Source organism: Astatotilapia calliptera, chromosome 6 (genome assembly GCF_900246225.1).
Source record: "Astatotilapia calliptera chromosome 6, fAstCal1.2, whole genome shotgun sequence".
Lineage (NCBI taxonomy): Eukaryota > Metazoa > Chordata > Actinopteri > Cichliformes > Cichlidae > Astatotilapia > Astatotilapia calliptera.
This window is the reverse complement of record NC_039307.1, coordinates 37,168,078-37,297,746: the sequence shown is the minus strand read 5'-3', so window position 1 is coordinate 37,297,746 and position 129,669 is coordinate 37,168,078. Positions and strand designations below refer to the sequence as shown.

Sequence of the window (129,669 nt, the reverse complement as noted above, 5' to 3'; positions counted from 1 at the left end):
CTTCCCCCCTGCAGTGATGGGATCATAGCCGGGCAGGTTAGCAAACATGTACACTGGCATCCCTGCTGTTTGTTTGGCCATGTCGACAGTAATGTACAACTTATTTGATCCAAGGGAAAAAGGGACGAATCACGATTTTAATTAAGTGGCGTCCCGCTTCCTCACTGTGTCTGTCCAACAGCTGGACAAACAGCTTTTTGTAAACATGGCATCAGTGCTGTGTGTTTGCCCGCTCTGCATCCCGCTGGGCTTTAGCTGCACGCACCACAGATTCACGCAAACATGAGCCGAGATTTAGCACATTAGAACAAACTAATCTTCAGGCCATGTTCAGCCAATAAATGCAGTTTCATTTAGAGAAAGGACACTTCCCTCTGAACGCCTGCTTCATATGCCTTATTGTGCAGTGGGCCGCTCCCTGAGGGTATGAATATTTACTTTCTGAATCCTTGTAGTGACTAAGTGACTCTGCTTTTTAGCTTCTCAGTTTTCCTGAAGGCTGCTGAAAACAATGACTTCACAGGCGATCACCTCACTTTTCCTGATGTAACAGCACTTTCAAGGATATTAAAGTTTCCTCATGAGTCTTGTTGATTTAAAATAAATGATTCATAGAGGAGATGGTAGCAACACAGCAACTTCCTGGACTTAATGACAGGAGATCAGTCTTTATAAAAATCTTGCTAAATGTGCAGGTGAACGCAAATGTTTTCAAATTCCTCAGACACAAATAAGCACGTACTCATGTTTCAGTTTTTATGTTTGTTTGTCAGTTGCAGAGTCCACGATGCATTTTGTCTAAGTTAGCACAAAGACGAGAAACAGAAACTATTACATCGTGTCTTTACTAGAGACTGAGACCTCTGTCAAATAATATGAATTGTTGTCAGATAAGCAAGTGCTACACACAGCTAATATGTTTTAGTAACATATCAGTTATGTGCAGATTTAAAATTTAAGCCCACCCAACAGGTGTTTTTATAAATTAATAGCACTTTCATTTAAAAAAAAAAAAAAAAAGCATCAATTTTATGACACAGGGAGGATGGAGTGTATCCCAGCTGTCACTGGGTGAGAGGCAACGTACACCTAAGACACTCTCCAGTTTATCACAGGGCTAACACAGAGAACCATTCACACCTACAGACAATTTAGAATCAGTAATTAACCTGCGAAGCATATATTTAGGAGGAAATGAGGGTACCAAGAGAGAACACAGACAAGCAGACTCTACCCACACATTCACAAACCTGTACACATTCACACCATACATTCACAATACTGTATTTGCAACATTGACAAACCAAGCAGTTTATACAAACCCAGAACCTTCTTGGTGGAGGGGACGGTACTAAACACTGAAATCTCTGTCAAACAATGCTGCGCTCTACTGACAGCCAGCTACAGTCACATTCACATTTGCTGCCAGTGTAAAGACACTAATTAACCCGACCGGTTACTATAAATAAGCAAACCATTATTATTAAATATGTTTATACATTTTCCATTTTTTTAGATTGATTTTTTTTCTCTCTCCCTCCAATTGCTTATCCATGGTTGTGTCATTCAGGTCAGCTAGGATTATAGGAACACTGTATTTGCATCATTTTGTGCCTGGGTGATAATAAGTATCATTAAGTCAGGCGTGTCAAACATAAGGCCCAGGGGCTGGAATCAGCCCAGCAAAATTTCCTCCAAAATGTAAAGGAATGCATAAATTTTGGTCTTTTAAGTCTATTTTCATAAGTCTTACAGAAGATGAATTTTCTGTGAATTAACAAAATCTTTCTGTTCACAGAGTCCTGCTGACATATTTCTTTATCATGCAGAAAAAGAGTGCTGTTGAGTGCTGCACTTCTTTTTCTTATATGAATTAAATGTATGGTACTTAGTATTAGGATTCAAGTCCAGTGTCAGGATTCCTCCAGCTCTATACGAACAGAAGCATCTCTGTAAAGTCCTGGAAATTTCTATCTTATTCCTAAATTTACCTTGATTGCATTCCTCCAAATTTATTGCTGCACGTCATGATAGTGCATTGATTGTTAGATACACTATCACAATATTAATGTGTATGTGTGGTGGGGTTTGTGTGTAATCATGGCAAAATGTCATCTAAGAGACACCTATAGCAAACATGTACTATACTTTGGTAGGTGTTCATCTGTGAAAACATTTATTGAATTCAGGAATTAATTCTCTTTCTCAAGTAGAGAAACTAGAGAAAAGCAAAATTGTGTTTCAATTTTCCTGCAACAGATAATTTGTTTACCCCACGTTTTTGTATGCTGTTAGAATCTAAAAGAAGAAAAACATCAAGGAAAAGTGGATAAAAAAAACAAGTACGTTATAATTTTGAACATTTACAGACTGCATCTCTGTGTGTATAGTTTCATATGGAAATCCGTTTAGCATGGTGGGTAAATAGATTACTACCCTGAGGGATTAGGGATTGCCTTACTGCTGGCCCACTAATCCCAAGCGCAGACTGTCAAGAGCCCTGACATGTCCGGGACTCCTTCAGCACAAAATGGCTTCTAACCTGTTTAAGACGCCAATCTAGTCCCACACACACCAACTAACAACGCCACTTCCTCCACCACCAACATGAATGTTCCTATCAGAGCTGTCACCAATGGAAAAGACAATGACGTTTGTCTTCAAAGTGGGAAGATTAGATGCTGCATGAGACAAAAGCAGACTCTTTGAAGTGATTTCTCTTCAGCAACTTAGCTGCACAGGAAGTTGGTGAGATTTATAAACTTCAGTCAAACTTAAAGACGTTTATGATCAAACCTATGAACATTTGAACAATTTCAGGGTGTGAATGAGTTTTTAATGTCTTTCAATTTCTTCTCTTAAGCACTTCAGTTTGCTTGTTCACAACATATTTGTAATAGTAAAGTAATTGTGTGTGAATTTTTATTACTGGCTGACAAAATGGAATGATACGATAACTAAAGTCCTCTTAACCATCATGGACACACAGACTTCATATGCATTTTGAATGTAACGATTTAGATCAATTGTTTTCAATATTAATTTGAGAGAGTGGGGACAGCATGAGTGACATAGCTAAAAGTTTCTGTAGTCTTTGGATGGAGGCATCATGTTATTTATGACATTTATGCTTACATTAATAATATGACAGTGTAGGCATATTATTATTGATATATACTATCAGTGCTTCATTGATCTTTTAGCTTGTATGTCATTGTAAAACCCCTTGTAAATGTTTATCTATGCATTTGTAACAAGTTAACATTTTGTCTTTGTGATTCTGTATGTAAGGTGTGGACATTACTAATTAGTTCACCGCTAACCAATTCAATAAGTGTATCTGTACAATTCCAGGGCAGTAACCTATTGTAACATGAAAACAGCATAGGCTGCACCAATACCGATACCCTAAATCAGAGAGAGATGGAGTGTGTCTTGTTTTCAGTTTCCTACGTTTGATGCATTTTCTTTCCAAGTGCCTCCCAGTTCTAAGGTTGTGCTGGCTGAAGCACGGTCTCTCCTTGAAACAAATGGCGATAGGAAATCTCTTTGTCAGGACCGTGGCTAAGCCTAATCTAATGATTCTGATGACTGGGGGCCGTACTTAGCAGATTGCCACTGGCCTGCTTCAAACGAGCCGCTACGGATGGAAGTTTCCCAAGGATTAACACTTAAAGAAGAGCAAAGAGGGAGAGAGAAAGAAAGAAGACAGTCTCTGCCTTCTAGGGAATCCCCATTAAGTTGAGACTTGGGGTGGCAAAGAGGAATGTGTTTCTGCTGAGCTGTGATCCTGGTCTGTTTCACAAGTAATGGAAAAGCTGGCCTCCTCCATTTGATCTGTGACCGCTTCCAAGACTGAAACATGCAACTGCGACCCTGTCATATAATCTGACTGTAAACATGCACCCATTGATGGTAGATGTCATTTTGGTCTCTGTTAAAGAAGTAAGTAAGAATCTGCATCTGCTTTCTGCCATTTTTAAAAGCCTCCAACAGCAAAAACGTTTGTGCTTCAACAAAATACTACTGAGGTTCAGAAGAAATCCTCAGAAGGATCGACTGCAAAGTACAGGCCTTTATGCAGAAAAGGACATCCAGTGGGAAATGGTGATATGCAATCAGATATAGCAGCTAACTAATTTGCCTAATCTTCATGAGGCTTTAGAGTGTGTTGAAAAAGAAGATAAAAGGGGGCTAAAGGAACCATTCCAGACATTAGTCCCTGGAAATAAACATTATGAGGACTTCTGGAGAAAACACAGCATATGACAATAAAAACTTTGTTTGACAAAAATCGTCACTCAGAATGGAAACAACACCTGGCCAATATCTTGAAAGATTTTTACATGACAGATGGCATAATCGTAGCGGTCAAAACACACAAGGGCAGCATTTACCCATAAACAATGATTAACCACTGTAACTGTCACTGGCGCTGTATTGACTGGAGTAATGGGGGTTTCAAAATGGGAAGCACTATTTAAGCAACCCTTGGCACTACAAGTAAAAATCCCATTCTCTTTTTCCCAGAGGCAATGTCTCACGTCACAAGTCACTATTATGGCTCAGGTTGGAAGTAGCTCTGCTCATTTAATCATTATTCTTTAGAAAACATCTAATGGTAAAAGATACAAGTGTAAGCATTTGTGGTTTGCATAAAATCTGATTTCTCACAATGAAAAATGTATTAAAACTGGTGGCAACAATTTCAATCTCTGTGATCGGGAAGTTAAGGAAGTGTGACATGCAAAAATGCTGTTTATTTTATCTTTCCATTTAAAATCTAGGACTTATGATGACAATCATAAATCGAGATTACCTTTATCATAGTAGTTTTTTAAACTCAATGAAACTGCCATTTCAACCTGATATTTCCTGTACCTGGTGTCCCTGTACTTATCTAAAATTTACCCTGACAAGTGTTTTTTAAGCAGCAATTTTTTTATTTTATCCCATGTCAACAGCATCCACAAATGACACAGTTTCACTGGTAACCTGCGGGATTTTAAAAATCCCAAGTCGTCTTAATGTTAGACAAAGACCAAGTAAAACAGACTAAGACTAGCCTGGGAAATATCTGCTATGAGAATAACAAAAATAAAAACAACACAGAAAAATCACATATTAATGCAAAAACACTAAAAATATTATGTTAATAGAGAAGCAACAATTAGAGTCCTTCTATTGAAGATCATAGTGAACATCTTTAAATTGTTTGAAACCTGTAGTCACGAAACAGAAGACACTATTTTTCATTGTTTCCAATAAAACAGTTAGTCTCTGTGACACCATTCTGAAACGAAACAGTTTCTTGTCCACAAATTTCTATTGTATTGTTATTCAGTCACTATGAAAGTGTTTCATTAATTGAGCATTCCCGGATGGTTTTGTTTCTAGAGCACCAGTAACAAGTCAGAGCATGTGTATGCAGGTTTCATTGCTGCTGTCACTGCTTTGACAGACAGGCTTGTGCAACACAAGAACCCAGGATTAAATTTAGCCAGGCAAAAACAAACACTGATGTTTTAGAGAGACTTTTGATCCACTTTAAACTTCAGCCATGTTCCTTTTTTGCAGCACTAAGTCATATCTGTTGGCTGAAATCAGAGTTAGTGCCTGATCTGTTGCTAACTACTGCTATACACTTTGTTTTTGCAAACTCTCCGAAGTTAATATATAGAGTAGAGAAAGTCAGCGGTTTGATCCCTGGCTGCTCCTGGCTGCATGCCAAAATATCTTTGGGTAAGATACACTAACCAGATGTGTTCATCAGAAACAAAAAGAAAGGGCTTAGACGGTCTCTTAAAATTTAGCAAACTTATCCCATTTCAACTTAGAGAATCATGGGAATATTTCACCAGATGCCGTTTGGGCCACAATGTTGACGCTGTGTAATATCACTACCTGGTTAATGATATTACGCAACGTGTCAATGTTGGTGTTAGCGCATCTTTAAAGTAGGGAGAGAAAAAACTTACGTTGAAATCAGATTAATTACATGATCTAGATTTTTCCGTGACAGCTGGGTTAGTTGGAATACACAGGATCCAGTGCTCTGTCAAGTCAACATACACTGTTGGATCCGCATACGTGTAGCATAATGTGACAGCTGTATTTGTTGTGACCAGCAGCAATCGTAACCCTAACCATATATCAGTAGAAAGAAAAATGTGCCTATTTTAAAATACACATCATTTACAGCTTGTATGCTGAAATGACAGAAAACTCCCCTTGACTCTGACCTGCATAAGCACAGGATGGATGGATGGATGGATGGATGGATGGAGGTAATGTAACACAAGATATGTGCTAATCTTATTTATTTAAGAGCTTTAGAGGCTCACAATGAGGAGCTTTATTCTAAGCAAAGTGGCAGCCTTATCATTAGCAGAGATGGAAGGCGATTAAGAGCAAATTATAAAACAAAGAATTAAATTGTGAGAGTCAATCTAGATTAGATCTCAGTTAAAAGGAATCAATTTGGAAAGTGTGGTGGCATCTGGACCTCACGTAAGGGAACGTCAGTCCTAAATGATAGAAAGCACACACTTTTTTTCACTCCCAGTATGACTAATACTGTCATCTAACAAAAAATGTGGCAGCCCATCAAATAACGGCACTCTTGCCTTACCATTTTCAATATGAGGAATATGAAAAAAAAAGACATCTATTCATTCCTTGATCTTTGGTGCCTTTTTTACTCTGTTCATTGCCAGAATATACTAACTACAATTTAAGCTGTTGTCATAGTCAACTTTTATATATTTATAAAATTCTTTACTTTTTGAGTCAGAAGCCTGACAACTTGAAAGTAAGAGTCTTTTCTAATGAGCCTTTATTTTTTTCCACTTGGAAGATGACCACATGTGATATTAAGGTACATTTTATTTTATAATAATAATGGATTGCATTTGTATAGCGCTTTTTGAGACCCTCAAAGCGCTTTACAATGCCACTATTCATTCACTCTCACATTCACACACTGGTGGAGGCAGCTACAGTTGCAGCCACAGCTGCCCTGGGGCAGACTGACAGAAGCGAGGCTGCCATATCGCGCCATCAGCCCCTCTGGCCAACACCAGTAGATGAAGTGTCTTGCCCAAGGGCACAACGACCGAGACTTTCCTAGCCGGGGCTCGAACCAGCAACCTTCCGATTACAAGACGAACTGCCAACTCTTGAGCCACGATTCGCTTTACTGATTATTTTCATTTTGTGTTTACTGCAAATGCAAGGGTATTCATGAAAAACAGCAGACACATTGTGTCTGTGTGTGTGTGCATTAACTGTGTTCTGTGTTCCACATAGACAATAAATGTGCAAATCTAGATTGAGTGCTGCAGAAATCATACATTCATCTTAGAGATGTCAGCGTCTGAAAGGGAACTCAAACCAGCTACCTGTGGGTTACCAGTCAGCGAATGTCTAATTTCCTGTGTATCAGATGCTCAGTCAAACATAGCAGGTTAGCATTAGCCCCAGCAGATGTAGAAATGCAAAACCTTTGGAGTGATAAAACTCTCCAAGGACAGTGTTTTGTAGTTTGGAAACTCACTTTCTGTAGGTTGTTTCTTTACATAATAATGTAAAACATACAAACCAAGTGAAGGTTATACTAAATTCACTTCCATTCCTTCCATGCCTGTAATTAACTGACTTGTGTTAAGCTGATGTTTAGAATAAAAAACAAATTTAAAAGTAAGTTTGTGTAATGATCAGAGATGGGCAGTAACACAAAATCCGATTACGTTTTTTCAAGTAGCGGGTAAAGTAAGGGATTACTATTGCAAAAAAAGTACTTTCCTGTAAGCATGCTGCGTTGCTGGGTTACTAAACCGTGATTTTGTTTGTGAGAGTGTCTCATGACAATGACGTACGAGTGCGAGACATCCGTGGCAGCAACAGACGTGTGTAGATCAACAATGCATAATATGGAGTACGACCATGCAGCGTTTACAGCTTGCAAGTACTGACATTACTTTGAGTTTGACTCCGTAAAAAGTGACAAAAACATTATCGTCTGCTGTACACTCTGCGTGGGAAGAAAACGTCTTTCTAAAAAAAAGAAGAAGAATAGAATTGGGCTGAAAGGTCTATCGCTTTATTACGTATTCAGGTTGTGTATCATGTTTTTTTTAAGTAACTAAGTAGTAAAGTAACTAATTACTTTAGAAAATAAGTAATCAAGAAGGTAATGGGATTCCTTTCTTGGAGAAGTGATTAGTAACTAATTACTATCTTCAAGTAACTTGACCAACACTGGTAATGATCAGATTTAAACCAGATAAACTAAGATGATTAAAGGAATTAGATTTACATCTAACTTAAAAAACATAATTTCAAGGTTTTTTACAGTTTAAAAAACATCAGATACATTAAAAAAATATGAATGCATTTTGTTTCTATTTCACTGAGTATCTGCACAATAGTAAACACTGGGTTTCATTTAGGCAAACGTGCAGCAACTGGATGAGGAGACAACTTGCATCAGTTTTTAAGAAAGAAAGAAAGAACAGTGTCACAAATTTCAACACCAGCTGACCCAGAGGACAGATCCAGGCCAAACGTTAAGACTTTCACATCCGAATCGATACTTCTAATGTGTGAGCCAACTTTTCAGCTTTAATTAAAACAAAGTTTATATCAAACAAAAGAAAAAAAGCACTTAAATTATCATATGTGTATCCTAGTGTGTATTTTTGTGTTTGCAGTGGGTTCATTTAGAGACTAATTAAAGTAGAAATTGACCGACTGGGTGAAACATCAGTGCCCCAACCCCACCCCCACCCACCCACCCACACACACACACACACACACACACACATAGCCTCTTTTCTCATCATTAAAGTGGTCGTAGGAGTGTTAACAATTTGACTCCCCCCTAAAGGGTCTCTTAAGTGGTGGGGTGGAGGAGGAATTGTTTGAAGACTGACCCTCCCTTCTTGTTTTTTTGCCCCCCCACCTATTTCCTTTCTTCTTATTCACTTTTCTCCTGTTGTCTTCTTCTTCTATCCTCTTTCATACTCCACAGCCTCAGCTCCTCCTTTCCAATCTGCTTGGCTCAGTGGACGATTCTTACAGGACGAATGGACTGGAACTGTTGCGGTTCTTACTTGTGTGTTTGTAGGAGTGTGTAGTGTAGTGTAGTGTGTTTTTTCCTTCTTTTATTATTTATGCTCGTGAAATCAGAATTAAAAGACTAATATAAGATTTAAACCAACCCAAAAAATCTAAAATTGAGCCATTTAAATCTACAGGGTGGGCCATTTATATGGATACACGGTAATAAAATGGGAATGGTTGGTGATATTAAAGTCCTGTTTGTGGCACATTAGTATATGTGAGGGGGCAAACTCCTCAAGATGGGTGGTGTCCATGGTGGCCATTTGGAAGTCGGCCATCTTGGATACAACTTTTGTTTTTTCAGTAGGAAGAGGGCCATGTGACACATCAAACTTATTGGTAATGTCACAAGAAAAACAATGGTGTGCTTGGTTTCAACGTAACTTTATTCTTTCATGAGTTATTTACAAGTTTCTCTTTGTTCACAGCCATTGACATGTTGAAGAGGTTAACACATGAGGAGCGGATCGAAATTGTGTTGATATCTGGTGAAAGCAGTAACCGGGTCATTGCAGCAGATTTCAATGCAAGACACCCTACGAGACCACCCATCTCCCACGCTACAGTTAGCAAACTGCTTGCTAAGTTTCGTGAAACTGGTTCAGTGTTGGATTTGCCAAAATGTGGACGCAAGAAAACTGTCACTAATAAAGTAACATCAGTGGCTGTCCCAGCTTCATTCAGCAAGAGCCCACAGCGTAGCACTCGCCGCATGTCACTGGAGAGTGGCATTAGTTGAACATCCCTTCGGCGGATATTAGCTACTCACAAATGGCACCCTTACAAACTCCAGCTACTGCAGCATCTCAGCGAGGATGACCCAGATCGGCACACAGAATTTGCAGAATGGGTAAATCAAAAATTGGAACAGGACCCTCAGATCACGCAGAAGATTTTGTTCAGTGATGAGGCAAACTTTTATGTGAATGGTGAAGTTAACAAACAAAACACCGCTATTGGTCTGACACTAACCCACATTGGATGGATCCTCCAAGACTGTTGGACCAACAAAAGTGATGGTTTGGTGTGGTATATGGGGTATAACGATAGTGGGTCCATTCTTCATCAATGGAAACCTCAAGGCCACTGGATATTTGAAATTGCTACATGATGATGTGTTTCCCTCTTTAGATACGAGATGTGCAGCACCTGAAACTACGGATATTGGATGCCTGTGCTGGCACTTCTCCTGCGGTGTTGCTATCAGTGTGTGAAGAGTGGGAGAAGAGGGTTGCATTGACAATCCAACACAATGGGCAGCACATTGAACACATTTTATAAGTGGTCAGAAACTTGTAAATAACTCATGAAAGTTACGTTGAAACCAAGCACACCATTGTTTTTCTTGTGACATTACCAATAAGTGTGATGTGTCACATGGCCCTCTTCCTATTGAAAAAACAAAAGTTGTATCCAAGATGGCCGACTTCTAAATGGCCATCTTGGACACGACCCATCTTGAGGAGTTTGCCCCCTCACATATACTAATGTGCCACAAACAGGACTTTAATATCACCAACCATTCTCATTTTATTACCGTGTATCCATATAAATGGCCCACCCTGTATAACCAGGATCCAGCAGTCTCCATTAAGGCCAACACTTTAATTGTTATAAACAAATCGAAAACATAATTAAATACAAACAAATTGATTTTGTTAACTATTGCTTTCACAAAAAGTGATGTAATATTTATTAAAGATAACCATCTGGTTAAAACCTGATTTGTAAAGTATCTATGAAAACTGTCTGGATTGTAAAGTTGTAGCTTTTTTTGGGAAAATGTATTGCATATGCACGCAGTGTGGCATAAATTATTAAAATTTTAACCAGCAAACTGATTTGCGTCCTGTTTGGGGTTTTTTGGCTCCAACCTTTTTATATCCATTCTTACATTTTTTCCTTTGATCCTTAAAGATCACTTAAAATGAAAAAAATGTGCTTGCTGTGGAAATGAATGGTGCTGAATGACATGAAACACTACTTTAATGCCAGTTTCAGAGTTATACAGTTAGTACCTTTAAAGCTTTATATTTGATAATATGACAGTTATTTTATCCTCCATCCACTCTACTTTCTGTTATTCATGAAGCTCATTATAGAACTAATAGTAATTTCTTCCTTTTTCTTTTCCTTTCCTACCTTTCTTCCTGTACTGTAGTTCTATATTTCCTTCTGTTTGGGAGGCTGCAGGCAGTCAGCCTCCAAACAGGCAGTCTAGTCACTGGCTGCCAAAACTAGAATTAAGTCAGTTGCCTGGCTGGATAAGAAATTGGATTCTCTTCCTCTCCTGTTATCCCTCTGGACCAGATCCTGTTTCCCCCTGAGGGGTATGGGGGAGGGGGTAGGTTTAGTGGTGATGAAGTGGGGTGGGGGGTGCAGGTGGCACGAAGGGGTTAAATCTTTGCCAGGTTGCTGTCACAACCAGTGGCCACACCTGTCCTACCAGCCCAAACACACACAAACACTAAAAAATCTTGATCTCCACATCTGAGCAGCAGCTGCAGCTGGCCGGGGTTTGAGTCTCCGGACTGACCGAAGTCTTCTCCACGCCACACAAGCTTATTTAGCAACACAGAATGTAACACCTGGCCAGTCCTCCACCCAGCTGGACAATAACACCACTGACTGATATCAATAGAGGCTTTGGAGTTTCATGACAAATCTCCTAGCAAGTTCAGCTGGCACCAAGTTGGGGGAACAGTGGTACACGGCGTCCTGGATAAAAGAAATCGGAGGGAGTGCTGCATTAGCCTACTGTTTTGTTGTGCAATAGATATGTTTGGGCAAAGAAAATCTCTGAGTTTGAGCTTCAGAAAAATAACCCCAGGTCTCTGTTTTTTTCATTTGACTGCTTTTCACCGATGCTCCCTGCTAATGGACAAATGTCACTCAGCCGACCAGTCAGTTCATTACTTTGTTTTAAAGTGAAATAGTTCAAATAAAATGGATCAATAGGTTATAGTCAGAAAGCTATAACTCATTTACTTATTTTATAATTATATTAATATAGCACAAAGTTCAGTTATCTTAAATGTGTAAACTGTACTTTTTCTCTTTTACCTGAGTACCTATATATTTATATTACCTCTGGTGTTTATATGGCACCAACACACAGCATGATGTGGAAACAGGGGTTGTTAAGGGTGAGGGACAGTTTTGTTTGTGAAATGGACCATCGGGCCTCAGAATACACCTTCTCTTTTACTGGTACATCAAAATCATTTTTTCTTGTCTTTCTAGAATTATTTGGAATGTAAAGTCCTCTATAATTGGGCCTATATTTTCCCAAGCTGCTGTGGCTGTGCTTATCAGTAAGGGATAAGAATTAACACCACATAGGGAACCAAATAACATTTTTTTAAAGCTGGGAGACTTAAGTAGAAAATTGGCTTAGCATGCAGATAGCAAAGTCAACAATGGGAACATACATCCCAGCTCAGAGTGATTGAAGTAGCTGTCTTTCTGATGAACAAAGTGTTTGATTTTCTCCACGGCTCTTACATAAACTGCTAACTTAATTTCACACTTTGGATCTGAGGGTGACAACAAACACTTTAATTAGAGGAAGATGATGCAGAGAAAGGGAGGGAGGGAAAGGTGATAGACAGTAACAAATCCCCAGCACACTCCAGCCTAAATATACAGCCAGCAAAGCAAAATATAATAATTTTTTCTCCTACTTTTCATATCTTATTATTTTTCTCTTCATTTTCTAGTTTGGAATTGTGAATATTTTTGCATAGCTTAAAGGCCTCGTGCTATCTCACCCAAACCTACATGGTTCATTTGCATCGTCAAGGGTTTACACTGGAGGTTTTGGGGGCTAGAGGGGGTGTGTGTGTGCCATAATTAGGCCTTTGTGGTTCATATTTGGACCAGACAGCATACCTGCCACCTTGGCTTGTAGGTGCTGTAGCCTGAGTAGCACCTTGTAGCCCAATGAACCAAGCCTCTCGACACTGTGAGATTAGCTTCTTTCATAGACCCTCCATTTTCTAAGTGGCTGTTTTTACACTGGAAGTAAGAAAGGGAATGAAAAAGAGCTGAACAAAAAGCATAAAACATTTTGCACTGATCCTACAGACAGACATTATTAAGCAGGCAGACGGATCACTAGAAGTGATAAACGCTGTGAAATAAATGTGCCAATCATGGCCTCAACCTTGTCTATAACCCCTGAAACAAATGCCACCTCTGCTCGCAGTTTGGGCTTTAATGGTCAGCAAATAATCAAAGCACTTTTTTTCTCCTGGGGGGGATTAGCAAGGCGAAGCTAAGCCCGCTGGACCAGACACCAAGGGGGTCTCCTTATCAGGGCTAGGCTGCTGGATGGAGCTCCACTACAGGACAGATTGCTTTCACTGCTGCTCTTCTATAGGGAAGAACAAAGACACACCACCGCCAGGATAATGCCCCAGCTCCGGTGAGATTCCTAGAGCTCGAAAAGATGCATTTATATATTCATTATGATGAGCAGTGAGATCATGTATCCCTCTACCTCCCCTTGTTTTCTTCTTTCTTCTTCTTCTTCTCGTCTTCTCATCTTCCAGCCGGCCTCAATTATACGGGGTTAATTACCTTTGTCGAATTCTGTTCTCTGTGATTGTGCAGTTTGAAGATATGTATACAAATACATGAGCATTGTGTAAGTGTGTTTACATGTATCTGTTATAGATCACTTGCTTTTGGATCTCACACAACTGTAGGGTCTTTACCTTATATCATAAAGCATCTTGAGGCGATTGTTGTTGTGACTTGGAGCTATATAAATAAAACTGAACTGAATTGAATTACTGTACATGTTAATAAAATGAATGGTTCAGAAGAAAAAATAAAGTTCAAAGCTACTGTATAACTACATTGTCTCTGTGTGGTTTAATTAATCAAACCCATCAAATGGTTCATTGGGCCAATATCAGCCTGTTTATATCAATAATTAATAATTTTCAAAACAGTGACCTCTCCCTCATCACTGGGGGAGAAGTCACTGAGGCAATTAAACAACTCCTTGGTGGCAGGGCCCCTGGGGTGGATGCTCCTGAAGGCTCTGGATGTTGTAGGGCTGTCTCGTCTGTCACGCCTCTACAATGCTGCATGGAGATCTGGGACGGTACCTCTCGATTAGCAGGCCGGTGTGGTGGTTCCCATCTTTAAGGAGGGGGACCAGAGGATGTGCTCCAACTAAAGCCACCCTGGGAAAGCCTATGCCAGGTTGCAGGAGAGGAGAGTCCATCCATTAGTCAAACCTCAGATGCAGGAGGAACAATGCAGTTTTCATCCCAGTCACAGAACAGAGTAATAGCTCTTTACCCTTTGAGGACTTTGAGGAAGTTTCTAACTCAGAAAATACTTACATAAAGAAAACGTAAAAGACAAATAATAAATCATATGAAGTGTTTGAAAACTCTGTATAAAAGCCCAGTATCTTATTTATGGTGACCTGTGAGCTATCATTTGCTGCCCATATGTAAGCAACTTTGTGACCATCGTCCAGCCCATGTTGGGCATCATCGTCATCAGCATCATATATTTTTGTCACTGATGATCCACTCTGTTCTGTGTCTGACTCTTGTTCCTGGACTCCATATCTCCATGTTTCCATGTATGTGCAAGGAATAGGAGGGAGGTACCATCACTAAATAACAACATTTTACCAAAATAAATGACTGCAGATGCAAAAAAAAACATTTAAATAAAATGTTTAAACTGAGACATTTTGGTATTTAGTGAAAAATGTTATCTCATTTAAGGTGCAACAAAATGCTAAAAAGGTAAGTTTTGCTAAAAAGAATGTACTGGAATACTGGAAGTGTGTCCTTTGGCCAAAGAGATATGGCTTCATCTCATTTTACGCTGCTTACAGAGAAAGCAGGGAGAGGTCATCCCCATAGCTAAATACGGTGGTGGGAGTACAATTACTTAGGGGATGCTTATGTGAGTTTGGGACTGGGAATTTTATCGAAGTAGAAGGATTCATGAAGAAAGAAGGATATGTGAAGATTTTGAAAGAAAACCCCCAAGCAGTCAGCAGCAAAACTGGGTCTGGGTCATCGTTTTGTCTTCCAACACAACAATGACCCAAAAAATAGATCTTTAGAAGCAAGATAAAGAAATGTAGGACGGTCCTTAACTGCATACCCAAACTCTCTTTACTATGAGGGAGAGAAATAATGGCAGTATGCATCTAATGAACAATACTGCACTGCTATAAACAACAACAAGAAACTAGAATCATTCAACAAGCACAAGTTCCTGAAAACTTAAGCAGAATTAACATGATAACAGCCAAATACTTTTATTCTCATGGATACACAAACACACTATAATAAATAAAAGTCAATATATACAGTCCTCCCAAGCCATTTTGGCCAATTCAATTCAATTCAATTTTATTTATATAGCGCCAAATCACAACAAAAGTCGCCTCAAGGCGCTTCATAGATACAGAGAAAACCCCAACAATCATATGAAGCACTTTGGCGACAGTGGGAAGGAAAAACTCCCTTTTAACAGGAAGAAACCTCCGGCAGAACCAGGCTCAGGGAGGGGCGGGGCCATCTGCTGCCACCGGTTGGGGTGAGAGAAGGAAGACAGGATAAAAGACATGCTGTGGAAGAGAGACAGAGGTGCTCTAATAGGGTGAAATGGTACTACAAGGTCATTAAGATAAGATGGGGCCTGATTATTTAAGACCTTGTATGTGAGGAGCAGGATTTTGAATTCAATTCTGGATTTAACAGGAAGCCAATGAAGGGAAGCCAAAACAGGAGAAATATGCTCTCTCTTTCTAGTCCCTGTCAGGACTCTTGCTGCAGCATTTTGGATTAGCTGAAGGCTTTTCAGCGAGTTTTTTGGACATCCTGATAATAATGAATTACACTAGTCCAGCCTGGAAGTAATAAATGCATGAACTAGTTTTTCAGCGTCACTCTGAGACAGGATATTTCTAACTTCTAACAAGGTAATGCCATCCAGAGTAAGAATCTGGTTAGATACCATATTTCTAAGATTTTCAGGGCCGAGTACAATAACCTCAGTTTGATCTGAATTAAGAAGCAGAAAGTTAGCAGCCATCCAGGTCTTTATGTCTTTAAGACATTCCTGCACTTTAACTAATTGGTGTGTGTTATCTGGCTTCATGGACAGATAGAGCTGGGTGTCATCTACATAGTGAAAATGTATGCTATGTCTTCTAATGATGCTGCCTAAGGGAAGCATGTATAATGTAAACAGAAGTGGTCCTAGCACTGAACCCTGTGGAACTCCATAATTAACCTCAGTGTGTGAAGAGGACTCTCCATTTACATGCACAAATTGGAGTCTATTAGATAGATATGATACAAACCACTGCAGTGCAGTACCTGTAATACCTACAGCATGTTCTAATCGCTCTAATAGGATATTATGGTCGACAGTATCGAACGCTGCACTGAGGTCTAGCAGGACAAGCACAGAGATGAGTCCACTGTCAGAGGCCATAAGAAGATCATTTGTAACCTTCACTAAAGCTGTTTCTGTTCTGTGATGAGCTCTGAAGCCTGACTGAAACTCTTCAAATAAACCATTCCTCTGCAGATGATCAGTTAGCTGTTTGACAACTACTCTTTCAAGGATTTTTGATATGAAAGGAAGGTTGAGATTGGCCTATAATTAGCTAAGACTGCTGGGTCTAGAGATGCTTTTTGAGTAAAGGTTTAACTACAGCCAGCTTGAAGGCCTGTGGTACATAGCCGATTATTAGAGATAGGTTGATCATATTTAAAATCGAAGAATTAATTAATGGCAGGACTTCTTTGAGCAGTTTTGTAGGAATGGGGTCTAAAAGACACGTTGATGGCTTGGAGGAAGTAATTATCGAAGTTAACTCAGAAAGATCAATTGGAGAAAAAGAGTCTAACTTAACATCAATGGTACTAAGAGTAGCTGTAGATAATATTACATCTGTGAGATAATTATTGGTAATTTTTTCTCTAATGATAAAAATTTTATTTGTGAAGAAGTTCATGAAGTCATTACTAGTTAACGTCAAAGGGATGGTTGGCTCAAAAGAGCTCTGACTGTTTGTCAGCCTGGCTACAGAGCTGAAGAGAAACCTAGGGTTGTTCTTATTTTCTTCAATCAGTGATGAATAGTAAGATGTTCTGGCTTTGCAGAGGGCTTTCTTATAAAGCAGCAAACTATTTCTCCAGGCTAAATGATGATCCTCTAAATTTGTGACATGCCATTTCCTCTCCAGCTTACGAGTCATCTGCTTTAGGGTACGTGTTTGAGAATTATACCACGGAGTCAGGTACTTCTGATTAGAGACCTTAGTTTTCACAGGAGCTACAATATCCGGAGTCGTACATAGTGAGGAGGTGAAATTATTAACAAGATAATCGACCTCTGTTGGGGTAGCGTTCAGATAGCTGCTCTGCTCTGTGTTGGTACAGGGCATTGAAGATGATAACAGTGGGTGGATTATATTCTTCAACTTAGTTACAGCGCTTTCAGAAAGACATCTACTTTGATAAAGTCTACTCTCCACTACTGTGTAATCGATTATTGTAAATGTAAATGTTATCAGGAAATGATCAGACAGTAGAGGGTTTTTAGGAAACACTGTTAAATGTTCAGTTTCTATGCCATATGTTAAAACAAGATCTAGAGTGTGATTAAAGTGGTGGGTGGGTTCTTTTACAGTTTGAGAGAAGCCAATTGAGTCTAATAACAGATTAAATGCCATGTTGAGGCTGTCATTTTAGCATCTACATGAATGTTAAAATCACCCACAATAGTTATTTTATCTGAGCTCAGAACTAAATTAGATATAAAGTCTGAGAAATCAGACAGAAACTCTGTGTAAGGCCCAGGTGAACGATAGATGATAACAAGTAAGACTGGTGTCTGAGTTTTACAGCTGGGGTGGACGAGGCTAAGCATCAGGCTTTCAAATGAATTAAAAGTCTGTCTGGGTCTTTGGTTGATTAATAGGCTGGTGTGAAAAATTGCTGCCACACCGCCCCCTCGGCCTGTGCTTCGGGGTTTCTGGTAGTTAGAATGACTCGGGGGTGTTGATTCATTTAAACTAACATAATCATCCGGCTGCAACCAGGTTTCTGTAAGGCAGAGTAAATCGATTTGTTGATCAATTATTAAGTCATGTATTAACAGAGACTTGGAGGAGAGAGACCTAATATTTAATAATCCACATTTCACTGTTTTACTCTTTGGTTCAGGTGTGGATACTTTATTGTTCTTTCTTTGTAATTGTTTATGTTTAAGTTGTTTGTTGCTGGTTTTTAGTTTGTTTTTTGTCTGTTTGGGAGCTGACACAGTCTCTATGGAGATGGGTTTTTGGGGGGGGTAGCAGGAGGAGAGAAGCTGCAGAGAGGCGTGTAAGACTGCAACTCTGCTTCCTGGTCCCAACTCTGGATAGTCATATTTTGGGGGGTTTAATAAATTTGTCCATATTTCTAGAAATGAGAGCTGCTCCATCCAAAGTGGGATGGATGCCGTCTCTCCTAACAAGACCAGGTTTCCTCCAGAAGGTTTGCCAATTATCTATGAAGCCCACATCGTTTCTGGGACACCACTCAGACAGACAGCAATTTAAGCAGAACATGCGGCTAAACATGTCACTCCTGGTCTGATTGGGAGGGGACCAGAGAAAACTACAGAGTCCGACATTGTTTTGGCAAAGTTGCACACTGATTCAATATTGATTTTAGTGACCTCCGATTGGCGTAACAGGGTGTCATTACTGCCGACGTGAATTATGATCTTACTGAATTTACGTTTACCCTTAGCCAGCAGTTTTAAATTTCCTTCAATGTCGCCTGCTCTGGCCCCTGGAAGACAATTGACTGTGGTTGCCGGTGTCTCTAGCTTCACATATCTGAGAACAGAATAACCAATTACCAGAGTTTGAGCCCCAGCGGGTGTGTTGCAGAGTGGAGAAAAACAGTTAGACACATGAACAGGTTGGTGGTGTACCTGGGGCTTCTGTTTAGGACTAATATGCTTCCTCCTCACCGTCACCCAGCCGCCCTCTTTCCCCAGCTGCTTGGGGTCTGCCAGGGAACAGCTAGCAGGGCCTACGCTATCTTCGGCTGCACCAGCTACAGGGGCCTGGCTAGCTATGGGTGAATGAAGCTTGCGAAGCCAAGTCTCCAATTCAGTAATCCTGGCCTCCAGAGCTGCAAATATGCTACATTTGTTACAGTTATCATTACTGCTAAAGGAGGCCGAGGAGTAACTAAACATCTGACACAATGAGCAAGAAAGTGCAGGAGGGACAGGTGAAGTAGCTATGGTGCTAATGAGTCGGCTACGAGCTAAGCTAAGCTAGCGAAACAGTACAGAGACAGTGAGTGAATACTTTGGCTATAAATTAGGTAGTGAGTACACAGAAAGTGTGCTTCGGATGAAGCACGTGAAGATTATACCATGAAAAAACAATGTATTTAAAAGTTTTTAATTAAATTGCTAAGCAGATAAGCTACTCAGAAACACCACTGTGGCTGTATCCCAATTCAGGGTCTGCAGCCTTAAAGTACGCAGCCTCAACGATCCTCAAGGGCCGCGTACTCAAAGACCGCTAAGGCCGGAAGTGCGAGGCTTGTGTAATGGGACGGTCTAGCCTCCATTGCGCTGATACTGTTGTTTGTCAATAAAGTTTAAAAAAAAAAAGCCTCCATTGCGCTGCCCAGGTTGCCTAGCAACCATGATACTAACCACTGGAAACGTGTCATAGCTTTGTTTGACAGAAATGAAGGAGAAAATCTTTGGTTCATTTGTTTGTTTCTACATGAGCTTTGATCATTCTCTGTAAGATTAAGCTCAGCTATTGAACGGCGTATATTTTAAAGTAAAGGCTTTAAAACCAAGTTAGTACAAACATCACTAATGTCACATAACTTTGCCGACATGTGGCCAACAGTAATGTTTTGTTCTTCGTTATTAAACATTTGCACATAAATAAGTGACATAATATTCAGTACTTAAAGTGTACTCTTCGGCCGCCCTTCACCCGCTGTTTTTTTCTGCAAATTTATCCACACCCATCGCCACGCTATGCATTCTGGGATATGTTGGGCCACGAAGTCTACACTTCCACAGCCTTAAAATTCAGGGAAATGAAGGACGCATTTCAGGGCCACATTTCGAGCAGCCTTTGAATTGGGACAGCCTTCGGCGCGCCGCTGTGACGTAATCGGCCTTGAAATACGTACTTTAAGGCTGCAGACCCTGAATTGGGATACAGCCTGTGTTTGAGCAGGAAAGGGAAGTGATACTCTACCACAGAGCGAACGAACAGAGAGTGCAGAGAGCTTCGAAGGATTGATTCTTGGCTCTATAATAACAATTTTTTTTTAAAATCAGAAAAGTGTCCTTCAACATAAGATTTTGACAATCTCACCATATACAATGCATAATATCATCAACGGATTCTGAGAATCTGAAGAAATCTCTATGTTCAAGGAATAAGGGTAAAAAACAATATTCAGTGTCTGTCATCTACTGGTCCTCAGGCATGATTCTGGCATGGAAAACACTCGGGCTCAGGAACAATTCCAGAAATAGCCGCTCTCTACAAATGCAGGTTAAATCCAGATGTTCCACCAACTGAAAACATTTTTTCCATCACAAACCCAAAAATGCAACAGAAAGGTTGAGTAGCTAGAATCCTTTATCAGACAAGAAAGAGGTCAACATTCCTCTCCTAAAAGGCAAGCAGTTGATCTCCTCACTTCCCAGACTTTACAACTGTTGTTCAAAGAAGAGAGCATGCTATAGTGTGATAATCACTGAAATCAACATTAACTAATCTGGTTTTTTAAATGAATAATTTTGTCCATTTGGACATTTGATACGTTTTCTATGTTCTACTATGAATAAAATATGGGTTTATATGAGACTTCCAAATGATTGCATTCTGCTTTTTACTTTTAAAATTAGGGTTGTACTGTGGAAATGGCCCTGTTGTATCTATCTTGTACAACAAAGTAAAACAGAATAATAATAAGAATAATAAAAATCACTGTTTCCTGTTTCAACTTCTTTTAATTGTATCAGAGATCACTGTCTTTGTTCTAAGCCGTAACTATTGCTTAAGTCAAGCAAATGGTATGTTGTAGGGGAAGATGCTAAAATGGTCACTTTCATGAGCAAATCATACTATATGAAAGATTTGTCTAATTCTTACAGCACTGAAAAGAGTTACTCTTACTGAACAGTGTTTGCAACTCACATTTCATAACAAAATGAGGGGTGCTCAACCTGACAATGACTTTCACATTGTGTAGCGACTATGCAGCTATACACTGTAGAAGTAACCAGGCTTTGAACATGTCTCTCAATCTGTCTTTGGGGAAAGACATTAAACGAGAAGCTCTAAACTATCTAAACTACTTTTTTTCAAAAAGCTTTAATCCTCTAAATGTCAGTATGCGCTGACATGCAAATACACACATAGTACAGTATGTACAGTAAATTGGTGTAACTAGTCCAACAAAAGCAAGTTGAAATTTACTTTTTTAACACTGCTGTCCAAGGTTTACTTACTTCACTCTATATACAGAGTAGCTGTCTTTATGTAAGACAGCTGAGCGGAACTCAATCCGGTTGTTCAGTCTGACGTCACTAGCTGTGTCTGGACCTAAACTCCGCTGCAGGTGCATATATCAAATGATCACTACTGAGAGTTGAAAAACTGTCTAAAGTCTTTCATCTTTAATAAAATGATCAGCATTCTGCTCTACCAGGTGTAACAATTGAGTTTAACATCCAGGCATCCATGAAAACGGAATTTATGACATTTAACGGAGTTAGAAGTTAGCAGGGAGTTAGCTCACTAGCTTCTATCTAAATACAATATAGCATGTCCTGACTGCGGGGTTTTGGAAACAAATTAAAACGTACAGCTCTGTTATCACTTCCAGCATAAATGAAGACAGAAAACTAAACAGCAGTGAGGTTTGTAGGGTTACTGAAGTTGGGCTAGCTGGTATATAATGATGTGCTACGTGACCGCTAGCGACACAGCTATGTTAGCATAATATAAACAAGCTAACTTTTTTTCCACTCGATAAAAGTTAACGTGAGTGTTCTCGGTGGTCAGGAACAAATGTAATCGCATGGCAGGATGCTGTAAAAGGACCAAACTTCAGCCAGGAGAACAACTGAGATAATCCATCCACAATACGAGGTTAGTCATTCATATACTGCTGCATGGGCTGGGCTGTAGTTACATCCTAAGGTTTTAAAAACTGAGCTTAAATAAATGATTAGCGATAATAAAAGCCGAGGGAGGTCAACAGTGATCGCTGACTGTTTTAGGAGCTTTTTGAGATCAAATAGAAGAAAATACATAACATTAAACATGTTAACAACACAAAAGCCATATTAAACGCAGACTACTTTAGGCCCGGAAGTAGGATTCGTCGTGTCATCACTGAACAACCGGATAAACAGTACAACTATAAATGTTTCTGTTAGTGGCTATGTTGTTGATTTTCCTTGTGTCACACTAATTCCAAGTTTTAAATTACACCTCTTTCTCTCTCTCTTCGAACTTTCTCCTCTTATTAGTGTCTCTGATTTCTCCTTGTCAGTCCTTTGCTCTCACTCTTTCTTTCTCTGTTGTTGGCCTGTAGGTCTTTTGGGGGATGTTCGGCTCACTTCTTGCCCAGAATAAAGGTGATGTAAAGGAGTACAGAGCCTGAGGAGGCAATGTAGGGATGGGTGGACAGAGTGGCGCCAGGATTTAACACAGCCACATCCAGCAGGCTTCCTCAGATTCTCCCAAAACAGACTGGATCATGTGACACATCAGGTGAAACTAACCCATGCAGATGTGTCAGGGATCGTCGGATGGAGTGATAGTGTGATTTGGTGCAACATAAATAAAATTGAATTCAAATTATTTTAATAATTTTCTCCCTAACATGTGTTTGCCTGGTGTTTCACAGTAAGAGTACGAACAAAATGTAAATCTTTTCCACATGAGAAATCTAAGGATGTTTCAACCCAAGTGGGGGGGAAAAAAGGAAAAAAAGAAAGTTTTTACAATGAGTATTTGCTGATCATTTTTAAAGTTAATAAAATATATTTTGTTAAAAACATAAATTATATTTTAATTAAATCATTCTTTTATTTCTTAGTACTTAGTACTAGTTTGTGCACAGAGACAGAGAGGGTTTTACATCTGAAATTATTTTTTAAAAAGAAAGAAAGGTAAAGAGTTTCAGGAAAAAACAGAGAATTTTAGAGCTATACGAGACCCTGTCCCTGTCCAGTGTTGATGGCTGTTTTATGTGGCAGTTTGTTTTTGTTTTTTACTTACCTAATTAGACTATTTATTTTTATAAAAAATTTTAATGGGACTAATTAAAGAATGTAAACACAACCGTGTACAACCTTGAATCAGTTACTGAAATAAAAAAAGGAATATTCATCACAACTATGTTTACTATAATTCCCCCAGTTTAAGGAGATCCTGTACCAGTCATGATGTTTAGAATAAGTGTCCACATAGTGACAGATGTCATGTTGGTGCACGTGCCTGATATTTATATTGTCAACTGACAGATGTCAGAATGATGGGGACATGATGAGGACAAGAGCTTATTAGTGCATGCCTTCATCAGGTCACAGGTGTAGGCATATACAACATGGCCGCAGGAGTCAAAGCCATGCAAGAGGTGCTGGGGCATGCCAGTAAGCAAATAAGACCACAGACTTTAAAAGGTCATGCACAGACAGAAAAGACATGAAACACTTCAGGACTTTGTCTCCTGTCCCCGAGGATGTGAGCAGAGTTGAAGGGTTGAAAAGTTCATCCGTAGGGTAGAAGAAAGGTGAGTAGAAAGGCGATGGAGGCAGTCATGCAAAAATTTGAGGCAAAGACAGGACTGGGGGTGGGGGCAGGATTAGAGCAGGCTAAGGTGACAGAGGACAAATAGTAGAAGGTAAAATAGTAAGTGGTTTACAACATAAACTGAGGTGGTTTAGATTTACTTTGAGTTGAGTAATCACCAACTTCAGAGTAATTTAACTGAATGTGGTGTCAAAACTGAAAGCAATACAGTTTCACTGCTTTTTGTGTAAAATAGTTAAATTAAACATTCATGGATAACAGCAATAATTATTTTTTAGCATTTAAATATAATTTACATTAAAGAACCCATACTGATGGATTAAACATGCAAACACATGAAAATAATTTTGGTTATTACAAGCAGAGATGGGAAGTAATCCGATTACTTTTTTAAGTAACGAGTAAAGTAATTTTGCAATTACTATTGCAAAAAAGTAATTAGATTACTGTTACTTTCCCGTAAGCACGCTGCATTACTGCATTACTAAACCGTGCTTTTGTTTGTGAGAGTGTCTCATGACGATGATGTACGAGCGACATCTGTAGCAGCAATAGACATGTGTAGATCAACAATGGATAATATGGAGTGTGGGAGAGACTACAATCATGCAGCATTTAAAGCGTGGAAGTACTGACATTGCTTTGGGGTGGCTGTAGCTCAGGAGGTAGAGCAGGTCACCTACTGATCGGAAGGTTGGAGGTTCGATCCCAGGCTCCTCCAGTCTGCATGCCAAGCATCCTTGGGCAAGATACTAACCCCAAGTTGCTCTCCGATGCATCCATTGGAGTATAAATGTGTGTGAGTATAGTTAGAAAGCGCTCACTATAGAGGTAGTGCTTGTGAGACTGGGTGAATGTGTTGTATAGAGCGCTTTGAGTACTCCGGGAGAGTAGAAAAGTGCTATATAAGAATCAGTCCATTTACTTTGAGTTTGACTCCATAAAAAGTGACAAAAACATTAGCGTTCGCTGTTCACTCTGCGTGGGAAGGAAACTTCATTTTACAGCGAAAAATTTAACTTCAAATCTGAGCAAGCACCGAGCATGCTGCCACAGGAATGTGAAGTTCACAGAGACACTCCTGGATCCCCCCACTGACATGGGGCAAACCTCCACCAGCCCCACTCCTGCTAACCCAGTGAAAATAGACTTAAGAGCAATAGGACATAGTGCTTAGAGTGAGTGTAACACAAAGAAGTTTTTTTATATGCTGGAATATGCAGAAATTAGGCATAAATGCTAAACAAATTTCTTCACGTCAGTGTTGAATATGATTTCATTTTTGCTTGATGCAATGTGGATAAAATTAAAAGATTAAAATGAATAAAACAAGTTTTAAAAAAAAAACATTAGAACACTTATGTAAATATGTGATGTCTTGATGAATCGAGCAGGTATTTGAAGTTTACACAGCACCATTCTCGCATGAAAATATCTTAAAAGTTTATTTTGTGACCCAGAAAGAGTAATATTTCAAACTCCGCCAATCTGTGTTCCTCCGTCACTGCCTCGTTTGAGTTTTGGACAAAATGGATTCTGGGATATTGCATTTCGTCATTTCGAGCTGATTGGAGACCAAAACAGCCAATCAGATTTTTTTGCATCCAAGTCTGCGATTGGTTGGTTTTGTGGCACAAACATAACGGTGTACAGAAAGAGTTGAACACGCACAGAGAGAAATGTTGAGAGCGCAAGCAACACATTGCGAGCAAGCACAAATGCAAAAAACTGAGTGAGAGGGGCTGCTATTGTGTGTGTGTGGATAATAGAAAACACTGAAATAAATTTTTTGCACACAGCAATGAATTTTGTTCACTCAAATTTAGCTTTTCTTTGCTCAAAATAAATTTCTCCTCAAAATGCAACACTTGCAAATTTTTTTTACGTGCGCTCAAAGTTTTTTTTACATGAGCACAGTTTTTTTTACAATAGTGCATAACAAAAATTAGCAAAAAGAAGGTTCTTTAAGTTTAAGATGTTGAAGCAGAGTGCTCCGAACCAGACTGACAACAGAAATGTGAGTTGACAGCCTGAAAATTCCTCAAATTGTTGTGTTCGTCTGAGACCAAACAGCCTTTCTGTCAGTCTTTAGGGAGGGGAAGCATCCTTTTGGCCTGCAAAGGAAGTCACAACACTTTCCTTCTTCTGTCTTCACCATTAACCATTGATCAGCGTCTAGAGAATCGTCTCTGGCCCTGAACCAGCACTTTAGGGTGTTTTCTATCAGTGCCATTCCAGGCAGATGGCAGAGTAAGTGTGATTGGCAGGAGAAGTGGAAGAAGCAGAGACAGAACAGAGGCTGCTGCCAGCAAGCATTGGGAGGGGGGAATAAGAGTGTGCAGAGAATGGAGGGGTGCAGGGCACGACCAGTCTTAATCATCCCAAAGGCTTGCCAAGTGCTGACGCTCTGACAAGGTTCTTTAGAGCCGAGTGATGGGTTTCCAGCTCCACTGATAATTTTGGGGGCAGTGGGGAGGTTTCTGATACCAGAATGTAAGTCATTAATGTGGTTCTGTAAACAGCCTGTGTTTGCTGCCAACAGCTACGCTGATAGTCTTTCCCATGAAATACAAGAGAAGAATATAGGCAGGCCGGCAGCATTTGCTATCAGAACATCTGAACTGGCTCTGAGTTTTAATCCTGGGTTTAGATGAGTTTCTCCGATCTACTCTACAAATCCCCATTGGAATGTGACCATGCACATGTCGCTCTTGCTGAGATATGAATCTACTCAAGCGGCCAGCAGAGTGGCCTCAAGAAGCAGATGAACAAAGCTAACCACCACCAGTTTGGAAACCACAGGTACAAAAAGGCGGATGGGTGTTGGCTTCATAGGGGTGAAGATGAAGACAAAGACGGCATGGAGACACCAAGCCGGCAGCTTCATGTATCTGAGTCACGCACAACTGAGGAGACAGCCACCCATCGTAGATGAGATCATCTACAGTAAGTTCAACCTTAGGTTAGTAGAAGCTCTCACTACCCTTAATTTCAAGTGTCAACCATGCACCAAGCAAAAACCGTTAGTCCGATACAATCACATTCCTCTTTGTCTGTGTTGTTGTTCCTGAAAGTTCCTGAAAATATTCCTAATCCCCATATTGTTGGTTCATGAGTCATAACAAACAAGTGACAAGCTGCAGGAGTGATGCCAATTCAAAAGTGACAACAACTGGTTCAGAAGAAGGAATATTTAAGTTCTTTGTCTCTATATGTTCAGTTATGATTGGTGAAAGGCTAATATCCAGCTGAACAGACACAAAACTGCATTCTCCACATTCCTCCTCCATCCTGACAACCTGATAGACAGCTTCATAATTGCAACCAGAGCTCACAGTAATGAGAAATATTATTGTCAACAAACTATTTCCAAGTCGAGCTATGCAGCTTGTCTTTCTGGGGGCTGTATGGTAAATATTTTTGCATTATGGCTACAGGGAGCTCAAATTCAGATTTTAAAAAAATGAAAAGGGACACAAGTAATACTCTATCAGCTACCTTTTTAAATGAAAAAAACAGAAACCGCAAACAAAGTGTGTTGGCTGACGGTCTGCAGCGGAGGTGGAGGAAGAGGTGGAAGTGGAGAAGGTCATGCAGAGGCAGTTTGAAACTCCTCCAGCTCAGGTTTAGGTGGAACAGGACTCGCTAGCTCATTCTCAAGTTCTGGCAGAAGATACTCACCAGACTCTCTCTGCACAGGACACACCAGTAGGTAGGTGCCAAAAGAGATACAGGGTTGAACTGAGGCTGCGCAGGGGAAGAATGTCACCTGGAGCCACACTTCCTCTTGCAAAGAGCTTGCTGCAGTGCGGGGCAATAAGTAATTGGCAGCAACAGCAATAGAGAGGTGACCATGTGGCAAGGGACTGCTGGAATGTGGAAGACGGACACTCCTTAATAGGGCTGCCTATGCAGCTCACTCTGAAGATTCTGCTAAAGCTGAGTAACAGTGTGTGCTGCTATCTCAGTGTATCCCAAGAGCCAGGGCGTAGACGAAATGTAATCACCAAAGAAAATAACCTGAATCAGTTTCTTGTATTATAACATTCTTGTAGTATTCCTGAAGCTGGGTGACTATTTCCTCCAAAATAAAACTGGAGTTCACGAGGTTTGTGTGGTTGCTGGTGGAACTCTTCTCTAGTTTTAAAATTTGATTCAAACCTTTCCGATAAAGTTTATAGTTAGGCCTGGATCGGCTGACTGTGAACTATCCCTTAGTTATTCTATTATATGCTCAGACTGCTGCAGGATTTCATGCAATACACTTACTACTTATTCTCCATCTATTCCTACTCCCTAAATTTAGATATCCCTGCAGCATGTCAATAATTCTTTTTGTCATCATTTTCCCATACTTTGCTTGTGTTTTCTTTTCTTTTCCTTTCTTTTTCTTTTCTCACTAATTCCTGAATAATGAAGCCCTATTATACCTTTTAGTATTATATTATCCCAATAGACCACTTTTCTCTCAAGCATCAGACATACTTGTGGTTCCTAGAGTTTCTAAAATTAAAAGGAGAAGGAGAGCCCTCAGCTCTCAGGCCTCTCTCTCTTGGATCCAGCACTTAGTTTGGTTTGGGGAAACAGATACCATCTCTAATTTTAAGCATAGTGCATTTAGTGTTTTTGGGAAAAACAACCCTTTTTCAGTACACCAACCACATGGCTTGTGCTGTATTTTATCTCCATAAAATACAACACAAGAGCAGACTCGAATTTCTAAAGCTGTTTTATTTCACTAAAAATGGTTCTTGCAGAGTTGAAGATCTTACAGACCAATGCCCGATGCCATGCATTCTTAGCACACTCTCACTATACCTTAAGGTGTGACAGATCTATCCTTCCCCATTACCTAATTCAGCACAACACCAGGTGGTGATCAGTTGAGAGCTCAGCTTCTCTCTTCACTCAAGTGTCCAGAACATATGGTCACAGTTCTGATGATACAATTAAAAATATCCACCTCTAACCTTGGTGACACATGCTCTTATGGACGTGCTTATGTTCAAACATGGTGTTTCTTATGGACAAAATTTTGTCCAATGACAACACCACTCGGGTTCAGATCAGGCAGGCCTTTTAACCTAATCACACCCCTCTCACCAGGTCTCACTGCAGTTCCCCACGTGAGCTTTGAAGTCTCCCAGTAGAACAATGGAGTCAGCAGATGGATCACCTCTGAGCACCCCATTCAGCGACTCTAAACAGTTGTTTGTTGCATAAGCGCAAAAACAACATCAGGATCTGGTCGCTGGCCCAAAGGTGCAGGGAAACAACCTTTTGCCCACCAGTAAAAACGCCAATGTATAGGCAGCAAACCAAGAAGATGGACAACCATCCTAGCCCACAAGCCCTCACTGAGGGCAACTCCAGACTGGAACAAGGTTTAAGAGGTGTGTTGAGATGAACCCAACATCTCCCAACCTAACTCGCTCTTCCTCACCAGACAGGTCACATTCAATGACCCATCAACTCCAGCTGCAATAGTCGGGACTCCACACGTGGCTGCCATCCAACACACACTGCACCAAACCCCTTCAGCGCCTCCTTTTGGTAGTGGGCCGAAAGGAGAACAGGCCCACGTCTCCTCTTTAGGCTGCGCTATTTCATGGACTCTCCCTCCGGCACACTTCCTAGGCTTGGCTCCGGGGTGGAGCCTTTTGAACCCTGTGCTGGGCAGGGGACACTGTTCCCTTGGTTGTCTTCATAATGGTTGTTTTAATCACTCTTTGCCTGGCTTCTCACTTAAATTATATGATTACTCGCAGTTACAGGTTTTTCATGTTTTTTTACATGTTAACTCAAAGTCTAATTTGTAATTTCATTGATATTTTAACATAGTAAAATAAATAATGGTGGTTTAATAAAATTTAATTTAAGGAAAATAAACTGTTCAATTACAGGTGTGTGTGTGTGTGTGTGTGTGTGTGTGTGTGTGTGTGTGTGTGTGTGTGTGTGTGTGTGTGTGTGTGTGTGTGTGTGTGTGTGAAACATCCCCCTCCACAGGCATATGTCACAGACTGACAGCTGTGGAGGGCAGGGAGTACAGACAATACAAAGTAATGAGAGATGTGGCAAACAGGCTCAGCCGTGCCTCCTTTACCGTCAAGCAACTAACATGACATGTCAGCTCCACAGCACTTTGTTCATGCTTCGGCTGTCAAACCTGAAGAGGTGCTTAAAGTAGAAAAAATGTTGCTCATTAGTACCAGCTGATTATAAATATTTGTAACAGGCAGTTGGTGTTTCATGTGACGAGCCCTCACATGCAAAACACACACTAGACTTTTTCTGCTTCCTTATTTGCATTTGTGTGTGTGTGTGTGTGTGTGTGTGTGTGTGTGTGTGTGTGTGTGTGTGTGTGTGTGTGTGTGTGTGTGTGTGTACACATGTTGCATGACACATTTTTAATGACTAAATTGCAAAAAAATGCCTTATGTAGCAAATGTGATACAAATTAGAACTCATATACAGGTATATGCAGATTACAATTAGATATATTCTTATATATTTTGTCTAAAGGTTCAACAAACACTCCATTATCAAACAATTAAAGATTTCTGGTAGTTATTTCATGGTTCAGGTTTTAAAGGGTTAAGTCTTCTTAAGCATGTGGTGTCTTAGACTTTAGAGTAAGAGCTGGTACTGGATGTAGTTTTGAGCTGCAGTAGCTCAGTAATCAACAGAAAACAGCATGTAAAAGCAGTTTTAACCTCCCAGAAAAAACATCATTTGTATTAGAAGTGTTTATTCTACATAAAGAATGTATATCAATGGGAGACATACAGAATGGTGAATGCTCACCATGAGCAAAATCTAAGCTTCCAGCAAAAAATGTTGGGTCCCACTAACTCCAGCTCCTGAAGCTTCAGAATGAGAAGAAAAAAATCCATACTTCCTCACAAATGTACTGTACGCAGAAGTGTAATACTATGACTTTACAACTGTTATATATAGTGACAGCTGAAGTTATTATATTTATCATCTCATTACTTGGTTCCTCTAGTGCATTTAAGATTCTTTTTTACTTTGGCACGTTATACCCACTTGAAAATTGTTGCAGCTCACACACACCCTCCCGTGACAATCACACTCCCCAACAGCAGCTACCTTCCATTGCAGAATATTGTCTCCTGCTGCACCATAACATCAGATGCCAACCTGACTGGGCATCTGCAGCTGAATTATAAAAAGTCCAGCTTACCAGGATCGAGCCATACAATCCAAAGGCCAGAAAGGATCCACAACCGATATCATTATTACAGAGGATATGTATCTGCATGGTTTGAAACTAAATAATGAGCCCTGGTGTATATGAACGTTTTAACCACTCAGAAGAAGTAAAAGTGATGAAGAAAAACTATGACATAACTATAATATCTTAGTTGACACTAAAACTATGTTCAAAATGACACAAAGGTCACTAGAAAGAGCCCAAGAACTGTCACCTGTACCTCTTAGAAAGAGTGGGAGAAACAAAAAGCTTCTGTAGAATCCATGGTTAGCATCTAATCACACAGAGACAAGTTAGTAAACAGAGCAGAGCATTTGTCCGCAGGTAGCAGAAAACAGAAATAGTTTCAAAAGAGCAATTCTCAATTCCAAACATTTCTATTGTGAAGCACACTTGTAATAGGTCCACAAGTAGGTCCACAAGTAAGACAATGCAATGCAATGCAAAAGCCCAGGATCTGAACTAAATTTTATTTTGTTTAGGGTTGCTAGGTCTGTGTGATGAAACTAGCTCAATAACCAATGAATATTAGGCCAAACCCTCAGTTCACTGCAAGCACTTGGTATACCAGGGGCCCTGAGTAGACAGTTTCTCACATTTATATGACTTTAATTAACTAAACAACAATGAACACATAATTTATAGTATAAACTAGAACATGAAGCTTTACGCTAGATGTTGGACATGTTCCAGTAAGTGAAAGACAATGTCAAAATGTCAACTTCACTGTTCCCGAATTAAGCTTTGTAAACAGCGTCTTCAACTGGATACCATGAACATTTTCATAATTAAAACAGTGACTGCAACGGTTTAATAGAAATAGAGCAGAATCAACTCTTAAATAAGAAGTGAGCATGGAATAGGGTTGCAAAACAGAGACTGACAGCATTGAGATGCTTGCTCAATAATAAGAACAAAATATTGTCCCACGACTCACACCTTCAACGCATTCATGATGCAGATGTAAAATTGAAAACAAAATAAAAACGTTAATGTGCCACACTGGTTATGGAGAGGACAGGAGAGGAAGGATGATTATTTTGAGACTTTTAACTCTTACATCTAATGTCCTCGTTTATTGTATAGAATTTAAATACGGCATGAGATCTAACCACAATGTTTTGCTAATTTATTTGTTTATATCTTGGGGGAAAAAAACGATGTATGATAATTTTGTGCTATTCTATTACACATTTTGCCATGATACAGGCAGTTAAGGTAAGCTAAATTAGTTAGTCTGTACTATTGTGATCAAATTTACAGTGATGCAGTATGTTGGATTGGTTACATCTAAGGTACTGTTACTAGGTTACATCACGAGTACCAGAAATCATTTTATATTTAAAGTGATGATGTTGATTAGATTCACTCAACTATATATTTTATTCTAACTTTATAGCGTTCCGGGTTTGGAAAGTCAATATTGGAACATCAGTATGTCTGCTAACGACATTTTGTACGCAAGAAAAATCTACTGGGGCTCACAACACAAATTCTACTGATTATTTATAGATAATTCTTTTCCCCACTCTGCACCTGATCTTAGAATCCCCCCATCTGCCAAATCTAACTTTAACCCCTGTCTGTACATGATGTTAAAACCAAACAAACTGTCTTTTTAAGAGCCCCAGTGTAAGGATTTCTCTCCCCATATGACTTATACTGATATGTACTCAGATTATGTGTGCTATGACTGACTGACTGATTAGCTGGCTGGCTGTTATTTGCCAGGTTTGGACATGCTGTTCAAATAACTTAAGTGTGCCTAGTCGTGACTATCTGTGCTACCAATATCAGCATGAAAGAAGAATTCACCTCACAATAAGTTATCACAAGATTGAAGCAGGGGCAGGCTGCCAGGTCAGTGGGGGTCACAGCTATGTGAGTGTTTGTCATCACCAGAATTGTTCTTTTTTTTAATTTGCAAAAAGGTTTAATGCTAAAGTAAATGCTTTAGTTGTCACAGGGTTCACATAGAGAGACAGACTACCTTTCACACCTATGGGCAATTTAGAATTACTAGTTAACCTAACCCCACTAACAGCATGTCTTTGGACTGTGGGAGGAACAGAGAGTACCCAGTGAGATCACACACAGACAGAGCATACAAACTCTACACAGAAGCCAGATGGTGGATTCAAACCCAAGACCTTCTTGCTATATGGCAGCAGTGCTAACCACTGTGCCAGACAGAATTCATAGACCATAAGATTAATTCATAAGACCAGCACTTTGCAAAATAATAATAATAATAATAATAATAATAATAATAATAATAAAAGCCATGTCTTGTTCCACAGAGCAGTTGGAGAGAGTTAATTAATATTAATATATAGCATTTAGACTTACACAATTATTGACATTACTATTAACTATTTGAAATAACCTTCTTTAATTTCTGTATACATATTCACGTGTGCTTAACTATTTTCTACTCCAAATATTCTTGAAACATGACCCCTCTGACTGCAAAAGAGAAGCCACCATATTGCACCTGTATGCATATAGTGACCTCTACTGACAGGAGTCAGCAGGTGCAACAGTATGAAACACAATCATTTGAAAAGTATTGTATAGTTTTTAGGAGTTACTTTGTGTCTACCGTTCTTTTTCTGTTTCCCTTCCCTAAATAGCTGCAGTATTTAAAGCGAAATGATAATACACACAGTACTGTGCAAAACTCAACTTCTTCAGTGAGTATTGGATACTTTTTCAGTTATTATTGGTCAGTCTCCACCTGACTACTTTCATAGGAATGTTTGTTAAACGACTTCATTCTGACTTAAGAATAGTACAAGAATACAAAAGGCATATAACTCACAGAATGAATCAGTGCTGCATCTGTGCATAAGAGGGGAGAAAACGTTCAAATCTATCATTAACTAACCCACAAAGATTTCACAGAATGATCTTAATGGGTACAGGTCCCCCAGTCAGAAACCTGCCAGCATGTAAAATGTCCTTTGTGAACAATGTCAGCACGCACAGCTACTGGCATCAGTATGTTTACTTATTGCAGCTTACTGCAACTCTGCATCTTTCTTTGTGAACACTAGCTTTTTAAAGTGATTTTAAAGTAGACATGAATACTGCTACACTATGCATAAATATGCTAATTTACACAATGGAGCCTTGCTTTTAAACACTGAAAGATTTAACAGTCTTTCATGCAGCGGTCCTCATGTGAGCCAGTTTTGTCATACCGCTTGATGATTTTTGCAACTGGACTTGGGGACACATTCAAAGTTTTAGCAATTTTCCGGACTGACTGACCTTCAGTTCTTAAAGTAATGATGGACTGTCATTTCTTTACTTAGCTGATTGGTTCTTGCCATGATATGAATTCTAACAGTTGTCAAATAGGGCTGTCAGCTCTGTACCAGCCTGACTTCTGCACAACACAACTGATCGTCCCAACCTCATTAAGAAGGCAAGAAATTCCACAAGTGAACCCTGATAAGGCACAGCTGTGAAGTGAAAACCATTTCAGGTGACTACATCATGAAGCTCAGTGAGAGGAGGCCAAAGGTTTGCGGCGCTGTCAACACAGCAATATATTTAGAGTTATTTATCTTTTTTTTTTCTTTGCTACATAATTCCATATATCTTGCTTCATATATTTGACGTCTTCAGTATGTATCTACAATGTAGAAAGAAGTGAAAATAAAGAAAAAACATTAAATGAGAAGGTGTGTCCAAACTTATATTTCACCTTAGTCTCCTTAAAATGTAAATATACTTTAGGTTCCATCTTCCCATTTGAACATTTATCATCAAAAGAGTAGTTAAATCAATTAATCACGAAACAATAGCTTGATTATTACATGATCAAATATAATTGTGGCCAACTTTCTTGTACCCGAACTCCCCTAACCTCAAAACAGTTTATTTGAACATTGTGAGTTTTTCTGTCTTTAAATCGAGCCCTGTCTGAATGTCTTTGCACATCTCTGTATCAACACCTGCATTACTATTGCCCCTTGCTTTCCTTCCAAGACAGCGTTGATTCTGCAGCAGTCCTCATGTGACCTGAAAAACATACATTTTGGGTTGGAGCAGCCATGATATCCCGTTCCCCTGCAGTGACGTCACCTACTACAGATATTCTTATTAGAAAAGCACTACTATATTACGCCCATTATGACGATTAATTTACACCTATGGTTGCAGAGGAAAAGCTTTAGCGGTTTGGTCAGAGGCTATTTGCGTCCTCAAAATCTCATTAAGGGACTAGACGGACTGCAGCAATCGTGTGTGTTTGTGTGTTAATGTGTGTGTATAGGTAGAGAGTGGAGGTGTGACTCGGGCATACGAGAAACAAGAAGCCGTGAATGTGACTGCACCGCGGGTACAGTCGCTTTTGGTGTCGCGGTGGGATCCTCGCCTGCCGTATTCTCTTTCTGAGGGTGTCTGTGTGTCTTTCTCTCGTTACTGAGGCGCCATTTCTGCTTCAGAGGACGTCTGTTTTTAGTAGAAGACAACTAAACACCAGCGGCACCATGTTAACGCTGCTGACTTCCATGTATCTGGTGATGCGGACCGTTTCATCGCGGGTGAGTGGAAATCAGCATCAGCAAAGCATAGGATGTTAGTTTTACCACCTTGGGGACGGAGCTGACGACGCGTCCTTGAACGCATCATTAAAGTCAAACTTGACCGATGCAAACGGTCACTATTCACTTTAGCTTTCGAACTAATTGATATTAATAATTCATGTCTGCGTTAGACAGGTGCATGCCATTGTCGTTTGTTCTAACTGTTGTAGTAAACCGATGGTTAACTCATACAGCCCTATGTTGTGTTTCACCTGGGCCTTTTGCGTTTAACTACTGGTATGAAACTGGCTACCGGAAAACCTATGCTACATTCATGTGAATGAAGAAACTCAGCCAGCAGGTTGCGTCTTTCTCTCACCCCGTTGTCATTGATTTGACAACAGCCGTCGCCTTCACACTTAGCAGCTTTGGTAAAGCTTACACTGACAACCAAACTAAAATAAGCAAACCAACTTCCGCAGGGTTTCTTCAAAATAAAAGAAAAAGCCCCCCGATTTTTGTTTGTTTTTTTAACTCAAGCATGAAGATACACCCTTGGCACGGCAGAAAGTACAATAGTAAATATATTATGATAATGTCCAAATTAAAACTATGATAAAACATGTTGTTGTTTTTTAAGTAAAATTGAAAAGAATAATTACACAGAGTAAACTTAAAACATTTGAATGAATAATAAATCAACACCCTAAACCTTCGCTCTGCATGAAAAATGAACACACAAAAAAATTCCCTGGCTTGCTGGAGTCTCTCCCAGCTCATACAGGAACCCATGTACAGTGCACCTAAGAAAAACACCCTTAAAACTATATAAACAGAATAAAAGGACATAAATCGTGTAACATAGATGTTTTGTCTGCCAATGAAGGCTTAGCAAATATTATACACTTTCCATCCTTTTATTTTGAAGGCCATACACCGGTGGTTGTTCCCGCTGCTTTGATGCAGTACACCACGCTGCAGATTATCAGCACCGCGGTCAGTTCCCGCCCAGCTACCGCCAACACAGACCTGTTTCGGGAAAGTTTAACTGGGCCCACACAAATCCAACATGGCTGAGCTGAATGATATGCAGAAGAATTCTGACTGTAACTGAAAAACTCACTTGGTCCTCTGTTTTTTTCCCCTAGAACAGACCCTGCATTCCTTCACTTCCCTCCCTTCAGTTATCAGTTGCTAAAATACACTACACAGCCAAAAAATGTGTGATGGCTGAATATGAAAATGTGCCGCTACAGCCTTGACTCTCCCATTCAGGCTTTCTGCATTGTGTTGTAATTCTTTTACAGATTGGATATTTGCAGTCCCTGATTATGATTGACACCCATTTAAAGCCAAAAAAACCACTCTCTTTAAAAACATACCTTACCACTATATCCTATATTTATCAGTGTAACTATCAGTATAACTGTGGTTAAATATTTTTAAAAGGCTACATTTTGTTGTTAAATTTGGATTTCTTTTATAGGTTAAGCTTCAATGAGCAATGGGAAAGGATGCATAGAGAAAGTACATTAAAAAGAAAGAAGTTTTGGCATCATTGGATAGTTAGAGTGGAAAGAGGGCAGAGGAATGACTTGCGAAAAACAGGGGACTCACAGCTTGAAGTTATTTTATTTTCCCCATGTGAAATGCATTCTAACTGCTAAGCTATCAGGTCACTTCAGCCTCCTGACTCTTGTTTGTGACCTTGGTTGTGCCACAACACAACAGCAGATTAGATAGCTCAGCTCAGTGCAACTTTACCCCCTGCTAGGTTGACTGGCAACTTAACAAGATAGCAGCTGATCATGTTAGCTTCCTGTAGTGCATGAAGTGAACTCACCAAAAGTAACTGTTCACTTTTGGCCCTGACTTGAAAGCAATCAAAATAATTCACACCTTACTGTAAAACTGACTGACTTTTTCAGATTGACTTTTTCTACTATCTACATCAGGGGCGACGTTTTGAGGAAAACATATTGCTGCTTAGAGTTTGAAATGAAATCTTTAGAGTTTTAGATGCTTTAAAGGGGATACAAATCAACTGAAACAAAAGTCTCAAAGGCAAAGACTTGTGGTAAATAAAATAAAGCCTACATGATGTTATAGGGGTCTTGGAGTGGGAAAAAAAAATCCCAGAGGAAACACTTAACAGGATTTCAGGGATTCTTGAGGAGGTTAGTAAGGGAGCCTCATGAGTTCTGATGAGCCTGAAAAGCCTGGTCTTTTAAAAATACACAGGTTCCAAGTACTTAGATGTAGAATAAATGTGCTTGGTGTGAATAGTCAGAGATGCATTTACTATTTATAATATTGTTGGTAGCCAAAAGGTGTCATCTACTATGCTTCTGACTTACAGAGAGAATGAGAAATACTTTATCTCATAGTTGAAAAATTATTTTGTTTTTATTTTTTATTTTTGTAATTATAAAATAATAATAATAATAATAAGTAAACATGAAATCATTGAAATGACTCCATTATTCATATCCAATTCTGAGCTTGAAAGTACTATAAAAAATTAATTCGGAAGTATAAACCTGTATTACACCAATCCCTGTGCAATAACACCTGTTTGCTGGCCTGATTTGATTTTTATTGTTTTTCAACAAAAATAATAATAATAAAAGAAATGAAAAGACTGTTACAAATTTGAATTCTAAAATGCAAACTATAAGAAATTCTGACACCTCACACAGTCGCAAAATGTTCACTCATTAACGGAAAAAGAAAACGGTTTGACATTAATCTATAAACACTTAATGTCATGTAATGCATGATGACCTTCATCTTGAATTTAATGGAAAAAATCATCAAGTCCTTTGAGGAAGTTCCAGAAGTACTTTCCATGGATGATAAGGGTCCAAAAGGCTTGGTTCATGTAAAAGGCTCACTGATACAATGAAGAGATTCTGTACACTTGAGGTTGATCCTGCTACTGCTATCAGCAGTTAAATCATCAATAAACACTAGTGACTGACTTAAACTCTTAACCACACAAGCAATCTCTACCTCCACCATGTTTTAGGACTCTAAGAGCTTTCATCACAAACTCAATGGGTACAACAATAGAGGTCGACTTCAAGCATATAGCACAAGTCACCATCAAGTGTGGGATCTACCAAGGAGATGCGCTGTTCCCACTGCTGTTCTGCATAGGCAACATTGCAGACATCGAAGACAGCTACAAGTACATGGGAATCCCACAGGCAAATGGGAACTACGCAGAGGCCGCTAGGAAAGCCGCAACCACTAAGTTCCTGCAGAGGGTCAGGCAAGTCCTGAGGAGTGAGCTGAAGGAAGAGAACAAGATCTGGGCTATAACACCCACGCCCTGCCCACGATCAGGTACCCTGCTGCAATAATAAGTTGGCCAAAGGAGAAGATAGAAGCCACTGACATGAATACAATGAAGCTCCTGACCATGCATGGAGGGTTTCATCCCAAGTCCAGCACCCTGAAACTGTACGCTTAGCGGAAGGAAGGAGGCCGGGGACTAGTGAGTGTCAGTACCACAGTCGAAGATGAGACAACAAACATCCTCGGTTATATCAGGAAGATGGCCCCAACTAACCAGGTTCAATGAATACCTGAGGCAGCAGCAACCCAAGAAAGCAGAGCAAGAGGAGGAACCATCATGGACGGACAAGCCCTCTGCACGGTATGTACCACTGGCAGATAGAGGAAGTGGCTGACATCTAGAAATCCTACCAGCAGGCTGACAAAGCTGGATTGAAAGACAGCACAGAGGCTCTAATCATGGAAGCACATGAACAAGCTCTAAGTACAAGATCCTTAGAGGCTGGGGTCTATCACAACCAAGCAAGGCCCCAGATGAAGGCTGTGTAAAGATGCTCCAGTACATCACAGCAGAGTGCAAGATTCTAGCAGGCAGGGCATACATGGAACGCCATAACCAAGTGGCCGGCATAGTGTGTGCCAAGCATGGCCTGGATGTCCGGAGGTCAAAATGGGAGACACCCCCTAGGGTGGTCGAGAATGACCGAGCTAAGGTCCTGTGGGACATCCAGATACAGATGGACATAAATAGTGATGGCTAACCAACCAGATATAGTAGTGGTGGACAAGCACAGGAAGACGGCCGTAGTGATAGACGTAGCAATACCGAATGACAGCAACATCAGGAAGAAGGAACACAAGAAGCTGGAAAAGTACCGAGGGCTCAGAGAAGAGCTCGAGAAGGTGTGGAGGGTGAAGGTAACAGTGGTCCCTGTGGTAATCAGAGCACAAGGTGCAGTGACCCTGAAGCTAGGTGAGTGGCTCCAATAGATCCCAGGAACAACATCTGAGATCTCTGTCCAGAAGAGCGCAGTCCTGGGAACAGCAAAGATACTGTGCAGGACCCTCAAGCTGCCAGCTCTGGTAGAGGACCCAGCTTGAAGAATAAAGACTGCCTGCAGGAGCAAGAGGGGAATTTATGTGTGTGTGTGTGTGTGTGTGTGTGTGTGTGTGTGTGTGTGTGTGTGTGTGTGTGTGTGTGTGTGTGTGTGTGTGTGTGTGTGTGTGTGTGTGTTTCACCTCAGTTCTGTGAATACTTAACTGACAATTAAAGTGTTCTAAGAATTTTAAGGGAATTCATCCACTTCTTGATATATTTCGGTAGTTTCGGTAGCCAGAAAGGTTTATGGGGTTCCATTCATTGGGTCAGTGTTGAGTCCCCATATTCCCAGTGTTATTATGTTATTCCATTGGTGTTTTCGTTTTTTAGATTGCTCATTCTTAAAACGTTCCATAGAGAGGGCCTTAAACATACTTCTGTAAGTGTAAATAATGCCGTTCTTGAGTTTCAAAGCTGTCATTTTGCGAAACAAATGATGTTCCGCTGCCGACCACAAGATGTCGACAACATACAGTTTATAGATGCTCTGTTAAAAAGGACGCTTTTCAGAAAACCATCCACCATATTCAGCACAAAGGGGCGCGGTTTCACCAGAGTGATGCATTGTGGGAGAATGGGTTCTTTTCTGTATTCTCGGCTGTGTCAAAACATCTGACTTAATATTGAAAAGGACTACAAATCCCATGGTGAGTGTGAAGAGTCGGTTCGCCGCCTGACTTGCAACACAAGGCTAGAGGTGACCCCGCAGTCCAGTCCGACTCTGACAGGGGGAATCAGGCACCGCACAGCAAACCTATCTGCATTCGCTAGTTAAAATGGTAAGCTGGAATATTTTGACCTCGTTGGCTGATAGTAACTATGTAAACTAGACGTCGAATATCATAATACCGTTTCTCTTGGTTAAAAAAACGGTTTATTTAATGATGCACTAATCGTTAACATTGACAAGAAGGCGGCAGAGTAATTGTTTCATCTCACTTCATGCTGATGGTGTTACGAGTTTTTAATAAAGGTTATCTTTGTGTTGTACGAGACCCAAGGGCAAAGCAGACACGCGCAGGCTGTGGCGCAGGAAGGAGATGCGTTATCGAAAATACGGAAGATGTAATACAGCAACGGTCTGTTGCGGGTTAGTGCACCGCTGTACTGTTTAACAGTCGCTGGTTCACTGTACATCAAAACCTCCATTTTAATATGAAGGAGAGGCGGTGGCGTGGCATCGGCCTCAAATTACATCAGCGGCCTTTTCTTTCAATCTGTTGGCGTAACCAATCACAACAGGAGCTCCATCAGATTGAAATCTCTCTTACAAACCGCCCAGTTAGAAATAATGCAAGGCGGGCTCTGAACATACTTGTGTGCAGTTTATTTTGTGTTTAAAATGCACGTTAACCCTGTATGCAATTCGCCCATTTCATTGATTATTTCTCATTAAAGTGAGTGCGAAGTCATACAAGCATGAAAGGAATTCCTTCCATGCTTGTATATACTTAAGTATGTCTGTCCACTGCTTGATGAATTTCATGCATGGACAATGAGACGGAGATACCAAGTGCTCACAGAAAATAAACAATAATTTTGCTACTCTTGCTATTATGCAAGAATATTAGATCATTCTGTTTGTCCTAATTTTCAAACGGGCTTTGTTGTGAAGTTTTGTCTATGAGGAAGACATCACTGTCCTCAATGTAAAGATTTAGTTTGTTATGCATATGTGCTTTTCAACTAGAAAGAAAAGTCACAGCCAGTGAGCCAACAATGATAGTTACTGCTCCTTCATTTCCTGCCTCAGTTGTTTAACTGGGTCAGTGACGCTAATGTTTTTGTCTACGCAGGCTGAACCAATCCGTGTTCTGGTGACCGGCGCTGCTGGCCAGATTGCCTACTCCCTGCTGTACAGCATCGCCAAGGGAGATGTGTTCGGGAAGGACCAGGTGAGATTCATTCTGAGCTTTGATTACATAATGTTCAGAAGCAGCAGAGTCCCCTTCTCTCAGATCCCGATCTCTGACTGGGACTGTTATATAATGGAATTAGCATGAGTAATGAACATGCCTTGTTAATGGAGTTCTGATCTGTGAGAGAGTGTAGGGAAAAAGGAGAAGTGAACAAAGTTTTCAAATAAAAGGCCTCTTTATGAACAAGTAGTCTCTGTGAGCCTAAAGCTCAGGCTGCTCTAAACGCTCTTTCGCTGACATGGACATCTCATGTACACAGTGCTGCCTGTAAGCACAAAAGCCCCTCCCACTTGCTGTTCACTCTTATGTTTGATGAGTGCAGCCGTTTGAAGAAAGTTGACTTAAAGGGAGTGTGGTCTCTAAGTGGGAGGGGCTAAAACAGCTTGTTTTAGAAGATGAAGCCAATGTAAGAGTATTAAACTCGTAATCATGCAAAGGTATGCTATTAGAATAAAATAACAGAGCTTTAATAACTCATATGGATTTAGGAAGGCATTGGAGAAAAGCATGGGAAAACTCCCACACTGAAACCTGATTCCATGCCAATATTGCAGTTTAAAACATGACCTTAATGAGTCACTCCATGTGGGAGGTGACACCGGGAAATGCATCGAAAGGTCTTTGTACGAGGTGTAGAAAGGAGCTAATCTGTCCCAAATCCTTTCACTTTCATGCTATATTCACCTTAATTACAAAAAATAATAATCTTGCTTCTACTGAAACATGCTGCACTGAGTGTTTTGCACATTTTTCCCGACATTTATAAAATGAGCTCTGCATAACCTTATCAAAGCATTATTAAGTGACTTAAGTTTGCTTGCTTTTGTCTGCCAGGATACTGGACAGCACAGGAAGTTTGGATAACTGACTGATCCTGTCCGTTCAAGATAGCATTTTCACTAGAAAGAGCTTACACGTTAGAGGACATGCTAGAAATAGCCAGTGTTAGCCAGACGAAAGACAAAGTACGAAATAATTCTGTAGATGCCCGGCTGATGTTAACCATGCGATTTCCCCAAGTATCTATCTGTCCCTGGATTTAGCCACTAGCAAAATCTAATTTTAAGCCACATCAGTGTTTTTCATGGATACACCCTGTTTTGCTTACAAATAAATCAGTCAAAAGTTTTTGGGTTTTTTGTTTGTTTTATATCACTTACAATAAAGTGTTTGGTTTGAACTTGTGTGATGCACATTGAACACCATAATTCAAGTTGTCTTACTGTGATGTCACCATGTTGTGTTCTCAGCCAATCATCTTGATCCTCCTGGACATCCCCCCCATGCTGCCAGTGCTTGATGGAGTCGTCATGGAGCTGCAGGACTGCGCCCTCCCCATTCTGAAGGGTAAGCCCACACCGTGTGTCTGTGCATGGCAAGAATTCATGGTGAATCTTCTCAATCAGTTGGATCTAAACTAGCCTTTTAACTACAAAAATAACTGCTTGTTTATTTTCTGGAATCTTAAAAGGTGTTGCCTGCCTTTTGAAGATGTTGACAAATATTCTGCAGAGCTTTTGCTAATTATTTTGAATCAGAAACCACTCTATTATGTTAGCATGCAATACATTGTTCAAAAGCTGCTTATTGCTCATTTTAAGCTCAAGTGGATAGAAGGATGGAGATTTTAAGAAGTCAGCGGCCAGATGCAGCCACAGATGCTTGTTGTGCTCCATCTGGAATGCAGTACACACTGTGTGTGTGTGTGTGTGTGTGTGTGTGTGTGTGTGTGTGTGTGTGTGTGTGTGTGTGTGTGTGTGTGTGTGTGTGTGTGTGTGTGTGCACCCTTCATAAACTGTGGGCAGAAGCCTTCTCTGTCTACTGCTGCTGCTCTTTGGAGGAGTGTCTAAAGTACAGTTTCTGGTTGGCTGCTGGTTCAGGCACCACAGCAGCCAATCAGAGCAGTGGTGGGACAAATATGAATGGAGTAGAGATGAACCCCGACTGAAGTCCAGGCTGATACCAGCCAGCTTACGTCTAACGTCAGACATCAAGCACATCTTATCAGCAAAAGCAGAATCAGCCAGGGCTGCAGATATTCATGTGGACTCAGTCGCTCAGTAACAATGAGCTTTTATTACAGTAAAAATTGTGAGAAGGTTAATGTGACCCTATCGAGGACTATCTTCACTTGGGAAATGATCATTTTTTATAAATTATCACACTGATTTTGCCATTAAAAAATAAATACTACTGTCCAAAGTTTGTACACAACTAAGAACAAAAAAAATCGCATAGTAGGCATGCCAATCAGCTATACCCTACGTATCTTTGAGATGCCAAGCTTCTGTAACTTTCATTAAAGTAGTCGCTATTTTTAGTCAGAACTTACAAAGTTATGTGCAAAGTTACGCTTGCAGGGAGTAACTGGGTACACTGGGTACTGATGCTGGTTTTAAAAATCAGTGTGTGTCTTATCAGTCCATGCATTTACTTTTTCTTATCATTACGTTCCTGCAGGGGCCCCTTTGTTCAGATAGCTCATGGTGCAGTGTAGTGATAAACACAGAAAGAAAATCTCCTGACAGGATTGTGCTTGGGGTTTGCAGACTAAAACAACTGTGTGCAACTGACAAATAAAGGCTCTCTCTCATCTCGCTCATCAAAATGTTGTCAAAATATTGGAATATTTAAGTCCCAATTGCGACAGCTAACGTGCTTCGTCTCCAACAGAGGTCATCCCCACTGACAAGGTAGAAGTGGCTTTCAAGGACATTGATGCCGCCATTTTGGTGGGTTCAATGCCCAGGAAGGAGGGCATGGAGAGGAAGGACCTGCTCAAGGCCAACGTGGCCATCTTCAAGACGCAAGGAGCTGCTCTGGACAAGTATGCGAAGAAGACTGTCAAGGTGACCCCTCGACTTTCACTATACCCATATTTACGTTCATTCCATTCGCTTTTTTTGGGGGGGGGAATATTATTATATTAGTATAATATTATTTTCAGATATTTTGTTGAAAATCTGTGACTTAATAAGCCAGTTGCAGCTGATGAACACAGGAAGTGAAAGTGCTTATCCAGAAAACGTCTTTTGCATGTCAAAACCATCTGTTTGTCTGCTGGACGTCACACAGCAGCGTCATGCTGCTGCATAAAAGAACTGCAGGTCTCCAAAGGTTCCAAGTGTGTTTTGTTGAACTTGCATTTTGTACTGTGCCTAATCTTAAAATCTCTAATTCAGTGAGGATTAGTCCCGAGTACTTTATCTTCAAAAATCTTTCTTTTTCATGCCAGAGTTCTGTTTACAAAGGGGAGAAGAATATTTGTGTTTTAAGTCCTTTTTGTCAAGAGAGCTAAATTTATTTGTGTGATTCATTTCTGAGTTTGTTTATGCAACAGAGCGCCGTGGGCCATAACAACCTGCCCTGCTGACTTTTAACAGAGCAGCTACAAACTCGGGTCACTACCAGCGTAGAGCTAAATCGCTAGTGCCGTTCTTTACTGTAAACGTTTACGTTTTTGATTACTCCATTAGTTTAAAAGTTTAAATTTTTTTTTAATAAATGTGTATTTTCAGGATAACAGAAGATTTGAGCATCTTCTAAATTCTGCTCACCCTGTGACTCTGTTTTGCCAGTTGTTCATTTGTTTTCTGCAGGCAAAGCAAATTCAGGAAATTGTCTCAGACTCTGTGTCTGACAGATATGTTTGGATCTCACCCTGACAGGTTGTGGTGGTTGGAAACCCCGCAAACACCAACTGTCTGATCGCCTCCAAGTCTGCTCCATCCATCCCTAAAGAGAACTTCTCCTGCCTGACCCGACTGGACCACAACAGAGCCTGCTCCCAGGTACATGTGTTTACAATTTACTATTGTTTTGTTTACAATATACATTTGTATAATACAGGACAACCTGCTCACATCTCCAACCAGCTGTTGACCACACATCACTGAGGCAATTAAACACTCATCCTGCTGGGACAGTTTCTGTGAGAAACTCTTAAATCAAGCTGACGAGAGTTGTCATCATGAAATTATTTTGAATTGTGAACTATAGTAATGCATAAAATCCTATCTGACGTGACTGTAGTTCGTCTCTGCCCTAAATATGTCCGGACATGCTTTAAACTTGTTTTGTTTTTTGGAGTAAACCGTATTATAATATTGTGATGTACATTAAGATCTGAAACTGACATTTGTCTTTGCAAAGACAGCTGAACAATATCACGCACAAACAAGGGCCCAGAACGTTTAGTTGCACAAAGTGTTTTTTCAGGTGCTCAAACTTTCCTTTGGTTCGATTCTGTCAGATGGAAAAATACACTTAAGTTCCCCAGTAACAGTTTGTTTGGGGTTTTTTTGCTTATATTGATAAAAGATTTTATATCGAATAACCACTAACTGGAAAACGCACCATTAATTATAGTGTTGACATATCATGGTTACTATTTTAAAATACTACTTCTGTTTTTGTTGTTGTATTCTCTCCTGAAGGTGGCGATGCGCTGTGGCGTGTCCTCTGACCAAGTGAAGAACGTCATCATCTGGGGCAACCACTCCTCCACCCAGTACCCCGATGTCCACCACGCTAAGGTCAACCTCCAGGGAGCCGAGACGGAAGCCTACCAAGCCATCAAGGACGATGCCTGGCTCAGAGGAGACTTCATCTCTGTGAGTTATTGACTCCATGCCAAACATAACAAACAGACAGAAACTTTGTTCTAATGTGAAACCTTCTCCTCTTCATCCTGCAGACAGTGCAGCAGCGTGGTGCTGCTGTCATCAAGGCCAGGAAGCTGTCCAGTGCCATGTCTGCCGCCAAGGCCATCTGTGACCACATGAGGGACATCTGGTTTGGCACCAAGGAGGTCAGTGTGGATACAGAGATTAATCCCAGCTCAATTTTATTTTATTTTTTTAGTGTTTGACAATAATAAGAATCCCGATGGTCAGAAAGGTAAGTCCTCATCTTTAGACCTGTAAGATCACATCAAAAAACCTTTTTCTTTTCTTTTTTTCCAGACAAGTTGCTGAGTTTGTAGTCTTTCTTTATACATTTCTGCTTACATGTTATTGATGCAAACTGATTGAAACTGTTACCTGTCTTCAAGGGTGAATTTGTCTCCATGGGTGTCTATGCTTCTGGAAACTCCTACAACATCCCAGAGGACCTGATCTATTCTTTCCCAGTCCAAATCAAGGTGAATACATGCTGGACCGTAAAATAGGTCCAGATTAGGAAGTAAATGGTAAATGGCCTGTATTTATATAGCGCTTTACATATCCAGTCATCCACCCACTCATTCACACACTGGTGATGGCAGCTACATTGTAGCCACAGCCACCCTGGGGCGCACTGACAGAGGCGAGGCTGCCGGACACTGGCGCCACCGGGCCCTCTGACCACCACCAGTAGGCAACGGCTGAAGTGTCTCGCCCAAGGACACAACGACCGTCTCGGTCGTTGTGTCCTTGGGCGAGACACTTCAAGCCGGGGCTCGAACCGTCAACCTTCCGATTACAAGGCGAACTCCCAACTCTTGAGCCACGATCGCCCCAAGTGACTGTTCAAAATCTGTCCAGGTTCTTGTGTTGGGCTGGTTTATATACAGGCTACATACATCTGTCTATATAAACAGCTGCTGCAGATCATTCCCACACTCCTGCTGCTTTATGGTCCTTAGATAACATTGTTTATTTAGCTTAAATAAACAATGTTAGTGCTTGTAAATCTGTAGCAAACCGATTTGTCTTTTCAACAGCATGTCCACCTGCACTCTTCTGCCTCCATCGGTTCAGAAAATGAACATGGCCCAAACTCTTTAAGGTTGTTGAGGGTGTATTTCTTTTTGCCTGGGCATCAAGCAGTTTGTCAGCGTTAGCAAGTAAGCTGATGTTAGCTGATATCAGCTAAAAAGAAGAAAAAAAACATGCTGTAAATATTAAAGCCTGTCAAACAGCAGAATACTGCAGTGGACATCGACGGAACATTTGTCTCACTGAACGGATCTTTTGGTTTTCGTGATCAAACGTGATTCTGGCTCATGTTACCCAATGCTTAACCAAAATCAGATTAAAGTGGTTGGCTAGCTTGCCTAATTACTTAACAGCTGCAAAATGAACGTGTGCCCCTTATCACATTCATGTAAATTTAGTCGGCATTATAACTGGTACTTGTATATAAAGTGTATATACTCGTCTCCCAGATGATGTATAAGATACATTAGTGTCCAAAACTGTAGGTTAGTCACATGTAAGTCACTTCATGCTTTTAGTCGATGTTTGTCGCACAGTAACAATAACAGTGTAACAACAATGCTCTTTTGCTGACAGCCTTAGTTGAAGATGAGTTTGGACAAAATGCAATAAATCTCATAGCTCGACCATTGACTCTTCTCTCTCTATCCACAGAACAAGACCTGGAAAGTGGTCGATGGCCTTCCCATCAATGACTTCTCCCGAGCCAAGATGGACGCCACAGCGGCAGAGCTGGTGGAGGAGCGAGACACTGCCCTGGATTTCCTCTCCCAGTGACTGTCACGCGCCGGTGTCCAGAATTTAGTTCCCCCAAAGGCGCGCTGCTCTCGGCTCTGAGATTCCACCATAATAAACCGTCCAAGCTGGCGCCCGCGTGTCACCTCTGTGTGTATGTGTTTATGCGTGTGTGTGAGTGAGTGTGTGTCACTTGGCCACTTCAGGTTTTCAGAAAACCTGTTTAATGAACATAGCCTGGCCTCCTACATCTGCAAGACACTGAAAAATGTCTGTGGTGGTAGATAACACGCAGTAGCTGTCCAGAAACTGTAACGGAACATGTCACCAATAAAGCAAGAAACCGACCAAATCAGGCCTCAGTTGTGCTTCTTTCATGTTTAGGAGTCTCAGCAGTGGATACAATACAGGTTTTAAACTTTTCTTTAAAGACTGGGGTTAAACTATCATACCCACCTGGATCTGTTATAATAGATGGTCCACTGTCAGAATACAGTCTGAAAGACACATGAATGCAGTATAGGGGACATTATGTGCAGCACAACCTTTTAAAATATTATTGATATCTTTTCTATATCTCAATCTTGTAAATCAACTTGCAGTGATGTGTGGGAAATGAGCACCAATATTGGAAAGTTTTAGCCAGTGTCTACCTTATATGACACTATGTCATTATAAGGTAGACACTGCATAGTGTGGTGTTTTACCACTGAAAACCTCAGAAGGCAGAACAAAGCTCAACCCAGGTGGTGATGATACCTTTACTTTGTGATTTCTATTAAATCCTCCAGACAGTTGCAGTAAAAGCCTATTAGCCACAAGAGGGCAGTATCAATCTGCACATAGACAGCTGAGGATTTTTTTGTGTTGCGTTCAGTTAATAATTTATAATCTGACTCTTCCTGTTTGCAACTAAATTAATAGGTAACTATAGGGTTTCAATTGTATTACCAGTGTTTATATAAATGAAACCTTTTTTTTTTATCAACAATAGAAGATTTCTTTTTCTTTTTTTAATAGAAATGAATACAATACAAATAAAACCAGAGTAAGATATGTGGAAACAGGAGATCAGTAATGAAGGCTTGTTAACTTCAAAAGAATAAATGGCAGTTATACTAAAGCTGTTTTTGTTTTGTTTTTGTAAAATTAAGCACTGGCCTACAAAAGACAGAGAGACAGATAAATGGATCAATTTAAATATCCACCAGCTCCTTTTAAAAGCATGCATTCCTCCCGTTATAACCATAAATAAATAATATAAAGAAATGGGGCTAAAACCTGCAGCAAACAGCATAAAAGTTTTAGATGTGACAATTTTGGGGGCTTGGGGACGTAAACAGGGTTTTCTTGGTTTTCTTTGTAGAGTTTTGCAGTTTGGTGGATCTATCTGTAGAAAAAGGAAGAAGGGTTAATGGCCAGCAGCTTCGATTGACAGGCGTTTTTAGCCAATCACCACTTGGCACTAAAGGGCGCACCGTTACGTCACTTACCATCCCGGCTCGCGCTGCGCGGAGCTGGTTGTGGCTGCTGTCAGCTACAAGCTAAAGGCAGGATGACGACACCTTTTAATGTTATTTGTTTTTAAATTAAAATGAACTCCCCGGTCTGAGCCCTACTCGATCCCCGTCTGAAGTTGTCCGTGTTGTTCTCGGGTGTGTTTTGAGGCCCTTCCGTTACTTTGACAGTGTTCAGGTGAGTGAGAGCTCAGTGAGAGCTGTGGCTGCTTTGCACGTTGGTCAAAACGAGTGTTTGGAGAAGCGTAAATGAACATTGAAAAGCGCTCAAACACGAGCTGCTTCTGCCCTGTGTGTGCGCGCTGAACAGAAACGTTTCACCACGGTCTTCACACACCCTACAGCCAAATGGACACACAACAATCTGCAGCTGATAGCTTTAGTGAATTTTAAGCAAACGTTGCAGTTTTTTCTTTGTGGTGCAATGATACGTGCCTTTACGTTGTGCCAGCTGGAGTGGAATCTCAACCTTTGACCTTTAAACAGCAGCGTAAAGGTCAGGGTAAAGGTCACCATTAAAGCTTGCAGGTGATTTCAGCAACAAACCACTGATAACTTGGGAAACCAACTAAATGGATTATCTGAATGGAAGAAATATAGCAAAACCTCACATTTAAAAAGGTGAATTGATTTTTTTATTAATATTTTATTTTCAGCATAGCGTTTCTACACGTACCAGTTTTCTTTAGAAGCATAAATTATTTCTGTTTGCACACAATAAAATAGAATAACGACAAAAAAGAATTGTCAACAATATTAGCCCCCTGAAAAACTGGACTAGCATGAAGTACAGCTGTGCAATGAAAATGCTTCATCTCTGTAATGCTCAAAGAAGGATAACTTCCAACTTACACACATTATAAAAACTTAAGCAAGGGTTTGTCACTTGAAAAAACATGTTAAAAAAACATTTTAGACTTTTTCTGTACACCGTATAGAAAAAGCCTGACAGAGATGAAAAGTGGATGATTTCAAACATGCTGAAAAGAAAACTAGTGAGAGAAGTGGCTTAAGACTCCAGAACCACTACGAAGACAGCAATGACTGACTTCCCTGTCAGAAATTGTAGTCTTAAAGAAGGTCAATACCAGAACCTTTTACACACCAAGAAAAACTCCACTTCTGCACAAGCGATATGTTCAAGCTCAGGACAACCTGGAGAAAGATTATGCATACTGGAAGGCCATCCTTTGGTCAGATGACATTAAACTGAAGCTCTTCTTATGTTCAGAAAAAGAAACCCAAAGAACACCATCCTCTCAGTGAAACACTGTGTTGGGAGTATTGTGAAAGGAATCATAAAGAAAGGACGTGAAGAAATTTGAAAGAAACCTCAAGCAGCAGAATTAGATCTAGGTTATCGCTGTGTCTTTCAAAACAACAACCCATAACATACATCATCTCTGGTGAAGAACTACATGGCAAAGTCCAAAGTGAATATTATTGACCGACCTGCACATCCCACTGAAAGGCTGTGGCCATCAAATCTACAGAAGCTTGAGAGACTCGTCAAAGTAGAATGATGGGGTGGGAATCCTCAGGAGGTAGATGTGAAGACATGAGTGGGCAACCCCCAACTGTGGGCAACTGCAGAAGGTAAAATAGACGAACAAACAGTTTTAGGGTGGACCTACTCTGTGACTGAGGAAGTTGTTATAGTATGAGCAATCCTGACCTTGGCTTGTCAGCCAGGTCTACCTCAAGCTTTAAGGCCTTTGGATAGTTTTTATTTTTTAATATAAAGTTGACACTAAAAAAAAATCTGTAATCTAGAAATCAGATTTTTACTGTAACGCAGGACATAAAAAGCCAATCTGTATTCTGTTTCTTAAAGAACTGATTAACTGAATGTTTCAACGGTACACAGCGCCTTGTGACAAACCCCCTGGCAGCTTGTGATTGGTGTGTGGGGTTGGGGGCAGGCCTTGAATTAAGCTTGGGGTCAGAGCAGCGGCTCTGTGAGCTTCCTCTGAGCTGAGGATGAGGAGTATGTGTGTTGTTCTCTGACAGCTGCTCACTCTGCTTTTCTTTGGGACCATTGTTCACTGTGAGCTGACATACCTGCCACCAAAAGCTGCCAGCTGCTTCGTTTCTGCTGAGCTCGCCCCCACTGTTAAAATGACTCTGACTGTAGCTGGTAAGTTTGCATCTTGGTTGACAGGATGGACTTTCTGAGTGCAAGTCTGTTCCCTCAGACATTCGTGTTGTTAGTGTCAATAGATTTTCTGGTTTTTCCTTAAACTCTCAGTCACCAAGATTACCCGAGGGGTAAAAAAGCGACTTGAAGACTCCAGCACGTCCTCAGACATCCTGAAAGTCAGACTTTAGTATTGACACAAACACTGACATAAAAGCACCTCATACTGTTTTAAAAGTGAGCTTCTGCTGACTGGTTTGTGTTGCACTAACTTTTTTTTCTTATGTAATTCCGTATGTAATTATTTGTTCCCAAGCTTAATGTGTGACCTAATATTTGATGTATTAAGGATAAAGTACAAGCGTTTAATTCCAGAATTACAATTCCTGTCAAACCTGAGCTTTAAAGGTTTTTTTTTTAAAGCAATTATAATTTATGTAGCTGACAGAGAAATAAAAGGACAGAGAAATTAGCTAAATGAATATTAAAATATATTCAAAGTTGCAGCTGGCACCTAAGAATGCAGTAAAGAATAAATTCCAATTCACAGATTATAATTGTTCCTTTAACTGTGGCTCTTTTTCTAAAATATATTTGGAAACCAGTAACAGCCTGTGTATTTAATCTTTGAGCAACACATGTACAGTTAAATTAAATGAAGACGACCCATGCGTATGCTTACAGATCTGACTCGGAGAGCAATGACAGAGTTTGAGGAGAAGCTCCGTCAGCAACATGAGGATTCGATGCACCGCGAGCTGGAGGCTCTGCTCACCACAACCAACAAAGCTGAAGCAGAGGTGGGAACGCCTTTGGCTCTGCTGCTCCCTCCAAACATCCCCACAAATGCTCTGAAACTCTGAAAAATCCTCTCAAACATCACAGGACAGGAGTAAACGTGGGATTTTTCTGCATAGGATTATCTCGTGCAGCCCCAGAAAAGCTTTTTTGTAATTTAATACTATTTTTCCCTCTACAGTTTTGTTAATTGAGGTTTCATTTACCTAATTGTAGTTAATATGTGAGAGAAAACATGCATATGTCAAATAAGGTAACACATACCCATTACTTTTACTGCACGCAGACTGGCGACTGGCCATGTGTACGTTTTTTTTGTGTTTGTTCTTCTCATCCTTCGAGCTTTTGTCATCTTCTTTCTTATGGTTTTGTTGAATTAAAACAAAGTTTCTATCACAGGGTCGTCACAGAGTTGGTGCGTAGGTTGTAATGACACAAAGCGCCATCAGCTTTTTTGCCATTAACTGTTTGGTTTTTACTAGTAATTTTCATTTTGTCAGATTTAGCTCTGAAGCGATGTGGTTCTTGAAGGATGCGGTGTTTGCACTGTAGCATAAGACAGCATCTGATTCGCTACTTTTGTTAAATTTGTAATTTTCTGTTACATTCTTGTAGTTTTTGGGAGACACACGAGGTGACAGATGCCATGGACTCATTGATCTGTTATATATGTAGAACAAATGTTTGTACATTATTGCGTACAGAGAGTCCATTACATTCATCTGAGCACGTAGATTTTGTTGGCAGAAATTTGGCCTGACGGGGGAACCTGAGGTGAACAACCCAGAGGTCCTGTAAATGATTCATACCTGCTTCAGTAATCGGCCTCAGACATTATGAAGATATTAATGTGGTGTAGCTGTCACTCTGAAGGATGAACGAAGACAATGCTGCTCCTTTTCTTTTAACATGCTACAACATTAATTGATAGCTTATAAACCTGTTATGGTGCTAATTTATGAAGCAAGCATATATGAGTAAGTGAAAAAGCAACTTTAGACACGTCTAACCTGTTTTCACAGATGAACTTTGTGTTTGTGTGTGAGGTCTCAAAGTCCAGGGACACTGCGCTTGTGTGAAATGTTTTCAGTTTGTCTTTTAATGAGGTGGTTGTTCGTGGTCGATTATGTTTTTGTGCTGGTTTAAAGCCATTTCACCTCTTGAAACCAGCTGTCTTCATCCAAGTTATGAAGGTTTCATCTGCTATGATCACATAAGAAGTTGAAATTCTAAAGACATCCCTTTGGTCTTGTTCTGCACTAATATACCACAGTATGCACTGTGAATGAAGTCCACTTTGTCCTTGTTATGCTTGTGGGCTACATAAAATATTATTAGGGGTGCACTTTAAGAAACCAGGGTAGACATGTAAACCAACCTGCAGATTAGAGCTTTAATATGATTAGCTGACAAAAACAAAATGTTTGTAAATAAAATCACCTTTGTGTTTTTAGTTTGAAGCTTTTATTGATGTATAGCCAACCTTTCTGGCGTCCGACTGACTGACTGTTTCTAATAAAGCTTATTTTGTATTGATTTATTTAATGTAGGAAGGGTAGTTTGAAAGCCAGTGAAAAATCACTCTAGATAAATGCAACATATAGACGTTAAACATAGATTCCTAATCAGTGAGTTTTGATATTTGACTTCTTTTGTTTCAGATCTCCAGAAAAGATTTTGATGGTTTCAAGAAGCTCTTCCACAGATTCCTGCAAGTCAAAGGGCCTTCAGTGGACTGGGCCAAGATCAGCCGGCCACCGGAGGAGTTGGTGAGCACAAGATAATGTTTCTGGTTAACACGGCTTGAGTTTTGACATTGCAGTGCTCTGTGCTGGTGCTCATATGTGCTTTAAATGTTCCATCTAAAGCGCAAGTACGCAGTGTGATAGTTGCACACCCTCACTCTCTGCGCATCATCTGCACTTGTAGTTTAGTTGGTTACAGTTCTTACTGTCTTGGAATAACTGCGACCACATAATTTCCTCAGGGATTAATAAATTATTCTAGAAGTAAGCTAAATAAAAGTAAGCTAGAATATAACCCATCTGAGGGCAACAGAAATATGTAAGAAAAACCTCACAGTTGGGACCTGCTAACAATCCACAGCTGCTTAAATTGTAAGGGAATAATTACATAATCTACAGATGAGCAAATGTATTTTTCCAAATATTTTCTAACTGCTTCAGTTTATATCTTAAAGCTGTATACATGTTATACAGTATGTGCAGGAGCAGCATCCACTCTTAGATCAACTCCAACCCTGAACAGTCTTTGAAAAGACCTTCTGAAGCTTTTAAATTAAGAATTAAACATTTTTTAAGACTTTTATATGCCCCTAAAAAGCAAACTCACTTACTGCATAGTTCAGCTTAATCATTAATTCAATTCAATTCATGTAGAGATGTCCTGTCCCAAGAGTTTGCAGCCAGTGTGGTGATGGGCTTCATGGCTGCAAACACCATCTACACTGTGCTTTATTCCAAACACCAATTTCTTTCACGTGTTTATTTATCCTTCAGATGAATTATATTAAAAGTTCAAAGAAATCAACAGGCAACGTTTTAGAAAGGTGAATTCAAAAATGAACATTTTAAAGATGAGTAATCGTATTATTAGAGTACAATGTTTACTTATTAACTTGTAACAGTGAGGCTAGCGCGCACTTACCTAACTCCAGTCTTTATGCTAAGGTTAACATGCACTCTCCTGACTCTCCTACACCACTGTGGCGACGGGTGTCATACTTCAAAAACAAGCTACTGCAACCAGATCTGAGGATAGTGAACGCTCAGGCCAAAGCCAACTGTTTGTCAGCATGGTGACATTTCACACACATGTTCAGTTCCTGCCTACGGTGTTCCCAAACATATCAGCCAAGTGAAGGTTAGGACTAAGATTAGCCTGACTGCTGGAGCATTTCAGAGTGTCGTGCGGAGCACCCACACATCTTCCACTCGCACTCCCCTTCTGACCTTAATCACCCTGTGCCTCAAACCACCGCTGTCGTCATGAGCGTGGTTCAGAGAAAATGAGACACTGCGTTCTAAGTTTACTGGTGCAAGACATGCGTAACACTCGCCTTTATATGTACAGCATCGACTTTGTGGGATTTCCATACCTTGGTGATTGAGCATGCATCAAGACAATATGATGGAGGTTTTAAATCCTTTATTTACACAGTTTTTGACATTGTCCATGAAACCACCCTCACATTTTCATGTGTCAGTTTATTTCAGTCTTCGACTGAATATTTTCCAGAGTTGAAACAAACACTAATATATTTACAGTCATGATGAGCTTTGGATATCTCAAAGGAATATTACAGGAATAATGGATATAATTCATTTTTGCTGTTAAAAACCAAAATCACTGGTGGCCGTGGAGCTGTCCACTTGTTTTCTCAAGCTTTGGCCTCCTGTAGCTCAACAGGCAGAGCAGGTTCTCTATTAATCACAAGGTTTGTTGGTCAGTTCCCGGCTGCTGCAGTCTGCATGCCAAATATCCTTGAGCAAGACACTAAACCCAATTTGCTCTCCAATACATCCACAAACATGTGAGGCAAGACTTTACTGAGGTCATAGAGCAAAGGTCATAGATTCCTCTATAGCTGATCACCTGCAGCTGACCGTCTTTGGTCGGCCTCCAAGCTCACACCATTCCAGTAGATCTTTAAAAACCTCAGAACGTCACAAAGCATGAAGAGAAAAGCAATACAAGATGTCCCAGTGTTTGTTACAGTGTGACTTGCTATATATTTAACAGTTGCTCTGTTGTTGGATAGCTGTTTATAGAAGCACGGGCAGAAATCCAGCTTTGATATGGTGTGTAGTGTGACCATAAATACATGTGTCCTTTCTGTGTGTCACACTGTGTCATGAGGTTTGAAAAGTCAGAAGACTGCACTTCCAAAAGTAACTCTGTTCATTCCAGTTACGGGAGGTTATCTGTTTTGGAAAAAGTTACTGTTTAATAATGGAGCCACAAATATCCAAGTAAAACCTTAAAATAGAAAACTCCTCCTGCCCATAACTGTAGACTACAGCTTCACCCAGTATAGACCCAGCAGGCTTTATTCGGCATGCACCATTTGGAAGCTAAAAAACACCACAGAGATTCAAATTGGTTTCCCTACACATTTTTTTATTTAATTCTTACTAGAAATGATATGAATATACATATATACACATTTAGTTTACTTGTCCATGTTCTAATACCCAGCTACACATATATTTGTATCTGGGTATGCATGTTTGTCTGAATATAAAAAGGGTTCAAGTAAATGGTCTTACTGTAGACATTTGTACCACAGAAACATCTCTCTATAAAAATATACATTAACATTATATCACGAATGTGGAAGTGTTATGTTTTTCCTTATTATCTGTAATGGATATATATGCTGTTACAAACATGGTCAATGTTTCAAATAATGAGGTAATACCTGTGAGCGCCAGACTGCTGCTATCACAGTTTCAGACAGTCTTTTATTACTCTTGGTTCTGTGTAATATCTGCAAGCAGATATTCCTAACATGGATTTGATATATTGGGGAACAAGTGAAAATTGTGTCCCCAAAGTTGATCTGGTCGAAGCAGGAAAAATGGGCAAGCGTGAGGATTTGAGAAAGTTTAAAGAGGGGCAAATTGTGACAGCTGGACAACGAGCTCCCAGTCTGCAGTGGTCAGCAGTGTTGGTCAAGTTACTTTAAAATAGTAATTAGTTACTGATTACTTCTCCAAGAAAGGAATCCTGTTACTTTACTGATTACTTATTTTCAAAAGTAATTCGTTACTTTATTGCTTAGTTACTTTTTAAAAACATGATGCACAACCTGAATACGTAATAAAGCAACAGACCTTTCAGGCCAATTCTATTTTTTCTGCATAATCCATCATATAAAATTGAATCAAATGAAAAAGTTTTTTTTAAAACATTTTTTAGGTTTAATCTTTCAACTTTATGCACATTGCATCAAGCAAAAATTAAATTATATGCAACAGTGTTTGACTTGAAGAAATTTGTTTAACAGTTAAAGCTATTTTCTTCATATTCCAGCATATAAAATAAAATAAAATATTTTTTGTGTTCACACTCTTTCAAACACAGCAAAAAATAAATAAAATCAAAAACTCATCGGCACCGAGTCCTGTCGCTCTTAAATCTATTGTCACCTGTTTAGCAGGAGTGGGGCGGGTGGAGGTTTGCCCGGTGCTGCAGTGGCCATGTCAGCGGGGGGATCCGGGGGTTTCTCTGTGGATTTCACACTCCCGTGGCAGCGTGCTGGGTGCTCGCTCAATTTGAACTTTACTTTTTGTAGAAAGAAGTTTTCTTCCCTCACAGAGTGAACAGCGGACGCTAATGTTTCTGTTACTTTTTACAGAATCAAACTCAAAGTAATGTCAGTACTTCCGAGCTTTAAGCGCTGCACGATCATACTCTCTCATATTATAATATATATCTCATAATATGTTACTCATACTTGTTGATCTGCACACGTCTGTTGCCACGGACGTCGCACGCTCGTACGTCATTGTCATGAGACACTCTCACAAACAAAATCACGGTGCAGTAACACAGCGTGCATACGGGAAAGTACAGTAATCGAATTACTTTTTGCAATAGTAATCCCTTACTTTAATCGTTACTTGAGAAAAGTAATCAGATTACTGTAATGCACTACTTTTCATGCGTTAATCCTCATTTCTGGTGGTGACATAGCAGCTTTGTAGTGAACAAACAAATCTAGCACTGATGGGTTTCACTGTGTAACTTGCAGAGCTGTTTGCTGAACCTTATGCGTACCTTATTATATATATCTGTACTATGTAAATAATGTATATTTTTATAGTTTTTTCATTTAAATTATTACAGTACAATATCCTGCACGTCATGGATATATACTTATAAGCACAAACATATGGACTTTTACATTGTTTTTTATATTATTTTTTACTTTTTAACTTTTGTTTCTCCCCCCCCCCCCTCTTTTTTTAGTTTATGTAAAATCCTTTTTAGCATGTCTGCACAGTCGGGGGGAGTACTTTTTTAGCCAGGAAAAACATTTCACTGTATGTTGTACCAGCTATAACTACATGTGACAAATAAATAAAGAATTGAGAATTGCTGTCTGTGCTTATCAGACTAAAGCCTGGTTGTATTGTTGCATAACATCCTGATGACTTACATGTAAAACAAACTGAACTGTTTGTTCAATCTCACCTTGACCTTAACTTGAGCCTCTTCACTGTTTTGTTTTACAGTATTAAAAAAAAGCTCTACTCTTCGTAGACTTTTAACTCCCATCTTACTCATTTGTGGGATTTTGCTCAGATCCAGCCCTATGACAGGATCAAGGCGAGGGGACTACCCGACAACATCGCTGTCAGTCTCAACAAACTTGCTGTGGTCAAACTGAATGGCGGTCTAGGAACCAGCATGGGCTGCAAGGGCCCAAAGAGTCTGATCAGTGTCCGCAATGAGAACACCTTCTTGGACTTGACAGTGAAACAAATTGAGGTAAGAATGCAGAAAAACACTGCACATCTTAACCTCTGATGATCAGGATGAGTCCAGGGTCATGTTTTTGCCTCTGGTGAACTACCTTGAGGCAATTGTTGTTCTAACATGGTGCTAAATGATTGTGTGTTTTCAGCATCTAAACAAAACCTTTAATGCTGACGTGCCGCTTGTACTCATGAACTCCTTCAACACCGACGAGGATACAAAGAAGATCCTGCAGAAATACAAACACCACCAAGTCAAAATCCACACTTTCAATCAGAGCAGGTGCAGTGCGCACACACACACACATACGGAGAATCTGTGAACAAAATCTGTTAAGTATGAAATAAGTGTAAAAAGCCAGAGGTGATTAAAGAAATGGTTCATTATTTTTTGGGTGGATGGAAACAGAGACAGATGGAAGTTACAGTGGGGCAAAAAAGTATTTAGTCAGCCACCGATTGTGCAAGTTCCCCCACTTAAAATGATGACAGAGGTCAGTAATTTGCACCAGAGGTACACTTCAACTGTGAGAGACAGAATGTGAAAAAAAAAAATCCATGAATTCACATGGTAGGATTTGTAAAGAATTTATTCGTAAATTAGGGTGGAAAATAAGTATTTGGTCACCTCAAACAAGGAAAATCTCTGGCTCTCACAGACCTGTAACGTCTTCTGTAAGAAGCTTTTCTGTCCCCCACTCGTTACCTGTATGAATGGCACCTGTTTGAACTCATCATCTGTATAAAAGACACCTGTCCACAGCCTCAAACAGTCAGACTCCAAACTCCGCCATGGCCAAGACTAAAGAGATTTCGAAGGACACCAGGAAAAGTATTGTAGACCTGCACCAGACTGGGAAGAGTGAATCTACAATAGGCAAGCAGCTTGGTGTGAAAAAATCAACTGTGGGAGCAATCATCAGAAAATGGAAGACATACAAGACCACTGATAATCTCCCTCGATCTGGGGCTCCACGCAAGATCTCATCCCGTGGGGTCAAAATGATCATGAGAACGGTGAGCAAAGATCCCAGAACCACACGGGGGGACCTGGTGAATGACCTGCAGAGAGCTGGGACCAAAGTAACAAAGGTCACCATCAGTAACACACTACAACGGCAGGGAATCAAATCCCGCAGTGCCAGACGTGTTCCGCTGCTGAAGCCAGTGCATGTCCAGGCCCGTCTGAAGTTTGCCAGAGAGCACATGGATGATACAGCAGAGGATTGGGAGAATGTCATGTGGTCAGATGAAACCAAAGTAGAACTTTTTGGTATAAACTCAACTCGTCGTGTTTGGAGGAAGAAGAATACTGAGTTGCATCCCAAGAACACCATACCTACTGTGAAGCATGGGGGTGGAAACATCATGCTATGGGGCTGTTTTTCTGCCAAGGGGACAGGACGACTGATCCGTGTTAAGGACAGAATGAATGGGGCCATGTATCGTGAGATTTTGAGCCAAAACCTCCTTCCATCAGTGAGAACTTTGAAGATGAAACGAGGCTGGGTCTTCCAACATGACAATGATCCAAAACACACCGCCCGGGCAACAAAGGAGTAGCTCCGTAAGAAGCATTTGAAAGTCCTGGAGTGGCCTAGCCAGTCTCCAGACCTCAACCCCATAGAAAATCTGTGGCGGGAGTTGAAAGTCCGTGTTGCTCGGCGACAGCCCCAAAACATCACTGCTCTCGAGAAGATCTGCATGGAGGAATGGGCCAAAATACCAGCTACTGTGTGTGCAAACCTGGTAAAGACCTATAGTAAACGTTTGACCTCTGTTATTGCCAACAAAGGTTATGTTACAAAGTATTGAGTTGTATTTTTGTTATTGACCAAATACTTATTTTCCACCCTGATTTACCAATAAATTCTTTACAAATCCTACCATGTGGATTCATGGATTTTTTTTTCACATTCTGTCTCTCACAGTTGAAGTGTACCTCTGGTGCAAATTACTGACCTCTGTCATCATTTTAGGTGGGGGAACTTGCACAATCGGTGGCTGACTAAATACTTTTTTGCCCCACTGTACATATGTCATTGTTAAAGTGGTAAGCAGTAAAACTACAACAAGTCCATTAAAAGGAAAGCTGGAGCGTTAGCAGTGGACAAATAATCTTTGGTGTGTTCTTAAAAAAACAAAACCTGGAAGGAAGACAATGCTGGATCCATTCAGAACATCCAGACAAGTAAAGACCAGATCACTGTCCATCAGACCTGATGTTAATATTCAGGTCTGCACTGAAAAGAAAACTTCATGAGAGCAAACACAGAGGACTCATCAAAAAGTACAATCCAGTGATTTGACTCCAGAGCGAAACAGTCGGATTAGGCTTTAGGACAACGACTATAAGGAAAAATAAGAAAAGCAAGTTTTTAGAAGACTTGAAATGTCTTTTGATTTGAAGTACACTACATGAACTATAAAGAAGAACAGGCATGTATGCATCAGCATTCACTACTAATTTTTATGATGATGTTAAAAAAACATTTCCAGATTCAAGATTCTGAAGACATATCGAGCTATGCTGTCTTCTCTGATTTGGTAGTAAACAGACAAGTACAAAAGTGCACAAAATATAGAAAAATATCATTTATAAGTCAGTGATTTGAGCATTAAACATTTGTGCGCACAGATTTGTGTGTAGAAACTGTTGGTAAATAAGGGCCATCGTTTACATCTGCTGTCCAAAAATAAAAGTGTCAAAGTTGCTTTGAGGGTAAATTTGTTTTGTCCACCATCTGATTTTCCTTCACTTCTCTTGGAATAGAGAGCTCTTCAGTTCTTTATAGTCTAAATGACGGACTCTTTATTTTCTTAATAGGTATCCGAGGATCAACAAGGAGTCCCTCCTACCAATTGCTAAGAGCATGGGCACCAGCGGCGAAAATGCTGAGGCTTGGTACCCACCAGGGCACGGAGACATCTATGCCAGCTTCCAAAACTCCGGGCTCCTGGACAAACTCATTGCTGAAGGGAAAGAGTACATCTTTGTTTCCAACATCGACAACCTGGGAGCCACAGTTGACCTGTTCATCCTCAACCATCTGATGAGCCAGCCGGCCGACAAACGCTGCGAGTTCATCATGGAGGTCACAGACAAGACCAGAGCCGACGTCAAGGTATGTTTAGTATCTCCCTCATGGCGATCTGGCCCCGGCTGAACAAAGTGTGGCTCGGCCTGTGCAGCCTGTTTCCCTTCTGTCCAGGGTGGTACTCTGATCCAGTATGAGGATCGTCTGAGGCTGCTGGAGATCGCACAGGTCCCCAAGGCCCATGTTGACGAATTTAAGTCTGTTACCAAGTTCAAGATCTTCAACACCAACAATTTGTGGATCTCTCTGCCTGCCATCAAGAGGTTGCAAGAGAAGAACTCCATGGACCTGGAGATCATCGTCAATCCAAAGGTAATCCTGCGGAAATCTTTTTGTTTAACATTATGCTGTTAGACTTGTTTGTAGGAGCTACCACTGCAAAAACATTACCACTAACCTCAGCCAAAGGAATCCAGTGTGCCTGACATGAGTGACACTGTGATTCCCTTTTCATGGATAACTTAAAAAAACACCTGCTCATGACTAAGCAACAATTCTCAGATCCTTCTTAAATACAACCATCCAACAAAGAGGTGCCGCTTGGTGTTGGGAGGAAAAAGAGTCGGATGTCAAACTCAAAACTGCATGTAGAACATATACGTTGCTCCTAGAGGCTGCAAAGTTTGTAACTTGTAATGTCAGAAAACTGATATTTAAGAATCAAAGTACCACAAAATACTCAAGGACCTTTAAAAACCTCATAATCACAGTCCTGAGCTTTTGTGTTCTCTGGTGTTGTGATATGAAGCGATATTTTAAAGGTACTTCAAGTAATGAGGCTGTGAAAAGTTTTGGGGGCAGTATTAAAATGTTTTGGGTGTGTGCTGCTTGTCTTTTACTTTTTCTTTTTAACCCTGCTTCCATTTTCTCAAGAGGCTTTATCAGACGAATACTGTTAATATGTCGTCTTAGGATACAAATTGGTGTTATCATACATCCCCGGCCTTATCTTACACAATAGATATTTTTGACATTAGCTCAGAGCAGTTTTTTCTGCACATTTTGTCAAAAGATTTGGTTTATTTTGAAAGCTATTTTTGAACTCAGGACTTGTGTAAAGTCCTGAGTTCAAAAAATTTGTTCATTCCACTCCTTATCGTCCACTCATCTTAGTGGGGTACTAAGTGTATTAGTACCACACTAAGATGAGTGGACGATAAGGAGTGGAATGAACAAATTTGATTATGAGCCTGTTGGAACTGTTTTTCCTCCTATTGACTGAAGCGCTCCATCTCTCTGTAGACCCTGGATGGTGGGCTGAATGTCATCCAGCTAGAGACAGCTGTGGGTGCTGCCATCAAAAGCTTTAACAATGCCATGGGTGTGAACGTACCCCGTAGCCGCTTCCTGCCCGTGAAGACATCATCTGACCTGCTGCTGGTGATGTCCAATCTGTACACCCTGGACGCCGGCTCTCTCACCATGAGCAAGAAGAGAGAGTTCCCAACCACGCCTCATGTCAAACTGGGCAGCTCCTTCACAAAGGTCAGCTGCCACCCAGAAAGCATCATCTCCACTCTCGATCCAAGCCTCTCTCAGCTTCTGTACTTTATCATTGGGTGCAATAAGGAATTGACAGGTTTAATCACGTTATATTTCTAATTAAATCTAACTACAAGTTAACTAAAGGAAAAAAAAAATCAGTTCTCAGGAAATGGAAAGATAATGTTTTCAGCTACAACATCATGACCTGCTTGCTGCTCAGCGTAGCGAGAAAGTAGGAGCATGTTTCAGTTTAAATGAAGTTTTATTTAAATAAGTCTGAACAGTCATCTGAAGGTGTTTTATGTTATAATGTTAGAGAGCCTAAATAATAAAATCAGGGTTTGGTTGCTTTTTGCTTTGTTGCTCCACAGGTTCAGGAGTTTCTGGCAAGGTTTGAAAACATCCCTGACATGTTGGAGCTTGATCACCTCACTGTGTCTGGAGATGTCACCTTCGGGAAGAACGTCTCTCTCAAAGTAAGCAACCGCTCCAATAACTGAGGCACAGTTGAACAGCGCCACCTACAGGCTTAAATCAAATACTTCTACAGAGCATTATTTCAGCTCTCTGAATTGAATTAACGTCGAGCCTTATTCGGGCCTACAGTACTGTTCCAGAAATTAGAAAGGAATTCCACCTTAACTGAACTTTGTGAGATATTTACAAATATACTTGCCAACAGAAATGTCCTTGGATAGAATTTACAGTATAAAATGTAAATCTTTCCTTGATACCTCTGTTTATTTCAGCCACTCTCAAGAGAAATTCCATTGCAACTATTTTCTGATTTGAATGAGATCATTTCAAGATGTATTTTGCAGGGAAAGAAACTCAGAGTTAAATCTTAAAACACTGCGACTCTCCAAGGAAATGGGGGGAAACGGCCCCACCCGATTTTGAGGATTATTGCTATGCAGACCAGATTAAACATTTCATTTATGTCCCATGTTAGACAGAATAACGAGCAGCTCCTTCACTTTCTAACTTGACTAACCATTGTGAACAAATTGATTGAAATTTAGAGCAAATAGGTAGTGCATACACAGAATGTTTAGTTCACCTTTTAACATGTTTGCTCAAAGAAAGACCAGCTTAAAGATTTTTAGCCAGACTCAACAGTTTTCATGGAGCTTATCCCACAGGGCGGGAGGTGGGATACACCCTGGACAGGTCACCAGCCTGTCAGGGCTACTCAACTATATTTTTTAACAATAACCTTTGATTTCGAACAAAGGTTGCAAGAATACGTGACATTTCTGTCAGTTTTTCACTCGTTAATCGTTTTATTCATCAGGGTACTGTCATCATCATAGCCAATCATGGTGACCGGATAGATATTCCTGCTGGAGCCATGCTGGAGAACAAGATTGTTTCAGGAAATCTGCGGATCCTTGACCACTGAGGCCTTCTGGGAAAAATGCTCAAAGCCATTTGGATCTTAAAGATGACTTTTAAGAGATTCTGTTCTTCTGATGAACAGCAGGGTTGTTACAGCTTTTGTTTTAAACAGTTGTGTCAGTGTAAAGTCAGCCTGAAAAGGTCAGAGGTCAAATTCATCGTGCTTCCAAATTTCTCCAGCACTGTGTAGAAGAAATTTGCTGTTACTGCAAGACAATCACTGTAAAGTCTGGCTCACTGTGGTCATCTTTTTTCTTGTGTCAATAAAAAAGTGCAGTACGGGTCAGCAGAGCTTCCTGTGTTTTGTGGAAACGTCGGACTCATTCTTTATTTGTTTTATGTTTTTTTGTGTACAAGGTGAGATCAGAAAGTTCTGTGAACAGGCCCAGAAAAATGAAAATGATGGCTGATCTCACAGCGCCTCTGTGCTATTCTCAGAGTTGCTGCTACTTCTAATCACTGCTGCATCCCTTTACTCCTGCATCAATGTGTTGGGTTTGCTCAAAAACATACAAAGTCATTTGGATCTTATAGGTAGACAGGAGCATTAAGAGCTGTGACCCCATTAGCATATAAAGTGATTAAACCTGTCAATTCCTTATTGCAGCCAACGATAAAAGATCAGTGAATAATTATGCTCCTGGTCTTGCTCGTCACCTGACACTCGGCCTTAACTTAAGATCAAACAGACTTAAAACCCGTTTGATCTTAGTTGCAGACTCAGATTGGATCACTACTGATGATCCTCCTCACAAAACTCACAAATGATCATTTCATCACAGAGCACACAGTGTTAAATGGTCAGAAGAGAGATTCGTATATACTAGAATTCATGTTTTTGTACCCAAATCAAAAAGTAACTAGAATAAATAATAAAGTGCTTTTTTTGGTTTACATTTTGTCATTCAGAGCTTGCACATAACTACTGATTTAGGTCATTATTTATACTGTTAATTTGGGGCAGCTGTGTTCTGTTCGCCTTGTAATTGGAAGGTTGCCGGTTCGAGCCCCGGCTTGGACAGTCTCGGTCGTTGTGTCCTTGGGCAAGACACTTCACCCGTTGCCTACTGGTGGTGGTCAGAGGGCCCGGTGGCGCCAGTGTCCGGCAGCCTCGCCTCTGTCAGTGCGCCCCAGGGTGGCTGTGGCTACAATGTAGCTGCCATCATCAGTGTGTGAATGTGTGGATGAATGGACGTGTAAAGCACTATACAAATACAGCCCATTTTACCATTTGTTCTAATAAATAAATATACACCAGTCCCCCTTGCTGGAATCTGCTTGAGCTGCTCCTCCAGTTTCCTACCCACTGGGATCACTTCATCTGCTCCAGCTGCCTCTTCAGCTCCTGGCACTCATCTTTTTTCCATTTTCTTTCTTCCTGATGTTACTGTCTACATTTGTGATACATGTGGCAATCTCAGCAATCTTCTCCTCCCTGTCAGCCACCACCATCTCTAGTTGGCTGGCGAAAAGCTGCTTGGAACTCAAATTGTCACAGGACCATAACCCTGCTGTTCTCAAGCACCTTTGGTGTCGTCTCCCATCAGGGCTTGGGACTTCCAGTCCATAGATGCTCCTGTACATCATCTTAGTCACTTGATTGTGCCTTTCAGTGTACGAGTCACAGTTGGAGAGTCTCAGTCTTGTTGCCTCTGGTCTTTGTGCTGCCAGGACTAGAGTTTTGTACTGTTGTTTAAGCTGGCCTGTTCTAGCTCATTGGTAGGAGTTCTTGATGCTGTTTTTTTTTTTTTTAGTTATCGAGTAATAGTAATATTTCAAGTAAACCTTGTAAAGTTTTTGGCTGTTCCATCAACCATAGATATGACAAACCTTTCATATTTTTAGCCATCGTCATTCTCACTGTCTAGAGTAACTTAAAGCTTACTTCAGTGAAAGCAAGCGATACATGATCCAAAAAGCCGATGTCAGAAAGATCTAGTACATCCAGCAATGTCAAACGATCTCTTTTAAGTGTTCTCTATCCTTACTTCAGTAACTCCGCTTGAATCAAATACTTCATGTAAAATCTTTCATATCAATTTGGAAAGTGATAGAAAGGGTCGAAAATCAAATTTTTAAAAAACTTAAGTGGTTTCAAGCCAAAGATCTTACAGGAAGTGTTTGATGTGAGTTTTAAGAAAATGAATACAGCTAGAACTGTGCAGAATAGACCGATGTAGTAACATTGGCTAACTGGAAATAATAACACTCTTACATTTGCCTTAACATGTTTTGTGAGGCTCAGACAGGAAGTATGCTAGCTCTGAAGATGACAATGTGCAACAGATGAACAGACTGACAATAGGTCGCTCCATCATCCTGTTTTATTCACAGCAGGTTTGAAGGAAACAGATTCATTTGGACTCATACACACATGCTCATCAAAACCCCAAAAAGTCTCTCACACACTCACACACACACACACACACACACACACAGTGGTATGGTAGGCACACTGTAGTGGAGAGCTCAGATGTGTCGTCTCTGATAGTCGATTCAAAGTAGGCACTTCTGAAGCAGACAGTGATGATCGTTAATGCTTCTGTTCTCTGGCGCGCCTGACGCTGACCGCTGCAGTCACATCACATTAATCCAACTGTGCTTGTCACCATATGTACACCATTTATGCCTTCTGATTAGTGTGGGAGTTAAGAATGACTATGGCTGCACATGTTAGATTAATCAATCATTTCAGAAGGGCAAATTATTGCAATGCCAGCTCATTAGTTTCATACCAGGAGATTTATCTTGGAAACAAGCTGCTTACAAAAGCCAACACAGACTAGGAGAGTAGATGAATATTTGCATTTGGGAGTCGAATGGTTCCAAACAGCAGCCTGTCAGCCTGTAGTGTTCTTACTGCTGCAGAGACTGATCTGTGACTGCATCTGGACAGGTCGTTTGCTTCGTGTGACGGGAGCTCTCGGTAGCTGAACAGTCAGGAAGAGAAAATCTGATCAAATCTGATGTCATGAAGAAAACTCTGCTAGCAGGAGGAGGGAGAGCTGTAAGCACTTGTTACTTTTACCCCTGTGGGGAGTTGTGACACAATATTGCAGCATCAGAAGAAGGTATTCTGGATGATAGGTTTAATCAGATTTTCTCTTCCATCTTCGCAGAAAACTAACAGCTCACACAGACTGGAAGGTGCAAAAGCTAACAGCTGATATTCATGCTTCACATCCTGCAAACTCTCTGCATCAGTTTAGCGAGTTCTGCGCCACTGTCAATCATCACAACGACCAGGATCTGACTGGGCTGAAGCAACTGCATGACCAAACTGTTTTAAGGTGGAAGTTAAACCTTTTGAAGTGAATCTTGTCACTATGCCCACATACTGAAATTAAACCTTTCTCTCAGCTACTGTTATTATTATTTTGGAGTACAAAAAAGTAAGCAAATAAACCCAAAAGCAGCTGATCAGAGAGGATTGGAATAGTGTTAACATGGAACAGGAACCCTGTTGATTTTTTTAAGCAATAAGAACGACCCCTCCCAAGCTCTCCGAGTATGCAAAAGGGTAACCTGCCGAGCATGCGGTGTTGATAAAAATCCTGTCAGCTCCAGCATTGCAGACTGCTGGAGGAAAAAGCCTAACCCAGTATAGAATGTTTCCGGAGAAAGAAAAATAAATTACCCCCAAATTTCATAAGAATAATCCACATCCTGCCCTCCCACTAAAACAGTAATAATTTATTTTTTCATTTTCTATTGAATTGCACACACTGCGATGAGGTGGCAACAGTTTTTCACCAGGCGCTGTGCGTTTCTGAACAGTCTCTGAAGCACCGGTATGCTGCTGCTCTTCTCCCATACTCGCATTTTTGGTCCCTTTGGGCCTCTTCCAGCCTCAGCCAGCCCCCGGGGGTCAGGCTCCCATAACTGCTGAGGTAAGGTCAGTTCTGGAGATGCAGATTCCATCCTCCATCACCTCTTCTGCTCCCAGACCTCAACCATGTTCAGGTCGAGCCTCTCGAGGCTCTTCAGCCCCTGGATGTTCTCGGTGTAGAACGCCACGTCTACCACCACCAGCCTGCAAACACGAGTCAAAGTGTCAAAGACATGAAAGATGGGGAAGAGCTATGCTCTGACAAGAAGCAGTTTATAACCTCCTAAGACCTGAACTCTTCCACAGCAGCATTTTTAATTTCTCTTTGATATTTGGTCACATTGGGGCCCGATGAACGTAAAAACAAAGAATTACCAGATTTTTTTTTTTTACCTTATTTTTGTTTTTAAGAAAAATGAGAGCCACATATGAGGATATTCTTTCAAAATTGGCAGCAATGATTCTGGCACCGTGGCAGCTGTCACTGACACACACCTATCACCTCCGTTAATTCCAAAACTAACTCACAGAAGTGGAACTCTAAATTTGTGTCAGGTTTGTTAAGTACAATTCTAGCACTTTAATATAGCAGATATAAAGACATGTCAAGTATTCATGTAATGTTCAAAATTCTCTTTCAATAAAATGTGAAACAACGGGGAACACCAACAGGAAAAGAGGTGCTACTTCTCTTCAGAGCGAAGCAGGAAGTGCTGCTCTGTCATATCAACATACTCCAATCATTAGCTGGTTTTCAGGGCACTTACCCATGCTGCGGTCCTCCATCATTAATAACTCCAAGCCGAGCCAGCTGCCTCTTCAGATGCATTTTGAAACTGGCATTGATCCTCAGAAACAGCATCTGTATATGGATACACAACTCTCAAGTCTCTGATCAACAAGCTGTCACAGACACAAAAAGAGTAGAGAAAACAAAAAGATCTCACCTGTGTCTGTTCTTCAGGTAAAAGTTCATAAATGGCTTCGTGCATCTTTGCCATCTGCTTACAGATGTTTCTGAAGCAGGCTGAGGGCATCGGAGCCTTCACTTCATACTGAGGACATAAAAGGATACGCCTGAGGTCATGTGATTCTGTGCGCATTTGGAATACAACAATTTAAAATACACAGAAAGATTCTGAGAAAGTGCATTACACATGTCAAAAAGTCATAAATTCTGTACTAATAAAGGACAGAAATGGATACCTGACCATCAGGTATACAGTGCAAGTATAATTTAGTAGGTTCGATTATTGGTTATTTGTTTGTTCTATTATCTAATAGCAATGATTCTATTAAGTCTACATTAATTCAATACTATTATTAAAGTAAAAAAAAAAGGATTAACACAACTAACTGTGGAAATATTAGGCCTACACACACTGCCTGAATCTCATTACAACTGAAAGTCCTCTGTAAATAGAATTATTTTTATGCTTGCATAAAATTTAAAACCATTCATAAAGTGTTCTCGTGTTCCCTGCCCTCATCTAACCTTTGATAGAACCTTCTCAAACAGACTGTCCATGATGGCCACCAGCTTAGCAGAGATCTCTGCTATGTGATCGTTGTAGTCCTGCAACACAACAAACAGCCTCAGCAACACGACTCACATCGAGCTGAAATCTTTGGAGATTTTGTCATGACATTTTATTTTGAACTCTTCTCTCAAACTTTTATTTAGCCAGGATGAGGCCACACTTAAAGTGGTCATGCTGAGTGTTACCTTGGTGATGTGATCAAAGTGTCTGAGAACACTGAATTGTTTGGGCTGCAGTTTGGTCTCAAAATGAGCTCTGATGATGGGAATGTAGTGAACCACCAGCTGCAGACAGCGGGAAGCTAATGCTACAACACACACAGTTAACAGTAAAAATCAGCATTCTCAACCATTAAAAGTTGCTTCACATACTGAAAAAACAGGTCTACTTGTAAGCAGTGTGTGTAGCAGGTGTTATATACCAAGGTTTTTGGTGGTGATGGTCTTGAGGCCGACGATCTGCAAAGCTCCGGCTCCCAGAACCAGCTGGCAGCTCCGAGAGTTGAAGTGCTGCAGAAAGACAATCCAAGAAAATTCAGTAAACACCACCACTCTAAACCTAAGGCTAGCATACCAGCATGTCACGGCTGTGTCAAATGTAAACACTTCAGTGTTGTGATCAAATTGTCTCTAGGAAACAAAGTCTTTTCCTGTTTACTAACTACAAGAGGCTGAACTAACATAGGATCGTGTGATTTGTGTGCTGTTGAGTTTCTGACCTTGAGGAGGTCTGCCAGACGCGTCAGCATGTCTGTAGAGATGGATGGGATGTCATTGACACACTGGCAGTATTCTAAAAAGATCCGGATCAGCAGCAGAACCGTCCTGAAGGAACACAAAGGCTACTCAGAAAATCTTTTAAAACTAAATGTTCACATTTAAAAAGCATTTGCGCTGTCTAACTTCCAACTTTAATGACAGTGTGAGGACAGAATAATATTTAAAATCATGAAATATGTGATTTCACCTACCCAACAACTGCATATTTCTGCCCGTTGACAAGCAGAAACTCTGTGGGTTTCCTGTCATTGGGACCTGGAATGGGAAAACGAATGTTACAAATAATAAAGCTGTTCTTCTTGTGCTGTGATGTTTCTCTGTTGCTCTGTATGCAAGCTGTGGAACCAAGCCTCAGTGCATCACTAGAAACCTCCAAGCACCTGGAGCCTCTGACAACAACACAGAGCAGTTCTGCTCTACTCCCAGCTTCTTAAGTGTAATTTAAGTCTGTCTGCATGCATGTTTCTGTCCAAACTGGAGGAGGGGGAGACTGCTGCTGCAGTGAACAGGTTTCACTGTTTTTAACACTCTGTTTCACTACAACTCTTTGTATGTTACAAGTCCGCTCTTCTCTGCGCCTGCTGACAGACCAAGAACAGCACAAGCAGCACCAAGCAGACACACGACTGCACTTTAACATAAATTCTGCTTCATGTGGTCCGTTAGGGAAATTAACTGCCCAACCCTCACCCAACAGGTCTCATAGATAACTGCCTCTCAGGGAGTTCTTTTGTCCCCACTGTTGCCAAGTGCTGCTTATAGGGGACTGTCCAATTGTTGGGATTTTCTCTCTAAGGTTTGGGGGTCTTATAAACTCCTTGACTGGACTGGACTGTGAATCTTTACTTCTTTATCCATTTTCTTATTTTACATCAAAGTCAGCATATATATGCAATGTGTGCGTAGGTTACTCTGTAAGTAGTCAAAACATTTCAGAACTGTAGAACTAAAACTACAGAAATTACAAATAAAATCAGGTTAATGAGGATTTTCGGACAGTGGAGTCTGATACCTGGGATTTTGCGCTCTGGTAGTGATATTCTACCATTAGCAATGGAGTTCACCAGATCCTGAAACTCAGCAGGAACCTCAGCCTGCTTCCAGCGCTCATTATCCAGCAGCAGGCTGCAGGGGCACAAAAGCAAACTTCAGCACCTACACTGCTACATTACAGGAGTAAGACCAGATACACACTCAAATTCAACCATGAAACTAAACCTTCACTCACTCACACAAACAGTTATCATATTTAAAAGCAAACCTTCACATCCTGAAAACAATGGTACTGCAGGTTACCTGAGTTTGGTCTTGCGTTCTTCGTGGAAGCGGTGGACGAAGCGGTTGGCCTGGCTCTGCAACGCGCCCCTCAGGGAAACGCTTCGCCTGCCACAGAGCTCCTCTGTGTCCCTGACAAATCCCTCCACTGCCTGTGAAAGACAAACGAACTCCGCTGAGGTCAGACGCTCCAGAGATCCATCCTGTTAAACGTAAACACAAACACTTCAATTACATTTTCAGGTTTATCCTTTTCCATACAAAACCTCAAATACAGACACATGTACACCATACCTTGGCTCGGGCTGTGAGCACTTTGACGCAGCGGTCATGGCTGATGTCGGAAGCAGTGTACATGAGCTCCTGGAGGTTGTTTATCACAAGGTTCAGCTCAAAGTCGGTGGGCATCATGTTCTCACCAGGCCTGAACACAAACACACTCACTGTTAACAGGCTGAAGAACCGAGTCAAAGGTTTCACAGCTTTAATCCCTCTCAGTCATTTTCACTTTTGGTTAAATCATTTTTGTACTTTATCTTGGGCAACAACACTTCCATTTTTGTTTTAAGAGAGCCAGTCTCTACATTTAATAGGGAACTACAGGAGATTATAAGCCACTACAGTCCACACCACTCTGTAAGATCTGCTGCCACTGGTTTTCAAGTCCAGTTCTCGTGTAAGTTATGCGTGTTTGCCATTTTCGTAGAATCAACTAAAGAAATAAGAGCATCCTGTGTTTTTGTGATAGGCGACCAGTAACAAAGTATCTAAAATGCAGTCATAACACTGGTTCATCCCTTTTTTTATGCTTGAATAATTCACGGGTCAATGTTAAGTAGCATCACAAACAAAAAGTGTTTTTCACAAAGTGCTCTGATACAGGAGCCGAACTGAAAAAGAGAGAAAAAGCACCCAATGTCTAAAGAAAAGCTCCTTCAGAAAGCCTGGAGAACTGCTGCTCAAGACAACTTTAATTACAAGAAAATCTGTCTTGTTGGAAGGCTCAAGACTTTTGAACAAAACTGTCACTTTACGGTTTGATGCTGTTTTCAGTAAATAAGAAGACCTGAATTGCAAAAAAAGGAAAATGCAACAGCCTTTTAACCAGATGTCAGTTAGAGGCTATGGTGCAACGGGACTGCAATTACCATGATATTTTTGTTCAAACAGAAAAAGAAAAAAAGAAGAAGAAGAAAAACTTAAGAGTGACATACATGAAGCTCTGCTCTCTGCTGGCAGACATTTCTGTGGCCCCAGAGTCACTACTGGCAGTCTCCACCCGGCCCTGCTGGCTCCTGAATCCTGCTGCAGAGCTCTGATCCTGGGCTGCCGGCACTACTCGCTGTTGTTTCTGCTCCTGCTGTTTCTGCTGGGCATCATTCAAAGCATCACTGATGAACAGGCCTTCATGGGTGAGGTAGGCCAGCTCAGCCTCTCCCTGCAGGAGTGACGGGACCTGAGAAGCCTCTTGGCCGGATGGTTCTGAACAGGAGTCCTCCAGGAGACGGGTTTTCTGGTTTGAGTCCAGAACCTCTAGAACCACATTCCTGATCACATTCATAGTGGCCTAGCAAACAGGCAGTTGGGTAATAAGGTGCACAATTAGATTCAGTTTGTTGAATTCACACAGAAAGAATATTTTTACCTGCATCAAATGTTGGATAATGTTTGTGATGTGTGAACCATCTTCTGAAGTCTAGCAGACTAAAAATAGGAGCTCTGTACCAGGAGCTGTTTTGACTAACCTTGATTCTCTGCAGGAAGAAAAGGAAGCTCTCAAAGACATTTTTCAGCAGGTCAAACCACTGAGGGAATGTCATCAGACGCATTTGGTCAGCAAGCCTTGAGAAACACAAATGCACACATGTACAGCGAGTCTCCATGAGGTTCAACTTGGACTGGTATTTTCTTTGTTTACAAAGTCAATGTGCTCATTAAACATTCCATAAAATGCTTTAATACAACCAGTGGTATTAATCACATTGTTCCAACTTACTTAACAACGACTTCAGCATCAATTTCTTCTATCTGCACAACACTATCTGCCACACACTGCAAACACAAAAAGGTTTCTATTACATGATAAATCGCAGCTGGATCGCTGTTATTTAATGCAGCGCTTAGAAACAGATAAAGACTGGACTGTGTCAGGAGGAGTCACACCTGAGAGACGATTGCCTTGGCCGCTACGATCATCTCATCACTGTAAATATCCAGAAAATCCAGCTTCCGCTGCCGCAGCAGGCCGAACACCAGCGACTCCAGACGCTCCTAAAATCCACAGACAAACGCACCAGAAAATACAGGGTCCTAAAACACTGACATGACCGGGCAGCAGGGTTTCAGAAAGCTGAGATGAATTTAATATGAGACCGAAGAATTCAATTATGTAATCACATTCAAAGACTAAAAACGAATACTGATACTCAGCATGAGCAGAGCTGCACAGCTGTATATAATGGTTTCTGTCAGACTATAATAATGACTTGCTGCCAGAATCAGATTCTACATTTTGTTTGATGTAACTGAAACTAAAAGCAGAAGCACATTCGAAATGACAAAGAAATATAATTTAGTCTTTCGATATTAAGCATCACACTGATGACAGGAACAGAAACGTTGATGTTTTGTGTGTGTAGATGTAGCAGGAATACTTATATTTATCATGTATACAGAGATGCATGCAAATGTAAATGACAACCGCACATTCCCCAACAGTTGTTGTTGTCAGTCATCTTCTAAACATGACCATCCTGAAATCTATTAGACCCTTTGTGTTGAAGGTGATTGTTCAGACCTTCTCCAGAACCTGTGGCTCATCTCTCAGGCTGCGGTTCAGGTCACTGTGAGCGTACATACTGAAGTCCTCCACCATCATCTTATCAATCAGCTTCTCTAGCTCGCACAGCTGGGAGCCCAGATGTCTGAGAGATGCAAACACAGCATTGTACAGCTGCTCTGTTGGCTGCTTGTAGAACATCAATTTCAGACATCACAACAAAAACTATCCTAGTAAAACTGATCCAGTAAACACACTCTCACCTGAAGCTGTGGATGCCCTGCAGCTCTTGCTGGAGCACCTCCTTAGTGGTGGCGATAAGTTCCAGTGCTCCAACAAACTCAGAGGTGGAGAGCAGCAGCTGTACAGTGGGCTGTGTCTGATGCACTGCGGCCATCAGCTTCAGCTTGTTGTGCAGCTTCACGCAGTTGTTGCGAGTCAGGGCGGTGCAGAGAGCCTGGAGAGGTCCTTGGCACATGACCTGGTCCATGGCAGCTGTACGGCCCCGAAGGACGGCCACGGCATGCTGCGTCTCCTGCAGCTGGTCCTGCAGCTCGTGCTGCGACGACATAGCATGGAAAAACGCTTCGGAACGCAGCGAGATCTGTCGAGCAATGCTCACCTCCACCACATCTAGGTAGTGGCTGAGCTGGAGGAAAAAGAACATCATTTGATTAACTTCTACATATGAAGGTCGCTGGTTTAACTGATCTAATGACTGATGAGCACAAAAGTGCAAATCAACAACTATCCTGTTTGATTAGGATCCTGTTAACTGTAAGCAGTTAATCACATGACACATGACCGATACTAAACCTCCACTGCGGTTATATTCTACTTGTCATAAGTTTTAAATATCTTCAGGTAAATTAACTGAACAATAACAATATGCATTTCATCCTTAAATATATAACAACAGACGTCTAATTTCTGTGTTTAGATCAAGTCCATCAAATACAATTATAAATAAATTACAATTATCCATCATTTTTCTTAACCTCTCCAGTCAACACCAACCAGTGTCCTTTTAGAAATCATCTTGGTAACACCTCAAGGTAATTAACTTATAGAATGTATCTACAGGAACTTTAATTTCACTCCTCATCAAAAGTGACTGGACCGGTGAGTCTACAACTCCTGCTAGCTTTCCCTAAAATAAAGATTGAACGATATATTACAAAATTTCCTGGAGTGCCACGTGTCTTTCTTGTAAAACTGAGAAAAGCAGAAAATACTCACAGATGTAGAAGCTAAAGGGATTTAAACAAGTATTTAACAAAATTGCTACTAAAACTTATTAGTATTATTATTTTTAAGTTCCTTTTGTTCTTTTGTTATGCTACAAGGCCCCAACACCAAACTACCTCTTACTGGTCAGTGGTTGCTTCTTGTTTAGGTTGTGATTAGCTGTTTAGACAGATAAACATGCCGGTGTCAGAGCCAAAACCACTGTTTGTGGATGTGTAAAATTCAACACAAACAGCAGGGGGGGGCAGGAGCACCCTGAATTCAGCCCTCTGCAGGTTGATCATTTTCATTCCCATTAAACAATCGCATCCTTTATTCCTTACATTTCACAGTCCATATCAGTACAGATACTCAGCATGATGCTTTTCTCCATTGTGATCTGATGCGTTTTCAAAGGAACACTATATAACTGCCTTGGAGTGTTACCAAGATGGTTTGAAAGGAACACTTTGAAAACACATCAGTGCAGGTTTACTCTCGATCTACAGATCGCCCTCCCTGGGTGATCTGTATGTGTTGATGAGAATTCACCTTTTCCTGGAGCAGTTTGGAAGAAGCCACGTCTCTGCTGCTCTTCCCCCCAGCATTGTTAAAGTGTGACCAGGGAAGGACCATGTTGAAGGTAGCCGGGTCCTCAAGAGCAAAGTCGGGCTTCATGAAAATCTGACAATATAAAGCACAGTGAGACAGTGAAGCAGCAAGGTCACTCTGGAGACAGCCTGTTGTCACAATAGTGTCACTATCATGTCTAAGCTAATAAATGAGACATGCTTAGTTGCAAGTGTCAAAAGAGTCACAATGTGTTTGAGTCCACAGCTAAAATGATACAACGGAACTGCATTAGAGCATTGGCCACACTGTCAAAGTTAAAGGGAAAGAGAAATCCAAAGAGAATCAGACAGAATATTATGCATGTTTGCATAATTACCTTCGGGACTTGCTCCAGCTCAGTTCTGGATTTGTCTGGAATAAGCAACAAAAGCTCTAAATCACTATCGGTTACAGTAGTTATGTTTAAGAGTCAGAATATCCTTTTGTGTTGCTCAGCTGACAAAGTTTGATAAAGTTTAGTTTCTAAGACTGACACTAGAGTGTGCTCTGTACAAACTAAACAATAAAAATAAAAAAGACAGGAAACTTGTGAAAAGTGCAGCAAGCAGAGAAATGTGTTTATCAGATCAAATTCTGAAATGTGCATTAAAGGCATAAAATATTGTTTTGGAAGCAAATCAAAAGAAAGATAATAAAACCCGTGTGTTAAACTGTAAAAACCCTTAAATCTATTAAAGAGCCAAGGTTCAGGACCAAACTACGCTCACATACACTTAATGTGTGGTACAGTCAGATGTGACAGTGTATATGTATACACTGTAGCCTGCATATTTGCATCTGAAGTCATTGCGTGCTGCCAATCTTAGGCAGTCAGAGAGTCCTGCAGCAGCTGGTTAATAATTCATACCTTGGTTGGTGGTGATACTAGAGACAGCGTCGACATCATCTTTGTTGGGGCAGATCGTCTTGCAACGTTCATGGATTCGTTCCCTCTAAAAATGAAATCATGAAATCCAAAAAGGAAGTTCAGGATTTTTGGCCCAGCCCGCTCTCTGTAAAGCTAACATGATCGTTACGCACCAGGAAAAAAAGGCTTGAGTGAATCACAGAAGCCAAGTTTGATGATACAAACTAACAAAGGTTACAGCTGTGGGTCATTAGAGAAGAACAAAGCAACACACTGAACAAGAAATCAGATGCATGAAACCCGTAGGAGGAAGTGAAAACAAAGCTACAATAACATTTCTAAAAACTAGATGACTCTTACAAGAACAGAAATGCACTGTCAGAAGTGCAAGAGATGTTACAGCTCAATCTCACCACACTCAGCTGGTAACAAAAGTAATAAAAGACTAAATGAGGAACAGAAACCTTCTGTAAGAGCTATTTTTGCCACTTGAGGCATTATAAAAATGAAGCAGCACAGGCCAAGACAATTTAAGAATTTAAAAACACATAAGAACTTTAAAGCCTGTTTGTATTTTCATTATTTTAATTGTTTGTAGAATGTTTGTTGACAACATTAAAGCATCAGCTGCATTTCAAGACATCTATTCTACTTGAAACATGACAGCCAGTAAAGGAAGGTTTTAGAATCAGAATCAGAAACTTTATTGTCATTGTCATGAGAACAACGAAATTAAGAATGGTCCCCGATCATTGCATCATCCCTAGCAATATCAAAATATAAATAAAACAATAAAATTCAATAAATAAAATAGATAGAATACTTAAAATACTAATAAGATATAACAGTAAAACATTCACATACATTCCCACACACATGCTTCAGACCGTGCATAGATTAACACAAGAGTGGCGTGATGGACATTTTTTTTGTAGTATTCAGATGTGTTATTGCAGTTGGATAACAGCTGTGTTTGAGTCTATTAGTCCTTGCTCTGATTGCCCTGTACCGTCCAACACATTTATCCAACACATTAAGGTGTGTTTGTACTGTATCGAGACTGGATTCCCTTTAAAACTTTGAATCTTGAATACAAACGTACAGCTGCTGTCTCTTAAACACAAAGACATTCCTCACTGGGGCTGGGTTAATGATGAACGTAAGACTATCTCAAAACGCCATTTTTACTCACGTCACTTCCATAATCGTTTAAGCACGCTACTCATCCTACCCACAGCGCTCTGGCTTTGGCTTGGTTACCAGTTAACTTCTGTAAATCAAACCCTACTTTAACTATTAAACAATAAATTACTATCAGTAACCATGTATGTTACTGTTCGTATCTATACACATAACTGCAGTTGTCATGTTTCCTCCAGTAGAAGCTATCAGTTAGAACTAATGTAGCTTAACTGTGAGGCAAAACAAGAAGAGCAAATCTCAGCCAAATGCCAGAGTAACACAACCATTGTGATAAGTAACTCTGTCAACAAATGAGTGCATGTACAAGAAAAAAAAAGAAAGAAAAATCAACATGAAAACCCCTGACTGGTTAAAGTGAAAATCACATATTTAACATACAGACTGAGACACATCTTTCCATCACAACAGCTTTGGCATCAGTACTTCTATTGCTTTTTTATTTAGTAAACTCCTCTAGGAAATGCAAATGCCTCCAGTATTCAGGCTGTTTGAATTCCTGAGATTTAAAAAAAGGTCCAGCTTTATTCAGACATTTTCATCTTTTCTTCTTCTATAATGCCACCTTTGTTCTAAATGGTGGGAAAATACAGCAGCTGCTCATCAGCGGGAGACAGTTGCATTGTTTGCACAAGATCCATGCACAAGATTTCTTAAACTAAAGTTCTTAGTTAACAGATGCATTTCAAGACTTCTACTTTACATGTCCTGAGCAAAAAAGGCTACAAAGTGAAACTGCCTCAGATTCTTGACAAACCCAAAACAAGAGAAACGTAGAATCTTTCTCAGGAACCCCAAAAGGTTGATTGTAGGGTTTTCACTGGGAGAAACGTTTCGTCACTCATCTAAGTGACTTCTTCAGTCTCAGCCGACTGCAGGTTTCCCCAATCAAGACTCTCTCAAGAACAAAAATATCCTAATAGCATCTTTAACATTGACTCCACACAGATCTGAGCTGCAGTGATACTGACTTGTCAACAAATCATAAATGCTCTTAATAATTCGCTCTAGGTATTACCTGAGTCATCTCTTGCAGGTAGGGCCCAAAGTGCTCCTTGGTGATGTTGGGGAGGCAAAATGAGGGCATCACCTCCGTCTCGGTGAAGTCCAGCCCCCATGTTTTAGTGAAAAAGTCAGATTCCCTTTTGGCGAGCCGAGGGTCATTCAGTGCAGCTGGGAGGTTGACCTTCGAGCTATAAACTGTCCATCGGTCGTGCTCTGCCACCACAGATGGGCCATTACACAGGCCCTGCCCCTCACCTGGAGGACCACATAGAAATAAAGTCAGTGCTTTCATTTTCTGCGGAGAACAACAACTCATAATTTAAGCATCTGGCCTGCCATGGTTTCTTGGTTTTGTTTCCATGTTCCTGAACTTAAATCACAGCTGTGGCCCAGGTGAATGCAACAAACAGCAACATCACAAGCACAGCAGTAAATCAATGCACAACATACAGATAAAAACTGCAAGACGCTGTGTTTTCCTGCAGTGTCACAAATTTGTCTATTTAAAGTTCATTTGTGTTCAATATGACAACGTGAAAGAAAGAGTGGGCTTTAGATAGCCAGTATGTAAAAAAAAATGTATACTTAAAAAAAATATTAGCATCACTGTTTATGTTTCTATGTAAACTTTAAATGACTGATGACCCTTAGCGCAGATGTATAGATGAACATCTAGATTTTCACCACCTTTTATAGACTATTTTCACTGTCTAACTGCAAAATATGTATACTTTCAGGTTATGTTCTACTGCTAAAAATGATGCCTATGCATGCCATTGCACTGAAGTCAGTCATTCTTCCTACCAGTCGGCTCCTTCGGGCAGACGTCAGGCAAAGAGCGGATATGCCGGTAGCGAGGTGGGGAAGGATCTCGCTCCTTGTGATAGATCCCATCTCGGCCTCCGCTGCTGGGACGAGGCACTGGGGAGGAGCTGTGACTGGAGGCCATGTCATTGGGACGTGCCTCCCAGCAGGCTAGCTGGAAAAAAAGATGAAAACAGGGCTAGCATTAGATAGAGAAATCATAATCAGCACTATCAACTCCAAATCAGCAAAGTTCCAAACGAGTTATGTGGTCCATCTCTCTTAAAACTTTGCCCAATCTGTAAAGAGTCACAGATGTTTTCAGAAGATTGATCTTGTAAGATGTTAAAGCATCAATAATTTCATAAAGTCACTGGGCATTGTTTTGGGGGTTTTTTGTTTTTTTAAATAAATAGTAATAGTGAGTCTTTGGGAACCATTTTTTGTAGTGGATGACTAGGGGACTTTCTGAAGTCTCATTCCACATCTCTGCAGGTTTGTGGTTTCAAAATGATGATTTCTTGAAATTGGCAGCTTTTAGTATCACGTCTTCCCCTTCTGTTGTACACCATTAGGGATAGCAACACTATATTAAAAAAAACGATTGGTGGCTGAATCTAATTAACCTTTAAATTTGAGTGTTTTTAGACCCATTGCCACAGTCTGAAATCAAGCACATGACCATGCAGTCTGTCTTTACAAAGTTTTGTGAAAGAATGAATCATTCTAACAAGCTCAGAAAATTCGAGTGTGGTACTGCAAGAGAAGGCATCCTAGTCCAAGTCTTCCCTCCTAGATATGATCAACTGTGGGGGTACTGTAGGGGATGTTATTGCAAAGTGAAAGCATTTAGGAATCGCAGCAACTCAGCCTCAAAGTGGCAGACTGTACAAAGTTATACTGTGATTGCTAAGTGTTGAAGTGCATAATGTGTAAAAGTTGCCAATCTTCTGCTGACTCAGTAAATGCTGAGCAGCTCTTGTACTTGTAATGTGTTGGTGTTCCTTTAGTTTTGCCATAAAGTCTTACACATTCATCTAACCAGCAAAAGATCCAAAGTTTGATCATGGGACAAGACACAAACCTCTTCATGGTTGCATCAGAAAGAACATCCAGTACAAAAAAATTCAATAAAATGTGTTGAGCTACCTGCTATAGCAAACCCTTGTATATAACAGACAAATCAAAGGTAGCTTTTAGTGTAACTTGTTAGCTGCAGTAGAGAACGACTATGTGTTCAGCTTGCCATGTACAAGGCAGACTAAAGTTACATCAAAATTTGTGAAGGGCCTCAATTTCAATACAAGTTCTACATCAAACTGACACAGAAACGTGCCCTGGTTCATCCACTGGTGCAAGCAAGTCTCCAGCTCTTTCTGTGTGGTAATGTACACAGTGGTTTTATGGGGGGGTGGGGTGACTGGTACAGCTTTCAACAGTGCTGCATTAAATCTAACAACTGAGATAATAACATGCATTCATTTTGTTAACTACATTTGAAGGTTCAGTTAACACTTGCATGAGGCTGGTGACCTGTCCAGGGAGTACCTTGCTTATGCCCTAAGATAGCTGGGATAGACTGCAGCCCCCCCCCCCCCCACACACACACACACACAACCCTGAAGTATAAGATACCATAACTGGATGAGTAGGTGAAGAGCGAGGTTATCAGCTAATGTTGGCAAACTACATCCAAAAACTGACTGATACAACACACACATACATACATATGTGCTATTAAATAAAAAGTAAAAGACTTTTTGTAGCTCTCTGATGTACTGTATAACATATCGAACAGTATCATTTATCATTTCATTAAAAATGCTCCAAATACACAAACAACACAAATATAGAAAAGTCCTTTGGTTAAGTGACAAATTTAAGGCCTATCAACCTCCAGTCAGTAAGCCTACATACATCTGCAACGTGGTGAAAGTGCTCTCAGATGTGCTTAAATTCTTTAAAACTTAATGCAGACATTTTCTGCAGCATCTGTAGCGAAAAATGCAAGCTGACAAAAAGCTGACCAAGGCGGCAACACCCGATCAAACACAAAATGCATCTAAACTTTGACCACATGTTTCATATTTGATGCTCTGCTGATTCAACTGGAAAAGGTACCCAGCTCCACCTGCCTGGGTCAACAGACCTGTGCTGCTTTTCGGCCGTCTTACAATTGTTATACAAGGAGAAACTACCTATAGGGTCAGTTTTGTGTACCACCCTGTAAAATTTGGACCAAAGCTGACTTGGCCATGGAAGAACTGCATTTTTTAGAGTTTTACATTGGCTCCATTTCACAGCCCTGGTGGTTAACAACTGAAAGAAAACTGCTGGTTAAATGACAGCTGTAAACCAATGATATGTTGCTGTGCTAACAGTCAGTTGTAATCTGACTGCTCAAACTGTGGAGGTGTATGACCCTCTGCTGTTAATCCCATCACACAAATGAGAGGATTATAGATCTATGCGCTCCCCATTATTATCAGAACCGTTTTTAGCTCCTTCATATTGCTTTTACATTTTAAAAAAATGCTGTCAAAATATTAAGAACCATCTTAACACATAAAACTTCAGACTTGTCACAGATTCAAGCACTCACAACCATCTTGGATCCTTGGCCCGTCAATTTTCTACCACCCACTGCAACTGCATGGAGCTAAAAATAGGAATGATTGTCCGATTCATCTTTTTGAAGACAGACTGCTTTGAAGGAATAGGAAGGAATGGCAGTAATATGGTGATAGCCAAAGATTAAAATAAGTATTATTTGAATTTATTTATGCAGGTACATCAGGTATATAACTGGCTAGTTCTTCACTATATGACATATAAGATATGTCAAGCAGTAACACTGAATCCCATCCATAAAAGAAAAAGAAAAAAAAACAAGCAGGAGCAGCTTATAACACCTTCCTCATTTATTTTCATCTGCCCTTAGAAAACCGTTGTAAAATACTCAAAAACAATAAATCATCAGCAAATTACAGTAAAACAAGAGCATAACTGCACAGAGATATTCTTGCTGAGATCATAAAAGCTCAGTTATATTTCTATGTTGACATGTAAAGTCCAAAGAAAAATTATTTACCGATTCTTAGAAATCCAAATTATTCAGGAATAGTTTTGGACGGCATGTATGGACAAAGAATACTTGTTTTTTTTTTTTTTTTTTTTTTTAAAACAGTGTGCACCATCCTATATTAGGATCTTATTAATTAATCAGGCTTTTAATCCTTTTCTCGGTATCAACAAAAGTGAAAGCACAATACCAAGGGGAGCCGCTGTATTGAACTCGATTCTACTTGTTTCAATCACATTATGATCTACTCAGCGAGAACTGATTATTTTCAGGCATAAACGTTTCCTTATAATGTAAATCTGAAACCCTAATATATTCCGGAAATTGTGCCAAGAAATAAACATGGCCTTAATGGGTTTTTTTAGTAATTAGCACAGTTAATAAATTATACTATAAATTTCCTCGCCCAATAAAACATCGTGATTATTTCTGAGCGGAGAAAAAACAGGTGTCCCTTGTAGTCATTTAATCTTTGATATTAAAATGTTTATGCTTTCGGCTGTCATCGTTGCTGTGCCTCCCATCGGGACAAGTAGATGTAACAGAAGCTAGGCAGCTAGCCTTAGCCTAGCTACAGTGCACGCATTGCTGGCAGGTGTTTGCATTACAACCGTTCACGCTGACAGTGAAGTCAATGCCTAACAGCAACATGAAACACACAAAACTAATTGCAGTTTTGTTGTCAGGGGCTGATGTGCTGCAGAATATTCGCGGCCTTATTAGCTACATGCTAGAGCTAACGCTACAGCTAATGTTGTCAACGGCAGTTACACGTAGACTAGCCAATGGTAGCAAGTTAGCCGGATAAGCTACCCCAACAGGCAACATAAAAACACCAAAGAAAGCCCGGAATGACAGGGGACCGAGAGGCTTCATTTGGACACCTACCTGTCATGTAAAATAAAGCGGACGGTGTGTCTTTTCTTCATAATCACAGTAGCACTAAAGGAAACGAGGGGAAAACAACAGGACTCACAGCAGTTAATACCGGTATACGGACCATCATGCACTGCTGGAAAGAGGAACATCAACGTCAGGTTCTTTATTTGCCTGTTTGCAAGTTTCAGTCTTCAAAGCTCGCTGCTGCCCCCTGCTAACTAAAGCTGAATCGGTCCATATCAATGTCATTGGTCCGTATACAGTAGACAACAAAGTGCGCACTCACCGGCCACTAGATACAGCTGTTAAACTGTTATATAAACAGTTTATGGCATATCTAATATAGCAGCAACTCAGCATTTTGTCATGTAGACATTGTTAAGACGAACTGCTGTTCAAATTGAGTATCAGAACGGGCAACGAAAGGTGATAAGTGATTGTGAAGCAGGGTTTAACTTAACTGCACAACAGAAGATCAGAAAAACGCTGACCGGGCATACTTACAGTAACAACCGCATAATTTTAATGGAATAACCTACGAGAGTAGTGCTATTGAACTTTCCGTCTTCTTATGGCCACTGTGTCCCCGGTCTTTCGATGGCTACTTCCAGCAGGATAACTCGCCATGCCGCAAAGCTAAAATAATTTCAAATAGGTTTACTGAACACGATATATTAAACGGTGTTACGGCAGTGCCTATCCCAGCTGTCGAGAGACAGGGTCACCAGTCTAACAGGGTTAACGAAGAGAGATAGACAACCTCACAATGTCACCTATGGGCAATTTAGCCTAACCCCATTAACTGCATGTCTTTGGACTGTGGGAGGAAGCCGGAGTACGCGGACAGGACCCACGCAAACACGGGGGGAACATGCATAGCATGATTGTGGAATTGAACCCAGAACCTTCCTGCTGTGATACAACAATGCTAACTAATTTATTTCTCGCTGGTAATGCCCTCATTCATTTTAGGATGCTGGATTTACCCAAGATTCAATTCAATTTTATTTATACAGCGCCAATCACAACAGCTGTCGCCTCACGGCGCTTTATATTGTAAGGCATACTTTACAATAATACAACAGAGAAAACCCCACAATCATGTGACCCCATATGAACAAAGCTTTGGCAGCAGTGGGGAGGAAAAAACTCCCTTTTAACAAGAAGAAACCTCCAGCAGAACTAGGCTCAGGGAGGGGCGGTCATCTGCCGTGAGGGAAATAGGACCAGATATGTTGCTAAATTTATTTTTTCATATTGTGAAATGTTTTAGAAAAAAACTGTAATTATAATAATTTTATGTTATTCAGAGGTTGAATGAAAATACTAGATACTTCAGTACACCTTAGTGCAGGCTAAACTGTGGTAAAGTTCACAGTAATGCACTGGACTGGTGCAGGACAAGGTGTGATAATCATGCTCAATGCGAGGTTACAAGGGTAGCGGACATTAATTCAAGGTACTGATGCTGATTAGATGAATGAATTTTACCTTTTATAGCAGCTTTATAGTGTGTAGAGGTTGGAAATGAGCCATATAGCTTATTGAACAACTGGTTATATCTTCTTGAATTCACTAAATCAGTAAAGACCAGTGAACTGGAGTCAGATCACATTCAAAATACAAAGTGTAAATGTTCAGTATGAATCCAAAGATGTGACTTGTACTTGAAAATGAGTTTATGCACATTTACCAATCTTGATCCAGCTGGCTTTCCATCAGCTGTACTTTTCCAGTTTGGGCTAAATGACGTCCCTTTTGCTCCAAACACATTATCCAGTCCACATCAGTACAGTACTCAGCCTGATTCATTTTCAATGTTCTCAATTTTTTGTGTATACACATCTATATCTTGATATATAGATAGACTCATTTAAAATCTAACTTCCACTACTCTTATATGAATACTCTGGTTGTATATGTACAGTAAACAAACAGTCACATAAATTTCAGCCTTGTTTTTATTGTTCGCTATCGGTACAAAAAAAAGAAAAGAAAAAAAAAAAGGAAAAGAAAAGTGTACAGCATGACTGCATAACCAAGAAGGAGACACACTTTAAAAACAGGCTAGTGACAAAATATAATGAATACCTGGTTCACAGGAAATGAGTCAGAGCGAACGTATCAGCATCTGCTTTGATGCTTTCAGACTAACCTTCCCTCTCATCACGGTTTTGGTTGATGATGCTGTTAATTTCTTGCACGATGAGTCAAAACAAAAAAATAACAATAAAGATACTTGGATAATATTTCTTAAAACTCATCAGGGACAAAAATAAAGTTTAGAGAAAGGTACAAGAAAGAGGTCCAAGAATCTTTACAATCAGAATAAAACATAATTAAGAAAATATGAAGTACATGATGAATTTAAAGTGACAGGTTTGGCCTCAAGATACTGGATAAATGCTGAATACAGAGCTGCTGAGCTACCTGGGTCTGTAAGGAAATGTAACTATTTCCTTATAAATAGTATAAATGTAACTATTCCCTAATAAATAGTATAAATATAACTATTTCCTTACAGACCCAGGTCTGTAAGGAAGTCTATATTTATTGCTTGTAAAAAAAAAAAAAATTGTTAAAACAATGATCGCTGATTTGAAGTCATTCATCTCTTTAGTTGAAAAATGTATAAACTTATAGATGTTTCAAGTCACAGGAGAGCAGCTTAAAAAGTTTCCCAGATACAGTTTTGCTAGCTTGGGTTCAGAGTTTGCATTCAAAAAAAAAAAAAAAAAAAGAGGTCACTTGATTTTGGAGTTTAAAAAACAATCCCCCCCAAAAAAATCAAAATGTAGTCTTACACTCCACGTAAGAAAAAAATGTTTAAAAAAAAAAAAAAAAAAAAAAAATCTAAAATCCAGTGTTTCCCCTGAATAAGCTTCCAGACCAACATCTGAACACAACTCTTAACTCGATCTTGTTATCAGCTCATTAATGCAGTATGAGACGGTAATCAGCTACAGAGAGATGCAGGGAAATGTTGCACTGACTCATAGACAAAATTACATTAAAAAGGTAAAAGAATAAATTAAGTGTAAGTAAGTTAAAGATCATCACAGCTTTTCCAGACAGCTGTATCTGGGGAAGAACAATCACCTTTTTGGTGCCTGAACCATATAACCGTATAAAAGGTAAGAATCAACCCAATAAATGCACAAAAACACTAAATTAAGTTAAATTAAGTTATGAAAATTCCCAAACTGTAAATAGTTGCATCCCTCTTTTGTTGATTAAGGCTTCAGATAAAGAGTCAAGAGTCGTTCCTAATCCAGCGGGCTTTGGAAGATCAGTTTGACACAGCCGGTCTCCCTGCTCAGCGGCTGGATGCAGAATGGGCAGGCGGCATGGAAGGCATGTGTGCCATGTGGCAGCGGGATCTGGCTCCAGTACACAGTTGTTTTTTCTGAACAAACGTGGCCACAGGGGACAAAGGCGTGGGTAGGGGACTCCGCATCGACGTAGAACCCCGGCTCGCAGCCAAGCCACAGTGGCACATAAGGGCCCCTCGCACGGCACATGGGGCACTCCCGCTCCTGACACTCTGCTTCGACCTCAGGATCACAGCGCCCTCCCCAGCCATGGTAGCCATGCACATGGCCGCAGCGCAGGTATGCCCATGGTTGCTTCTCATCCAGGACGTCCTTGCGACGCAGGCTGGGGAAGGCCAGTGTGTTGAAGCCCACGGGACACTGTGGCCGCCCGGCATTCAGCTCCTGCCGTAGGGCCTCCAGGTGTTTGACAGTGGGAGTGAGGGACAGTCCTTCGGCCGTGCGCCACAGCAGGGTGGCACCACACAGGTCGATAAGAGACCCATCCACCAGCTCGTTGGACTCAGATTCCACCTTGGAGGGGGCATTAATGACCTGGGATTAATGACCTGGGCCTTGCGCATGTCTGTGTGTAACAGGTTTGCATGTCTTTGTGGGGACCAAAGATTGTAAGTTTACTATGCTTGTGGGGACCAACGGCCCTTATGGGGACAAATTCCCCTCCCCCACGTGTTTGAAGACATTTTTGAGTCTCAAAATGTGGTTTTAGTGTCAGGGTTACAATTAGGTTAGGATTAGAGTAAGCAGCTAGGGAAAGCATATCAATTAGATGTCCCCACGAGAATATGAAAACACAACTGTGTGTGTTTGTGTGGTGTGTGAGAGAAAACAGGAGTCGCTCACCATATTCCCCCTCTGCTGAGCTGATCTGGTCTCCCGCAGTGTAAAAACATTCCCACAAACTGAGATTTCCCTCCATTGACCAGGTTTGGAGTCCTGGCAGAAGCCGTGGCGAGGATGCATCACGAGAACTCCATTTGTCGTCAGTGCATCCATCTGCCCATCCTGCATTCTCCACTTGGCTGCCTTCTCCTATGAAGAGGTCAAATGTATGTTTAGCACATTCAAACTGAAGAAATGTTATCACAGGAAATGAGCAGTTTGTGCATTCTACCCCAAGGAAGATGTTTTTAGACGTGTCAAAGCCTGCGGCGTAAATTCGTGCAGAGTAAGGTGGGTTTCTTTGGCAGATGATGCGGCAGGCAAAGCGGGAGATGGTGCTCTGAAGTGTCTGACTGTCAGCTTGGTTCTGACCTCCAGGCACAGTATCCGTAACCACAAAGTCAATGGGACTCTCTGTAGAACGGCCAATCTGTAATTACACAGAGACAAGTGCTCATGTCTTGCTTGTTTTCAGTGGTGTTCATTATGCTACCTACAGAACATATTTTGTGGTAGACACCACTTTAATAAAGAAAACTGACATGTAACAATGTCATTCATCCAGTGTTCACTTTGACCTAAAAATCTTACGTGGATCTTACGTGGTCAGTACACACAAACAAAACAGTGAAGAAGGCGCAGCAGTGCCTCTTCTTTCTCAGGAGACTGAAAAGATTCGGCATGAGCCCCCGCATCCTCAGGACCTTCTATCACTGTGCCATTGAGAGCATCCTCACTGGATGCATCACCACCTGGTATGGCAACAGCACCGCCTACAACTGCAAAGCTCTCCAGCGAGTAGTGCGGTGCTCTGAACGGATAATTGGAGGTGAGCTTCCCTCCCTCCAAGACATCTACAGGAAGCGCTGCCTGAGGAAAGCGGGGAGGATCATCAAGGACTCCAGTCACCCCAGCCATAAACTGTTCAGACTGCTTCCATCAGGAAGGAGGTTCTGCAGCATCCGGTCCCGTACCAGCAGACTGAGAGACAGCTTCTTCCACCAGGCCATCAGACTGCTGAACACGTCATAGACACCTCAGCTTCACTACTGGAACTTCAACATTATGCACTCCATACTGTACAGTAATGCCACTGTTTTGCACGTCTCAACTCTGTATATTTTATATATTTTATTTTATTGTTTACTCTATTTAATTTGTAAAATATGTGTATACACACACACACACACACACACACACACACACACACACACACACACACACACACACACACGTAGAAAAATATTTAGTATACACATCCAGAAATGCATATACTATTATATATTGTACATATATTATTAGTTTCAGATGTAGCCATTCTTGTATTTTGCTTGTTTACATTATTGTATTTTGCACAACTCTGTTGCTTGTGAAGCTCGCACACAAGAATTTCACTCACATGTGCTGTACCAATGTACCTGCACATGTGATGTGACAATAAAAGTGATTTGATTTGAAAAAGGATAATACTGAAAATCACAAGGTTGAATATCCATGTAGGGTGTATGCTTTTCAAAGTACACACCTGGAACATGTCTGTGTTGCTGTCATGAGTGTACTCCACCACCACTGTCTGTGCGCGAGACAGCGTGTATGAAATACTGTGCTGCTCCTTGTTGCTGACGGCCTTAACAAAACAAACATGAAAGAAGAAGCTCTGTTAGTGTGTTTAAGACATGAAAGAATTTCTTCTACAGCAATCGCGGGGATGTTAATACTGATGGAAGCATGTCAGGAAGAGTATTTTGAAACTGGTAACAAATTCAAGATGTTTTAGTTAAATCCTATTAAGGGCATGTTCCATTTAGAGCATCATATTTAACCTGCAGACCTTTAAGATAGAACTGATTAAAAGAGTTAAATATGCGTTCCATATTCATTGTAGTTTCCTCACACTCGTCATATTTAGATTAAAATACACCAGAAATGTGCCACTTTCATTTGTGTTGAACTCTCACCTTGGCAGCTTGAGGTGTGCATGACATGTGGACAGTGCTCGGTTTCACACCGTTGGCCTTATTTCTGCGACACAAAGCGAAGCGGCTTTTCCGCCTCCCCTTGTCTCCATAGGGTAGAGACCCATTACACCTGAACACAGAGGATAACGATGAGCAAAACTGCTTTATGTTCAGCTGCATTTCAAAAAGGCATTTTAATTTTAATAATACATTATTATGAATGAATGAACCAAAGACAATGGCAAATCAGAAAATCATCTCCTGGCAGCTCAGCATTTAAATCAACTTAGAGTATGTTCATCTAGAGTTAAGCAGTGAGTAAGGAAACAAAGGGTCAGTGGTGCTCCAAATATTAGGAATCAACCTGGGAATGGAGAGAGCAGTGCCTCCATTTTAATCCACTAGACTGAGGATATTTCAAGTCTACCTGAGCACTCGAAGTGCTTTATTCAACATGCCTTGTTCACTCATTTGCACAAGCACTTTTTTGTATGCTTCAGTGCTTTCTAACATTTACACTCTGATGGATGTATCAAAGAGCAGCTTGGGGTTAGTAAGGATATCTGGTATGCAGACTGGCGCAACCAGGGATCAAACCACACACCTTCAGACTATTAGAGGACCTGCTCGACCTGCTGAGCTTCAGTAACGTGTCAGTGCTAATCATAGGAAGGAAGAAACGAGCAGTTGTAATTAACTTAGGCCACTGTCTCAATAAAAGTTCCATATAATTTTTTATTATTATTTATTTTTAGGAAAACACAGATTTAAAAAACGCTTTAAAGATTTAAACATGGTTATCCCAACTGAGCCTTCATTAAATCAGTCAAAGATACACAGGAAAGAAGGTCAGACACCAACTAGGGAGAAACCGAATGACAAACAGAACAACATTGCCGTCCCTTATGTAGCAGGTTTATTAGAGAATTTTCTCCAAGCATGGCTTCAAACGCCACCACACCCTCAGACAAAAACTGGTTCATCCCAAGGATGAGACTCCCACACACAAACTAAACAATGTAATGTGTGCTGTGTAGTGCAGTGAGGAGTGCTCAGACCTCTACACTGGAGAAACCAAACAGCTCCTCCATAAACGCACAGCACAACATAGATGCGCCACCTCGACAGGACGAGACTCAGCTGTACATTCGCATCTACTAGATAAAAGGTCACTCCTTCGAGGACACCGATGTTCACATTTTAGACTGAGAACAGACCAGGTGGCTTACAACACCAACTGTCTGCCACCTATAACGCGTTTTTTTAAAAATCCCTTGTCAGGCGCCTCAACCCCAGGATGATTGAAGACCTACACAGACGTATTCAGTAAAAAATGTAATCCAAAAAAAATTTTTTACTCCAATTTCTTAAAATCTCTGCTTTAATGTTCGCCAACGTAACCATGTCTAATCTGATCCAATCTTAGCCTGCCTGGAACTGGGGCTGACGTGGTCTAAATCAGTGATCAGTTTTGGATCCATCCTGCTTTGCAAGTGAACTCATATTCAGAAGACGGACTGTGCAGCTGCAATTAAAGCTCTCTTTGAAATACATTTTATACAGTTTAAGTCTTCAGACTCTTCACATCATCTCCAAGATGACAGCTATCTTTCCGTGTGACCGATTGCAACATGACAATTGATTCATTGATTGGTGTGTTCTATGGCTAAAGCTTTATTTAAACAGCGTTTGATAAAGTGACACACAGTTAGGTTTGCAGTACGAGGAAACTGGACAAAAATGCTCCTCTTAGACGGTCAGCCAGAGTCACAGAGTTAGAAAGATGAAGACTATAGTTTTTATTCTGAGCTGATATACATCTGTAACGCAACTGCTGTTTCAACCTTATGAGTGTGAAAGTTCTCAGTAAAGTGAGTTGGAGTTGAAGTTAACTCACTTTTTGGAAAAGAAGACCCAAAGCGTCCCTCAACTCATGGTTAACAAACTCAGAGCTGTTAGCTAAACCTGCAGGTCCCAGGTCTGCATCCAATAGAAAAACAAATAAAACGAAACTTCTCTGAATTTCCCAGAGAAACTGTTGCAGCCTCACCAACAACAAGGAACCACCTAAGAGAAATTTATGCCTGACAACCCTAGCAGCTTCACTTTCAGTTTTCTCTGCTAGTTTGTGTTGGCTAAACACACCGAGGCCGTTTCTCTGTAGTGTAGGTAAAAAGACGAACAGAGATATTGCCCAAACATTCCTTCCACAGCTTTCACTGCAGACAGGAAGCTTTGAGGGAGGGAGCAAAAAGTAACTACGGTTTCAGTCCAGAATTAAAAGCAGGATGCTGCGGTTGAGAGATTTATAGGTTATCCAACTGAGCCATTAGGATACCATTAAATGTGTCTGTTTTTTAAAAGCAAACTATCATGTTTTGAAAATTAACAAAAAACACAAAACAATGACAGCACCGCTGTCGTCCTGATGTGTTTAACATTTGAAAACACAATCCTGAATGTTATGGGGGCTCCAATAAGAGTCAGTTTAACTGAAGTTATCTTCAGAGTCAGGCTGCTGTTAGCTGCAGGTCAAGTAAACAGTTGAGACAAGCCATTCTTTCACTGCTTAATGCAAACTTCCTGCGTTTGAGATGAAGTACCAGCCACCTTTTTCTTAGACAAACACTAGCCACCCCAGTTCCGCTGTGGCTCCACTCTATGAACCACACTACAAGGTATGTTTTCACAAACTATGTGGATCTTTCTAATTAAATCTTATGACTAGTGTAATTGCCAGCCTCAGGGCAATCCAGACTGTTTAATTCCACGTGTGGTCACAATAATACAAAAGCAAACAAAAGGGCTAAAACCACAGCAGCCACCACGTCCCTGACCCGACCTCCCTGAACCGCAGGCTCACTCTTGTGTGCACAGTGAATGGCCTTTAGTCAGGAAGTCGGCAGCATTTAATGGCTGCGGTTGAGTTTCCCAACACACTTTAGTTATGCAGCACCCAACTGAATTTCTCACACTACAAGGCACATTAAAATAAAGAGACTTGCTTAAACCTACCCAAGTTTAGTCAATTTCTTACCTAAAACAGTGACGCTTATAAACTTCAAGGCACACAAACAAAGACTGCCAGGTTCTTTTAGATCAACAACAGCACAATTTGTCCTTTATACTACAGCTAAAGAAGTTGAATGTTACAACCAGGTTTAAGGATCGGTTATCAAACTCCAAAAATGGTTTTGATGACATCAAAAATATGTCTGCAATATCCAGCTGTTTTATCGTTTGGTTTAGAATTACTACGTACATTTTAGAAATTAAAAGGGATTTTAAAGAGACTTTTACCAAACACTAGCCACCCCGAGCACACAAGTTTCCAGGAACATATCTATAAGATACGGTCTAGAAATGCTTCAGATGGCCTCAAAAGTTTATCATGATATATCATGGAAGTTTGTGATTATGATATTTATAAAAAATATAGATAAAATATTGAAGAAAGTTGTATAAGTGATTGCAGCTTGCAGGCACTAAACTTTTTTTATAAGTGCAAACAAAACTAAGGATGTATCCCGTCTTCCTTTTCCAGGATTTTACTGTCATTAATGACAATCACATTCATGCCTAAACCCAATTAAAAATAAAACAGTAAGCTAACATTAGACGTCTTTGGCTTGCGGGAGGAGGCCAGAGTCCTTTACATGTAAATGAGTGGTTGTGACATTTATTAAAACATTTAGTTTTAGACCGCATTAAAGTCCCCTATCAGTTATGAATTTAACTCCTTTTTCTACATCCACTGTATAGAACAACTTTCTAGTATCAATTTCAAAAACCTACGTCGCCTTGTTCTCAAGTTATCATATTCACAACATTTTCAGAAAGCTTACTCTGACCTTGAGATTGAGGTCACTGAGATTCAAACTTGTCCCAGATTTTTTGTAGATGTGCCTCTGGTATCAATTTGAAGCTCCTATGCTGCTTTGATCTCGAGTTATCGCATTCACAAACTTAGGTGCCCACACCACCCGCCTGGCAGGGTGATGACAGTACCCCATCTTTCCACCTGAAGGGCTTTTACTCTGTGGGTTTAGAGAGAGTTTGCCTCTGTGGTCTGTGGGTTTAGAATGAGTGTGCGTACACAGTGTCTGCATTAACCACTTTTCCCTTTGACAAAAAGCAAATACGCAGATGTTGATTCCTGCCATGTCAGTTGTTCTTCATCTTACCATGACTGGGACTGCTGTATTAACCATCTCCACTGGCGGAAAAAATTCATATTTATTATGCATGTTTGGTTACTGTATGCCTTTTAAGTTTGATATTGAGACAACAGAACTCAAATGGAATCCCTCCTTACAGCTAAATCCCCCTGTTAAAAAAAATGTAAGAAAGGGTTTCCTCTTGTTAAGCCAAACACTGTGTTTTCACCATCGTTGATTTCTTGCCTGCATGTGTGCCTGTGGGTAAAATAATAGGATTTTGTTCCCTCCTTCCTGGAAGGTACAACATTGATCAAAAGCTGCTTATTTCCTACACATTCAACAGTTTTAAAAAGGATTTTAAAGAAAAAAAATGGTCTGAAGAAGTTCTGCTTTGATGACTTATGAATGTATGTGAACTCAGTAATTAACCGCTTACCCCAGAACGATGAGCTCCCCATATTTGACAGGTCCTTTGGTAGACATAAGGTGGGTGGAGATGTTTTCCTGACCCAGCGAAAACATCTGTGCAGGTTTCTGAAAAAGGCAGGCTGAGTACCATCAGAGATTCTCTACTGAAAGAGGCACACAGCCCGCCACCTGCAGACACAATCAGACCAAGGTTTATATTCTTGGATATAAAATCATCAAAAGTTTTCATGATTCGGTTTTAAAGAAAAATAATGAAAAACATACATCACTGAATATTCACTTTAAAAACATTTAGGCATTCATATAAACACACAAAGGCTTCAACACGATCCTATTCATTGCTACAATACACCCAGTGTCTTTGTACTGGGAGCAACAGTGGCGCACAATGTATCCATTCAAATCTACTGAGTGTTGTTGGGGTAATGCAGGGTCCATTTTATCTGTGAAGGCTGACTCACTTAGAAACACGCCAGGACTGATGTTATGTTCTTTTGTACTATGAAATAAACAAAAAACAGAAGAACAGAAAACACTTAACAAGCTGAGCCTGTATTCAGAATGCCAGCTCTGATGTCAAAAGGCCAAAGAGGACACATCATGATCATCTAAATCTGCGTGTTACACAATTATGACAAATACTGCACTGATCTCGACTGGTTGTCACACAGATGTGGGTATGTTGAAGGACCCCCAATTTTTTTCTTTGAGTGCAATCCCTAGAGTTAATATTCCAGCTTATGGAAAAAGTGTGGCAGATCACCGTCACAGATTCAGGTATAATTCCGCTCTTTGTTCAGCATTGCTAATATTCTGAAAATACCATTTTAATAATAATAATAATAATAATAATAATAATAATAATAATAATGGATACTTTATTGATCCCCATGGGGAAATTACTTGTTTTTCTCTGCATTTGACCCATTCACTCAGTGAAGCAGTGGGCAGCCCACTAAGCAGGCGCCCGGGGAGCAGTGTGTAGGGACGGTACCTTGCTCAGGGGTACCTCAGGGTAGCCGTTAAGTGGATTCGAACCGCCGACCTTCCGATCATGGGGTGACCACTTTACCTACTGAGCTATCCCTGCCCCCCATTTTAAGCAACGCTTTAAAAAAAAAAAATGCATTTTTTTTTTTTTTTTAAAGGGCTGTTTTTAAAAAAAATATATTTCTTCACTCAACTTTTAAGGATTTAAGGAAGAAAAACTATCAATGAGTGTTGGCTATAGTAACAGGCTAAGAAGGACACGTTCAGCACAGCTGATGGACCAGTAAACGTTGTGCTATGCAAGCCGACTGGCCATGACAGTGTTTTCCTATAATCACATTTTTCAGAACAGGGAAAAAACAACTCCGTGTTGAGAAAATAAGTACAATCCTGCTACATTAAACTCATCTTTGACATTTTACCTGACCAGCTCAGTTATTAAGACATTAATTTATGATGCATCTTTGTTACACCCCATCCAGAACTGACATCTGTCTCACTGCATTGAACAGTTTTCTCCATAAAAGTAACAATACAAATATTGAATGAGTGGAGAATGTAAAAAATACACCTGAGTGTGCAGATTAAAGGTTTTAGAAGATTCAGCTTCCATTTTTCCCACAATACAGTAGTAGTGTAGGTGACGCCATAGCTTATAGTGAAGCTGAAGCTGCTCCTCTTCCATGATTGTTCTCTCTGCACCCAGTAAAGCATACAAATGGCTGTTAAACCCTGATCTTTTGGTTGTGGGGGAAACTGGTTACATATTTGTGGTATAGACTAAAATGATTAACTGAATGTTTAGTGGAGAAGACTGTTCTTGACCTTTTAAGCTTATGAACAAAACACTAAAATTTCTGTAACGTTCACCAATATTTATATTTAGAAGTCCATTACAAAGCAGAATTGTCTACAGCCAATAAGTTCAGATCAGGCCTCAGAGCACAAGAAGAAAGAAGGTAGAAGGAGTAACAGTTAAGTTTGGCAAACATCATCCAACATAATCGTTATTCCAGGCAGGACAAACTGAAGCCTTTACAGCATGTTTCCTCTTAATACCACAGATAAACGCATGATACAGCTAAGTGACGGGAAACAAGGAGTATATCAAGACACTATCAAGATAAGCTGGTATCAAAGCAACTTAGCAGAAAATGTATTAAAAGCTGTTAGGATGTGGCATTTCACTTCTAGATGAAGATATGCTGATGGCGATAAGCGCTATTCTGTGTTAGCATGCACTGAAAAGCTGTGCCATTTCTTGCTTCCCGTCAGCCTTTCATTTTAGCACATACTTCCCACTCAGAAGCCTTTCATGTGTTTTCTGCAGTATCAGAGCTTTTTGAGTTGTTTCCCCCACTCAGGTGTCCTCATGCTCTTCAACTTTACAATTTAAGAATGCATGAACTTTAAGACAAAACAGTTACCTTGTGTATTTTCACTAAAGCAATTTTTAATAATCAACCTACTTTAAATACTGTTAGATAAGATAATCTAAAACAATTTTACATAAATAAATAATAAAGTATTATTATTAATAATAATACTTAAACAAAAATATTAAAAATATATATACATCCGTAAATGGTGTTATTTACCGATTCTTAGTTGCAAATATCATTCAACAGGGCCAGGACCTGCTAATCCAGGATAAACACATGCACCTGTACGTTTCTACATCTACAATTAATTATCAACTAGAGCTTTAATGATAGTGATAATGATGAATGTGTAGTACGCCACCTGCCTATCTTTAAATACACCGCTGAAGGCTGACACTAGCTATGGCTGAATCTCAGTTGTGGACAAGGACAGGGTCAACTGAAGATACCACAGACCAGCATATTTAATGATGCAGCCGTAACTTGTGTTTTATATTGAATAAAAAATTCTGACCCTTAAACTTTAGATCTGTAACACCTGCTGCATCTGCTGACTCAGGCTACGTCCACACGTACCCGGGAATTTTGAAAACGCAGATTTCTCTATGCGTTTGCACCTTCCATCCACACGTAAACGGCGTTTTCAGTCACTGAAAACTGAGATTTTTAAAATCTCCTGCCAGGGTGGATATTTTCGAAAACTCAGTTTTTGCATTTACGTGTGGACGAGAAAAACTGAGAAAACTGAGAAAACGCAGCGTCAAAGGTGTGCGCCTTTTTTGACGTCACACTGTGCACCACGTTATTGTTTTGGTTAAATGAATTTCTACAATACTGTTAATTGTACTCTCTGCAGTGTTTAAATGCTTACATATACACACAGTTACTGTCCCTCCACACATACGACTCGGTTCTGCTTCTATGCCCCAGCTTTGTTTACTTTTCCCCCACCGAGGCTTCTAGACTTCTGATTGGCCAACATTTCTGCACGGTTAGGAATCTAGCGCCACCTGTTGCTTTGGCATGTTCCTAGCAGCATTTTCCTTCATTTCTGCGTTTACGTGTGGACGGGATTATTTTTTAAAACGAAAAAGGAAAATCTCAGTTTTCAAAAATACCCGTGTACGTGTGGACGTAGCCTCAGTTCATAGCGTGTGATTCACATCATCTTCATCACAGGCCATTCCTGTCTGGACACATAAGGTTAATCACTTAGAATAACTGATCTTCTGCATACTATCACCAAATGTCCTACTGTATGGATCTATCTCAGGTTTACATTAAAAGGAAAATGCATTAAATGAACTGAATTAATCTGTTGCTTCCTACTAATAAGTACATCAAAATATGTCACTTCTTCAAAATGCCGCACTTGCAAAAGGAATTATGTTGTGAAGCAGAAAAATTATCAACATTAAAAATTATTCTGAACAAATCTGTAACATTGTAATAATTATTTTACATTACACACTGATTCCAAGTTCATTGCTATAAGAATTATATAGACACAAAGCTTTCAATTTCTGACTTCATTTGAAAAACATCCTATGGCTAAAATTAAAGATAAACCTTGTAGGATCTCCTTGCAGCTGACTGGAAAGCTTAAGAGGTAATGTGATTTCAGTGCATTTACAACAAAGCGATGTCCCCGTGACTATCCAATGCCCTCAAAAATGTCCAAAGTTTATTTCAGTGAAATGCAGGGTTGAAGAGACACAGTCACTATCTGTAAATTGACACCAGATAACAAGGTTGAGTTCTAAAGTGACTTCACTCCTCTTTCTCATGTGCGTCTTTTCCCTCTTGTGAAAGCAATGTAGATTCTGACATAGATGCTATGTTCATACTGCAACTCACTGTATCCCGCCTTTGTGACCCATCTCTCAATTTGTAATCAGCCTCAACAACACAAAGCTCAAATGGAGTCACGGCTCCTCACGCGACCTAGTTTGGGCTGCCGTTTCTCACCACTGGCATGGTGACGATTCAGCCTTGATGTCATTTGATGGAAGCGCTGTTACTTTAGGTTATCAACATCAGCCTCTTATAAAAGAGTACAAATTTTTAGTGTACCATAATTAATTAACTTAAGCAGATGGGTATCAGCTGAATACCTGACTGCAAACTACATTGTCTGCTGCCTTCTTAATTTTTAAACACACTTTTTTTGGAAAGTCAAGCTCAATTTCACTAGTCACACGTGGGCCAGATTACTGCCAGATCTGTTAAATCAAGATATCACTTAAATAGAATCTGTCCTACAAAGTGGAGTAGACTGAAAAGACTTCAAAACGCAACACATCTCACAGTCTAAAGAAACAAACACAGTCACTGACATCCACCAGCCAGAAAAGGTTTACCAACCATTTCTAAGGCTTTGAGACTCCATTGATCCATGGTGTAAGCCATTTCCCACAAACAAACAAAAACTTCCAACAGTGGGGAACCTTCCCAGGAGTACCAGGCCTACCAAAAACACTAAAAAAATTCATTGACAACTCATCCCAGGAGGTCAAAGAAGAAACATCATCTAAAGAACTGCTGGCCACAAAAAAATAAAATCCATAGGAGAGTACAAGTACAAAAGGGTAATGTCACATTTGCCAAAAAAACCATCTTAATGATAACCAAAGCTTTTCAGAAAATAGCCCGTAGACTGAGGAGGCAAAAGGAACTTTTTGGAAAGTTAACATTCCATTTCATCTCGGTATGAACTAACAACACTTCCTCTACAGTGATGTGAAACACCCTTGCAAACATTTGCAGTTCTTGGTGTCAAAAGTGCCACACCAGCAGGTTCAGGGGAAATTCACTTTCAGATCGGGCCAGGTATGTCTAAATAGCCTTTTTCCCCATTAATAAATAAAATCATGATTTAAAAATTGCAATTTGTAATTCTCATGCCATCTATGTTTAATATTACTTTACATCATATAATAAATGATGTTCCAAAAATAAAAAAGAAAGACATCAGAAACAGGGAAAATACTTTTCCACAGCACTGTACATTGAGCTGTTAGTCACTTTTTTTCTTTATCCACTATGGAAAAAAAAAAAAAAACAGACTATAAAGACAGCAGAATAACACCTGACACAAACGGGTACCTCTATCTGACCACTATATTGTTTCATTACTGTGAAAGTAAGGTGTTTACAGTACACAAAACTGCAGAATATTCACTGGAATACCATTCAGGATGGCTCACACTTATTTAGCCAAGCCAGAACGCCAGCATGGGATAAAACCATTATTAGGATTAAGACAATCCTAAAGTGCAAAGAACTATCATGGCTATGAGAGTTGGAGCCCTTCTATGGCTTACATGTACATGATGAAACTCTTAAAAGAAATCTATTTTAAATTTATGAACTATGCTAGAAAATTATGAGTTTACTTGGAACATCCAACCAGTATTTCTAAAACGCTGTGATCTGTAACTATTATTGAGTTGAAATAAAAGATTAAGTTATTCTAATCTAAAGCTCAAAGGAAATGTCAGCCAAGAGTTGTGGGTACTATACAAGTTAGTTAGCAAAAGAATGACACAACAGGATAAACTCATGTACAGTAATATTAAAGAAATAACAGGGGGGTGGGGGCGGAGGTGTTGGATGTTTACCAAACCAGACCAGCTACAAGGTACAAGACCTATACCATTCTGTGATGATTCCACATAACCTCTGAAGAAGAAATACCTCCCACTCCACACACATACCGCAGATGAGCCTGCAGAACACGAGCAGGCATGTTCTGCAGATACCTAAGAGGGGTGTGAAAAAGTGGGGACCGGCCAAAAAAAAGTCAACATTTTCAGAGATCTCCTCACTCCAGTGGTAAAAAGTCAAAGACTTTCTGTTTCATTATCTGGGTGTTAATTGGCTCTCTGGTGACAAAGTTGGGACAACTACCATCTTTAGCATTTCAGAGTTCTCCCACAGATTCGCCCTCAGGATTAATATCATAATTTTTCTGCCCTTTTGTTTGTGAATACCAGTTTGAACAACAGCCACAGAAACGTTAACGTATGTAAATCAGCTATAAATTGTGATATTCTGACAATGAAATATCTCAATTTACGTAAACTGTAAGCATCACTTCTGTTTATCCTCTGGTGCAACTCTCACCTAGAACTCCTAAAACTTTCCAGGCTTTAGATCAACATTCGTCTTTGGAGATGGGCTGACACATCTGTAGGCTTTTAATATGAGGGGACAGTTGGACAAAAAGGGCAAAGTTTTAACATTAAAATGGGGAACAAAAGCATCGTCTGTGGGGACAGATGGATGCTCTGGTAGGATGGTGAATGCTAATGAGTCTGTGTGGCCAGGACAAAGAAGGCCAGCTGGGCTACAGGACAGGACGGAGTACCACCACGGACAGAGCCCTGTTTAAGACACTAAATATACACACACTATATGTTTTACCTAATATGAATAATAACTTCAAATCCTGAATTCAATGAGCTGCAGAATATAGCAATGCTGTGTGTACATTTTAATTAAATATCTGGAGTTCTATTTGTGGCCACTCTATTGTGGACAAAACAGTACGACACACTATTACAGAAAAGAAGCTATGTTAGTGGAGTCAGCAGACACTTCAGAGCCGTTTATGACACACATACACACAGGACACTTCACAAGTTACTACGGAAAGGACGTGTCACCGTAATTTATTACGAAATTTAATACCATATACGACCATAAAAGCGTCGATAAAATTTGATTTACGTTTTCCAAAACTCACACAATCTCCCCCCCCCAAAAAAAAACAACTTGTGTTTGGGATTTTGTCAGTGAAAAAAAAAAGACGCTTATCAACCTAAACCTATGGCGCTTTCAACCTAAATCTTGAATTGTTTAAGAGATTGGTATACTGTTGTTGCCCTATATAACGTCATTACGGTAACTCGTAGCTAGTTAGCATTTTTCGATCGTAAAACTTGAGAAAAAGCAGAGAATGTGTTAGTTCATTAGGTACTTATTTAGCATAAGGTTACCACTAACTACAGAGGACTAAGGCGGCGTTAGTGGCGCTAACAATGACGAAAAGAATCAACTCCTTAGACAATTAACTCACCGAAGTTACAGTTCGTCTTAAAGCAGTCTCATGTCCCGGATGTCTTTGTTCCAGGAACAAACGCTGTTAGCCGTTTTAGACCATAAATGTCACAGTTACTTAAATGTTTACCAGGAGTTCGGCGACTTTTTATCGATTTTGTTCCTAACAAAACCACACTGAGCGAATGCTGGCTTAACCGTTTTCTAACTCAACTGCGCCTCTTAGCTATCAAGGCTACTGATTTCCGGTTAACATTTCAGAGTAAAACAACTTAACTTACTTGAATACCAAAATACTCAATACTTACTCAAATGCCAAATTGTTTTCAAGCTGAAGTAAATGCCAGTAGTATGTCTTATAAACTTGAACGTCTACTTTTAGTTTTTAGTTTACTCATAGTTAATTAAGAGAACCTGGTTATTTGAGATGGTTGCACCATTAACACTTGTTTTATTATGAAAATACAAAACCTGTACTTCCGGTTTTCTCTGCGGTCTGCGTGTGTAGCTGTGCACAAACAACTATGATTTTAGGTTTATGACTTACTGCAGCTGTTACCCCAATAAGACATCCTCTCAAATTAGTCAAATGTTTCCTCACATTAGGTCATTCAGCTAAATTAAAATCAAACTCTGAATCAGAATCTGAATACTTATTAATCCTGAGGGCAATGGTTTGGTAACAATCAATTAAAATATATATATATGAAAGACAGGAAATGTAACTGTAACTGTAACTGTAAGAAGAATGTAAACCACACAGCACAGATGACAGCACACAAGCATAAAACCTCCTGCGCATGAAATAATATATTTAAAGCCAAGAAGTCGGTAGTGAGCAAAATACGTGTCAAGTACATTCCAGGGACCTTAATCGTAAACTGGGATAATATGTATTTAAAATGTTAATAATGTCTGTTTAAACGCCGACGTGTCAGTTATACGTTTTGGTACCTTAGGCTGCTGCGTAAACTTTTGGAAGACAGGAGTGAGTTACCAACTGGTTTATTTTGATTAACCGTCCCCAACGATGTAGAGTTCCTACAAGCTTCATCCTGTTCCTAAATATACTTTAAAAAGTTATCTTGGTAGTTGTTGTTTGGGGGTTTGTTTTTTTTTAAATGTAAATAGTGTTGATTTTTTTTTTTTTATTAGTATTTTTTCCAGTCATGTCACAACACAATTTAAATCAGATATTATACCTAAAACATCGGCCCGTCTATTTTCTTATACCAGTTTGAGGCAGGTTAACACACAGAGACAGACAACAGATAAAAAAAAAACAAGTGCTGGATAAACAGAACAGCTGTAACAAGGCTGGTTAAGGTAAAACGCTGTGCTGTGCTTGTAATGGAAGAAGAGCACTGTCCAACTTTGAAGTGATCTTAGTTCCTGGAAAATGAGCCATGTTCCTTTACTGAGAGTATTGGATCTGATTTTTACAGCCTATTTTGTATTTAGGATCCCAAGGTGGAAACCGTTTCCTAAACAACAGGAACAATAGCATACACTAACAGTCATGTCAGACATTACTACAGTGGGGCAAAAAAGTATTTAGTCAGCCACCGATTGTGCAAGTTCCCCCACTTAAAATGATGACAGAGGTCAGTAATTTGCACCAGAGGTACACTTCAACTGTGAGAGACAGAATGTGAAAAAAAAATCCGTGAATTCACATGGTAGGATTTGTAAAGAATTTATTCGTAAATCAGGGTGGAAAATAAGTATTTGGTCACCTCAAACAAGGAAAATCTCTGGCTCTCACAGACCTGTAACGTCTTCTGTAAGAAGCTTTTCTGTCCCCCACTCGTTACCTGTATGAATGGCACCTGTTTGAACTCATCATCTGTATAAAAGACACCTGTCCACAGCCTCAAACAGTCAGACTCCAAACTCTGCCATGGCCAAGACCAAAGAGCTTTCGAAGGACACCAGGAAAAGTATTGTAGACCTGCACCAGACTGGGAAGAGTGAATCTACAATAGGCAAGCAGCTTGGTGTGAAAAAATCAACTGTGGGAGCAATCATCAGAAAATGGAAGACATACAAGACCACTGATAATCTCCCTCGATCTGGGGCTCCACGCAAGATCTCATCCCGTGGGGTCAAAATGATCATGAGAACGGTGAGCAAAGATCCCAGAACCACACGGGGGGACCTGGTGAATGACCTGCAGAGAGCTGGGACCAAAGTAACAAAGGTCACCATCAGTAACACACTACAACGGCAGGGAATCAAATCCCGCAGTGCCAGACGTGTTCCGCTGCTGAAGCCAGTGCATGTCCAGGCCCGTCTGAAGTTTGCCAGAGAGCACATGGATGATACAGCAGAGGATTGGGAGAATGTCATGTGGTCAGATGAAACCAAAGTAGAACTTTTTGGTATAAACTCAACTCGTCGTGTTTGGAGGAAGAAGAATACTGAGTTGCATCCCAAGAACACCATACCTACTGTGAAGCATGGGGGTGGAAACATCATGCTATGGGGCTGTTTTTCTGCCAAGGGGACAGGACGACTGATCCGTGTTAAGGACAGAATGAATGGGGCCATGTATCGTGAGATTTTGAGCCAAAACCTCCTTCCATCAGTGAGAACTTTGAAGATGAAACGAGGCTGGGTCTTCCAACATGACAATGATCCAAAACACACCGCCCGGGCAACAAAGGAGTGGCTCCGTAAGAAGCATTTGAAAGTCCTGGAGTGGCCTAGCCAGTCTCCAGACCTCAACCCCATAGAAAATCTGTGGCGGGAGTTGAAAGTCCGTGTTGCTCGGCGACAGCCCCAAAACATCACTGCTCTCGAGAAGATCTGCATGGAGGAATGGGCCAAAATACCAGCTACTGTGTGTGCAAACCTGGTAAAGACCTACAGTAAACGTTTGACCTCTGTTATTGCCAACAAAGGTTATGTTACAAAGTATTGAGTTGTATTTTTGTTATTGACCAAATACTTATTTTCCACCCTGATTTACGAATAAATTCTTTACAAATCCTACCATGTGGATTCATGGATTTTTTTTTTTTTTTTCACATTCTGTCTCTCACAGTTGAAGTGTACCTCTGGTGCAAATTACTGACCTCTGTCATCATTTTAAGTGGGGGAACTTGCACAATCGGTGGCTGACTAAATACTTTTTTGCCCCACTGTAACTGAGACTGAATTCAACGTTTCTTATATGCAGGAAGATTAAACTCTGATGTCACAGTTCAACCTGTCAAGGTCTAAATCATCTGATTGAAGACAACACTGATAATCTTCAGTTATGAATTTTATATGCTTTAAATTGTTATAGCATATATAGCTATATGCTCAAGTCAACCCTGCAACACAAAGCGCATGTGGCACGGCATCCATGCCATCACTAACTACAGGAAGACGACACCTGCCTGCCATGGTGACGCCTCCATACCAGATGCACTGAACAACTTCTGCACGGTTTGACGCTCAGAATGATGTGTTGGTGAGGAAGTCGAACCCCACTCCTGGACTTTCTGTCGGAGAGACCTCAGACAGTTCGGATCGGTAACAGCATCTCAACACCACTACACTGAGCACTGGAGCCCCTCAGGGCTGTGTGCTCAGCCCACTGCTGTTCACTGCTGACTGACGACTGTGCAGCAATGCACAGTTAGAGACACATCATCAAGTTCACCGATGACATGAGTGTGGTGGGTGTCATCAGCAGCTTTGATCTTTACTTTCGTCTTCTTCTGCCTTTTCCAATTCTATTTAAACAACTGACAGACAATTTGTTCTTTTTAAGCATCCTCTAAGAACATTGTGGTGCTGTGAAAATCACATAAGGATAGCATGACTGATGTTTTCTTTGATTACACAAACCTCATGCAGGAGTAGTAAATGAATAATAGCTATTGCTTTTTAAATAACTGGATATCAATGACTTTAGCTTATTATATAATATTATACAGCATATTTCTAACCAACTCAACTGTGCGGTTCAATTTCTCTTGACAGCACTTTCTTTAAAAACATAACACATTTTGGGATGAACTTAGGGCACCATGGCATCATCTAGCAGCAGATTTTTATCAAGAATGTCTTGGTATGTTTTTCCATTCATCCTTTAATTATTTGAAGTGTGACTGTAGCCTACTGCTGCTGAAATACTGAAAAACAGACACCATCATGTTCCCACCTCCAAAATTCACTGTTGATGCAGACTGAGCAACTTTCTGCTGGATGGTTTAACTGTCTGGATTTTGGCCAAATGTATAATTGCCAGATTCTGATCCACTCTTCCTTTCCTGGTCCTCGTTGTGAGTTGTTTTTTTTTTTTTTTTTTAAAATCATAGAAGCTGTGCAATACTGTACAGCAGATTAATGGGACAGCACTGCAGATGCTTTAAAACCTGCCATAGAATCCTCTGGTTCTTCAACATTAAAGTAATCCAGTGACAGTTATGCGTATTTCCACTGCTGTACAGCAAACAATAACTGTTAATAATTAATTTTGCAAACTTTATTTTTCAAACTGTAAACAAATACGGTTTAAAAGAGCACTTCATAGCTGCATAAGAGTAACTCAGATTAACCAAGTAACCTAAAGTGTCCAGCTATCATATAAGGACCCCGTCCTACTTTGGGCTCCGCCTCCACATAACTTCATACGCGCGCGGGTTATTGAATTTACGCGCGAGGAATTTAATTCCGCCAGTGAAATGCAATTATTTGCTCAGATTAGTATTATTATTATTATTATTATTTGCTCGTGCATTTGTTGTAACATAAATGTCATTCCATATTTGTCTCTTCTGGTTTCTCACCCATCTAAGGGGCTCATCATCTCTGCCAAGTTCTAGTTAAAAGAAGAACAACTTAATTTGAATGCTTAATAGGACTGTATGTTACAATCCTTAGAGTAATTAGCACAATCCTTGAGTGGGTTGGAAGCGGGGGAAGCACTCGAACTAATTCGAAGTTCCGACGCATCATGTTTCATTTCATCATTTCCTTGTTCTAACGCTTTTGGCGGCACGTTTTCCCACAACCATCTTCTTCACCGCGTTTTCATTCATCCATCCAGGGATACCCAGAAGAAGACGTTGTTCGACTCGCAGGTCAGCTCCGACTCGAGTGCTTTGTTTTTATTAGCTTGCTTCAACACAGCGTTTGGCTTTTGGATGTTAATTGTCGGTTTGGTTTATATCGCATAAAGAATCGGAACACGTGTACTTGTTACTACTTAATGTATCGGTTACTCGTCTTTTAACTTGCTGGGTAAATTTAAATTCATCAAAACAATTAAAGTTGGGGTTAATTAAACTCAAACGCAGCTTCCGTCGCTAGAATAACGAGACACATATATTTATTCAAAGTTAATATCACTTTAATGATCCATCCTCTAAAGTTTCTTTAGTCAGGCAGTTGTTACAGATATTTAAAAAAAAACAGCAATATGCTTTAATCCGTTGAACATGTATTATGTTCCTTTCAGTAGATTAAGAAATAAAGTAGAATAATGTGATAAGACAACATGTGGAGATGTGACGTTAAACCATATTAATGACGCACGTCGATGTCTCACAGCCAGTCTCGGATGGACAAACCCTGCGGCATGGGGTGGCATGTGCCACACTACAATGATGTCTTGCCACCCTAGTTTTGCATATGACAGTGTTGTTTATTAAAATAAGATAGCATTAACACCTTTAACTACAGTTAACACGAAATATAAATTCTCAAACTGAACATATTGCATAGCGTTACCCCCCACCCCTCCATCATTAACACGTGGTTCAGCCCCAATAGTGCGGACAGATGTTGTGCCAAAAAGTGTTGCCTGCCAAAAACTGATTTCCAATGTTTCCGTGTGTTTTTTATGTGTAATATCTTTACGTATGTTGGTAAATAGACTTCGGTGAACAAGGTTTACAACAGGGTTATATATAAAATGTATAAATTACCTGTTTGTCAAGTATCCTTATAACTCTGTGTTATTGTACTTACATTATAACCAATCCGGTCCTTTTTGTCCACTTGATTGTTACAGGGATGTTGTTTGTGGCCCATGATTACTTGATGTCATTCATGAGGGTCAATTTTGACACATGTTTTACATATTATAGACCAACAACTTATTTATAGCATTTTAAATATGAGCAATCCGTTTTTGTCAAATACGGGAAATCAGTTTTTGGCAGGAGATCACTTTTATCCCTGTGGTGTTCTCCTCTGTCTTGTGGCAGACAAACAAATTTTTACAGTCACAAATAATTTGTGGGGCAACTTATTGTGACACCTGACTGTTCTCTCATTTGAGTTATACTAGTATTTTTAAATGGTTGTACAAAAGAAACAAGAACAAAAAAAAGTTTCTGTTCCTGCAGTCAACAGAGCATTTACTCAGTCAGTACATGTGATGGAAACACATCATTTTAATCATTATTAAGGGTCTTCTATTGACATCCGCAGAGACGTGACAAACTATCAGGATGTCGAATGAAAAGAGTGCACCTGTTGACCGGTGAGTCTGATTCCTAGAGATATACACACATCTAAAAGAATCCTCCTTTACATTGGAGGATTCTTTTACACTGGTTGGCGCTTCTTCTCACTTGTATTTTGTTTTCACAGCGGACAGGCTGTGGCCCTGATTATCTTTGTGCTCGGTCTAGGAACTCTGCTGCCCTGGAATTTTTTCATCACAGCATCTAAGGTTTCATGTTCACGTCATTTTCCACATTTTTAGCAGCAGATTCTTTACTCTAAATTGAGACCATCTTGACTATCGTCTATCCCTGTATCACATGTTAGCACTGTTAACTTTGAAAATGAATTGTGTAGGTAGGCAGGTCAGTTTGTTTCAATGTATACATTTTAATTAAATGATTTTATTATTAAAATAATGAAATAATGATGATTTTACTTAAAAACTGCTTGTATTTTATTCTTATTTAGGATTTTCATGATACACTACTGAGAAGAAAATAAGTTAAAAAAAACATGTCTGCAATTTTGCACAGGGATTCAAATCATTCTTGTTCTTTCTGTGTTTATTCTGTTACTTGAATCTTATAGCATGTACAGTATGTCCTTTTATAGCAAATTGCTTTTTTTTATCTTCCTCTTTAAGTATTTCAATGAACGTCTCAACTCAACTGGCACATCAGGAACTTCTCCCAAAGACTATAGCTATGACAGCTGGATGGCTTTGCTTTCCCAACTGCCACAGCTGCTGTTTACCCTTCTCAACTCTTTCCTGTATCAGCGGTGAGTGTTAAGAGCACTAAAACTGCTTGAATGGCTCTTCTAGATTAAGTTTGAGTCACAAGAACAAGACCTTTAAAGTTTTTAAATCTCTGACACTTTGGCTTCAGGTATCCTCTGATACCAAAGTGAAATAAATAAGCTGTAGTTATTACTTTGAAGAAGAGGCCATGTGTCACTCTTTATGTGTAAGACAACATCATAACCATAATACAAAGATGCAATCTACTTTCCTAACTTTGTAAAAGGATAAAGATAAGAAATAAATAGATCCAGAAACATAAATTTACTGAAATGTTATGAGTGACCCTAGTTTCTCATGCAATGGCAACATAACATGTTCATTTTAATAAATGCTTTCCAGCAAGTATTACACTGACTATAACTACAGTGAAATCCAAGACACAGTGAGGGAAAGCATTTTGGTCATCAGCTTTTCAGATTTTTCATTGCACTTTTTCATAGTGGACTATTACAAACACAGAATAGATGCTGCCGCAAATTCTTCCAGACTTGACCCTTGACCCTCCCTCCATGATGTTAGCGTTCCAGGTGCGCTGTTGCAGATGGGTGGGACAGTAACAACAAAGAATTTACATTCATTGAGTTTTTGAATTAGAGTTAATTATATGATTAATGTATTTATTTGTATTTGTTTTGCTTTAAGCAGTAGCAGTAGTAGTAATGTTAATGTTTTTTTCTTTAAACTGACTGAATGAACGAGCACATCTGCTCCAAATCTCTGTAATGTTGTTAGGAATTACTGCAATAGTCTGTAAGCATAGCTGGCTGGTACTGACAGAAATATGATGTCAATGTTAATAAAAGTTGAACCAAGCTGTCCTTAGTGGACAGGACAGGACCAGGTTTACCTGAAAACTAAAGAGTCTGATTATCTCCTCTGTTATCTGATGGTAATGAAGACATGTCTCTGTGCAGCGTGAGGGAGCGTGTTCGTGTGCCCTTCAGCCTGGTCGGCATCTTCCTCCTTTTCTCTCTCACTGCTGCTTTGGTCAAGGTCCCCATGGAGCCGGACAACTTCTTTTCCATTACTATGGCAACCATCTGGTTCATTAACAGTAGGTTCACTCAAACGATCCCATGACTGCAGTAACATTTTTACAGCTACAGATGAACTATGTAGCAGCTGTAAAATGTTTGTATCAGATCCCTAAATGTTACATTTGGCACTGGCAAATCACAACGTAGTTCAAACATTAAATTGTAAATACTTTTCAGGCTTATTGTCTTTATCAAAAATATGCCAAGAATTATAGTCTAAGTATATATATGTGTATATATGTATGTATATATATATATGTGTATGTATATATATGTAGACTATAATTATAGTCTAACTAATCATGTACCTTGTGTGAGTGCAGTGTGCGGAGCAGTGCTGCAGGGCAGTCTCTTCGGTATGGTGGGCCTCTTTCCCCCTCGTTACAGCACTCTGTTCATGAGTGGTCAGGGCCTCGCTGGGATCTTTGCCGCCTTAGCCATGCTCTTCTCTATTTTAGGTAAGCATTGATCCTCCTCACAGGCAAAATGTATTTATTTTTTTATTTCATCGTTAGTAATTTAAATATACCAGTATCACACTGTAAAAAATGTAAAATTACTGGAGTTTGGAGGTGTAAATGAAGCTGTTTGCCTGCAGGTAAATCAGATCAAAGCTCGGCTGCACTGGGATACTTCATAACACCCTGTGTGGCTACTCTGGGGACTCTGGTATGCTACCTGCTGCTGCCACGCCTGGTATGGAGACGCCACATAAAATCACTATCACAAAAGGACATGAAAATGACTGTTTTGAACTGAACTGAAAAATCTGTGTCATATATTAACTAAAAAAATGAATTGAATCATGTCAGTGGAAGAAAAGCCACATTACAGTCTTCTGAAAATGTTGACTCCTCTGCAGAAGTTTGCTGATTTCTATCTGAACAGACATCAGCCTGATAAAGTGGAGGAGGTCTTCCTTGAGAGCACAGGTTGGTTCTCATTAAGTATAATGAATAAAAATATGATTTCTTTCAGCGTTATGTTAGATAGCTGACATGTTAGCCGAGCTACGTTCAGTGTTAATGAGGCTTACAACTGATTCTTTTGATTTTTCCTTTCAAAGAAAATAATAAAAAGGACCTGGAGGCAAACGGGAAGCTCAGTAAGCAAGAGGAGAATCAGGAACATTCCTCAGTCCTGGCTGTCTTTAAGAAGGTGAACGTTAGCTTTGGTGTCCATTTTTTAAACTTCTTCTGCTAGCATTGACTAAACCCCTCAAACCTCCTCTGTTGATCACAGTAACATGTTTTAAACTGTTTAGACTTTTGCCTACATAGAGACATACTGGTCCGCGGCTCCAAATCTAACAACCCAAAATTGTTATGATGGCGCAGTCTAATGTAATAGTGGAAGCTGGCTCTGAGAGGTTGTACAAAGTCTTCTATCAAAGAGCTGATACACTTTTGCTAACCTCAGATGAAAAATGTTCCTCGTGTAGTCCTGGAGCTTATCTTCACACGCGTTCCCAAATGCCTCCTTACTGGAATCACTGACTAACACCTTCCTGTGTTTCTCAGATCTGGCTGATGGCTCTGTGCGTGACGTGTGTCTTTGCTGTTACCCTGTCGGTGTTTCCTGTCATCACAGTGCGAGTAAGGACTGTCTACGACAATGCTGAATGGGGTAAGACATCATTACAGCATTACTGCAGACTACAGAAGCATCTGGTTGACCATATGACTCCAGAGCAGGTTATGTGTTCAGCACAAGTTTGTGTAATGGTCTAACCAAGTTAAAGAGAAAGAGAAACCCTCAGGCCATTGAAAACTTTCTGCAAAAATCCCTCGCTCACCGATGAATTCTTCCTTATAGTCCACCCTCTGCTTCCTCTTCCTAACAGACAATGTGTTCACCTGTGTCTGCTGTTTCATTGTTTTCAATGTCATGGACTTGGCCGGTCGCACAACCCCATACATCGTCCAGTGGGTGAGTCTGCAGCCTGCCTTCTTCAAACATTTTTGTTTCTAAGATAGAAATCAACAAACCAATCGAATATTGTTTCGTGAGGACTGGAGGTGTTTTTTTCCACTTCAAAGGATTCCTGTGGAAAACGGCCTTTACTGAAGGATTTCAATAAAAACCATTTTGATTATGAAAACAATAAAAAGAAATGTTGTTTTAGTATTGGAATTTTTACAGTGTCCATAGTCTAAATATATTACTTAAATAGTTTGATAGCATCGTTATTAGTTATTAGTTATTTACAGTTACATGTGTCCACATTATAGACAATATAAGCACGGTTATTTTGTTGCATGGTTATTGTGATGTGAAACAATAACAGATGAAATCCACAAACTTTATAGTTTAAAGTCCAGACTTTTGACACAAGTTGAAACTGAGACTCAGTGAGGCTGCGTCTTGCTGCTAGATCATCTTAAATCATGTGATTTGGAAATGCAGGCGTGTCTACTGACTCCAGAGGACTGATAGCTGAAATCCACACAGCACTCATTGAGTCATTATGTTACACGTAATCTGACTTTGAAGTTGCGATGTTACAGATAACTTCAGCGACTGATTTCTGTATGTTTTTGTGCAGCCGTCGAAGGAGAGTCGTTGGTTTCCTGCCGTCGTGTTTTCTCGCCTGGTCTTCATCCCTCTGGTCATGTTATGTAATGTCCAGGACTCTAAACTAACCGCCGTCTTCCGCCACGACTGTGCCTTTGTCGTCATCATGGCTCTGTTTGCCTTCTCGAATGGATACCTGGCAAGCCTCTGCATGGCCTACGCTCCACAGTGAGTCCTCAACAGACCCCAATTTAAAAAAAATCCCTCTATAGGATATAAACTGCTCTTTAATGATGTGACTTAGTTTGTGTGCTAACACGTGAAGACTTCCACAACTTGATTACAATGAGGCAGATGTGATGGAGCTTGAAGCACAAGATAAATCAATACTTTACTGATCCCACGAGGAACGTGATTGTGTTACAGCAGCAGCATAAGGTCAAAGTGCCACAGGTGCATAGTGAGGGACTTTTACTGTGTGAGAGTGAGAAGAAAATCTCTCTATAAAACAGTAATCTAAAATAAAAAATAAGAATGAGAAAATTTCCATTGGAGTTTTATTTGATTTGTTTGAATATTTAAATTAAATTAAGCGTTTGTACCTGAAAGTAGGTGAAAACTGAATCCTTGCTTCACTTTAACAAACTCAAGAATTACAGACAGAAGAAGCCAGTCACAGCTCCGAGTCCCCACATGTTGGGCACATGAGCTACACATAAAATGTAACATGGGATTTATTTCAGCCGAAATAAAGAAATAAATCTGCCAAAGGTGCAGACCGCCTACTTTATATGGCACCTTATATGTATGTTACCACTGACTGAGAACACTACACCCACTGACACATGCACACCATTCCTGTGTTTCTTGTGAAACATGTCATTCAAGTCACAGACTTCAGTGGAACAAAACAAAGACATTCAGCACAATTTTCTGGCTGAACAAAACCCAAGAAGAAGAAGAATGTCTTGTGGCACCTAGTGGCTGGATGGTGCAACTGCAAAATCTTTTGGTGTGAATTTTGAACAGGGTCAGGGAAAGTTCCCTCTAAGCTGCGCACGTGCGCACTGCTGACACGGTCTCTGCGCACAGAAAATCTGTGTTGTGCACAAAAAAGAAAAATATTTAACCGGAATTGAAATTAAAATTAAAACTTTAACAATTCTGTTTTGCAGTGTTAGTAAGTGACTGGCTGCTCCCATATGGTAAATGGTAAATGGCCTGTATTTGTATAACGCTTTACTTAGTCCCTAAGTACCACCAAAGCGCTTTACACTACATTCAGTCATCCACCTATTCAGACACACATTCACATACTGGTGATGTCAAGCTACATTGTAGCCACAGCTGCCCTGCGGCGCACTGACAGAGTATGGGATTAGAACGATGCCACCTTATCCCATAGTCCAGCCAATAATGTGATTCACATTCGTATATACGCAGCTAATAAACATCGTTGACAGGCTATGACAGCGTCCTTATGTGCTGACACCGGTGTTTTAGCTAGCAAAGCGGCGTGGCTGATGTGGAGTGAAGCCACGGTCATGACAACATGTACAATCTTTGGAGATGTGAGCAGGACAGACGGAACAATTGGTGGAAAAAGTGTGGACTTTATACCAGTTTTTAAATTGTGTTGATCGGCCACATAAAACCAGAGTTATGATAAAAAATATCTGCAATGTTTGGTTTTCTTCCTGAATACTGTCGTTGTTTATAGTTACTGCAGGAAGAAACGGTAAAAACGACGTTTTATAAGGAAAACACTCGAAAGCCTGTGAGCAAAGACAAAAAAAAAACAAACCCTTTCCTATTGGTCGAAAAATGTACCGTGTCAACCAATGAAAAAATGATATGGCAACAGTTGTTTAGGAAGGGGGAAAGTTTTAGGGGTGACGGCGGTGTATTGCGACGTTTAGCGCAAATCTTGTGTAGTTAGTGTGTAGTGTAGTCAATAGTTTTGTTGTGTGTGTCAGAACAACGAGGCGACTGCTGAATGTTACAGGTGTTACAGCAGTGATACATCTGCTGCTGTCAGGCCTGCAGGTATCAGGCTGTTGTTCTCCTTCATCTCATAGTGGACAGAAATTATTTTTTGGAGTGGCACAAATAATTTGTGTGGATTCAGATTTGATGCAGAACAGCTGATTGTTCTGTAGAAAGTTTGAAGTGTTTATTTAAAAAACGCCTTGGCTGCATTTTTAGATAAACAGCTGCAAAAAAAATTTGCTGTTTGCAAAACTCAGTTACTTTTTTGAAGAAGTAACTATATAATTAATTGCCCAACATTGGTCATTATATACTGTATTTTGCAGACAGAGTTACAGGACTCTCTCCCAGACCACAGACTCATAATACAAGTCACAGCTTTATAAAAAAGAAAGAAAGTTGTGTTTTCAAAGTTGGAGTTCAAGTTATTTTTACTTCCAATTGTGTTAGCATACTACACAGGTCATGAACAAGATTTTTTTTTAAATTTTCATTGTAAGTGGGGCTAAAGCACTTAATTAAAAGTAGTCTAACATAAATGTAAATGCTGTAATTTGATTACTTTATTAAACCATGTAACTTGGATGGATTCGATGCCTGCGTGACCACAGTGCACACGTCTGCTGTTGCTCACAGTGGTCCAAGTGTCCGCTCAGGGAGTTTGTGTGTTCAGGGATCCCTGAAACCCTCCACCAGCCCTACTGCAGAACAAAAAGCAAACTAGGATACATTTATAGGAAGTAAATAAGGTACTTTAACTAATAACTAAAAAATAACAAACTGCTGCACAATAATTGAGAGAAAACACATCCCAAATGACAAAAAACTTTCAACAATGAATACAACAAAAACAGACTAAACACAGGGGAAAAAAGGAGACCAACACTGAACTTTATCAGGCATTAACAAGAGAGGGAAGAGAAAGGCAACAGGGAGGAAACAGAAAGCCACATGAGGTTTTAAACCTTCAAAATAAAACAGGAAGTAAACCAAAGTAATACAGGCAACATGAAGACACAAGCACTTCACTTGTACTGATGGTTTGTGAAAAACTTTCATGTGTTTTTGTCGAAGAATAAATGAAAAAGATGAATCGACTTCTCTGTGTGTTGTGTTCACTGTACTGGATAGTGTTGTAACTGTGTGTTTTCGTCTCCTTCAGGTTGGTGCGGTGTAAGGATTGCGAGACAGCTGGCTCTTTGATGACCTTCTTCTTGGTCCTGGGTTTGGCTGTGGGAGCATCGTTCTCATTCCTACTAGGAAAACTGGTTTAAAGGTAGTAGGAAAACTGTATATCTGACATTTGATGACATATTGTTATGAAAAGTGTAAAAGCACTTGATGCTTATCCTGTTCTTAGTTATATGTTATATCTTATATGAGACACAACGACAACTCTATATAAAGTACTGAGCTGTCCATTTGTTGCACTGGCATTTTAAAGTAAGCCATGCAGGATTTCTAAATGAATGTTTTACTCTTTGTAATACAGAGTAAGTATTTCAGTCTCAGGTAGGTGCTGGCATTATTTTACGTGATTTGTGTCACATTGAATACTTCATTGGAAAGGGCAATTCATTTGAGAGACATTGATCAATGCAGCTAAAATAAATCATTTCTCTCTTGTTGTTTTTTTTAAATATTAATTAATGGGACCTTTTATATCTTTGCTTTACACGACTGTATTTATCTCTCAGTTTTTCAGTGTTTTTTTAAAAATATTAATGTTTTTTACCTGAAGACAGTTTAAAAAAAATACTTAAATTAAATGAACTATAAACTTTTTCACTGCTTATTTCTGTTTTTGTAATTTTTATACGTTGCAATAAATGTTTTTTTTTTATGTATGTTCAAACTTTTAATAAAGGCTTGTTCAAAATGGTTTCCCATTCTTGTTTTATGTCACAGTTTTTACAAATTGATATATTTGCCTTTGTATCAAAATGTCAAAGTATCAGTGAGTCCAGTTTTTGTATATTTGCATGACCTGGCAGTTCAGTACATCCCATCCTGCCTTAGTGGTATTAGTCATAGTTGGGGCATTACTCTGTCAATTACTCTGATTACAGGCCTCATCCAACTTATGTGATCCAACCTGTCTAAATGGATGGATGGGTGGAATTTTTTAAATAGGGAAATTCTATAAAAAAACGTACTGGCTTAGGGAACCACGGTGGTGAGGTGGTTAGCACTGTTGCTTCACAGAAAACTCCACCCTCTGAAGTTTGGATGTTCTCCCTGTGAATACCCTGACTACCCTGAATTCATTAAGTGGAACAAGATGGATGATGGGATGTATGTTAACTCTCAAACTCTACAGCCACAACCAATCAATCCCCAGCTCCTACAGTCCATGTGTATGCAAGATACATAACCTTCTCTGCCCCTCATGCATCCATCAGGGTTTGACTGTGTGTGTGGGGAAAAAGTGTTTATGCATAGATGAAAGCACTGTATGAAAGTGTGTGACTGAGGAATGAGCCTTGTAGTAGAAAGGCCCATTTACTGTGTTAACTGAACCCTAACACTAGATGGATTTCTAGAGACCTGGTGGATGCTAAGGTTCTAGAATACTGCAACAACAAACACTGATATGTGCTGAAGGAAAACCCACTTGATAGCATTCACTTTACCAAATTACCTTATAGACTGTGTATTATTTTGTTTCTCTTTGTACCGATTTTCTCTCTGCGTTTTAATAACTTGTGCGCATTTTTCATCTCTTTATAGTCATTTTGTTTCTGTGAAGATGTCTGAAATGTTGTTGCATTCATTATCTGTAGTTTTAAACGTCACTGTAGCCATTTTGTCATTTTCCAAAACAGTTTGGATGCTGCATAAAATGTGTCAGTCAAAACAGCATGTACTGATTTGAAAATCTCATAAACCCACATTTTATTTAGGTTGTAGCTTTTCCTGCTGTTGCTTTGTACTGTTCTGGTTGTATGTCATTCCTTCAATTCATACACTAACATATGCACAGTATCACATTTTCATTCTGGTTAGAAGGGGTGGAGCTTCTTCACATGTGAATATCCCTGCTAGCTTTGTTTTTGTTATTACAGCAAATCACTGATAAGTATCTGTTTAGTGTAATCAGAAGAAACTGTAGCTACCAACAGATGCTTTCATGTGGTGCCCAGCATGTAGAACACGGTATGCAGCGAGTGCACTGTAGCCTCTTGTTCTAAGGCTGCTTGCATTTCCCGTTTCCTGCAGCTCAGCCCATTCCTGTGACTCCATGTCCTCTGCTTCCTCCCATTCTTTGATTCTTCATTTGTGACTTCAGAAAAGTCACAACAAGAAGTGTTTCAGTATTCTCTAAACCACATTAGAAATGCAATTTCAGGCCCACAGACAGGTAAAAATAAGCTCCACAGCTCGGCTGCAGACACTGTGAGTATTTATGGATTGAGTCTATTCTTTATATCTTGATATCTCAAATGGGATAGGAACACTGATTGTATCCGATTAAAAACTATTGTGTATCTAAAGGTAGTAACAATTAAGATAAGTCTAGTGTTTCTGTTTGCATTTGGCCTCATGCACTGTCCTACTGTAGAGCTTCAAAAATATATTCCCCTTGAAAAACAGTAAAAATATTTGTTGTTTGTCTTTATTTTTAATGATGCTCTCAATTTGAGAATTACTGAGTGATGGACGAATAGATTTACAGCTCAAAGTCAAATCAGTTTTATTGTTGGTTTTTTAAATCGTGATTTCTTCTGTGCACTTGAGTTGTTTTACTCTGCATATCTATATTCTGCATTGTATTAACAAATATAGAAATGCAGACCAAGTTTGATTACCTGGTTTAAGAAACATTTCTGTATGCGGCGCCGTTTGTAAAGTGAAACATGCTGAAATTAACGGCAACATTTTTCCACATTTAGCTCAAAACCTTACAAAAACATATTTTTTCGAGTAATTTTTTACAACATTTAGTAAAATATTTGTAACTTTTCATCAAATGTTAAATATTAAATCTAAATATTATATTTAATAATATAAATATTCAGTGGACAGCTGACACGGCACACCACCGAACAAATGTATCTTCTCCCGCTGAGCTTTTGCGTGAACTCTGCACTTTATCCTCAGACATGAAGGTAAATAAATTGACTGCATTCTTTCAGGCACTTTTTTCGAGAATTCTTGGCAGTATGAAAAATATGAGACTTGTAAACTTGAAGCTTTTGAAGTAAATAAGACATATTGTATTTAATTTGCTGTGCTTGAAGCGGATTTATTTTATTTTGCCTTAAGTTGTAGCCTCACAATGAGCGCACTTGTTAGAAACAGGAAGGCATGCAGGGCAGCTGATTATCAAAAATGTGTGTGTGTGTGTGTGTGTGTGTGTGTGCTGAGATTAAGCTTTGCGTCACTGTTCATTCAGCGACCAGCAGACAAACTGGATCTGCAGCTTATTTCTTTGCTTTTTGTTCCCTTCAGGTTAACATGGCTGAAACACACAGTTTGACAGCAGCGCAGGGCAGGAAGGTAAGTGACCACAACGATGAAGCAGAGAGGGGACACAGAGACGAAGCAGGCTGACAAACTACTTCATTACTTTCCGTTTCTGATTTCGATCTATTTCTCAGGTGGCTGTTTAGACACAACCTAAGCTTTCTTGGCTTTGAAAACTATCAACCTGTTCTAGTACAGGTAGTTTTAAAATGGCAGAAGTAAGTAAAGCGACTCTTCCGCTTAGAGCCACCAAAATAAAGGCCCAGTGTTTGCTTGTTTTTTAAATAAAAATAAACACACGCGCACAAAGAAAGAAAAATAAAACTAATACAATCAACTTAAGTCTTATATCGAAATTATATTATGGTTATCCCATATTCCAACTTTACTTTTCCAATATCAGTTCTTGAGCAAGTTAATAATTGGTTTAACAATACGCGTAGAAGGGTTGATGGTCGTGATAGAAGATTCAGCTCCGGTCTGTAAAAATACTCACTTCATTCTTTTCTGGTAAATTATAAATCAACTGAACATGTAAATTGCTCGTAAGTGAGCTTCTGATTTGTTATTACGAAGTTTGTAGCACGAGTTCAAATCTGAAGCTTATATTTTGAAGGTCAACTTCAACTCAAATAGCTTCCTGCCTTGTTCACGCTTTGAGGGCACGTGATCAAACTGTGACCTATGCTTTGACTTCATTCGGCCAGCAGGAGTGAAGTAAATACCAAGCTTTCTATTGTAAACCGAAATAATTGTCTATGTAATTGTGATGTATTTATTGTCACGCTATCTATCTATCTATCTATCTATCTATCTATCTATCTATCTATCTATCTATCTATCTATCTATCTATCTATCTATCTATCTATCTATCTATCTATCTATCTATCTACACTTCCGGTGAAGTGGCAATCATTTTTTTTGCTTCCTTTCAGAAATGGAATTTACCACAGAGAGGTGGGACTGAGCCTAGAAAAGCAAATACTGACCCTCCTGACAGAGACACTGAGAGAAAACTGGTAATGTCACATGAATATCAAGCAAACACACTTTGATGTGAAGGCTGCAAGTAACAAAATAAAACAAAACTATTTCATCTTTGATGGAAATTTAAAATGTAAAGTTTGTTATTTTAATCACAAATAAGCTGTGCATCATGTCAATAACAGTTACATTATTAATAGCTTATTAATCAGTTTCAGTGTAATAAATAAACACAATATATTTGAATTTCATGTCATTTCATGTCAGTTCAAATCAATTCTATTTATACAGCACCACATCACAACAACAGTGCTTCATATTGTAAGGTAGACCCTACAATAATACATACGGTGAAAAACCCAACAATCATATGACCCCCTATGAGCAAGCACTTTGGCGACAGTGGGAAGGAAAAACTCCCTTTTAACAGGAAGAAACCTCTGACAGAACCAGGCTCAGGGAGGAGCGGGGTCATCTGCTGCGACCGGTTGGGGTGAGAGAAGGAAGACAGGATAAAAGACATGCTGTGGAAGAGAGACAGAGGTTAATAACAGATATGATTCAATGCAGAGAGGTCTATTAACACACAGTGAGTAAGAAAGGTGACTGGAAAGGAAAAACTCAATGCATCATGGGAATCCCCGGCAGCCTACGTCTATTGCAGCATAACTAAGGGAGGATTCAGGGTCACCTGGTCCAGCCCTAACTATATGCTTTAGCAAAAAGGAAAGTTTGAAGCCTAATCTTGAAAGTAGAGATAGTGTCTGTCTCCTGAATCCAAACTGGAAGCTGGTTCCACAGAAGAGGGGCCTGAAAACTGAAGGCTCTGCCTCCCATTCTACTTTTAAATACTCTAGGAACAACAAGTAGGCCTGCAGAGCGAGAGCGAAGTGCTCTAATAGGGTGATCTGGTACTACAAGGTCATTAAGATAAGATGGGGCCTGATTATTTAAGACCTTGTATGTGAGGAGCAGGATTTTGAATTCAATTCTGGATTTAACAGGAAGCCAATGAAGGGAAGCCAAAACAGGAGAAATCTGCTCTCTCTTTCTAGTCCCTGTCAGGACTCTTGCTGCAGCATTTTGGATCAGCTGAAGGCTTTTCAGTGAGTTTTTTGGGCATCCTGATAATAATGAATTACAGTCGTCCAGCCTGGAAGTAATAAATGCATGAACTAGTTTTTCAGCGTCACTCTGAGACAGGATATTTCTAATTTTAGAGATGTTGCGCAAATGGAAAATGTTCAATATGTGCACTGAATCTGGTTAGATACCATATTTCTAAGATTGTCAGGGCCGAGTACAAATAACCCCAATTTAATCTGAATTTAGAAGCGAAAGTTAGAGGTCTTTATGTCTTTAAGACATTCCTGCAGTTTAAGTAAATGGTGTGTGTTTTCTGGCTTCATGGACAGATAGAGCTGGGTGTCATCCGCACAGCACTGAAAATGTATGCTATGCCTTCTGATGATACTGCCTAAGGGAAGCATGTATGATGTATAATATAATATAAAATGTGTATTTTTCTATTTATTTTGCAGTGGATCTTGTAAAATTTTTATTTTTATCCAATTTACACTTTACTTAGAAAACATTTTGGAAATAAAGTAACACTTTAGCCTTTTCTGGTCAGATTATGCTACCATTTACACAGTGACTGCCCTACAATATATAGTGCCTGGAGGTGACTGTTGTTGTGATTTGGTGCTACAGAAGTGAATTTAATTTTTTCAACAAAAAGCACATTTGTATTCTTTCCGTTTTGTCTTAAACGTTTTCAGCTTTATTCTTGAATTCTCAGTAATTTTTGTAATTTTATTGTACCATATATTTCCATTAGATTCATCCAAAATTATTTAGGCTCACCACTTGCTTGCCTTTTGATTTTTTAGTTTTTAACTTTATTATTTAAATCAAATTTAATTAACTGTGGTTTTTCAGCATTTTGTTGCTCTATGCAAATGCTTGTGTGTGCAGGCAGTTCCTTTCAGAGGTCGTATCCCAGGAGGAATGCAGCTGGGGAAAAGGATCATAGTGATTGGTACTGTGAATCCCCATCCTGATAGGTAGAAATGTTTTGTGTAATTACTGACTTTCCATCCTTCCCACAGTATTACCACATTATATACGAGATCCTTCTTCCCTCCATACCTATTCCTCTAAAATTATTTAATATGAAGGCAGCATGAGCAGAGTGTTACAGCCCCTTTAAGAATGTTGCATCATGGACAGTGTAGTCTGTGCTGCAGGGGGAATGTGTGGGACAGCCCCTCCTGTTGTGTGCATGTGAGGGCGAGGGAGGGAGAAAAAGGAGGGTCAAAAAGTACGAGTTGCTACTGATGAGAAACGGAAAATGAAAGCATGTAAATATAATAATAACCACTGCAGCCAGTGCAGAGTGCCCGATGAGTTAGTTAAGCATGAGAAAAACAATTGTGCTTACATCTGCAGTTTTGTCTCGTTATACAATATTTAAAATAAAAAAACTACATTTTTGGAAATATTTGTGGATGTTTTCTTTTTTGTTCTGATTGAATACTTAAGCATTCCAGCAGTGGCCCCTAGCAGCTCTGAGTTTGAGACAGCTGCCTTAAAGACTTTTGAAGTGAATGCTGAAGAAATGTTATCTAGACAGAATTTAAAACAGGTCTCTGTGACTTTGAGGGGTGAAGATGGGCTTAAAGTCAGTGACATCAGTATGGTAATCGCCTCTCCTACAGAGATTTCTCCATTATTCAAGTCCAAAACGATGCCTGATTGTAGGATTCCCTTTTGAGAAACCACCGCATATAAAATTCATTTATTATGTGATAATCTAAGGAAAGGTGTGGCCAGATTCATACTGTATATCCATCCCCCTGTTAGGTTCTACATTGCCCTGACATGTGGTTGTGGCACATCCAGGGAGCCTCCACCTGATGTGGCTCTGGAGATGTGTGTTCGATTCAAGGACAGACAAGTGCTACGAAGAGCCTGCATGTCTGGATCCTGGGGAGATGTTGACAAAGCTGTTCCCTTTTTCCCCTTCATCAGAGACCAGCCCTTCAAGGTACCATAAACTTGTTGATACTGTAATGGCATTTATGAGTTTATGCTATACATATAAATTACATGTGTAGAATATGTTAGTGCAAAATAGAGTACATTCCATGGATATGTTATTGTTACCGAGTGATTTTGGGTGTCATGAAATGATCGGCAATAACAAGGAGTACACGAATGAATGGCAACTACTCAGTGCACACCGCTCCTGAAAGAAAAAGACTGTAAAATTAACTAAACATTCCCTCTGTCCTCACAGATTGAGATTCGGTGTGAACAAAGCAGATTTCGTGTGTTTGTGGATGGCCAGCAGCTGTTTTATTTTCACCACAGAGTGACATCACTCAAAGACATTGATACCTTATGGATCAAAGGTAGCATCATTATCTCCAAACTGGGTTAAGCAGTGTCCCTGCTCAGCAGGAGGTCTCGGATTTCAGTGTTATTTGCACTGTGTGTATTCACTCCAGGCGTTCTGGTACCAGATGATGCTGGTACAACAAAACAAGATTTACAAATGTCCATATTAGTGTGTGATTAATAGTTTCTGATGTTCAGAAATGCATTGTGCGTTCTACAAACAAATGTTAGTTTAAATGAAAGTTAAAACTTTAATAAATTCAGATTCCACATGAATGGACTGTAGAGTTATGGGTCTCTGTCATGATCCTGGGTCGTTGACCCAGCGTTTTGTGTTTCTTTTTGGGTTCATCTTGTGTTTGGTGTTTATTCTGATTCTGTATTAATTCTTTGGGTTGGTTGTCGTGTTATTATCCCTACCTGTGTCTCCCCTCTGTGCTCCGTTCAGGTCCCTGCGTTTTTGTTGCAAAACAGTCTGTGTGTTTCCGGTTTTACTTTGTAGGTCTGCTTCTCATCATGTCCATTAGTGTCAGCTGTGTTTCTCGGTGTATCTACGTCTCTCTGCATTCTCCGCTCCCCGTTTCATGCTTAGGTTTGTCATTTAGTTTTCCCAGTCTAGGTTTTTTTCAGTCATTCGTCTTTTCTCACTACCTGTTCAGTCGCTCCACTTCTGTAAATAAAACGTCATTCTCATCACCAGTCAACTGCCTGCATTTTGGGTCATTTTCCTCCTACACCACACGGCTCACCCCGCCAGCCGTGACAGTCTCTTTTCATCAACATATATCACAACATCAGTTTCTAGTTCAGTGTATCAGTGTATGTATTAACAGTCTGTAAGTGGAGGCTTTATTATATAAATACCTGTTTGTCCTAACTGGAATTTTACTTGCTACAAAAATACTTTTGGTTTTGTTAAATTTTTGTATTTTTTGGTAATTAATGCATTTATCAATACTTATAACTTGAGCACTTTTGAAAATCTTCTGTTTGTAGATTATTAGATTACAACATATATTTCTTAAACTGGTTAATAAATATTTAAAATGTATACGTTATTGCCTTTTATTAAATCTTAAAGTTAACTGTAAGATAGTAACAATTAATGACTGACTTTTATTGTTCTTTTATTTTTTATCTTTATCTTTTATTTTTTTAAGCTAATAATAGAATCAGGTGCATTGTGTGTATTCGCGTTTTAGGGCTGTTATCAGTTTTGCTTTTATTGACGCCAATGTGAATAAGTGTAGGCCTTAGCTGTAGTACAGCAGTTTCACCATAAGGTGGCTGCAGAGGATATTGGTATACATGAGGCAACGGTACAGGTTAACATGAAATGATAAATCTTCCTGAGAACCAGCCCAATGTAGTAAATAAAGGACATCCTGGGCTTTCCAATGATATCTCATGTGTTTGGGTGACCCCAAAGACACGGGAAATTACAAAAAAAAAGTTAAATCGGAAGAATCTTTTTCCTTGGTTCTCAGGAGGATATAACAAAACAAAGCAATAAAAAGTTGGATAAACAGAAAGAAAAAACATACCTGTTGGTATTTTTTGCTGCAGCATTTTGGATCAACTGAAAGGCTTTTAAGGGAGTTTTTAGGACATCCTAAAAAAATGAATTACAGTAGTCCAGACTGGAAGTAACGAAAGCATGAACAAATTTTTCAGCATCACTCTAAGACAGGATATTTCTAATTTTAGAGATATTGTCAAATGGAAGAAAGCAGTCCTGGTCAAAAATGACTCCAAGAGTCCTCACAGTGTTACTGGAGGCCAAAGAAATGCCATCCAGAGCGCGTATCTGGTTACGACCATATTTCTAAGGTTTTTAGGGCCGAGGAAAATAACCTCTGTTTTATCTGAATTTAGAAACAGAAAGATAGAGGTCTTTATGTCTTTAAGACATTCCTGCTTCATAACTAGTTGGTGTGTATTATCTGGCTTCATGGATAGATTAAGTTAGATATCATCTGAAGTGCAAAGAAAATGTATGCTATGCCTTCTGATGATACTGCCTGAGGGAAGCATGTATAATGTAAACAGAATTGGTCCTAGCACTGAACCCTGAGGAACTCCATAATTAACCTCAGTGTGTGAAGAGGACTCTCCATTTACGTCGCCCCATGATCGGAAGGTCGGCGGTTCGAATCCACTTAACGGCTACCCTGAGGTACCCCTGAGCAAGGTACCGTCCCTACACACTGCTCCCCGGGCGCCTGCTTAGTGGGCTGCCCACTGCTTCACTGAGTGAATGGGTCAAATGCAGAGAAAAACAAGTAATTTCCCCATGGGGATCAATAAAGTATCCATTATTATTATTATTATTATTATTAGGTAGATATGACACAAACCACTGCAGCACAGTACCTGTAATACCTACAGCATGTTCTAATCGCTCTAATAGGATATTATGGTCGACAGTATCAAGCACAGAAGGACAAGAAGTTTTCTTTGTGCCTAAACTAATGTGCATTTTAACCACTGTAGGGCCCATTTTGGGGGTTGTTATATATCCAAAATGGTGACACAAAGTTGGAGGATCACTGCTGTCTACAACATCAAGACTATCCATAAAAGAGGCACAGACATGAAGTATCTTTGTCCATAATGCTTATCAACTGTTTGTTGTCTGAGATTAGGATGTCATAGTCATTTAGACAGACTGCATCATCCCAGGGCTTCTCTCGTCTTCAGTTTCATGGAAATACTCTGCTATTATCACCTCCTGCCTTCTCATCAATTATCCATCACAGCTACAGTTCACTGACCTGCCACACTGCCAGTATGGCTCCATGTGTACTTATATTTTCTTGACATGAAGCAAGTCCCCATGAGGATGAACTTGTGAGGTTTAGGATTAAGTTTTAAATAAATACTGGTTATGATCATGGGAGTTTTCCATGAAATTAATATGCCAATGTAAACATGCATCTCTGAAGTGATGGAAACACATCTTGTGTATGAGGCACCGTGTTCTGTATTTGCACTCTGCTGTACTTCTATAAAACCTGCTTTCATGTTTTCTCTGATTTAAACTCTTCACTGCTGGTCAGAATAAAAAGAGTAGTGGTTATTTTAGCTCAGTCATGTCCAGAGCTAAAATATCTGGACATGACTCATCCACACTACTTTTTAAAAATTTGATTAAGTTTGTACAGCTGTCAAATGAATTCAACGCTTTATAACAGCGGGAAATAACGCTATAAGGATCTTGTTGTTTATGTGTTTATGTCAGAAGAAATTGCTCGAGTGATTAAAATATAGTTATCAGTTGCTTTTCAGGACAAATGCTATTGTTGTTATTTAACTGATATAAATCATTAATGCTTCTGCTTCATGCTGTTCTGCTGCTCTAGCAGTAAAATGCTACTGTGGTTAAAAACAGAAAAGAAAAGCAACAAGCTTCTGCTACGTGAAATATTCATGGCTGCTATCCATTTCTATCTCGTGTTGTGTCTCTTTCTAGCTGTTCTGTTTACATGTAAATCCCAAGAATGTAACCATTTGGCCAATTCAGTAATCAATAGTTAAATAGTAATGCACTTCAGAACAGTAGCAGTTTTTGTGCTCTGTAATCTCAAATTAAGTGCAAATGAAGTGCAATACTCTTTTCTGGCATCGTTGTATTATACTCAATTGTATATAGCATTTGTATTCTATTGTATTCTATTCTATTCTATTGTATATATTATTTTATTCTATTCTATTCTATTGTGTACAGTTGTATACAGTATCTATTGAAATCTTATTCCAGTGTTTTTCTTTTTTCTAATTTTCCATGTAACTTTGGATTGTCCACTGCTGTAACACAATTTCCCACACGTGGGACTAATAAAGGTTATCTTATCTTATCTTATCTTAAATGAATCTCATCATTATTTTTTTGCAGTTGGTTACGTCATAGTTCTGGTTCATCTTGAACCAGCATTTTGAGTTTTGTGCCTTTTTTGTATTATGTTCTAACTTGTGTTTAAGTCTCCCTTGTCCTTTGTGTGTCTTAGTCTTGTCTCTGTCTCCCTCTCTCCCGTGTCCCCTCGACCCCTGTGTCAAGCTTGTGTTGTTGCACTCACCTCCGGCTGCTGTGAGGTGTGTTGGCGAGCTGAAACCTCATGTAGCTTTTTTGGTCTTTCTTTTTGGATCCCTAGGTATGTGTTCATAATAGTATGTCCCTCTGAGAAATATATAAACATTTAAATGGCCCTTCATATAAAAAAAGCTTCCCCACCCCTGTCGTAGGGGGTCATCTGATTTTGGGGGTTTCTGTTTTCTCTATATTATTGTAGAGTTTTTACCCTAAAATATAAATCACCTTGAGACAACTGTTGTTATCATGTTGCACTATATAAATGAAATTTGATTGAACAGAACAGATTTTCTTTATTCATTAATAAATTATTGACAAATTATTTTGTATTTAGCTAAACTTCTTCTCTGGAACTAGTTTTTGACCCTTCTTAAGGTTGGTTCCCCATGTTTACATTAAAATCGCGACTACAGTCC

General features: G+C 39.9%; 6 protein-coding genes and 1 long non-coding RNA gene across 14 annotated transcripts; 4 read left to right on the top strand and 3 right to left on the bottom strand.

Moving 5' to 3' along the window:
* Positions 1 to 14,021: 14,021 nt before the first annotated feature.
* Positions 14,022 to 51,902, bottom strand: LOC113024734 (uncharacterized). 2 transcript variants are annotated; one of them, XR_003272702.1, is made up of 4 exons: positions 51,700 to 51,902; positions 51,477 to 51,611; positions 43,297 to 43,439; positions 14,022 to 14,328 (listed from the first exon to the last, which is right to left on the bottom strand). It is a non-coding gene; the product is annotated as an uncharacterized LOC113024734 (long non-coding RNA). The 2 variants fall into 2 exon arrangements; XR_003272701.1 differs by having other exon boundaries at positions 51,477 to 51,850.
* Positions 35,438 to 48,859, top strand: LOC113024733 (malate dehydrogenase, cytoplasmic). Of its 2 annotated transcripts, none has more exons than XM_026172029.1 (9): positions 35,438 to 35,773; positions 41,951 to 42,049; positions 43,324 to 43,420; positions 44,747 to 44,922; positions 45,742 to 45,864; positions 46,510 to 46,686; positions 46,770 to 46,883; positions 47,127 to 47,216; positions 48,427 to 48,859. In XM_026172029.1, the coding sequence occupies exons 1-9, from the start codon at positions 35,720 to 35,722 to the stop codon at positions 48,547 to 48,549; spliced, it is 1,053 nt and encodes a 350-aa protein (XP_026027814.1). In that variant the 5' UTR covers positions 35,438 to 35,719; the 3' UTR covers positions 48,550 to 48,859. The 2 variants fall into 2 exon arrangements, with proteins under 2 accessions (XP_026027814.1, XP_026027815.1); XM_026172030.1 differs by lacking the exon at positions 35,438 to 35,773 and adding an exon at positions 40,821 to 40,933.
* Positions 49,999 to 65,729, top strand: LOC113024731 (UTP--glucose-1-phosphate uridylyltransferase-like). Of its 2 annotated transcripts, none has more exons than XM_026172028.1 (10): positions 49,999 to 50,202; positions 52,846 to 52,961; positions 54,621 to 54,728; positions 59,290 to 59,475; positions 59,612 to 59,745; positions 62,290 to 62,587; positions 62,675 to 62,872; positions 63,803 to 64,045; positions 64,417 to 64,521; positions 65,340 to 65,729. In XM_026172028.1, exons 2-10 carry the CDS (start codon positions 52,863 to 52,865, stop codon positions 65,445 to 65,447), a joined length of 1,479 nt encoding a protein of 492 aa, XP_026027813.1. In that variant the 5' UTR covers positions 49,999 to 50,202; positions 52,846 to 52,862; the 3' UTR covers positions 65,448 to 65,729. The 2 variants fall into 2 exon arrangements, with proteins under 2 accessions (XP_026027813.1, XP_026027812.1); XM_026172027.1 differs by lacking the exon at positions 49,999 to 50,202 and adding an exon at positions 51,991 to 52,161.
* Positions 65,730 to 67,745: 2,016 nt separating this feature from the next.
* vps54 (VPS54 subunit of GARP complex) lies at positions 67,746 to 86,061 on the bottom strand. 2 transcript variants are annotated; one of them, XM_026172026.1, is made up of 23 exons: positions 85,863 to 86,061; positions 81,363 to 81,537; positions 80,572 to 80,813; positions 78,354 to 78,438; positions 77,823 to 77,857; positions 77,426 to 77,557; positions 75,910 to 76,295; positions 75,665 to 75,791; positions 75,031 to 75,138; positions 74,864 to 74,919; positions 74,613 to 74,709; positions 74,082 to 74,434; positions 73,162 to 73,291; positions 72,889 to 73,070; positions 72,605 to 72,717; positions 71,784 to 71,847; positions 71,532 to 71,637; positions 71,235 to 71,322; positions 70,999 to 71,120; positions 70,768 to 70,848; positions 70,220 to 70,327; positions 70,040 to 70,134; positions 67,746 to 69,476 (listed from the first exon to the last, which is right to left on the bottom strand). In XM_026172026.1, the coding sequence occupies exons 2-23, from the start codon at positions 81,505 to 81,507 to the stop codon at positions 69,371 to 69,373; spliced, it is 2,961 nt and encodes a 986-aa protein (XP_026027811.1). In that variant the 5' UTR covers positions 81,508 to 81,537; positions 85,863 to 86,061; the 3' UTR covers positions 67,746 to 69,370. The 2 variants fall into 2 exon arrangements, with proteins under 2 accessions (XP_026027811.1, XP_026027810.1); XM_026172025.1 differs by lacking the exon at positions 85,863 to 86,061 and adding an exon at positions 85,333 to 85,512.
* A 2,084-nt stretch (positions 86,062 to 88,145) lies between these two features.
* LOC113024729 (E3 ubiquitin-protein ligase pellino homolog 1-like) lies at positions 88,146 to 103,752 on the bottom strand. Its single transcript, XM_026172024.1, has 7 exons — positions 103,537 to 103,752; positions 96,092 to 96,252; positions 91,496 to 91,625; positions 91,063 to 91,164; positions 89,770 to 89,967; positions 89,499 to 89,687; positions 88,146 to 89,168 (listed from the first exon to the last, which is right to left on the bottom strand). The coding sequence occupies exons 2-7, from the start codon at positions 96,175 to 96,177 to the stop codon at positions 88,590 to 88,592; spliced, it is 1,284 nt and encodes a 427-aa protein (XP_026027809.1). The 5' UTR covers positions 96,178 to 96,252; positions 103,537 to 103,752; the 3' UTR covers positions 88,146 to 88,589.
* Positions 103,753 to 108,185: 4,433 nt separating this feature from the next.
* Positions 108,186 to 118,092, top strand: LOC113024728 (equilibrative nucleoside transporter 2-like). Of its 2 annotated transcripts, none has more exons than XM_026172022.1 (13): positions 108,186 to 108,595; positions 109,950 to 110,001; positions 110,112 to 110,193; positions 110,611 to 110,747; positions 111,684 to 111,823; positions 112,130 to 112,264; positions 112,405 to 112,502; positions 112,669 to 112,738; positions 112,873 to 112,964; positions 113,327 to 113,432; positions 113,650 to 113,735; positions 114,352 to 114,548; positions 117,472 to 118,092. In XM_026172022.1, exons 2-13 carry the CDS (start codon positions 109,970 to 109,972, stop codon positions 117,581 to 117,583), a joined length of 1,287 nt encoding a protein of 428 aa, XP_026027807.1. In that variant the 5' UTR covers positions 108,186 to 108,595; positions 109,950 to 109,969; the 3' UTR covers positions 117,584 to 118,092. The 2 variants fall into 2 exon arrangements, with proteins under 2 accessions (XP_026027807.1, XP_026027808.1); XM_026172023.1 differs by having other exon boundaries at positions 109,928 to 110,001.
* Positions 118,093 to 119,601: 1,509 nt separating this feature from the next.
* Positions 119,602 to 125,864, top strand: LOC113023369 (galectin-related protein-like). Of its 3 annotated transcripts, none has more exons than XM_026169376.1 (6): positions 119,602 to 119,705; positions 120,762 to 120,809; positions 121,713 to 121,796; positions 123,739 to 123,827; positions 124,627 to 124,810; positions 125,063 to 125,864. In XM_026169376.1, the coding sequence occupies exons 2-6, from the start codon at positions 120,768 to 120,770 to the stop codon at positions 125,204 to 125,206; spliced, it is 543 nt and encodes a 180-aa protein (XP_026025161.1). In that variant the 5' UTR covers positions 119,602 to 119,705; positions 120,762 to 120,767; the 3' UTR covers positions 125,207 to 125,864. The 3 variants fall into 3 exon arrangements, with proteins under 3 accessions (XP_026025161.1, XP_026025160.1, XP_026025159.1); XM_026169375.1 differs by lacking the exon at positions 119,602 to 119,705 and adding an exon at positions 120,343 to 120,418; XM_026169374.1 differs by lacking the exon at positions 119,602 to 119,705 and having other exon boundaries at positions 120,534 to 120,809.
* The last annotated feature ends 3,805 nt before the right edge of the window (positions 125,865 to 129,669 follow it).

Coding starts and splice junctions, on each gene's coding strand:
- LOC113024733 (XM_026172029.1), top strand. CDS start 35,720: ATGTTAACGCTGCTGACTTCCATGTATCTGGTGATGCGGACCGTTTCA. Junction 45,865..46,509: donor ACAACAGAGCCTGCTCCCAG/GTACATGTGTTT, acceptor TCTCTCCTGAAG/GTGGCGATGCGCTGTGGCGT. Junction 46,884..47,126: donor TCTGGTTTGGCACCAAGGAG/GTCAGTGTGGAT, acceptor CCTGTCTTCAAG/GGTGAATTTGTCTCCATGGG.
- LOC113024731 (XM_026172027.1), top strand. Junction 62,588..62,674: donor AGACCAGAGCCGACGTCAAG/GTATGTTTAGTA, acceptor CCTTCTGTCCAG/GGTGGTACTCTGATCCAGTA. Junction 62,873..63,802: donor AGATCATCGTCAATCCAAAG/GTAATCCTGCGG, acceptor ATCTCTCTGTAG/ACCCTGGATGGTGGGCTGAA.
- vps54 (XM_026172026.1), bottom strand. CDS start 81,507: ATGGCCTCCAGTCACAGCTCCTCCCCAGTGCCTCGTCCCAGCAGCGGA. Junction 77,858..78,353: donor TAGTATCACCACCAACCAAG/GTATGAATTATT, acceptor TGCTTATTCCAG/ACAAATCCAGAACTGAGCTG. Junction 70,135..70,219: donor TACCTGAAGAACAGACACAG/GTGAGATCTTTT, acceptor ATCCATATACAG/ATGCTGTTTCTGAGGATCAA.
- LOC113024729 (XM_026172024.1), bottom strand. CDS start 96,177: ATGTTTTCGCTGGGTCAGGAAAACATCTCCACCCACCTTATGTCTACC. Junction 89,968..91,062: donor GCAACACAGACATGTTCCAG/GTGTGTACTTTG, acceptor GTGTAATTACAG/ATTGGCCGTTCTACAGAGAG. Junction 89,688..89,769: donor CTAAAAACATCTTCCTTGGG/GTAGAATGCACA, acceptor ACCTCTTCATAG/GAGAAGGCAGCCAAGTGGAG.
- LOC113024728 (XM_026172022.1), top strand. CDS start 109,970: ATGTCGAATGAAAAGAGTGCACCTGTTGACCG. Junction 111,824..112,129: donor AACCATCTGGTTCATTAACA/GTAGGTTCACTC, acceptor GTGTGAGTGCAG/TGTGCGGAGCAGTGCTGCAG. Junction 114,549..117,471: donor TGCATGGCCTACGCTCCACA/GTGAGTCCTCAA, acceptor CGTCTCCTTCAG/GTTGGTGCGGTGTAAGGATT.
- LOC113023369 (XM_026169374.1), top strand. CDS start 120,642: ATGTGTGTGTGTGTGTGTGTGTGTGTGTGTGCTGAGATTAAGCTTTGC. Junction 121,797..123,738: donor GAGACACTGAGAGAAAACTG/GTAATGTCACAT, acceptor TTGTGTGTGCAG/GCAGTTCCTTTCAGAGGTCG. Junction 123,828..124,626: donor GTGAATCCCCATCCTGATAG/GTAGAAATGTTT, acceptor TCCCCCTGTTAG/GTTCTACATTGCCCTGACAT.